At 41.4% G+C, this 144179-nt stretch overlaps 1 protein-coding gene across 1 annotated transcript; it reads right to left on the reverse strand.

Annotated features, from left to right (window-relative positions):
• Nucleotides 1–39547: 39547 nt before the first annotated feature.
• On the reverse strand, nt 39548–42288 carry LOC147432086 (L-type lectin-domain containing receptor kinase SIT2-like). Its single transcript, XM_086492095.1, has one exon. The coding sequence runs from the start codon at nt 42073–42075 to the stop codon at nt 39958–39960; it is 2118 nt and encodes a 705-aa protein (XP_086348221.1). The 5' UTR covers nt 42076–42288; the 3' UTR covers nt 39548–39957.
• Between the last annotated feature and the right edge of the window lie 101891 nt (nt 42289–144179).

Below are 144179 nucleotides of genomic sequence, written 5' to 3' on the forward strand. Positions count from 1 at the left end.
GTGTGTGTAAATCATGATTCTAGAGTAGAAAATCTTTTTTCTAAGTTGTAATTCTTTCATGATATGTATAAAGATCCATGTGAGCTGGCCACTAGCCATTTAGGAAGCCCTAAGTATAAAAGACAATAACCTTAGTATGAAAAGGAGGCTTATCTTTTGGAGAAAGAGAGATCTTTGTGTATGTACACTCAAGTGGCCAAGCTACTCCAATTTGTAATTAGCTTTTGTAATGATTGGGTAATCCAATTTCAATTCTCAAACCTGCATTATGTTCCTCTTTCCATTCTCTTTCAATGAATTGTAAGCATTTCAAGCTCTGTTGAGGTCTGTGACTATGCATCTACAAGCCTAATCTTCAATTTCAAGTGCTTAAATCACGGTTTTTTTACAGTTTGACCACAAGAAAGTGTTAATAAACCTTAGAGTCACGTAGTTAGGTTGTTTTGTTGTAGTTTCTGTGATTCATATACCTTGTTAGAATGTTGTCAAACTTTTTATACTAGTCTCTTTAGGCCTAGTGAAGCTTCCCTTAAATACGATCCGATTTTGGTAGTCGAAAAAATGGTGTGATGACCTAGAGTGGCAAGATAGGACATAGATAGATTTTCCAATCATGGAGTGATGATCTTTTTATTGAGTTGATGAGTTCTCTTGTTAGATTCACTTTTTAAGGACTAAAAGTCTCAAAGAGCCTATGTGCCCCATCTGAGTCACTTCCCTTAGTATTAACATTATGTTAGTCCCAGATAGCTATGGTACTGATATTTGTCTTAGATGGTGAGTGACCTAGCACGTGTTTTGAGTTTTTTTCTCCGGATATTAATATTTGTGCCATGGGCGGTCACTTTTTAGAATGTGTATGCTATCACGTGAGTTAACCGGAGAGGATTATTAAAAGATCAAAATGTATCAAAATGTATACATACAAAGAGGGGAGGGGTTTTTTTAAATAGACACGTAGTGTAAATATAGTATGTATATTGAGGTATTATTAATAACCTCTTGAACGCACGTGATATAGGAAGCTTTTGATAAGTGACCGCCCCGGGTATTTGTGTTCCTTTTACACTAGCAGCAAGGTAGCTAAATGGGGGTTTAGTACTTAATAGAGTTTAAAAGTCAAGGACTAGTCTTGCTAGATCTATTCTTGAGAAGTCAAGAGAGTTGGTGAGTGGGATAGCTAAAAACATTTCATTCTTCAATTTTTGTGTTACTTTCAGAGTGATGTAATAAATTTTTATTAACGACTTTAATTTGCATTGTTTTTGTATCTAGTTTCTTTTCAATACATAGAAGTAGGGTAAGTAAAAACTACTTCTATCAAATTTGGGCTGAATGATCGAGACAAAATTGCTAAGACCCATATTTTGACCAAAATCACTATAGCTCTAAAATTTTGAAAAATTGATGGTAGAGACCTAAAAGTTGATCAAAACCCAAAAAGTTGGTGCTCAAGGGCCTTAGAAAATTGACTAGGTGAAATTTAATAAGTTTCATCAAATTCTTTGGTGGAACATGGATCGCACAATCCATGTACCTCAAAGAGTAATGTTGTAGAAAAGTTGCCAATGGCACTTTGTATCAATAGTACCTTGCTTTGGGAAACTTTAGTTGCAAGAAAGTTTCAAAAACAACATCAAAATTGGTTGACAGGGCAAAAACCGCAAAAAGCATGGGTTTCAGACACAAAATTGGGCCTATCTTGAGATTCTAAGATCCAAATCACAAAAGAACAAGTGGAACAGTTAGAGAAAATAGGTGTTTAGTAATTGTGAAGATTAGAAATTCATCAGTGGTGATTATGGATTGCGATGCATATACCTCGGAGAAAGAATGATGCAAACTTAAGACCATCTAACCTCTTGAATAGCTGATACCAAATTTTGAGATCATATTAAGCTAAAAAAGACATTCAAGTCAAGGAAATTGAAAAAACCACTAAAAATAACTTTGTTTGATCAAAAGTTTTCTCAAATTTGGAGTTTTGGGGAACAACTTCAAAATAGCATTTACAACTAGCTGACCAAGTTTCATGTCAAAATGAGGTAAAACATGGATCGCGATCCATGTGCCTCATCATAGTTTTTTGTTGACATTTGAGGAGTAGGTCACTAAGACTATTTGAAACACCTTGGCAAAAAAGTTGAAAAAAGTGGTCAAAGAACTAAAATTTAGAAAATAGTCTTAGTGACATACTCATCATAGTTTTTGGCTGACATTTGAGGAGTAGGTCACTAGGACTATTTGACTATTTCCTCAAAGGCACATTGGCAAAAAAGTTGAAAAAAGTGGTCAAAGAAGTAAATTTTAGAAAATAGTAAAAACCCGCTAAAATAGCCCTAGAATTTCACTTTTGGCCGACATTTTCTTGTCCAAATCCAAAAATAGTTTTGAGATAGCCTAGAAATACCTTCATTTATGAGTGGTTCAATTTTGGGGTCAAAAGCTCTCCAAACATAGATCGCGATGCATGTACCTTTACCAAATTTGTGAGCCAAAACCAAGCCACATTGATCTACATGCTATTTCTAACCTAATCCCAAAGTTTCAACATCAAAACCCAAGTCAAAATCCAAAAATTGTCCAATTAATCCAAGGAAGTGCAAGAATTGACCTAATTGCTAATCTAGAGGTCCAAATCCAAAAAGCTTGATACCATAGCCTCTAACAATATCGATGATCCTAATGGTACGACAAAAATTCAATTTGGCCTCCAAACATGGATTTTGATCCATGTGTCCATGGTAATAATTTGATTTAAAATTTTCCCAAACTATAGTGCACATATAAGGAAACATATCCCCAAGTCCAATTTTGAGAAAATGAGCAAATTTGGGTTAAAAGGCATCAAAACAATTGATAGACTTAAAACCATAGAGCAGACCTAGGGTTTGACATTTGACTTGCCAAAACAAGTCCAAATCCAAAAAAAGAAGAGATATAGCTTGTAAACATAGAGTGCAATAAGCTCCCCAAAGATCAAGTCTAGATGTGGTGGAACATGGATTGCAATCCATGTACCCCAACCTCCAAAGCTAGTGCAAATTGGTATAGAGCTTATACATGACCTTGTCTAGCTACTACTGTTAGAATTTAAAGTCAAAATTTGATAGAGTCTCTTAATAGTGGGGATATCTGACTTGATGAGCCCGTAGCTTTACTTTATTACATTCTTATATCTCAAGTTTGAGCTAAAAATACCGTATGGAGAGCACCACAAGAAAAAGTTCATGTGTCCTAGTCTTGAGATAGTTTTGAGTGTTGTTTCAAGTGCAATCTACCAAAATCTCTCTAACTTTTGCTATACAAATCCAGACTTAGTCAATAAATCCATAATAAAAGTTTTAAAGCAATAGGACCAGAAGTTTTAGTGTCAAAATTTTACAGGTTTTCTAATTTCAGACTTTTAGGGTACCCAAAAGTAGTTTCCATAGACCAAAGGCTTGCAAAGACCTGACTTTGAAAGACTTCACCACAGACAAAAAAAGGGATGAGTTGCACTAAGCTAAGGTGGGATTTTCAATGACTTTCTTGAGAGCATTAAGTGAGCCTCAACCATGACAAATCATCCACCATAAGGGTTTTCTACTCAACTTAGAGATCTACAAACTGCGAAAAATATTGCAACACCTTTAACAATGGGATTGGGAGAGGACCTAGAGGACATCCCCATTGATCACCAAACCCAATGTGAGATCATCAAAACCAATGATCCACAAGAGTTCTAATAGATTACATTCATGAGGGCTTGTATAAGTTCAGAAACAGGGACCTTTTGGGTTTCCAAGCCTATTGACACCCGTGTGAGAACATACTCTTAATGCATGCAACCACCAGTTTCGTGAAAATTGCATGGAAAGTTTACTCTCTTGTTACGAGACTGGGCACCCTCCTGTTGTAGTGGTTAGCTGCAATTGGGATAGCTGGGCGTAATGGTTAATTATGTGTTGTCTATTTATTTTACTAATTGAGTTGATGATGATTTTGTAGAGTGGAATGCGGGGAGTTGATGAAGAGGCGACGGCAATTACTCTTGGCCATTTTATATTTGCACAGTACCTTAGAATATCAATTCAATAAGCCACTATGGCTCTGTAAATAGTTGTAGTGGGAACTCTCCTTATGGGTCATGCAAGAACTAATGAGCTTCACTCATTTGCAAAAGTAAAGTGGTTGTAAAAAGAGGGGGCTCAATTTTTGGCACCTTAAACTCAAAATAATATATTAAATACCAACTCCACAAGAGAGGTTGGGGAGTTGGTATTTAATATATGATTTTGAGTTTAAGGTGCCAAAAATTTAGGGCCCTCTTTTTACAACCACTTTACTTTTGCAAATGAGTGAAGCTCATTAGTTCTTACATGACCCATAAGGGGAGTTCCCACTACAACTATTTACAGAGCCATAGTGGCTTATTGAATTGATATTCTAAGGTATTGTGCAAATATAAAATGGCCAAGAGTAATTGCCGTCGCCTCTTCATCAACTCCCCGCATTCCACTCTACAAAATCATCATCAACTCAATTAGTAAAATAAATAGACAACACAAAATTAACCATTACGCCCAGCTATCCTAATTGCAGCTAACCACTACAACAGGAGGGTGCCCAGTCTCGTAACATCTCTTTATATACATTCCAAAGTTTTTTTACAAATATAATACAACATGTTATTTTTGTTATGTCATCTCCCTCTCTCTCTCTCTCTCTCTCTCTCTCTCTCTCATTCATCTTGTTCTTCACCTCTTGCACATCCCCAAGCAACCATGGTAGATCTTCGGTAACACCCACCATAGCCCGGGATCCTTTCAAGTGGTATCAGAACCCAGGAGGGCAAGCTTAAAGGAGGCGTTGTAGTTGATAACCTCTCAAAATGTTGTCTCTCAAGCGGAGCTCTTAGGAATCTACTACGTTTCAAAATGTTGTGCTACACTACTTTGGTGTAGATAGCGTTCTACAATGTTGTATATAGAGAAGGTAAACTCAACGAGAAACCAATCAAAATGTTGTCTCTCAAGCAGAGCAGGGGTGAGCAGGAGCTCTTAGGCTATCATAAGAGATCCGAATTGAACTCTTCTAGGTTGCATTTCCATTCTTCTAGGGCTTGGAACATGCTATGTGGAGTTCCAGAAAGGGTCTCTCCATACCCATACTATTTCTAGCCACATTGTAACTTCTTATAACCTTCCAATAGGGTTACAGATCACCATGGCCCCATATTCAAACTCCCAGAGTCATGTGCTAATCACCTTGCATATTCTAGCATGCTCCAGAGGTATTTTAGACCATTGAATGCCCTTCCACCATTCCAAAATATTCCAAGTGAGCTCCCAGGGGTGTCCAAGGCCACATATAGCATTACTTTGTATCGAGTTGGGGTCCATGTATTCTTCTGCCATCTACTAGCATCACGAGCAAGCACCGGTCATACCAAAAACATCAAAGACCATCTAAGGGTCTTCCACAAACTGAGTGGATGCCAGATCAACATATGTACATCAAGCACCACTTATTGAGCAACTTGGCATAAAAGCACATTGTCCTAGGCAATTTCACATGTCCATAGGATTTGGTACAAGCATACTCGAGGCACATTGGCACTCCCAACTTATGTACATACCAAATAGTCAATATATCCACAATATTTACATTGTTTCACTTAACCTCATGCATTCCGATCTACATTGGATGACTTTGTATGCATGGTTTCACACCATAGGCATGCCACTTTGTATGCATGGTTTCACACCATAGACATGCCACTGCACAACATCATTCTTAGATTATAGTAGTCACATCATCACATTAGAGACTCTCTATACTATAAGGTGGGTGTCATTCATCACTTTCATTTCATTTAGATTAGTGAGAGGTTGGAACAGGGATTCCAAGGCACTCGTAGGTGGCCGGGGATCGAGGATCACCTAGGACCTACACATAGGATTAGGGAGTGTAAATTGAGTAAGGAGTGAGTGTGGGACATTCATTGCCTTCTTGGTTGGACTCCGTATGCATATCATTTAGGATTTAGGACTCTTGTGAGCTCTTTGGAGCAATCCTTTTCACATTGTTTTTATGTCTTTTTTTTATGATTTTGTTATTCATGTAGCTTTGTTTTTACTTAGTTTAGATGTACATTGATGTTTGTTAGGAGTAGGGTAAGTAGAAATACTCCCACCCAATTGTTAGACACTCATAACACATGTATTACCATTTGTGCTAAGTTTCAACCAAAACCTTCATGTATGTGTTTGAATGGCAAAACCAGTCCAATTTTGGTGATCAACATGTCAATAGAACCAGCAGGATAATGCCTAAAACCTCCACAAGTCAAAACTTGAAAAAACATTTTCTGGCAAAATTTCATGGGATATGCGTGTTTCATGAAAGTTCACCATTTGACTTGAAACTTGTCATATAGCTTGCCTAGGGTCTGTGCATCACACTCATATGCTTGGTTTTTAATTTGGACTTCATTTTGCACTCATATCGTCAAAAGGGCAAAAAACGCTAAGAAACAGCACAAACACTAAATTAAATTTTTGGAAGGGTAAAACTTCTTTGAAATGGGATTCCTACATATCAATAGAATCAAGAGAACATTCCCTACAACCTACATGCATCATTTCTGTCACATTTTTATGAGACACGCGTGTCCCATGAAAGTGTTCAAAATTGAGCGAAACTTGCATAGCTAGGTTGCCCATGCTTCGTACATGACAAATCTAGTCTCATAACCAAACTGGAGCCCATTTGAATACCTAAACTATCAAAATTGCACTTTGGAAGTCAAACACTAAATCAATGAGTTGGGAGGTCAAATCTTGTTCAAATTTGGGTTTCAAGGTACCTATAGAACCAGGAGAGCAAGGCAAACAACCTGAAAAAACTAGATCTGCAAAAAACATTCTCGAGCACCATATTCATGAGACGCACGTTGTCGAGAAGTTTGCTGCCATGGCAGGAAAGCATCGGGCCTCTGATGTGAGAGTTTGTGAGAGAACTCTAAAAACTATATAAACACAAAAGAGCATATCAAAACAACACAAAGATGAAAACATCAAAGCTATGGTCGTATGGTGTCATGGATAATATGAAAGGATTAATAGATGAGTTAATGGCGTTCAATCTTTGCCGGCCAAACATTTTACGAATTGTTCTTTGGAATTGTAATTTTGTGCTTACAATAATATATATGTTTTGTCTAGTGATTGGGATTAATTGTGTGTACAAATCCTCTTGGTTCATAGCAAGAACTACACAAAGATATGCAACATGAAGGGTAGACACGCATGCATCATGAGGACACAACCAGAGACCGTATACCTCATGTATGGAGCACAAGACGCAATTGCGAAGCTAAGTAAAACTTTGAAGCTTAATTATATAGCAAGTTTATGAGTAAAATTTTGTTGGATTATCAACGACAATATGGAAAATTGATTAATCCTCTTCAATGACATTATTTACGTCTGCGCATCTGTTAACCCCAATGGGATTAGAACCCATATCTCCCTGTATAACATAGGAGCACGACCATTTGTGCTATGGAGTTTCAAGCATAGTACTTAGGCTTAAAGAGGCACATGCATGCAAAAGCGGTCAACGGACACTCTCTATGTAAAACTAGATCTCTCGAGGCTAATGAGACATAAGAGAGCGTTGGTGGAATCGGGGCTAATGAGAGCCATGGTGAGTTAAGGTGCTCTCGCAAAGGTTCGCTACCACAAACTGATGGAAAGCAGGCCATTACAGAGCCGCAAACGCCGAACCCAATGATTATAGCGAAGAGTAGTGCGGGGATGTGGGAGCGGACTTCCAAACTTAAGATTTGGTGAAGAAGTGCATGCCACCTCATACAATACGCCAAGCCACCTCAGCAAGGGACTTGGTGGACCTGCAGCAAGGACGACCGACCGCTCTCCTCCCCCCCCCCCCCCCTCCCTTTCAAAGTGTGACACTGACCTGCAGTAGGCATGACACGAAACCCCCCCAACCCTCCTACGACGATTGGCCAACCAACTGTCCTGGCTCAGTTTCTGGCTCTCACCATCACAACCACCCAATCTTGCATGACCTTGCATGGATTTTTTATTTTCTTTTCCCCTTCCATAACATTCTGTGGAGCCAACCTTTTCTGACTAATTTGGTGCTTGCCAGACCAGTGCTATCTACTAAAGTTCGGTTAATGGCTCGTGGCCTTCCTTGCCAACCAACACATCCTTAAGGTCGTGCTCTTGCGAGGCTACCTTGCATGCAACTCAAGTAGTAGCGCAAATACACAACAGCCAGTACGTAGTTGCTACCATACACCACTATCCAGTCTCTGGCACATATAACACATAAGCCAGAATAGCTGCAAGGGCTCATGCAGCTCCACAGCCTCTCATTTTAGTTTTCTATTTCAGTTTAGATAACCATTTCAGTCTAGTTTCTGGTCTATATTCCAGCTTCACTGACTGAACTGACGACTTACCAGTAGCTCTAAATTCTAGCACTGGAATTAGCTATCTGAAGAGATCAGCTCCAATTCCAGCAAGGCATGGGTTCTCTCTACTCTTTTGTCCATCTAATGAATGTTTTCTCATTGATTTCTTCGTTGAACTGAGTAAGAAAGCTTGCGTGTGCTTTAGTAAAAGTGTGTGTGTTTAGGCCATTAATGTCCGATTAATCTTGTTAATCTATTTTTGAATGGTTGTATAATGTAGTCTTAGCATGCTTAAGACTTAGGAAGCTTTAATTTCCACTTCTAAGAAGAGTAGTAAAAGATTAAACTCTTCACCTCTCTTTGAAAGAGTGTGTAATAAGCCCCTAATTAGCCATTAATCAATTGTTTAATGACAGCGAGTGAACCCACAAGCCTTTACACTTGCACATTGTCCCATTGCATCATTAGATTGATCAGATTGTAGATTATTCCCTCTTGTGTAGGCATTTAGGTTTTCCATTGATTGTCCATTGTGTGTGTGCAATAGGTCAAATCATGTGTGATAGCTTTTTTCACGTTGTATGCTTTCCTAGATTGGTTAATCATTAGGTTATGCATGTTTGCATGAGTATGTGTAGATAGACATAGGGCAAGTAGCTTCCATCCCCTCTTCTTGAGTGTGTGATTACAGTGAGCATGACACACTCACGTAGCCTCCATGCACTAATTGGGTAGGTCCCTAGCATTGATAAAGTTTTTTAGTGCTACAAAGCTCTGCTTGTGATGTCCGTCGCGGTGAACCGCTAACAATGGCACCGTTGTCAAGGATTGCATTGTCATGAAACTGTGCGTCCATGCAGAGAAGGTGCGGGGCTTCTGGTTGTGAGAGAACATAAAAAGAGTGGAGCTCAAGAGTATTTTGTGTAGGAAATGATGCAGGGTTGCCGTCTTTTCTTTACACACTACTTTTCACCTTGTTTTAACCTCTTTTTGCTCACAAACTAAGCCCCAAAACCTTCGCAAGCAGTTAGAAGAAATTCGATAGCATGACGGCATCAAGTAGGATACAAAAAGCCCAAAACCCACAGTTTTCAGGGTAGTTTTTAGGTGGCATTGGTAGTTTATTATTATAACTGCTTTGAACTAAGCCACTCGCACAAACAAAAGTACGAGAAAAAAGTTTATGCTTTTGCACCCATATGAACGCCTGTTAACCATTTTAAACACACGCATAAAAGACTCCAACTATTGTCCACAAGTACCATTACAAAACCCCCTAATTAGATACAGTAAACTCCAAAGAAACAAGCCAAAACCGGCATCGAAAAGTAAGAAAAAGAGAGGGGGAACTAGCTTGTAAGTATGGTGAATGTGTGAATTTTTCCCAGCCTGATAAAGTCCTCAATTAAGCTCACTTAAGCTCTTAAAAATCGCATGCAAAATCCACATATTTGCCTTCAAAAACAGCTCCGTTATATCGAGGAGAGAGGGGGAAAATTCTGCTCGAATTTGCCTTGATCGCGAGCGAAATGGTCCTTGAAAAGATGGCTTTTAGTTGCATGGGAATCCACCCCTGTGGCTATGGGTTACCTTTGTAAATGATCTTCATCAACTAATTTCTCTCACAGAAATGAAAATCCAATCCCTTCCTTTTGGACGTGTGTTCCTCACATTTTGGGACTTGCTGTGTGTGTACTTTAGTGGAGGCAGCAAGAGAGGTCAGTGCATTCCCTACAGGTTTGTCCAATCAAAAGTGGAGAGCACGTGTCTCAATGAGTTGGCGGGGCCAGTTTTAGAAAAAAACCGGGGTCTAGTGTATTTTAACCGGTTGAGATTATAAAATCCCGGTTAGCTTTTGAGCTTGCCTTTAAGAAAACCGGCAAATTTACACAAGTTTTAGTGTAATAACCGATAAAAGCTTCTAATTTTGACCTAAAAATCGGGAGAATTTCAAGTTTTCCCTTATTTTGATCGGTTAAGAAAAATGAATTTTTCTAGCCCTGGGCAGGGCGTGTCCCATAGAAACGGCCAGTTGATGAGCTGGCGGGCCCGGGGCATATGTGCCAGTGTGGAAAAGGCGGTGGCTGGGTTTGCTGGCTGCGTGTGGGGCACAAGGGCGTGCAATTGGGAAAATGACCGGCGGCCTGGAGAGCACATGGGCGCCATGTGTAAGGTGGAGCAAAGCCAAGCTTGTGCTTTGGAAAGAAATGATAGTACCCTCCTCTTTTATACCCCGAAGGGTCTTTATCTTTTTAATACATGTGGGATATATCCCTATTAGGTCTTACCCTTCAAGCCTCCTTAAATTAGGGCTTTTGCCTATTTTTCTTTGGAATCTTGTCTCTTCTAAGCTATTGGCATTAAAGCCATTCTTTAAGCACCTTCTACATCCGTGCTTGTCAAAGCAAGACCTTGACCAAGGTGCGCATATATATAAGAATTTGCATTCCTCCCGCCTCCCAAACATACCTCAAGGTTCTTCGAATGGTTCTTGTGGTGGCATGTTCATGCGTATTCTATTGTTTCCAAGAATAGCATTCTTGTAATCTGTCTAAACCCTGTTGCTAGCACCAGCATACTTTCTATATGAGGGCCCATCCAATATCTTCCTAATCTTACTCCCAGCCTTCTAACCCTCCTAAAGACTCCAGATGTCCATATTTCATATGCTTGACCTCTTCAAATGGCATCCCTCAAGCTTCGCTCTATTTCATGCAACCAACATGATATTTCTATCATAAGATAGCCGAGTTGACATCTTCTACATTGCATTTCCATGCTTCTAGGGCTTGGACCATGCTATGTGGAGTTCCAGAAAGGTTCTCTCCATACCCATACTATTTCTAGCCACATTGTGACTTCTTCTAACCTCCAACAGGGTTACAGATCACCGTGGCCCCATATTCAAACTCCCACATTCATCTGTTAATCACCTTGCATATTCTAGCATGCTTGAGAGGTATTTTAGACCACTGAATGGCCTTCCACCAGTCCAAAATATTCCAAGTGAGCTCCGAGGGGTGTCCAAGGCCACATATAGCATTACTTTGTGTCGAGTTGGGGTCCCTGTATTCTTCTGCCATCTGCTTACCGAAAACATCAAAGACCATCTAAGGGTCTTCCACAAACTGAGTGGATGCCAGGTCAACATATGTACATCAAGCACCACTTATTGAGCAACTTGGCATAAAAGCACACTACCCTAGGCAATTTCACATGTCCATAGGATTTGGTACAAGCATACTCGAGGCACATTGGCACTCCCAACTTATGTACATACCAAATAGTCAATATATCCACAATATTTACATTGTTTCACTTAACCTCATGCATTCCGATCTACATTGGATGACTTTATATGCATGGTTTCACACCATAGACATGCCACTGCACAACATCATTCTTAGATTATAGTAGTCACATCATCACATTAGAGACACTCTAGACTATAAGGTGGGTGTCATTCATCACTTTTATTTCATTTAGATTAGTGAGAGGTTGGAACGGGGATTCCAAGGCACTCGTAGGTGGCTGGGGATCGAGGATCACCTAGGACCTACACATAGGATTAGGGAGTGTAAATTGAGTAAGGAGTGGGTGTGGGACATTCATTGCCTTCTTGGTTGGACTCCATATGCATATCATTTAGGATGTAGGACTCTTGTGATCTCTTTGGAGCAATCCTTTTCACATTGTTTTTATGTCTTTTTATGGTTTTGTTATTTATGTAGCTTTATTTTTACTTAGTTTAGATGTACATTGATGTTTGTTAGGAGTAGGGTAAGTAGAAATACTCCCACCCAATTGGTAGACACTCATAACACATGTAGTGCCATTTGTGCTAAGTTTTGACCAAAACCTTTATGTATGTGTTTTGAATGAGCAAAACTAGTCCAATTTTGGTGATCAACATATCAATAGAACCAGCAGGACAAGGCCTAAAACCTTCACAAGTCAAAACTTGAAAAATCATTTTCTGGCAAGAATTTCATGGTTCATGAAAGTTCACCATTTGACTTGAAACTTGTCATATAGCTTGCCTAGGATCTGTGCATCACACTCATATGCTTGGTTTTTAATTTGGACTTCATTTTGCACTCATATCATCAAGAAAGGGCAAAAAATGATAAGAAACAGTACAAACACTAAATCAAATTTTTGGAAGGGTAAAACTTCTTTAAATTGGGATTCCTACATATCAATAGAATCAGGAGAACATTCCCTACAACCTGCATGCATCTGTTTTGACAGATCAGATTTTCATGAGACACGCGTGTCCCATGAAAGTGTTCAAAATTGAGCGAAATTTGCATAGCTAGGTTTCACATGCTTCGTACATCCCAAATCTAGTCTCATAACCAAACTGGAGCCCATTTGAATACCTAAACTATCAAAATTGCACTTTGGAAGTCAAACATTAAATCAATGAGTTGGGAGGTCAAATCTTGTCCAAATTTGGGTTTCAAGGTACCTATAGAACCAGGAGAACAAGGCAAACAACTTGAAAAACCAGATCTGCAAAAAACATTCTCTAGCACCATATTCATGAGACGCGCGTTGTCGAGAAGTTTGCGGTCATGGCAGGAAAGCATCAGGCCTCTTGCTGTGAGAGTTTGTGAGAGAACTCCAAAAACTATATAAACACAAAAGAGCATATCAAAACAACACAAGATGGAAACATCAAGGCTATGGTCGTATGGTGTCATGGATAATATGAAAGGATTAATAGACGAGTCAATGGCATTCAATCTTTGCCGGCCAAACATTCTAGGAATTGTTTTTTGGAATTGTAATTTTGTGCTTACTATAATATATATGTTTGGTCTAGTGATTGGGATTAACTGTGTGTACAAATCCTCTTGGTTCATAGCAAGATAACTACACTTATGTCAAAAAAGAAAAGTTATAGTCTATAAGGGGTAGTATGATAGGATCTGGTGAAAGAAGTATTTCATTGAGCCTTTCTGGGCCAAAGAGAAACACTATACGTTGTTGAAAGTGTATTTTACGGCTAATCCACACGTTAATTGTAATAGATTTCACAAAGTGGAAGCGATAGAAATTCACATCATGTGGATTATTCATCTAGGATATTTCTAGTATGTGTAAAATTTAGATGTGAGAGAAGTGAAGAAAAGAGAGTTTTTCCTCCCAAGCCCTATTCTTGCCTGTAGGCAATAAGAATACTGCAGGGAGAGATGTACCTGTAGCAAGGAGAACCTAGAATTTGTAGAGAGAATGACTTTCTAAGAGTGAGAGAGATAGATTAGGTTAGAGAGGGAGATGAAATTACAGATATATGTTGGATTAAAGATGAAAAAGAAAACAACAAGATACCAACAAAATATCAAAATAAAACACATCTTACTTAACAGACCCTTCGGGAGTTATTCACCATTTTGATGGAGAGAGAAGAAGAGGGAAGACTTCAAGCCTCGATTGATGCATCAAGTTCAAGTCCTTCTTTGATTAGAGTTGATCTTCCAAGGATAGCTTACAAGATTGGTTAGTCTTTCTCTAAGAGCAAGAGTGTGTGCTTACGCTTATGTTTATGGCTAAGTAAATTTAGACATTAATCCTCTAATTCTCTAATGAATTCTCTCCCATGAATGGTTTTCAAGGAAGAAGAGGTCCCCTTTTACAGGTAAAGGGAACCCCCAAGGGTTACACAAAAAAAAGAGAAGCCAATGTGAAAAGGAGCTGGCAAAGTTTGAAATGGTCTGTCCTTGCATGATGTGGGTAGATTGGGGTGCACCATTTTAATCATATCGCCTCAACCATAGCTTCAAATAAAAAAATAAGAATATGGACAAAAAGTTTAGGTCATTAGCTATGACTCTTGTTTTATATACTTTTTCCAATTCTGTCTGGACCTTGTGTAAAAAATTTATCAAAATAGGGTGTCTTTTTGGCAGCAAAAATCTTCTTGTGGTCCCCTTAGCCTACACTTCCACTTGATTTCAATGGACACCTCATGCAATATGAAAGCATGACATTGCTCCTTGAAAAAGGTTTGTAAGCATCCTCTTGATAATGCATTGAAATGAGTGCATCTTTGAAAATCATGCAAGATAGTGTCCCACTAGGATTTGATTTCTTCCTAGTAGCTATTAAAAAGAAATATAAGAAAAATATATAAAATATCAAAAAACTATCTTTATTGAAAATCACACTAGCTATAGGATATAGGTAGAGTGTGGAGTGATAATGGGATAGTAGAAAAAAAGAAACAATGTTTTTTTCCCCAAATTAAAGAAGCGTGGCTATTGACGCTTTTTCCCACAATACTTTGTAACGATAAAGTAAGAATATGTTACCGTTGAGATAAATAATAGAATGAGATAGAAAGCTTATTATTGTACTTAGATATGCATATGTACATTATGGAAAATATACTTCTGGTACATGCATACACATATTCCAACAATCTCCTAATCATACCTACCCCAAAATACCAGATTTGAACCCACAAGATCACCAATGTGTATCTTGGCATGATGTATAGACACATGCACACAGACTACTAAATGCTTCATTGCAACTTACACAATATAGGATCTGATTTATTGAACAACAATCCACTACACCACAACATTCCTATTCTAATCATGTGTCATAAAAACTAATATCTAACCAACCCAAATGATTTTCTCATATTAAACTGATCACTTAATGTGGGAGGATAAACGGGAACAAGGGTTAAGATATAGACATGTGCTTATAGATCTATCTCAACACAGGGCCAATGGTAAAGGAGCCCAAATGAGAGATGGTCTATCAAAGAGCAAGGCTAACTAATGGAGCATAAGACCTTAGGGTTAGCTTCATTGAAGACCTCCAATAAAGTGTGTAAAAGTCCTTTGACCTTAGGTAAGCTAGGGCTGAGCTTGACGCGCGGGAACCCGACCCAGCTTGAGGTGTTTGTCCTGCTTGTCATGCCTGATGACTAAGGTGCTTGAGGTGCTTGAGATACTTGAGGTGCTTAATGATTGATATGCTTGAGGTGCTTGACATGCTTGAGATGCTAGGGTTGCACTTGACGTGAGAACCCAGGCCAAGCTTAAAGTGCTTAAGGGCCAAGCTTGTGGTGGTAACTGTGCCTATGCATGAGGGGTTGAGGTGTCAAAAAGTGAAAGATTCAATCCCTACAAGGAGGGGGCGAGCCCTACATGAGGGGGGATGAGAGAGAACACCCACACACTCACACAAGGCATGCATGGTACAAAGAAACCAAAAGAGACACTTGTCAAGTTCCTCCCTCATTGTGTGCCTGAAGCCTATTGGTTGGCCACCCAAGGGGTCCAATGATAATTTAGGGGATTTAATTAATTGATTTTGCATTTATCAAGTCCTCTCTCTCAAAGGGGAAAGGAAGACACTTGTCACAAGGCTACCCTTGCTGCTTGTAATGCCTCCTGCTTATGATTGGCTATAGGCCTGGAGGGGTCCAATGAGCTTCAAGCATGAGCTACAAGGGGGGGTCGACCCAAGCAAGCTAGGGGGTTTCTTAGGGGGTATACTCACCCACACACACTCACAAACACTCTCATTGTGTGCTATGCAAGGTGCAAGAGCTCCATCTCCTTCTCCAAGCTCCTTGAGAAGTTGAGAGCCTACACCAACACTCTTGGCTATGGAATGCAAATCCAACCAAGATCTATGCTTCAATGCTTAAGCTTTCCATCTTCTCCATCTTCATTACTATGCTATTATGTATGCTAAGCAAGAAGAGTGATGATAAGTGAGGAATTATTTCTTTCTCCTATGGAATACTTCTTCTTCCTCTTCCCTACCCTCATTCCCTACTAGCTCTCTCCACCTTCGAGGTGTTTGAGGTCTTGGGACTGAGGCTTGGGATAGTTAATTCTTTCCACAAAGTGCATGTTATGCTTATTGCAAGAAGGCTAAAGGTTTATTGCAAGTAGATTAGTTACTTAATGCAAGTAGATTAATTGTATTGCAAGGAAGATTAATTGTTGCTTTAGGCACAAGTTGATGCATAAAAGTATACATCCTCATGCACTTAAATGATTTAGGGAACACAAAGACTAATGATGTTCACGAGTTCTTGATTGTTTTCAAGCTAAGATTGATTGTTGATATTATGCAAAAGCTTGGTGTATGAAGCTTCCATCTCCATACTGCCAAGAGGTCTCAAGGAACACAAAGATTGTATTGTACCAAGTCTCTCTTAATGAGAGAATCTATAATACAAATTCCTTTTCAGGGGGGACCGGCTCCACGTAAATCCGGTCCTCAACTGTTGTCATATTCTCTAAAATCAATCTCTCTCTCTCTCTCTCTCTCTCTCTCTCTCTCTCTCTCTCTCTCTCTCTCTCTCTCGCAAAGGTATTGCTCATGCCTAGTTAATTAAGTGTTATGATTAAGTTGCTACTACCAATTAAGTTCACCATCTATGCTCTCAAAGTTGCTCACTTTAATTCTCTTAATTCTGCTATTCTCTAAGTTCATAGGCCATTTCCATTACATTGGTATCAGAGCATTTGGTTTCTCTTTTCTTGCTTAAGAAGAGAGGTCCTTAAGTAGCCTATAAATGGTTGATGTTGTTAATTATATTAGGGTAAGTGGAACTGGGATCTATTATCGGTTTTGTTGAGCCCACTATGTGGGATATGGTGCACACCTCGGGAGCTTTGGACTTAATAATGGAGTCTTTTTAGACTTGCCTACGGCTTTACCCTTATTGAGCCATAAGAAGTCCGAAAGGAGCTAACCCTCGGTAACTCTGCTATGTTAGACCTACTCCCCTACTCTCTATAATTAACCACTTTGAGCCATGGTTGTAGATACTTAAGACCGATTTTCAAAGGCTAAGAGGAGTGGCAACTAAGGTTTTGAATTGCCAAATCATACACTAAGTACATACATAAATTTTGTTAACATGGCTGACAATAATCAAGAGAGTAGAACGAGTATTGATAACTTTGATTTTGCACATGAAGGTGCTAATGATGATGTTCCCATGTTTATCAAGTGTCTTGTTTCTAAGCTGCAACAAGCTATGGGAAACCCAGCCCTACAAGGTGAAGTTTTCCAACAACTTCATAGTTATGGGATTCTCCAAACTCCCCTAAAAGAGAGAGCACCTGAGAAGTCTCTTCAAGAGATTTCCAAGAGAGGGCTCTCTACGGTGAGAGAAGAGGAGAACCCATATGAAGTGCTTAAACAATTACTAGTGGGCTTACCTCCATCCAAGAAGAAAGGTGAAGTCTCTACTATAGAGCCTTCCCCAAGAGAAGGAGAAAGAAGTGAGTCTCCCAATACTTCTGAAGATGTGGCTCCAAGAAGACGGCAGCCTCAAGGATCTCCAACTTCCCCCAAGAGAGAAACATTGCCAGAAAGTCCTCCTCCTCATTATCACAAAAAGGAAGAGAGGTACCAAAAGAAGGAAAAGGAGAGAAAGAGGTCACCCTCTTCTCCATCTTCATCACCTTCCTCATATTCCAATGAAGGTAGCGGCTCTTCTCTCAAAGAGCCCAAAAGGAAAGGCCATCGCAAGTCCTATGCGGTATGGAGAAGGTCCAAGAAGCTGAAGAAGTTCAAGGAGGGAGGAAAGGACACCACTTTTCTTACCTATGATGTCACCTTTGGTGCTACGGACAAGATCTTGGCCTTCATCTAACAGTTTGATGTGGCCTTTGGTGATGAGGACTTTATGGAGTCCTATAAACTGCGTCAAGTATCGATGCATTTTCAGAGCTCCGCTCGTCAATGGTGGGCTAGCCTACGAGCCCAAAGGAAAGCTCCAAGGACATGGAAGGCTTTAAGAGCCTCCATCATGAAACAATTTCTGGCAAGCCACACTAAATACAATGTCCTCACAGAATGGCAAACCTTGAAACTCTCTCCCTACGAGTCTATCCAGAAGTATGTAGATAAGTTTTGGGAGTTACTTCTCAAAGCCACTGTCTACAAAAAGATAGGCTTTGAGGAGAAAAAGCAACAATTTTGTGCGGGTCTTTTTGACGAGATGGCCGAGTATATCAACTCACAAAGGCCTAATACCATATCGGCGGTCATACACCATACTATGGTCGCCTCTCAAATCAATTTCCAACAAGGGGTTAAGAGAAACTCTAAGCCCATGGAAGTGAAGGATCAAAATGAGCCTAGAGGAAGGAATAATGCTCAAACTTCCTCCAAAGGCAACTTTAGCAACACCGATAACAAAGCTAAGGAGAAAGGAGTCTACAAAGGTAAGAATAGACTCTCTCCAACAGAGCTAGAGTGTTATCATAAGGATAAAAAATGCTACAAGTGTGGACAACAAGGGCATGTCTATCGTGCTTGTCCCCAAAGAAATGCATGCAACAAGCCGCCTTGAGTTTCTATGTTGGAAGCTCCAAAAGAGGATGCTCATAGCAAAAGGCTTTTGTTTTTCCTAAGTTAGGAGATATGTACATACATGTTTATGAGTCGGGTAGCATCCTATACCATGTAAATATGCATGCTTTTCGTAAGTTAATGAAAATCTATATATTCATATACATGATTTTTGTTGAAAAGTTTGTAAATGAATTCAATGTTTCAACCAATAACAATAAAAAAAAAGAGACGGGAATCAAGAGGAATTAGAATTTTCTACATTCCTAAATGGATTCCAAAATGTTTTTATTGATGATACCCCCGTGAGCTATCTCCACAACGAGGGGACAATGACCATGCAATGGAGCTTTTACCACAAAGCTCACTGCCTAATAAGCCTCCTTATTGAGCTTTATAAGCTCCACAAGAGGAGTTCAAAAGGCAATAGCATGAACTGGTAAGTTTCGAGAGAGATTAGGCTTTCCTCTAACCAAAAGAAAAGTGGATTTTTTTTAAGAGATTCAATAATTAGGTCACATTATCTCTAAAGGTGGTATTTGTATGGAACCACAAAAGGTAGAGGTAATAAAAAGATGGCCTAATCCAAGGAATCTACATGAGTTGCAAAGCTCTAAATGTATGAGTGCATACTAGAGATGATTCATAGGAAAAATTCATGCTTATAGCAGGTCCAATACATGACTTAACAAAAAAAGAATGTTAAGTGTACATGGACTACAAAGAGAGAAAAATACTTTTGAAAAGTTCAAAGAGAAACTTATCTCTCAACTTATGCTTACACTACGGGATATCTCAAAGTTATTTGTGGTCCAATGTAATGCCTGGATGCATGCCTTCAAGCAAAAATTTTCTTCAAGAAGGGAATACCATAGAATACAAGATTCAAAGACTCAAATCCAATGAGCGAATGTTGGACATATACAAAAGGAACTACTAGCTGTTTTACATGCTGTTGACACATGGAAGTACTTTTTGCGGACTCCATCCATGATACAAACCAAGCTCTTCAACAATCAAATGAGGTGGGCAAATTTCTTTTTGTAATTTAAATTTTACATTGCTCACATTGCTAGCAAGCACAAACATGTAGCCGATGCACTTTCCCGATGGCCAAGGGTAGATAGGGTATCAATAGCAACTTACAATGAACTATGTTTTATGATAGTTAAATATGCTTCTAACCCAGGCTTTAGGGATATAATAATAGCCTTTACAAATGGAAGAAAAAGAACCACTCACGTTAGAGGATGGTTATCTTCCATACCTCAATAGGCTATATCTTCCTCACTTCCCATGCTCCTCCCATATGCGGGGCAATCAGGAATTCGACTTTATTCTTTTAGGAATAAAATCATACTTGTATTGGCTTACCAAGAAACAAGAACATACAAGAGTATGTTTCAAAATGTATGGTATACCAAAAGATGAAGTATGATAGAAGGACCATGGCTTGCCAACATCTAATTGTGTCGGCGGATAAAAATCCTACCATGACCACTAATTTCTGATAGAGTCTCTATCAGAACTAGAGTAACCCTCTTATGCTGGCCTACTATTCCAACGGATGGCCAAAAGGAAAATTAGAAAACTAATGATCCTTGATCTATTAAAAGCTTGTGATTCGAGGTACATCAATGCTCAAAATGGGAGAAGTACTTACCCTAACAACAGTATGTCTCTAATAACATGAAAATACTTCTAAGGGGAAAGTACCTTTCGAGGCTAAAGACGGAAGATCCAAACGTCCCTTGTAGCTTAAGGTACCTGGGAAGACCTTCATTGAAAAGGAGTATAGCCGAGATCAAAACGAATCTTTTTAGAAGATTAAATAGGCTATATCCATCTATTAGCTAGACAAAAGAGGCTCCTGCCATTAGGTATAAAAGAGCCTTATCCTTTAAAGAGAAAGAAATCTTTCTTTGGGTCTTACTAAACAATTAAAGTTGCCTAACTATTGGCTCATATATATCATTTTTCATGAGAGCCTATTCGAGCCTTATTAAGAAGAGCCACCAATAGAGGCTATAAATGTAGACCCATTAGAGATCGAGGATGAAGCAAACGAGCTCCAACCCAAGTTCATCCTTCGACAAGAACACAAGGTATTAAGAAATGGTAAGATTGCTGACAGTATCTTATTTAAGTTAAGAATTATCCTTTCAAAGATGCTAAATGCATGCAAAGAACATAGCTTAAGGATAATATGAACCTTGTTAATGATGCTTACAATGACACAAAAGAGTAAGCAAATGTAAAAGAAATGCATTTTAAATTATCCATGTTTTTGTCTTATAAGACTCTCTTTTTATGTTTTGTGCACAAATTTTAAGAAGTATGCATACTTAGGATCATGTTTGTGGTGACTACGTCTCCCAAACACCAAGTAGAACTTGTCACTCTACTTTGGAAGTATGATATGGACTAAAAAGAGCAGACATGCTTGCGGCAGACAATGTCTCTCAAGCACCAAGTGGATTAGTCATCCACTCTGGCATGATGTCGTACGGTAAAAATGGATCCTCTACCTGCTAAGACCAATGGACTAATGGTGAGACTTTACCATATCTACCTCATAGTCGAGGATGACTATGATTTCAAGAGAGAGGTAATGTCATAAAAACTAATATCTAACCAACCCAAATGATTTTCTCATATTAAACTGATCACTTAATGTGGGAGAATAAACGGGAACAAGGGTTAAGATATAGACATGTGCTTATATATCTATCTCAACACGGGACCAATGGTAAAGGAGCCCAAATGAGAGATGGTCTATCAAAGAGCAAGGCTAACCAATGGAGCATAAGACCTTAGGGTTAGCTTCACTCTCAAACGGGAAATGGGGACACTTGTCTCAAGGCTACCCTTGCTGCTTGTAATGCCTCCTGCTTATGATTGGCTATAGGCCTGGAGGGGTCCAATGAGCTTCAAGCATGAGCTACAAGGGGGGGTCGACCCAAGCAAGCTAGGGGGTTGCTTAGGGGGTATACTCACCCACACACACTCACAAACACTCTCATTGTGTGCTATGCAAGGTGCAAGAGCTCCATCTCGTTCTCCAAGCTCCTTGAGAAGTTGAGAGCCTACACCAACACTCTTGGCTATGGAATGCAAATCCAACCAAGAGCTATGCTTCAATGCTTAAGCTTTCCATCTTCTCCATCTTCATTACTATGCTATTATGTATTCTAAGCAAGAAGAGTGATGATAAGTGAGGAATTATTTCTTTCTCCTATGGAATACTTCTTCTTCCTCTTCCCTACCCTCATTCCCTGCTAGCTCTCTCCACCTTCGAAGGTGTTTGAGGTCTTGGGACTGAGGCTTGGGATAGTTAATTCGTTCCACAAAGTGCATGTTATGCTTATTGCAAGAAGGCTAAAGGTTTATTGCAAGTAGATTAGTTACTTAATGCAAGTAGATTAATTGTATTGCAAGGAAGATTAATTGTTTGCTTTAGGCACAAGTTGATGCATAAAAGTATATATCCTCATGCACTTAAATGATTTAGGGAACACAAAGACTAATGATGTTCACGAGTTCTTGATTGTTTTCAAGCTAAGATTGATTGTTGATATTATGCAAAGCTTGGTGTATGAAGCTTCCATCTCCATACTGCCAAAGAGGTCTCAAGGAACACAAAGATTGTATTGTACCAAGTCTCTCTTAATGAGAGAATCTATAATACAAATGCCTTTTAGACGGGGGACCGGCTCCACATAAATCCGGTCCTCAATTGTTATCATATTCTCTAAAATCTCTCTCAATATCTCTCTCTCTCTCTCTCTCTCTCTCTCTCTCTCTCTCTCTCTTGCAAAGGTATTGCTCATGCCTAATTAATTAAGTGTTATGATTAAGTTGCTACTACCAATTAAGTTCACCATCTATGCTCTCAAAGTTGCTCACTTTAATTCTCTTAATTCTGCTATTCTCTAAGTTCATAGGCCATTTCCATTACATCATGATACATTAACCAACCAAAAACACACACAATGGGGCAACCATCATCACTTCCATTCAATATGTGCTACAAAATACTAGAGTCGATTACATCTGCTGTATCTTAAATCTAGATACTAGAAAAGTTAGTCGACAACCACTTTTTAATATATCCTTCCCTTGGTGGTCTGACAAAATACTAGAGTCAATTACACGTGTTGTATCTAAGAACTAGATACTAGATGTGGGTGGGTTGCCAAGCCTTACACTTGTCTTAGTGTAGACCTAGCGAGAACCACAAACATAACTGTAACATTAAATGGCCTAAATACTTGTGTGTAGCGGAAATTAGCATGCACATAGTAGGCATTTCATTAGAATAGATTCCTAATGAGAATTACAAGAGTGCTTGGGTGGAGAGAGCAACAAAAAGCATAACACCTAGTCAGATAGCATGAACAATACCTTCAAAAGAGAGAGAAATTAAGTTATTGACAACAGTTGAGGACCGGATTTACATGGAGCCAGTCCCCCCTCCAAAAGGCTTTGTATTATGGTTTCTCCCATCAAGAGAGACATTGTACAATACAATTCTTTGTGTTCCTTCAAGACTAGCTGTAACATTTAATGGCCAATAACTTGTGTGTAGCGGAAATGAGCATGAACATAGTGGGCATTTCATTAGAATAGATTCCTAATGAGAATTACAAGAGTGCTTGGGTGGAGAGAGCAACAAAAAGCATAACACCTAGTTAGATAGCATCGACAATACTTTCAAAAGAGAGAGAAATTAAGCTAATGACAACAGTTGAGGACCGGATTTGCTTGGAGCCAATCCCCCCTCCAAAAGGCTTTGTATTATGGTTTCTCCCATCAAGAGAGACATTGTACAATACAATTCTTTGTGTTCCTTCAAGACTAGCTAGTGCAATGAAGATGAAAGCTTCATGCACTAAGCAAAACACTTAGCAAACACAACTTGAATTATCCCCGTTCTCAGACCCAAGACCTCACACACCTTTGAAGATGGTGAGAGCTAGCAGGGTATGAGAGTAGATTGAGAGGAAGAAGGAGTATCTTACGAGAAAGATGTACATCTCCTCACATAATCACTCATATTAGCATAGCTTAGCTTAGTAATTAGCTTGGTAGAGGAGATGAGCATGCATTGAAGCTTGGCTCTTGGTTGGATTTGCATCCTCTTGTTGATGTAGGCTTCTATCTCACAAGCTTGGAGTAGGTGATGAGCTCTCCATTAAAGCTTGGGAAGAGATAGTCTTCTCTTTCTTCACACATGAGATTGTGTGAGTGTGTGTGTGTGTGTGTGATAATGCCTTGCAAAAATCATCCCCCTCTCTCTCTTGGGCGAGCCCTCTTGCTATTTGCTCTTGCTGAGCCCTCATTGGCTCTCCCCAAGTCAAGCCAATCACAATTAAGCAGCATAAGTGATAGCCTTTTGACATGTGCCCCCTTTCCCCTTTTGTGAGAGATTTAGGTAATTAAATAATTAAACTAAACTCTCATTGGACCCCTTTGCCTCCTGGCCAATAGGAACCAGGCAAGCCATTGGGCTCCTGAATGCTCATTAGACCCCTTGGGAGACTACCCAATAGTCTTCTACGAGACTTAATTCTCATTGGTTTCTTTTATTAAATGTTTTTAAATTAATTAAACTAGATTTAATCTAGCTTAATTCTCATTGGTCCACTTCAAGGGTCATCCAATAGAAACTGGGCACACCTTGTGGGCATCTGGCCTAGGGAGCTGACATGTTTCCCTCATTCCCTTTGTGTAAAGGGGGCATGTGTGTGTGTGTGTGTGGCTTTCTCTCTCATCCCCTAGAAGAAGGGCTCACCCCCTCCCATGTAGGGATATGTGTTGACTTTGGAGAGCACACAAAGCATCCAATTCCCCCTAAGCTTTAACCGTTTGGACACAACCTTTGAATTTTGGAACCTTAGCATTTTGGAAGTCTTAATGGGCTGAACCTTAGGGTCTTTTTAGCCCATTGTTGCACATGGCTCTTTTGCAGATGGCCCCCCCTTTGGATCCCTATTTTCCCTCCTTTGGATCCCTACTGTGGCCGGTCTGCTAGCTTAACCAATATTCTAGCCTTTTCTCCCCTGGCACTTCCCCACATTAAATGATTAGTTTAATATGAGAAAATCATTTAGGAGAATTAGATATTGATTATTATGACACTAGCTAGTGCAATGAAGGTGAAAGCTTCATGCACCAAGCAAAACACAACATCAATTATCTCCGGTCTCATACCCAAGACCTCACACACCTTCGAAGATGGTGAGAGCTAGCGGGGTATGAGAGTAGATTGAGAGGAAGAAGGAGTAGTCTTACGAGAAAGATGTACATCTCCTCACATAATCACTCATATTAGCATAGCTTAGCTTAGTAATTAGCATGGTAGAGGAGATGAGTATGCATTCAAGCTTGGCTCTTGGTGGCTCTTGGTTGGATTTGCATCACAAAGCCAAGAGTTGTTGGTGTAGGCCTCCCTTCTCACAAGCTTGGAGTAGGTGATAAGCTTTCCATTAAAGCTTGAGAAGGAGAGAGAGTCTTCTTTACTTCACACATGAGATTGTGTGAGTGTGTGTGTGATAATGCCTTGCAAAAATCATCCCCCTCTCTCTCTTGGTCGACCCCTCTTGCTATTTGCTCATGCTCCACTCTCATTGGACCTCCCTAGGGCTAGCCAATGATAATTAAATAGTATAAGTGATAGCCTTCTGACATGTGTCCCCCTTTCCCCTTTTGTGAGAGCTTGATGTAATTAATAAATGCAACTAAACTCTCATTGGACCCCTTTGCGTCCTGGCCAATAGGAATCAGGCAAGCCATTGTGTTGCTGAATGCTCATTGGACCCCTTGGGAGACTGTCCAATAGTCTTCTAGAGAGCTTAATTCTCATTGGCTCTTTTATTAAGTGTTTTTAAATTAATTAAACTAGATTTACTCTAGCCTAATTCTCATTGGTCCACCTCCAAGGCCATCCAATAGGAATTGGGTACACCTTGTGGGCATCTGGGCTAGGGAGCTGACATGTGTCCCTCATTCCCTTTGTGTAAAGGGAGCTTGTGTGTGTGTGTGTGTGTGTGTGACTTTCTCTCTCATCCCCTACAAGCAAGGCTCACGCCCTCTTATGTAGGGATTTGCAAAGACTTTTGGGACACACACAAAGCATCCAATTCCCCCCATGGTTGACCTTTGGACACAACCTTTGAATTTGGAACCTTAGCATTTTGGAAGTCTTAATGGACTGAACCTTAGGGTCTTTTTAGCCCATTGTTGCACATGGCTCTTTTGCAGATGGACCCCCCTTTGGATCCCTATTTTCCCTCCTTTGGATCCCTACCGTGGCCGGTCTGCTAGCTTAACCAATATTCTAGCTTTTTCTCCCCTGGCACTTCCCCATATTAAATGATCAGTTTAACATGAGAAAATCATTTAGGAGAATTAGATATTGATTATTATGACATTACCTCTCTCTTGAAATGATAGTCGTCCTCGACTATGGTGTAGAGAAGATAAAGCATATTCATGAGTCCTTTTCTTAGCGGGTAGAGGATCCCTATGTTACCCTACGACATCATTCCACAATGGATGACTAGTCCATTTGGTGATTGAGAGCCTGAGGCTGCCGCAAGCATGTCTGCACATTAGTCCTATCAATCTTCCATAGTAGAGTGACAAGCTCTACTTGGTGTTTGGGAGACGTCGTCTCTGCAAACTTGATCTAAGCATGCATACTACTTCAGTTTGTGCACAATAAAGAAAAAGAGAGTCATATAAGACAAAAACTTTGTTCATTTTTAACATTCTGTACATTTGCTTACTCTTGGGAAGCATTGTAAGCATTGACAAGGTTTAGGTTATCCTTTAATTGTATGCCTTGCATCCATCTAGCATCTTCAAAAGGATAATTCTTAAACTTAATAAGATATTGTCGGATAGTCTTACTGCCTCTTAGTACCTTGTCTTCATGTCGGAGAATGGACTCGGGCTGCAGCACCTCTTCTTGGTCCTCGATCTCCGGTGGGTCTTCACTAGCTGGTTCTTGAGGTGGCTCTCCTTTGTAAGGCTTTAATAGGCTCACATGGAAAGCATTGTGTAGGAGCCAATGATTGGGCAACTTGAGTTGATAGGCCATCTCATTGATCGGCCTAAGAATCTGGAAGGGACCATAGTACCTTTTTGCTAACTTAGCATAGTACTTTTCGTGTCCCGTAGGATTCTTGCCCATCGTGTGCTTTAATCGAGCCTTGGGAAATTTTAATAAGACCCAATCATTTTCTTTAAAGGCTTGGGCTCTTTTGTGCTTGTCAGCAGCAGCCTTTTGCCTTTGTTGTGAGATAGAGATAGAATCCTTAATCTTTTGAAAATATTCTTGTAGGTCTCGACTATACTCATCTGCAGCGAAGATCTTCCCATATACCTTAAGTAGCAGGGGACTTTTTTATCTTCCCTCAATTACCTCGAAAGGTGCTCTTCCTGTGGAAGTATGTACAGTGTTATTGTAAGCATACTCCACTAAGGGTAAGTACTTCTCCCATAAGGATCTTTGATCTACCTCCGTTACATAGGCTTTTAGTACATCGAGAATTGTTAGGTTAGCTATTTCACTTTGGCCATCCGTTTGTGGATGATAGGCTGAAGAGAAGTTTAGTCTTGTCCCTAAATTCTAAAAGAGACCCTTCCAGAAATTACTGGTCATTCTAGGATCTCTATCCGACACTATGGACATTGGCAAGCCATGGTACTTGAAAATTTGTGAAATGAAGAGGGTTGCCATTTGATGGGCTTTGATAGTCTTTTTGACAGGTATAAAATGAGCTTGTTTACTGAACCTGTCTACTATCGTCCATATTCCCGTATTCCCATGGATAGACTTAGGCAATCCAAAGATAAAATCCATGGATATGCTCTCCCATGGTGAATTAGGGATTGGCAAGGGTTGAAGCAATCTAGGTTGCTTCCCTCTATCAAATTTTGTCTTTTGGCATACCACACATTTAGAAACATACTCTTGTACATTCACTTTCATGGTAGGCCAATAGAAATATGTTTCAATTCCCTTTAAGGTAGACTGAATCCCTCTATGCCCAGCATAAGGAGGAGCATGAGATTCATACATTACTTTTTCATGTAGTGAGTTAGTAACGCATAGTCTATTGCCATAGAGAAGATAACCATCTTGTAAAGTAAATGGTTCTTCTTTCTTTCCTAATGCAAGGGCTGAAATCACATCTCTAAAATCGGGATCAATAGCATACTCATCTATCATTGAAAATAGATCATTGTGAGTTGCTATGGAAACCGCATTCACTCTCGGCCATCTTGAGAGTACATCAGCTACTTGATTATGCTTGCCAGCTATGTGAGCAATATGAAAATGAAATTGCAAAAGGAAATTTTCCCATCTCACTTGTTTGTCAGAGAGCTTGGTCTGCGTCATGAAGTACTTAAGACTTTGGTGATCCGTTTGCAGAATGAAAGGAGTTCCCAAGAAATAGTGCTTCCATGAGTCTAAGGCATGTAGAACTGCAAGGAGTTCCTTTTCATATATTCCTAGAGCTTGCTCAATAGGGTCGAGCCTTCGACTTTCATAGCCTATGGCATGCCCTTCTTGAAGCAAAACAGCTCCAAGGCAATCACCACAAGCATCACATTGGACCTCAAATGGTTTTGAGAGATCCGGTAGTGTAAGCACATGTTGAGAGATAAGCTTTTTGAAATCATTGTTCTCCTTAGCAGACCATGTATACCTAACGCTTTTCTTTGTTAGGTCATGTAATGGTCCCGCAATTTGTGAGAACTTTTCTATGAAGCGTCTATAGTATGCACACATACCTATAAAGCTTCTTAGTTCATGAAGATTCTTTGGTTTAGGCCATCCTTTTATTACCTCTAACTTTGATGGATCCATTTGGATGCCATCTTGAGAGATAATGTGACCTAAATACTAAATCTCTTGCAAGAAAAATTCACTTTTCTTTCGATTAACATAAAGTTTATTCTCTCTTAAAACTTGAAATATTACCTGGAGGTGTTGCTTGTGTTCGTCTAATGAATTAGAGTAGATGATAATATCATCAAAGAATACTCCAGTGAAGGTTCAGTGAGGCCTGAACAGCTTCTCCATCAAGCGGTTGAATGTGGCTAGTGCATTGGTCAAGCCAAAAGGTATGACAATGTATTCATAAAGACCAAATGTGGTGCGAAATGCGGTCTTTACAATGTCTTGATCAACTATCCTTGTTTAATGATAGCCACTTTTTAGGTCAATCCTACTAAAGTAGGTCGATCCCTGTAGCTTATCAAATAGGTCTTCTACCCGTGGAACGGGAAACCTATTTTTGATAGTGACCCTATTTAGTGCTCTATAGTCGACACACATACGATATGTGTCATCTTTCTTTTGCACTAATAGCACAGGTGAGCAAAATGGAGATGAGCTAGGCCTAACCATGCCCTTCTCAACTAACTCATGCACTTGCCACATAATCTCCTCTTGTTGAGCTTGAGAAACTCTATAGGGAGGTTTTTAGGCAGTGAACTTCCTGGAAGAAGTTCAATTGCATGGTCATCATTACCTCGTTTAGGAGGTAGCTCACAAGGGATGTCGTCAATAAAGACATCTTGAAACCCCTTGAGAAAATTGAATAACTATGATTCCTTTTGGTTGGTTTTATATTCTTTTGCTAAAGCATTAGGTTCATTTTGAGAATCTTTAACAAAAACCATGTACACGGAAATACAGCTCTTTATTGACTTGTTGAAAGCTGGTGTATGTACAATGGGTATAGTGTTACCCATTTCCTTAGCATCTATATACATATTTTTTTCCCTGAACTTAAAGGAGATTCTCCTTTCAGGGAATTTAACATTGGCAGCCAGGCGATCAAACCATGGTGCCCCTAGGATTACATCCTCATGTTGAGAGGAGAGATAAAGAAGTCCTCTTTGTCCACATAGCTTTGGACATGAAGCCTCAATTTCCCGATTAAGGGAGTGGCGGAAGATTTTTGCCCCTTGAAAGCACTATCTGCGGGTAGGACATCTCCCATCTCGTAGGCTTGTATGTCTAGCTTGGTGGCCAACTCTATAGATATAAAATTGTGAGTAGAACCAGGGTCAAAGAGAATAAAAGCATCATGTTCTCTTACCTTTCCCCAAGCATGGCATAGAGGAGATCCTTTGTGGTGAGTTTGGTGAGTCTCCTCCTCTTGGATTTCAACCAAGGTAGTCTAGGAGGATCTTGGCGGTTGTTCTTTTGGGGACAAGCGCGGTACGCATGCCCTTGTTTGCCACACTTGAACACCAGTTATCCTTGCGATAACGCTCAAGCTCTTCAGGAGAGAGTTTGTTTTTACCTTTGTAAACTCCCTTCTCTTTAGCTTTGTTGGAGTTTTCCTTAGGAGACTTTTGGACATTGTCCTTCCCCTTAGGCTCGTTGGAACCCTTGTTTTCCGTGGGCTTATTATTTCTTTTAGCCCCCGTTTGGAAATTGATTCGAGAGGCCACCATAGTATGGTGTATTACCGCCGATATGGTACGTGGCCTTTGGGAGTTGACATACTCCGTCATTTCTTCGGTTAAGCCCACACAAAATTGTTGCTTTTGCTCTCCAAAATCCAACTTTTTGAAGACAATGGCTTTGAGTTGTAGGTCCCAAAACTTGTCTACATATTTGTGGATGGATTCATAGGGAGAGAGATTTAAGCTTCTCCATTCGGTGAGTACTTTGTCTTTGGCATCGGTGGCCAAAAACTACTTCATAATGGAAGCTCCTAAAGCTTTCCATGTTCGTGGAGCTTCATCGTTGGCTTGTAGGCTAGACCACCATTGCCTGGCAGACTTTTGAAAGTGCATAGCTACATGGCATAGCTTAGAGGACTCCATGAAGCCCTCATCTCCGAACGCCGCATCAAATTGTTGGATAAAGGCCAAGACTTTGTCCGTAGCACCAAAGGTGCCATCATAGGTAAGGAAAGAGATGCTCTTCCCTCCCTCTTTGAACTTCTTGAGCTTGGATGACCTCTTCCACGCGGCATAGGATTTCCTATGGCCTCTTCTTTTTGCCGGTTCAAAGGTTGCACCATCACTTTCTTCAGAAGGTGAAGAATTTGAGGAAGGTGGAGAAGAGGGTGACCTCTTTCTCGCCTTTTTCTTGTCTTGATCTTCGTCTTCTTCACCATCACTTTCATAAGAGGAAGAGGATGAAGAAGATGGAGAAGAGGGTGTCCTCTTTCTCGCCGTTTTCTTCTCTTGATTTTTGTCATCCCTCTTTGAATTATGGTGTGGAGAAGGGTGCGATGGTCTTCTCCATTTTGGAGGTGTTGGAGAGCATTTAGCCCGCCGTCTTCGTGGAGCCATCTCCGTCGAGGTGGCGGGAGACTCACTTCTTTCTCGTTCCTTTGATGGAGGCTCTTGAGTTCTCCTTTGGGAAGGAGATGCATCATCAAGAAGTAAATTCTTGAGCCCTTCGTATGGATTCTCTTCTTCTTTCCGAATCGGAGAGAGACCTCTTTTGGAAGTCTCACAAGGAGGCTTCCTAGGTGTTCTCTCGTCATGGTGGTGAGCTTGGAGAATCCCATGAGCACGGAGCTGCCGTTGCACTTCACTTTGGAGAGATGGATTGCCCATGGCTTGTTGAAGCCTAGCAACAAGATAGTTAACAAGCATCGGGGCATCATTAGTAGCTTGCTCATTAGCAAAATCAAAGTTATCAACATTCATTTCACTCTCTTTACTATTGTCAGCCATTCTAACAACTTTTAGGTGTACTTTGGCACTTCAAGCCCTAGTTGCTACTCCTCTTTACCCCTTTAGAAAAATCACTCAAGCTACTGTACCCGTGGCTCGAATACCATTAATTGCAAGGAATAGAAGAGAGGGTCGTTCAACACCAAAACAGCACTCAAGCTTCTAATAGTTCAATAGTGGTTAAGCCGTAGACAAGCCCCATAGGACTCCACTATTAAGACCAAAGCTCTCAATGGTGATGCCCTGTTAACTACACGAAGGCAGGCGCACTGCAAGGCTGAAAATCCCTATTCTACTTACTCACAGGCCATTAATAATACCAATCATTTATAGATAGCTTGAGGACCTCCCTTCTTGAGCAAGAAAAGACAAACCTTGTGCTCTAATACCAATGTAACATTAAATGTCCTAAATACTTGTGTGTAGCGGAAATTAGCATGAACATAATGGGCATTTCATTAGAATAGATTCCTAATGAGAATTACAAGAGTGCTTGGGTGGAGAGAGCAACAAAAAGCATAACACCTAGTTAGATAGCATGAACAATACTTTCAAAAGAGAGAGAAGTTAAGCTATTGAAAACAGTTGAGGACCGGATTTACATGGAGCCGGTCCCCCCTCCAAAAGGCTTTGTATTATGGTTTCTCCCATCAAGAGAGACATTGTACAATACAATTCTTTGTTTTCCTTCAAGACTAGCTAGTGCAATGAAGATGAAAGCTTCATGCACCAAGCAAAACACTTCTCAAACACAACATCAATTATCTCCGGTCTCAGACCCAAGACCTCACACACCTTCGAACATGGTGAGAGCTAGCGGGGTATGAGAGTAGATTGAGAGGAAGAAGGAGTAGTCTTACGAGAAAGATGTACATCTCCTCACATAATCACTCATATTAGCACAGCATAGCTTAGTAATTAGCATGGTAGAGGAGATGAGCATGCATTGAAGCTTGGCTCTTGGTTGGATTTGCATCACAAAGCCAAGAGTTGTTGGTGTAGGCCTCCCTTCTCACAAGCTTGGAGTAGGTGATAAGCATTCCATTAAAGCTTGAGAAGGAGAGAGAGTCTTCTTTACTTCACACATGAGATTGTGTGAGTGTGTGTGTGATAATGCCTTGCAAAAATCATCCCCCTCTCTCTCTTGGTCGACCCCTCTTGCTATTTGCTCATGCTCCACTCTCATTGGACCTCCCTAGGGCTAGCCAATGATAATTAAACAGTATAAGTGATAGCCTTCTGACATGTGTCCCCCTTTCCCCTTTTGTGAGAGCTTGATGTGATTAATAAATGCAACTAAACTCTCATTGGACCCCTTTGCCTCCTGGCTAATAGGAATCAGGTAAGCCATTGGGCTGTTGAATGCTCATTGGACCCCTTGGGAGACTGTCCAATAGTCACCTAGAGAGCTTAATTCTCATTGGTTCTTTTATTAAGTGTTTTTAAATTAATTAAACTAGATTTACTCTGGCCTAATTCTCATTGGTCCACCTCCAAGGCCATCCAATAGGAATTGGGTACACCTTGTGGGCATCTGGGCTAGGGAGCTGACATGTGTCCCCACCGTAGTGCCTCTTCTTAGCTAGCAACAATGCATCCCATTCGCTTAGCTTTGTCATTTTAATGTTTTGATCTACAAATAAAGGTGATGACTATTAGAGTTTGGCATCTCAAGTCCCCTGCCGAAAGCGATCCCATTATTTATGTTAGCTTTTAGGTATTCATTTTACTTATTTGTAAAAGTCTAGGTAGGGTAATTTACTAAGGTGGGAGGTTGATTGGTTCAGGAGACTCTCTCTCTCTCTCTCTCTCTCTCTCTCTCTCTCTCTCTCTCTCTCTCTCTCTCTCTCTCTCTCTCTCTCTCCGCCCCCCCCCTGCCCCCTTGTGCTCTACGCTTCTGCATCGTCGACTTTGACATGGTATGAGAGCCTTCGTGGAGCAAGGCGACATCGTGAGAAGAAACCCAAAAAGCCCTCAGTCTTTTTCGGCGGTGTCCATCCTCCTCTACCTGGAGGCCTCTTAAAACTCTAGGTGTTATTCCCTCCAGCATCACCATTCACTTCCCCCATTGCATGCTACATTTTAAAACGTTGAAGCCCTACAACACTTCGGCCCTATCCCTTTCCTGGCCTAGCGTTTTGAAACGTTGGCCTCACCGGCGCCCTTTTGTGCCATGCCTTTCCTATGCCGCAACGCAACAGCTAGGAAATCTTGATCCGTGTGTTGTCAAACTCTATTCCCACGCTTACCTTGATGACGATGATGAAGATCTCCTCCTCCCCTTTAGCATCGATGCCTATTGTCACTCCCACCTTGTGACCCAATGTTTTAAAACGATGTGAGCCAGCAAGGGGTGGGCGATGTGTTGCGAGAGGAGGAACAAAAGTTAGCTGCATGGTGACTTGAAGATAAGGGATTTCAGAGAGTCTTTGTAAAGACGCCTTACAAAGGCTTTGAAGGGATCTTGATTTCCTTTGGGAGTTGTGTATGAGGCTTGCAAAAGGCCTGAATGGTGTTTTGGAGAGCGATTTTTTTGGAGTCACCTCCTTGTGCAGAGTTTTGAGAATTGTTTGGGAATTATGTGGCCACCATTTGGGAGGTAGGAAAGAGGATTTAAGGGCGGAGTTGCTTGGTGGACTTGTTGTGGTAACCACCTACAATGAAAGAAGGAACCCAAAGATTTCTAGATCTTGCAACTTAAGTATGGCCCCCCCTTTCTTGAGCGCCCGCCGTGACGACAACAATCAAGACCAACCATCGGCTATGGAAACCGGATCAACCAACGCTCAATTAGTAGTCTATGCTCAACCACAATTCTCAAGGAAACCATCAGCTTGAGATTGTGCAGCCAAAATCAAATCCATGAGCTCCCTAGAGGAGGCAAGCTTGACAAGGACGACAGTACCAGCACTCAGTTAGCTACCTTGGTACCCTCGAGGTCCGACAACCAATGTTATAAATGTGACTTGACGCTTTGCTTGGCTTGGTACTTTGAAGCCAATGACAAAAATAGGAACTCACAAAGAAACAAAGGCAAAGGCAAGCTAGATAGAGATAACGGTGATAAAGATTTGATAGAGGAGATTGACATGGCACACGTGGTGTCAACCATAGTGGGCCATGACATCAGATTTCTAGTCAGAGGGCAATTGTAGCCACTAGCTTCAATTAGAGAGAGGCCTGTGAGTGGCTCCTCAAAGGGGCAAGAAGTGCTTCGTATAATTAATTTGGACCCTTGTGTCGGAGTTCAAGGCATCGGTGTTTGAACCCGTGGGTCGGAGTTCAAGGCACATGCATCTGGTAGGGAACCACCACTTGTATCTAAAACACTATGGATGTGCACGACAATCCATTGTTGTTCATCGGATTATGAACATGATATGTTCCATAGTTATTATCTTGGAGTATTTTGGAAGTGATGTGTTCATAGTTCACGAATGGGGATTCTTGAACGTAGTGTAGTCTACAGTTCAATTTTCTGTAAGGCAATTGATGCTCAAGACGGCATTCTTTTAAGGTACAAAGTTGAGGGTAGCAAATCCGAGGTGTATTCAGTAGTCTGCAGTTGCTAGGGTGTCCATGTTAGCTTCTTCAACAACTTGGTCTCGCTATCTATTTCCATTATGAGCTATAGAGAGGGCGTTAGAGTTTTGGCATCTCAAGTCAACTACCCAAAGTGATCCAATTATTTATTTTTTCTTTTAGGTATTTATTTTACTTATTGTCAAAGTTTAGATAGGGCAATTTATTGAGGTGGATATATATGTGACCCTTTGTCCCCATTGTACATCAGATCAATTATTCATTGCCAAGGTTGATTGGTTAAGGAGACTCTCTCTCTCTCTCTCTCTCTCTCTCTCTCTCTCTCTCTCTCTCTCTCCTTGGTCTCTACACTTTCGCATCGTCGACTTTGACAATGACATACATGTGCTCACAGACATGTATGTTGACTACTTTAAGCATCTATATTCTTTTCAAGTTGACATTTTTTTTAAAGACCACATGCATGTTTACGTGGTTTTCCTTGCCAAAGAAGTCACTAGGTGAAGTATTTCAGGTTTACACTTTCATTTTTACTAGCAAGTATTCCATTCCTTCAGAGTCTCATCAAATGTATATTTTTGTGTTATATAGTAAAATTTAGTCACAAGCCATTTTATGGACTGAACCGTATCTATGCCTCATGCATGGGAGACTTAATCCACCAAACTACACATGCATAGAGAAGAAAAATTGAAGTTTTTGATGAGATAGGATCATCCAAAAAATGTGGAAGTACACTCATATCAATAAGTAAATTAGCCCATTGACCCTATTAACAAGAAAAGTATGATCATATTGTGGTTCTTTATTTGGGTTGACTTCCTCAAATGGTTTGGCTACACGCTTGTGAATTCTTTCTTGGGTGATAGCTCCAATTATTGTATTTGGCAATGATTCTTCTTGAAAACATGGCACAATTTATTGGAAATAGGGTTTTTGTCAAATGGACAAATCTCTTTTAGGGTGAAACCATGTTAACTTGTCATGCTTTTTCATGTCCCGGACACTGCTAACTAGCACAATTTTGACATATGCTAACTAGTACAATAACTTGAGCTACATCTCCAAGATCTATGACATATGATATATCAATAGAAAGCACTTGAAACAAGGAATCCAAATGTACAACCTCCGACAAATTTTGATATTATTTGTAAAAAATTTACCGGACGCCCAATTTTTCGAAGATGTGCTAACTTGAAACTGCTAACTAGCACAAAAAGCGCGACAGGTTAACATGCTTTCACCCTTTAAGCTTAGAACTTCATGAAAACATGACATAATTCATGGGAAATATGGTTTTTTTTCGAATATACAAATCTCTTTTAAGCTTAGAAGGACTTCCGTTTGTTGGAGTGTGTTAGCCTTTGAAGAAAGCGATGAAAGATAATGCTCATAGAACAAAGTGTTATAAGGGCTTTGAACCTATGTTCAAAACCGTAGATTTCATATGAAAATGCACAAGGAGTGAGTAATGTTGAAGTCCATAGTTGAAGGCATTCCTTTGATATTAGTTATCAGGATATTTTCAAGTGTATGTTGAAATAAAAAATGCCATGCTTTTGACCTATGGCATTTTTTTTATAAGCAAATGTATTATAATCATGATACTTGCACGAAAGAGTCTCATGTGGCTGACAGTATTCGCACAAAGGTGGTGTTAGGGTAAGCCCAACTTGTGGCACCATGTGGGAAAGCCCTCTAGCCACTTAGGAAGAGATAAATGATGACATGGTCCAATAGCAAGAGGATACAACCTCTCTAGCCAATGATTGTAAAGCACCAAATTTATATTATAAGCTACTTCCAATCAATTAATTGCACTTTGAATCCTATCATTGTGTCTCCCCTCTCTCCCTCTCTCCCTCTCTCTCTCTCACGCTATAATCTTGCTTTTGGCATGATCTATCCCTAATCACTATCTCTCTAATCTTAACCCTAACCCTAACACCATGGTTGAGTTAAGGCTTCACCCTTCATAGCATAATGTTAATCATTGGTGATTAAGGAGTAGTACGCTTCCGCATCGATTAACCCATCAAGTGGTACCAGAGCCAACGGTTCTACACCTAGACTAGTTAATTTTCTCTTAATAATCCTACTCTCTAATCACCACTTGGGCACGAGCATGCTCCACTACCCTTTGGTGACTAAGTGAGGAGGAACTCGCATTTGGCATTGTTTTCTTGCATTAGTCCAACAATGGAGTATTCTAGTGATTTTTCAACTTACTTTGCATTAGCATAATTTTTATCATAGTCATCATCTTTTTGTGCAATTTGTGTGTGTGCAGAGTAATTTTTGGTGCCCTTCCATAGATCCGTTAATTGCAAAAATCGCATGTCATCTAGCTCTCTTACTGAGCTCCCAAAGTAGGCCTTTGCCTCAGCTTGCAGCAGTCGTTAAGCAATTAATTTGAGCATCATTAGCTCACTAATTCCTCCAAATATAGGTGTGTGAAGTATCTTGCTTGTGTGTGAGACACTGCCGAAATCGGTGTATATTTTTCTAGTTTAGAGTTAATGCACAAGTGGAGCACGTAGTTGATTTGGATAGCACTGTTATTATAGTTTACTCTCCCTGTCAGCTTCCGGTTCAAGCATTTTCAACGATATTTTCAGGTCTGCATTGTTGTGCAATCTTTTCAAAAGCGGAGCAAATGTATTACATGTGCATGCTACAAATGAAATTACGTAATACTTGTCTACAAAGGCACTACGGACATGAGCACAGGTTCTAAACATTGCCCAAAGGAATCCTTCGTGGTAAGACCGCCCATCATGGAAAGCACACACATCATAAGCATTGTAATGTATGTGTGTTTTACACCATTGGCCTTGAAGGCCACATTCTCAACAAATCCGACCAATGATTGACATCAACATGAAGATCGCGACATGAAATGACATGAACATGAAGAAGACGACAACATACAAAGCTAACGACATGGAGATGAAGTTAACGACAACAAACAATACAACGTTGCAAATTTGTGTAGGAAAGAAATTCGTCCAAACTACAAACAACAATAACCATGTGAAGTCGTTTGCACTCATTTGTGTGTGGTGGTACCCTCATTTGTGTCAAGGCAAGCTTTGTGTGTCTACCTTGTGTTTGAGGGACTTGTGTGCATACCTTTTGTGCCGGGGGAGGATGGTTAAGGTGTAGGGTTTGTTGCACCACAAGACCTATACCGTGATGTGTGAGGAGAAGTTTGTGCGCCTAGACCAATTGTTAGGGGAGGCAAATTTATGTAACTTCTCCTCGTTTGTGTTTGAGGGGAGACAATTTATGTGAGTGCAATATTTTTGTATTATGTGCAACAATACCCTTATCTGTGTGAAATTTGTGTCAACCATGTGAACCAAACATATGAAGTCTTTGTAAAACCCCAAGTTTGGCTTAAGGGGCAAGCCCAACTTGTGGCACTATGTGGGAAAGCCCTCTAACCAACCTAAGAAGAGATAAATGATGAGATGGTCCAATAACAAGACGATGCAACCTCTCTAGCCAATAATTGTAAAGCACCAAGCTTATATTAGAAGCTATTTTTTAATCAACAAATTGCACTTTTGAGTCCTCTCTCTCTCTCTCTCTCTCCTCTTGCTTTTGGCATAACCTAACCCTAATCACCATCTCTCTAACCCTAACCCTAACCCTAACCCTAACCCTAACACCATCTCTCTAACTCTAACTCTAACCCTAACCTTAACACCATGATTAAGCTAAAATTTCACCCTTCATAGCCTAACGCTAATCATTGGTGACTAGGTAGTACACTTCTACATTGAGACTAACCCATCAAGTGCATCTAAACTTTTCAATGTATCTATCACATCCAAACGGTACCTTTTGAGTGCTTTGAAGGTTTCAGTTGTGAAGTGATTTTTTCACACTTCTGTCGGAGGTTGAGTGTTATGTAGTACGTCGTAACAATCGACTTCTCAAGTTGTAGTTCACAAGCCTTCTTTGCAAATCCACTGTTGACTGGTTTTCTAGCCATGCTTGCTCAATATGCAATTATCCTGGAAAGCCTTCGAAACCTTCCCCTGCCTCACCTAGAGCACAGAGTTGTTGTCCCCTTTATATAAAGCTATTAATGCATGGGTGTCCTCTTCAACCTACGAACTACCACCAAAGGTGGCTGAGTGGGACAGACCGGCTGACGGGACGGTCTGGACCTTTATGGCTTTGTATCTACCTTATTTGTTCTTGCTGCCAAAGGAGGCGGGAGTCCCACTCGTAACAATTTTCAAAAACATGACAGGATAGGTAATAAATTTTGGCGAATACCACAAATCATGTATGCCTGAGTCCCCATGTTGTCTTGCTCTAGTTGTGATTTGTATGAAGTAAATTCCATAAAGTAATGGTCTGTCAACCGATTATTGTTGGGCATTTTATGTTCCCCCCGCGACATCAATGCCCAAGGTTAGAAAAAAACAATGTTCAGAGAAAAAGAGAGAAATAACATTATGGAACATGTCAACACAGACGGCCAGACATTCCCAATTGACAGAAAATGTGCTGTCATTTACTATCACAGCAAGTATGTATTGTCTTGCAAGAACTTTCCTTATCTCATACATAATTCACAAAGCATCTTAAAGAAAAGAGTCACAAAGCAATTTACAGTTGTATACATGCTCCATCAAAACATTCTGGCCAGAAATAAAAGAATTTACCCACTGTAACCCAAAACCGCCAAGACCATGTTCTTGATCCATTATGAAGCTTTTTCTGCTCTTCCACATCCCTTTCCTTCAGAGAAAGCCACTGCAAAATGATGTTCTACTGCCTTTGAGACTTTTGTGCCCACATCCATCAACCAGCCGATAGCCGGCAGCATTGTCCCATTTATGACCGATCCTTGCGCCAAAAAGCACTACTCTGTGATCCAATATGACACTTTGATGTTTGCACTACCTACCATTTGGAGCCTCCTTCAAAGTCTCCACACTCAAGGACATGTTCTTCGAATGCCCCATGAGAAGGGAGCTGGAATCATCAGAATGAGAGCGCATTGACAAACTTGTGAAATCTTGGGAAGCAGAGGTCAACGCAAGCGAGGAAAAGAGAAAAGGCGACGATATGACTGTTGGCATGGGCGGAGGTGGAGCGTCCCCGCCCAACACCTGCACAACGCGCCGCATAGATGGTCGGCCTTCAGGGTCGGGATAGCAACACAATAGCCCCAATTCCAATACCACTCTAACCATGTCAGACGTCTCTTGGCCTTCGCCAAGCAGAATCAGTTCTACAGCCTCTTGCAATGCCTTGTTCCTCTGCAGCTTCCATAGCCACTCAATCATAGAGCAACCCTCTTCCTCGCTCGGATCACTCATCTTCTTACCCATTGCCACTTCCAAGGCCAAAGCACCGAAACTGAAAACGTCTGTTTTTTCTGTTGCTTTCCGAGTGAAGAAGGATTCAGGTGCCATGTAGCCCCATGTACCAGCTACATTGGTAGTGCCAGGGACTACATCATGTCCATACAGCCGAGCCAGACCAAAATCACCAAGGCGCGCATTCATCTGAGCATCTAGCATCACATTGCTCGCTTTGATGTCTCGGTGAACAATTTTCTGCTCGCACTCTTCGTGAAGGTAGAGAAGAGCAGCTGCAATTCCTTGAAGAATATGCAATCTTTGGTTCCAAGAGATCTTCTCTTGATGATTGAAAAGCACCTTGTCCAAGCTTCCGCGGGGCATCAACTCATAGACAAGAACAAATCCCTTCTCCTGGCACCATCCGAGTAAAGGAACAAGATTGCGGTGGCGTAGCCGCCCTATTGTAGTCACCTCGGACACAAACTCCTTGGCACCCTGCTTTGATTCTTTGGATATCCTCTTCACCGCAACGGCAACACCATTAGAAGGGAGCACACCCTGGAAGACCTCACCAAAGCCCCCACTTCCCAGCCGATTCTTCTCATTAAACTTGTTGGTTGCTTTTGCGAGTTCACGGTAGCTAAATTCTTGGGGGAGCTGCTCTTGCAAAGACACTTGCCAATCTTTCTTGCTTAGATACCTGGCTTTGCGCCGTCTCCTCCTAAAATAAGCATACAGAAACACCAGAACTAGGATAAGCCCAAGAACACTCAAAAGAAGCCCTACAATGATGGCTATCCTGCTTGTGCTGTTGCTCTCATTCCCTGACGACATAGAAATATTTGCAGCCAGAGCTCCATCGCTGCTAAAACTCCATGCATAAACATGATATAACACAGTTGGCAGGGGCCCCGTTGAAGCAGTGAAACCCACATACATCTTTTCATTGAACAAACTCGACAGATTTAGCGAGCTGTTTGACATCAGAGGATATGTGGGTTTCCCTCCCAACACTCTGCTTATGGAGACATTAAGCTGATTTGTAGTGGCGTCATAATCAATCCAAGCTTGGATGTATGCTCCTTTCATTTGAACTGCATACCCATCCTCTGCACTCTGTATGGTTGGCGAGCTGCTAATTCTGTAGGCTGCCGAAGTGACTGCCCATGACACGATGTCGTTGACATCAATGCCGATGTGGTTCTCATCCTTATCTTGAAATTCAGGGTTTTTGTAAGTATCAAATTCAATGGCAAGAGTCTGGGTAGAGCTTCTACCATTGGTTTCGTTGCTGAAAATGCCCATAAAGCCTTGGCTAGAGTTTGGAACGCCGCCAAGGGTAGGCGCTATGACAAAGGAGATGCCATCTGCGAGATCTGAGGTGCTGCTGGGCTGGATGTAGAAGATGAATTGAGTGCTGAAGGAAAGGGGGACCCGTGTTCCCGCCGCAAGAAGCTCGATGGGAGTGCTGTAGAGGCAGCGACCGCTGGCCTGTGTAGCACCAGTTTCTGTGAGTTGCAAGGTGCTGTCTTGGAAGGATGCACTCTGGAAGCAAATGATCTCTGCCCTTGCCTCATCGCTGTCGAACCCATTGTAGGCGAAGCTGGTGGCTGCGTCACAGTTGCAGAGAAAGGGAAGGAGGACATGGCAGAGGAGGGGAATGGAAGCACAGAGGACTGGGAGCGTTGCAAAAAATTTCGGACAGACCATGTTACAGATGCAGACCTGATGATGATGTCTGTGAGAGAGAGAGAGAGAGAGAGAGTCTCTGTCTGCGCTTCTGGCAAAAGACCAGGTCGCCACGCATTTATCCACGCCGCCGTTAGGACAAGCCCCGTGTGCACCCTCCCGCCTTCTTCCTCAGTGCTCACCTAGCTCCATTCACACTGGTAGAGCGTAGACTGTTAGACTAGTAGGCGCCCTAGAAAGATACATTTTCCCTAACCGGGGAAAATAAGGGCAAACTTGAAATTCTCCCGGGTTTTAGGTCAATTGCCGGTATGTACACTAAAACTTCTGCAAATTTCCCAGTTTTCTTAGAGGCAAGCTCAAAATCTAGCTAGGCTTTTACTATTTCAGCCGGTTAAAATGCAGTTGACCCCGGTTCTTTCCTAACACTGGCTCACTCAGCACAGGGTCATAGAGAAAGGAACTAAGGCGTAGGTGAAAAGAGCTAAACTCGGCCGTTCGTTTTTTTTAAAGGAAAATTACCAAAATACCGCTCTAATTTGTGAAAATTCCCAAAATACCCTTCAAATTTCAACCCCTCATATTTTGTCAAAAATGCCCTGCAAATTTTTCAAAATTCTCGAAATACCTTTTGTTGTGAGAGTAAATTTATCTAAAAATAAAAAAAATGTAGCTTTTCATAAGAAGACTGATTGTCTATGAATACAAGATACTAAAACTAGAATTTGAGTTGGTTATGTAGGCTTTGGAGATTAATTGCTTATGTTGGGGTATAAAGCCCAATGTGGTCGCCCAGATAAGTGGGCGGGCCGCCAGGTATGTACACATATTCTTTTGTAAAAACCTAATAAGAACTCACTATGCTCTACACATAACAACAGAGCGAGTTCACCATATTGTTGTGCTCTTCTTCTTGCACTCTCTCGCGTCGCACTTCCACTCTTACTCCTTCAACTGGTATCAGAGCTCAGATTGAGGCTCGGGGCAACATTGCAGGAAGCTAGAGTCACCTACTCAGATTGGAGTGAGATTCGACAGGCGAAGACACTTGGAATTTCATTCTTAGGTCATCTCGGCCACCGTTCGGCTTCGACAAAGTTCTGCGCAGGCCATTTTCGACTACGTGGTCTCGGCGAGTGCAAATCCGACTCTGCAAATTTGGGGTTTCGGCTTACGACTGCAGGTGCTGAGGATATCGGCACTCCCAGAGTGCTGATTTGTGGCTGTCTACACATCGAAGGACAGCTCACAGTTCTTGGAGGCGTGTCACATACGACACGGGCGCATCTACACACAGACTGTAGACGACATCCACTAGTTCATCAGGTAGCTTGTGTTTGCTGCTTGATATTCCAGATTTCATCCCGACATTGCAGGTACTTCCACATGGGATGTATTGTCAGAGATGATGTATGTCTGTTGAGGGTTTGCTGGCTGTGAGTCACGCAACAAACAACCGCCGCAGCGGTTACAGCATACAGTGGGAAATTTGTGGATGTATGACTTTGTGGGAAGTCTATGTACTGTCAGATTTACTGCAGCCTTTGTTGAGGGTCGAGTGAGGTTTTATTGAGCTGGGGGATTCTCGAATGTTGAGATCCTTTCGGTGATACAGGTCTTGGAGCGATCCCTCGAGCACCCTTAGATAGGCAGCTAGGATATATTGACTATGAGTTAGACAGTTGGGATTGCATCTTTTCTTTACTGCCGTTGAGGCATTGTCGCAGTCTATGCTTACAGGACAGTGACAGGACAGTGAGAGACAATAAAGGTGCAGGCCAGGTTTACCCACAGCTTACAGTGTTAGAGAGACAGTGGTTTTTTGAGCTGTTTTTGGTCTGTCTTTGAGTACACCATAGCCATTTTACAATGGAGACTCTGCCGAAATTTCTGCAGAATCTGAAGCTTTCTTGGTTCATTTGACAGGTTGATATTGGTTCAGAGGTCAGTTTACAGGGGAAACTCTGCCGAATTTTTCCCATGAAAGTAAACTATTGTGAAGCGTACCTATGGCTGGATCATAGGACACTGCTCTTTACAATATCAAGAAGCTGGATGGAACCAATTTCCCATTGTGGAAGAAGCAGATTTGGCACGTGTTGGTACAAAAGAAGCTGATAAAACCTATAAAGCTCAAGGGGATAAAACCAGAAGATATGGACGAAGATGAATGGAGCGAAATGGATGAATTGGCACTTTCTACCATTATGCTGACTTTGGCAGAAAGCGTTTACTTCAATGTAGCAGACGAGATGTCGGCTTATGAAGCATGGACAAAGCTGAGTGATCTTTATGAGAAGCAGAGTGCAGCTTCACAGGTATACTGGCTTAAGAAGCTTGTTGACTTGAAGATGAAAGAAGGGACACCTATGTCCAATCATTTGAATGAATTCAACACCATCTACAATCAGTTGTCAGCTCAAGGTGTCAAGTTTGATGAACCTGTTAGAGCTATGTTCCTGTTGATCACATTGCTGGAAAGTTGGGACACTTTTCGCACAGCTTTGAGTAATTCTGCACCTCTAGATGGTTTGACCATAGCAGGTGTAGAAGGCAGTTTGCTTATGAAGAAACCAACAGAAAGACAATGGACAAAGGCAAAGGAACAACCTTAGTTGTCAGGGGAAGGACCAAAGAGAAGTACAAAGGTGGAAAGAGGAATCAGTCTCGTAGCAAGTCCCGCAGTGCTAAAGGCAAGAGTGACATAGAATGCTCTCATTGTGGCAAGAAGGGTCACATGAAAAGAGACTGCAGAGAATGGAAAGCAGAAAAAGGCAAAGAGAAAGCTGAAGACGATGGTGAGAAGAACAAGTCCTCAGTGAAGATTCAAGAAATAAATGTGACAAACACTGTTGCAGAGGATGATAGTCTAGTGTCAGGAGACATCTACTTCTTGAAGAATACAATGGACTCAGCTCTTCTTACAGCATCTGATGGACATGCACTGAGTGACTGGATTATAGACTCAGGGGCATCACTTCATGTGTTTCCAAACAAGGAGTGGTTTACCTCTTATGTGACCACTAAAGATCATGTTCGGCTAGGCAATGGGCAAACATGTGAGATCTTAGGTGCTGGAGATGTTCAATTGAAGTTTGAGAATGGCTCTTCTTTCACGCTGAAGAATGTGAGACATGTTCCCGCAATTACAAAGAGCTTGATCAGCACAGGTTTACTTGATGATGGTGGCTACGTCACCACTTTTGGACAGAACATGTGGAAGATATCCAAGGGTTCTATGACAGTAGCACATGGAGTAAAGTCTAGAGGACTTTATATGATTTATGTATCAAATGTCTCTAAAAATATAATCAATGTAACCGAGCAGCCGAACGTTTCTTTGTGGCATAGCTGGTTAGGACATATGTCCAAGAAGGGAATGGAAATCTTGTCTCGTTCTGGTTATTTGCCTGGCTTTTCATTTAATGATTTTGAATTCTGTGAACATTGTCTGTATGGTAAGCAAACACAGCAGCCACATAAGCATAGAAGAAGTAGAAGAGATACACAGTTGGCACTTGTTCATAGTGATTTGTGTGGACCTATGCCTAACCTATCTCTAGGGGGATCTTTTTACTTTGTGACATTTATAGATGATTACTTGAGGAAAGTATGGGTTTACTTTCTCAAGCACAAGGATGAAGCGTTTAGTGTTTTCAAAACGTTTGTGACACTTGTGGAGAATCAGAGTGGCAAGAAGCTTAAATTCTTACGCACTGACAATGGTGGAGAGTATGTTTCAAAGGCCTTTCAGGACTTTTGTGAGTCAAAAGGTATAAAATGTAAACTTACTGCTCCTTACAATCCTCCTCAAAATGGTTTTGCTGAGAGGATGAATAGGACCATACAAGAGAAGGTCAGAAGTATGTTTTCTAATGCACAGCTTCCAAATGGGTTTTGGGCTGAAGCTGTATCAACAGCTGTTCATTTGATAAATAGATATCCTAGCAAGGTTTTGCAGAAGGATTCAGTGGCAGAGATGGTATGGTCAGGCAAGGTGCCCTCATTCAAGCATCTCAGAGTCTTTGGCTGTGAGGCATATACTCACGTTCCAAAGGAATTTAGGAACAAACTTGAGTCAAAGAGTAAAAAGTGCATCTTTCTAGGCTATGGTAATTCTGGTGAGATGGGGTACAGACTTTGGGATCCCGAATCCAGAAAGGTTATCCGCAGCAATGATGTTCACTTTAATGAAGCCAAATATCATTCTAAACCACAGAGGGTTGAGGAGATTAGAAGAGTTGTCTTCCAAGAAGATGGACCTGCACGTGCAAGACAAAATGTCAGGGCTCAAGAGGGCAAGGACAGGATAGAGTGGAACCACAGGTTATGGCTGAGCCTGAGCCACCTATTTTGGTAAATCTTGACGTATCACGCGACCTTCTGATCGGTTTGTTCCATCTATGAACTATGTCATGTTGATTGATTGCAATGAGCCTTCATGTTACAAGGAAGCAGTGCAAATGAAGGACTCCGGGAATTGGCGATTGGCCATGCAGTCAGAGATGACAGCTCTGCATCAAAACTAGACATGGAAGCTAGTTAAATTACCACAAGGAAAAAAGGCTCTACCTTGTAAATGGGTTTACAGGTATAAGATCACCGCTCATGATAGTCAACCAAAGTACAAAGCAAGGCTTGTTGCCAAGGGCTTTAAGCAAGAACAAGGCATTGACTTTGGTGAAGTCTTCTCTCCGGTGGTCAAGATGACTACATTGAGATGCTTTCTTGCATTGGTTGCCATATTAGATTTGGTGTTGCACCAAATGGATGTCAAGACAGCGTTCTTACATGGTGATTTAGATGTGGAAATTTACATGCAGCAGCCAAAAGGGTTTGTTGAGAAAGGCAAGGAAGATTTGGTATGCCAGTTGTTAAAGAGTCTTTATGGCGTAAACAATCACCGAGGGCATGGTACCATAAGTTCCACAAGTTTATGCTTTCTCAAGGCTACAAACGTAGTGAGTTCGATCATTGTCTATATACAAAGAAGGCTAAGGATGGCAGTTGGCTAATCCTTATTTTGTATGTGGATGACATGTTGATTGTTGGCAAGCACTTGGAAGAGATTTCAGCTTTGAAGTCAAAGATGGCAAAATCGTTTGACATGAAAGACATGGGTGAGGCAAGTCATATACTTGGTATGCGCATTGAGAGAGACAGATCAAAGAAGTTGATTTGGTTATCTCAAACAGAGTATATTAACAAGGTTTTGCAACGTTTCAATATGGAGAAGGGAAAGGCATTGAGTGTTCCATTGCCACCATATGTGAAACTTAGCAAACAAGATTGTCCTGTGTCTGAGGAAGAACACGCTGAAATGGATAAGATTCCATATGCATCTGCAGTGGGTAGTTTGATGTATGCAATGATTGCTACTGGCCCAGACATTGCATTTGCAGTGGGAGTAGTAAGTCGATACATGGAGGCAGTGAAAGGAATATTGAGATACCTGAAAGCTACAAAGAGTATGTGTATATGCTATGGGAGTCAGGAGCTAAGTGTAAGGGTTTTACAGACTCAGATTATGCAGGTGACTTAGACAACTGAAGGTCTACGTCAGGGTATGTCTTTACATTGGCTGGTGGAGCAGTATCATGGCGTTCTAGATTACAAGATTGTGTTACTCAATCTACTACAAAGGCTGAATATGTTGCAGCATCAGAGGCACGCAAAGAATCAATTTGGCTTAATCTACTAGTAACAGATTTGGGAATCAAAGAAGAGATGCCTGTGTTATATTGTGATAGTCAGAGTGCTATACAATTGGCTCGCAATCCAGTTTATCACTCAAAGACAAAGCATGTGGATGTGAAGTATCATTTCAGTAGGGAAATGCTCAAGGATAAGCAAATTCAGCTTGTCAAAGTTCACACCACAGAAAATCCTGCTGATCTACTTACAAAAGGACTTCCCTCAGAGAGCTTTGCGCATTTTCGCAAGCAGTTAGGTGTAGGGTAGTACATCACTTCTCTACATCTCTTGTATATTAGCTTGTATAGTAGCTTCTCTCACACTTAAAGTACCACATTGGACTTTAAGTGGGAGGTTGTTGGGGTATAAAGCCCAATGTGGTTGCCGCCATATATTCTTTTGTAAAAACCTAATAAGAACTCACTATGCTCTACACATTACAACAGAGCGAGTTCACCATATCGTCATGCTCTTCTTCTCGCACTCTCTCTCGCGTTGCACTTCCGCTCGTACTCCTTCAACTTCATTATTTTTAGACATAACTGTCTTTTTTAGGGAGGTAATTTATGACAAATTACATGCTAAGCACTAAAAAAATGGATATACATTGTCAAAAAACAATAAAGATTAGGAAATTGTGAACAATCCAGCTAAAATAGATAAAGTGTATTTTGGGAATTTCCACAAATTAGAGGGGTATTTTGGTAATTTTCCCTTTTTTTTAATGTTTCGAAATTAGGCAAGAGTCACATGCGTTCTTTGCAAGGTTTGGAGACGTGCCCTCATCTACATAGAGCACGGGATCATAGAGAAGGGATCGAGGGCGTAGGTGAAAAGTGTAGAATCCGACTGTCCATTTTTTAATGTTTTGAGGCGAAAGTGACATGCGTTCTCTGCAAGGTTTGGGGACGCTCAAACTAGTCTTGCTTGGTGGGCCTTTGCCGTACATAATCTAATAGATATTGGAGCGTAGCTGGTTACTTGGTTAGTTGGTTGTGATTGTTGTCGCTTTGGGTTTTGTTGTGGTGACATGAGAAAATGAGTAGAAGCAATTGATAGGCACCAATAATAGCTCAGCTTGGGACACTTGATTGACATTGCAAAGAAGCAAGATGTGTCCCATAGTGCTCCATATACGACAAAAGGGCTACTAAAAAGGGCAATTGAATCGAGCTGAAGGTTTGCAACTTAACCTACTATGGTAGTTTTTTATAGGTTGCACCATTCAACCTAGTAATATTGACCATTTAGTTTCTAAACCGTGGAGCCATCTTTAAGACGCCCATCTTATTCTCAATCAAGCGTAGTTAATTTTCCTTTATTTCAATATATAGGTTGAATTGCCAAATTGTGAGAAAAGAAATGCCTGTCTATTTGTTATATAGATACAATGATCAAAATTGAGCATGCACTGATGAGGAAAACATGTGGCTAAACTAACCTTAAGGAAGCTTTGAAAAGGAAGCTTTCAAAAACTCAAAAATACAGAAAGCATAACCAGACTATAAAAGTTGAACTACACTACCGATCTGATAATTGTGTACGAATATTGTCATCCAATTGTGCAAGATGGAGGACAATGCTTGAGTCAAGCTACAAAAAAGCAATGTGACTAGTTAAACATATCGTCTTGCAATGAAACATCATAAACTGAAACTACAAAGTATACAATGCACGTCATGCAGAGGTGCCATACAACAGTATGGTGGAGAGCTGGCACTGTGGTCTCTCCAAAAATTATAAGAATCGGAAGCCGTGCCCTGCCCCGTAGTGTTTATGTGTTGCGCGAAGCAAACGTATAGTCATGGGGTGTTGGATACAAATGACAAACCTTGTAGTGTTGTAGAGCCGGAGGCACGCTTGTGCAATTGAAACATCTAATGGTGTGAACATATGTCCTCCCTGCCATACACAAAACATGCATTAAACATATGTCCTCCGTGCTAGACACAAAACATGCATTACGACAAATACAAGAGATGTGGCACATTGATTAAGCTTATAGAGAAGTAGATCTAATTTTATATTATATGTCGAAGGTTCGCTACATAAAGAGTTATGGGTGGTTTTTGATAGATTTTCCCTTGTAAAAATTTCACTATCTCTCTCTGCTTGATCGTCAACTCTTTTGCCTACATTATACTTTAGCCATTTTCCTATTTGCAATGGGTCCTCTTCTTGTAGACCAAGCAGGGCTTCTCCTCATTTATGCAACTCCTCGGCCACGCAGTAGCATGCTATCATGTATAGGGTCTATCCTCAAGAAGCTAAACATGAGCACAGAGACATAGAGACACACACACATACATCCAAAAACATTGAGAGAGCAAGGCACACATGAGAGGCAAGGCTGTAAACGAGGACTTGCGATATTCTCTCTCCACGTGTAGTCGCCATAGCCAAATTTTGAATTATATAATCAGAGGCGCGTTAGCATGGCGATGACAATTTTTGATCCAACGACGTGGTGCCCTTTCATCACCTGCGTCCCCGCTCTGCTGATCGACAAGAACAGCCCTCTCTCTATCTCTCTCTCTCTCTCTCTCTCTCTCTCTCTCTCTCTCTCTCTCTCTCTCTCTCTCGCAAAGAATGGCCAGAGACTTATATGAAGAATATTGAACTGCTGATTGCAACTGCCCTCTCTTTGCATCTGGTGAAAACAGTACAGAGCTTCTTGGCCCTGCCAATGTTGGGCCCTTTGTTAAGCAAATATTTTTGACTTCAACTTCTCAATCTACCTTAGACTTAGAACAACAGGTAAATTTGCCAAGACGAGCACATCTTTACATATTATCAACAAAACAACTTGGGCTAAAGCATTGCCACAAGGCAATTTGCACGAGTGATAACTACAATCATGCCACCACCAGGTTCAAACAAACAATAATCATCTGTAGCCTAAGGTGGCATCTAGACACAGCAAAGTGTGGGCAACCCAAACATCTTAGATGCTGCAGTGCAGGGCATTCCAAGAGACCACATGTCAGAAGCTTGTCAATCACTTTTTGTGCTTTGGTGGCTAGCTCTGTGGTGCAGACCTTCAGAATGAGGGAGAAGGATCCACGCAAGCACAAGTAAAACGCAGCGTCGTTTTTTTTGCGAGGCTTCTAGCCATGTGATTCGAGTTGTGGGCATGGCTTGGATCATGGGCTCAAAGATCGAGAAAATTACCTTTGGCTCACCAAGTAAATAGCCTCGCCGTTGTCTACACCTATGTTTGTCGAGTTCATACGTCTCCACTCGCAATTGATGCCGTCAATCGACGTTCAACTGATGGTGTGGTGCAAAGAGGGGTGATGGTTGCTATCGATGGTGTACTCTGCAAGTGGTTCCAGGGTGCAAGATTACAACAGATGGATTTGCAGCATGATGCTTTCCTCTTTGACGTCTCTACGTACATCAAGTATGGAGCTCTGGAGGTGAGGATAGAGGTCGAGGCGCTAAGACCAGAGGGTAGTATAGTTGGGGGGAAGAGGGATAGGGAGGAAGGCTAGCGGTGGGTGTGACTTGGAGATTGTCAATTGAGGTCAGCAAAGGTAGGTTGTTTCATTATCTCCGCATGAAAAGCTTATTGCATGAAATATAGTCATGTGGAATGCCTTGATCTCAGGCTATGCCGAGAGAAACCAAGGTGAAAATTCATGCATAGTATAGATCAGAGGATGCGAAGGTAGTAGGGTCCGCATCTTAGCTCTCTCTCTCTCTCTCTCTCTCTCTCTCTCTCTCTCTCTCTCTCTCTCGCACGCACACACACGCACACACGCACACACACAAAGAGTAGATAGAGACAAACCTGCAGAAAAAGATCCGAGCTACTTCTAGGGTGCGAACTGCCTGTGGAGAAGATCGAACTGGTTCTGAGCGCAATTGAGCAACGCAGCGTGCTTTTTACTTGTTTTATTTTATTCACTTGATAGCTTTTCATTTTTATTTAGAGCTTTGTTAAGCAGTAATGTAAAAAAAATAAATTAAATCTAATGCCACGTGGTGGCTTCTGCGCTCAGATACTAGAAAAAGAGCCTTTGGCTCACCAAGTAAAGAAATTCGTCGTTCTCTAAGGGTGTGCACATGCACCAAGATTTACACGCCGGTCGGTGAAGATTCTAAGCTAACCCACCACAATTTTGGACCTTAGCGTATCGTCTGCTAAACGTGATCCTGTCGAAAATTCATGCCTCTTCCCTAGCCGTTTGCAATGGTGCTCAAGCGATCGCATGCTATTTTTAGAGCTATCGGCATGTGCGACCTTTGAAGTGCTGTAGACTTGCACTTAACTTGCCTCGCCATAGCTCCTGCACATTAATGGCCCCGTCTCCGTGTTGTAATGAAGTGAAAAATCACACAATCAGGCCTGTCGTGTGGCATGTGCGCCTGCACCTGACGGTCGGTGGTGGTCGATGAGGTTGCTGCCGCCAATGCATGTGCGCAAACCGGGTCACTACAACCGGTGGAGGTTTCCAGCTCTGTGAACGGCCGGCACCCTGCATGTGCACATGCTATCTATCTCTGCATGATGTTTCCTCAAACTCGTGCAGCATGCTGCCCTAAGCTCTACACAGGGTGCGACTGTTCACATTGATGTCGAGATTACCTCCTAGGCTACTCCCATAGCCATTACGACGCAGGCTGCTTGTTGCTCTGTCCGCGAGCTCCTCGCTCCAAGTAGCCCACTGATTTGAGGGGAGACATGCCACTCTCTGCAAAAACGAGATTACTTGGCATCACTTTCAAGACAACGGAGTGTGCCGAGATTACTAAGCTCCAGATGGGATAGTTGAGGAGTTGCGTCATCTATTGTGCCTCAGCTAGATACATTTCTCCAGGTCTTCCTTGTTTCCTTCCTTTGGTGAGTAGGAGAAAGAGAAAAAATGGGTTTGTCTAATGTGATTGTGATGGGGGTTTTTTAACAAGACCTATATGGGATTTATGCAAATCGAATTTCCTTGATTGTGAGCTTCGCAACATTCTTAGTCGACAAAGTCCAAGGTGAAGGTGATGATAACTTCTACGATAATATGGCAAGTAATGAGGTGTGTGCATGAGCTCACATTCTCATAAATTGTCGCACAAAGTTATTGCGAATCGCATTAGATATGGAGATTTCGGGCTTTTGAAGCACTTAATAGGGATTAGGCTAAGAATGCCAATAGAGTTTCTCCTTGGGTCAATAAAATTCAATGTTTTTTTTCGTTTCTTTGTCGAGAATTGTCTCCATTCATTGAGGTTGTGGGGGCAAATGGAAAAGTGTGTCATGCATCACAAATATGTATGACAAAAAGGTCTCATATGGAAGGCGATCTTCTCATTAGACATCTAAAGAATGTGCACAAAATAACCAATGTCCACGTTCTAGAGCATCGATCATGTGGCGACCTCAAACTAGTGAGACATCACCACGACCAGTGTCTTCTAGATCTAAGCGTCAATGCATAACAAAGGTTTGGGGATGTTGCATATAAAGTTAGGATGGCACGAAAAAAGTTTCATAAAGATCTACAAGAGCGAGCAACTAAAGAGTGGAAAAGAGACTTTGACCCAAAAGGAAAATCACAAAGAGAGTGGGAAGAGGCATGGATTAAAGCACAAAAGATTGCATGGGAACCAGACATGCCGAGTAGGGTAACACAAGCACGGATACAAACCTCGCACTTATGGGGTTCCACATGATGCTGACATCCCTTGAGAGGAAAATTGGAGTGAAGATAAAGAAGACATTGTTTTTGCTCCTTCATAATGTTTAAGCTCGTTGCTAACATTCAATTAAGTGAGTGCTTTTGGTTGAAGGGTAAGCATTTTAGTGCACACTGCCCAAACCTACAAGTCAAAGAAGAGCTAGAAGATCCCCAAGAAGCATGTGAAATCATCACTGCAAAGGTGGATAGCTTTAGTGTAGTTTTCTTTTGCATTGTGTACTGAATTTTATGTTGGTAATGTATAGATATGCATGTTGTTTTATATGTCCTCAATAGCCAAATTCAATAGATTGTGGGTATTATGTAATGACTGCAATGAGATTGTTGATTAAGACCACGATCAAAGACAAAAAGTCTCAAGTCAATTTGTAATTGCATGTCTTATGTCATAATAACTAGGGAAAATTACCAAAATACCTCTCTAATTTGTAAAAATTCCCAAAATACCCTTCAAATTTCAAAAATTCCCAGTATACCCCTCATATTTTGTCAAAAATTACCAAACTGCCCTTCAAATTTTTCGAAATTCCCAAAATACCTCTGGTTGTGAGAGTAAATTTATCTAAAAATAAAAAAATTTGTAGCTTTTCATAAGAAGACTGATTGTCTATGAATACAAGATACTAAAACTAGAATTTGAGCTGGTTATGTAGGCTTTGGAGATTAATTGTGTTTTTTAGGGAGGTAATTTATGACAAATTACATGCTAAGCACTAAAAAAATGGATATACATTGTCAAAAAAGAATAAAGATTAGGAAATCGTGAACAATCCAGCTAAAATAGATACAAGGGTATTTTGGGAATTTTTGAAATTTGAGGGATATTTTGGGAATTTCCACTCCCTAATAACTAATATCTAATTCTCCTAAGTGATTTTCTCATGTTAAACTGATTATTTAATATGGGGAAGTGCCAGGGGAGAAAAAGCTAGAATATTGGTTAAGCTGGCAGACCGGCCACAATAGGGATCCAAAGGAGGGAAAATAGGGATCCAAAGGGGAGGCCATCTGCAAAAGAGCAAGGTGCAACAATGGGCTTAGAAGACCCTAAGGCTCAGCCCATTAAGACTTCCAAAATGCTAAGGTTCCAAAATTCAAAGGTTGTGTCCAAGGTCAATCACTAGGAAAATTGGATGCTTAGTGTGTGTGCGCCAAAAAGTCTTCAAAGAGTCCCACTTAGGAGGGGGCGAGCCTTGGAAGTAGGGGATGTTGGAATTAGGGTTGCAGAGAAACACTTGGAGAAGGCGAAGGAAGCTCAAGGCACACAATAGAGAGTGTGTTACTTAGTGTGCAATGGAAAGATAGATAGCCCTAGAGTGATGGGGGTATATATAATGCTTGGGGGAAAAAACCTCCTAAAGAGGGGAAAAAAATGCCCCGGCGATTAGTGTGTTCACATACATCACTACCACATGTATATGGTGACAAATCCCCCTAGAGTGATGCGGTGAACGAGAGCTGGCACATGAGTAAAGGGAAGTGCCATGCCCTGAGGACATGATCAGTCCACAAAGGGGAGTAAGCCCAAAGCCTTGCGGAAAGCTGCAAGCTTCTAATGAGACAATGCCTTTGTGGACTGCAAGGTTGTCCTGTGTTGGCACATAAGCCAAGATGATCTCTCCTGCTGAGAGCCTCTCCCTGACATAGTGGTAATGCACCTCAATGTGCTTTGTGCGAGCATGGAAAACTAGGTTCCTCGCAACTGCCAATGCGCTCTGACGGTCAGTGTAGATAGTGTTGGCAATGTCCTGTCCAACACCCAAATCATCAATAAGGCGTCTGAGCCATACACACTCAACCATAGCTATGAAGACTGCCCTGTACTCAGCCTCACAACTCGAAGTGGCCACAGTAGGTTGCTTCTTGCTCAACCATGATATACATGAACTGCCAAGCATGAAACAAAAACCACTTGTGGACACTCGCGTGTCAAAACAACCAGCCCAATCTGAGTCTGAAAAAGCATGTAAGTCTGGCGGCAGCCTTATCATCCAATTTTTTGCGTTGTGTTTGTGGAACCAAAGCATATGCCAAATAGCCAAAAACATGCATGTGCTCAATAGAAGGCTTTCTATGATCCCATGCTTCATATGGAGCAATAGACTGCAAAGCTTTCGTAGGACACCTGTTTAGTACATAAGTGGCACACATGATGGCCTCAAGCCAAAAAGAATGTGGCAAAGCTTGACTTTTTACCATACATCGTGCCATTTCCATAAGTGACCTATTTTTCCTCTCAGCAACACCATTTTGATGAGGTGTATAAGGCACTATACATTGGCGTTTTATCCCATGACTAGCCAGAAAATGCATTGAATTCATGAGACATATACTCCCCCCCTCGATCGGAACGGAGGGTGCCCATAGTACATTTCGAGACATTTTTAGCCATAGCCAAAAATTGTTTGAAGCACATAAAAACTTCGGACTTTTCTTTAAGCAGAAATACCCATGCATGCCTGGAGTAATCATCAATGAAAGTCACGAAGTAAAGGTAATTGCCCAAGGACGAAGTTTGGATGGGCCCACAAACATCACTATGCAAAAGCTACAACCTGCATGTGGCCCGAACTGAACCATCCTTTGGAAACTTATAACGTTGCATCTTACCCAAAATACAGCCTTCACAAACATGTTTGACAGGTGCTTCAAGAGGCGGCAAAGAAGCAACCATATCAGATTTCTACAAACTCAGCAAACTGGCAAAATTCAGATGAGCAAAACGTGCATGCCAAAGTTTTGCATTTGAAATAGCCCTTGAATCTACAACAGCATTTGCAAAATTTTGTCCACACTTATCATACAAAGTGAGCTTATACAGCCCACGGCACAAAAGGCCAGATGCAACAATTTCATCACCAAAACTGAGATCATGAACTGTACATCTGCCATCCACAAATTTGAATACAAGTCTAAGTCTAGCAAGTGTGGATATAGACAAGAGATTCTTCTTGATCCTAGGTACATAAAGTGCATCAACAAGTGTGAGGGAACTGCCGTTGTAGTAGTAAGCACAATCTTTCCAACTCCCTGAACCCGATAAGAGGCATTGTTGGCACAAGTGACTGAATTCCCATGAGGGACAAACTCGAGAGAGGTGAACAATTCACGATGTGAGGTAATGTGCTTTGTAGCACCACTATCGAAATACCACACATGTGAATATGCAGCAACTGACAAGCATGTATCATGGACAGTAGGATTGTAAGTGCACTCTATGCTAAAAGCCCATTCTGCATCAACATCAACATCACAGTCTCCTTTCGTAGAAGACTCAACAATGGCTGCATTTGTAGTGGAACCAACATTTCCAGTGGAACCACCCTCTTTCTTCTTAGCCTCTTTGGCCTTCAACTTAGGACATGACTTGATCAAGTGATCATTAGCTTTACAATAATGGCAACGCATTTTCTTTTTGCCCTTATCACCAGAATTTCCAGACGAGTTGCTGCCAATAGAAGCATTAGGAACATATTTTTTTCCACTCGCAGCAGAACCATAAGAAGTGGTTGTCTTGTTGTTATCACCCTTTCTTTGAGAAGCAATAAAATCCTGTTCAACTGCACGCTGCCTAGTCCTATTTTTTTAAGAAAGTGACTCTTGCAACAACAATGTGCATAATGCATCAAACTTGACAACTTTAGGATTTCCTTGGGTCATAAGTCTCTAAGTACTAGCAAAGGTCTACTAAGAATCTAGTAAGGCATCAAGAACAGTCTGCACAAGGGAACCGTCTGAAATGACTTCACCTGCAGAAATAAGTTGCTCATTAATATCCTAAACACTAGCAAGAAAAGTGTCCATATCATCTTCCTCATGCATAATCTTCGACTCCAGCTCTTTACGCAGTAAAGCAATTTTAGCCTCATTGCGACTTGCATAAAGACCAACCAAAATATCCCAAGCCTATTTTGTAGATTTTACTGAACGGATGTGAGGAACAATGGTGCGCTTCACAGAAAATGCAATCAATGCATGAGCCTGCGCATCCTTTACATCCCAACGAGCTTGTTCTGCCATAGGCAAAACAACTCTAATAGCAGTAATCCTTGTAGCAAGACTTGCAACATCCTCAACATCGCCTACATCCTCTGAACTAGGACGTACATCAATGCCCTGTACAATATCCCAGACGCCCTTTAACACAAGAACATGTTGCATCATGTAAGCCCACATAGGATAATTGTCCCCATCCAAGCTGTCCTCAGCAGCAAACATCTTGAACACATATGTGTTGTTGTCAGCCATGGTAATTGCTGCACCTGATGTGAAAACTACCCAAAAATAGGAGAAATGGAGCGAGAACAACACGTGTTATATAGCACAAACCGTAGGAGACTGTAAGGCACCTGTTATGCAGAAAATGGCACTGACAGAATTTTTGCGCAAGATGACGAAATAGCCTGTGCATTACTGCCTGTAGTGGAAACGGAGGCCAAAATGAGCCCGAATAAGAAATTTGAGCCAAACCTCACTGTAATCAGAGAAAGTGAGCATGCGTGTGTTGGAGTAGCTGGCGACTAAGCCCGGGAGGACGTAACCTGCTCTGATACCAATTGTTGGAATTAGGGTTGTAGACAAACGCACACAGCTTGGAGAACACAAAGGAAGCTCAAGACACACAATAGAGAGTGTGTTACTCTCTCAAGGCATTATTACATACAGACTCACACTAGTTCCACAAGAAAATATAAATGATCACAAGGAATTAGAGTTATCCAATTTTCTCAAGGGGTTTCAAGATGTCTTTATTGATGAAATCCCTTGTGAGCTACCTCCTAAACAAAGCAATGATGACCATGCAATTGAACTTCTTCCAGGAAGTTCACCGCCTAATAAACCTCCTTATAGAGTTTCTCAAGCTCAACAAGAGGAGATTATGCGGCAAGTGCATGAGTTAGTTGAGAAGGGCATGGTTAGGCCTAGCTCATCTCCATTTTGCTTACCTGTACTATTAGTGCAAAAGAAAGATATCACATATCGTATGTGTGTCAACGATAGAGCACTAAATAGGATCACTATCAAGAATAGCTTTCCCGTTCCATGGGTAGATGACCTATTTGATAAGCTGCAAGGATCAAACTACTTCAATAGGATTGACCTAAAAAGTGGATATCATCAAATAAGGATATTTGATCAAGACATTGTAAAGACCGAATTTTGCACTACGTTTGGTCTTTACGAATATATTGTCATGCCTTTTGCCAATGCACCAGCCACATTCAACCGCTTGATGGAGAAGCTATCCAAGCCTCACCTAACCTTTATTGGAGTGTTCTTTGATGATATCATCATCTACTCTAATTCACTAGATGAACACAAGCAACACCTTCAGGTAATATTTCAAGTTCTAAGAGAAAATAAACTTTATGTTAATCGAAAGAAAAGTGAATTTTTCTTGCAAGAAATTCAGTATTTAGGTCACAGTATCTCTCAAGATGGCATCCAAATAGATCCATCAAAGTTGGAGGTAATAAAGGATTGCCTAAACCAAGGAATCTTCATGAACTAAGAAGATTTATAGGTATGTGTGCATACTATAGACACTTCATAGAAAATTTCTCACTACTAGCAGGACCATTACATGACCTAATCAAGAAAAACGTTAGGCATACATGGTCTACCAAGGCGAACAATGCTTTCAAAAAGCTTAAAGAAAAGCTTATCTCTCAACCTGTGCTTACACTACCGGACCTCTTAAAGCCATTTGAGGTCCAATGTGATGCTTGTGGTGATTGCCTTGGAGTTGTTTTGCTCCAAGAAGGGCACGCTATAGCCTATGAAAGTCGAAGGCTTGACCCTGTTGAGCAAGCTCTAGGCATATATGAAAAGGAACTCCTCGCAATTCTACATGCCTTAGACTCATGGAAGCACTATTTATTGGGGACTCCTTTCATTCTGCGAACGGATGACCAAAGTCTTAAGTACTTCATGACGTAGAACAAGCTCTCCGACAAACAAATGAGTTGGGCAAATTTCCTTTTGCAATTTCATTTTCATATTGCTCACATTGTTGGCAAGCATAATCAAGTAGCCGATGCACTCTCAAGACGGCCGAGAGTGAATGCGGTTTCCATAGCAACTCACAATGATCTATCTTCTATCATAGATGAGTAGGCTATTGATCCCGATTTTAGAGATGTGATTTCAGCCCTTGCATTAGGGAAAAAAGAGGAACCATTTACTTTACAAGATGGTTATTTTCTCCATGGCAATAGACTATGTGTTACTAACTCACTACGTGAGAAAGTAATGTATGAATCTCATGCTCCTCCTTATGCAGGGCATAGAGGGATTTAGTCTATCCTAAAGGGGATTGAAACATATTTCTATTGGCCTACCATGAAAGCAAACATACAAGAGTATGTTTCTAAATGTGTGCTATGCCAAAAGACGAAGTTTGATAGAGGAAATCAACCTGGATTGCTTCAACCTTTGCCAATCCCTAATTCACCATGGGAGAGCATATCCATGGATTTTATCTTTGGATTGCCTAAGTCTACGGGAATATGGATGATAGTGGACATGTTCAGTAAACAAGCTCATATTATACCTGTCAAAAAGACTAACAAAGCCATCAAATGGCAACCCTCTTCATTTCACAAATCTTCAAGTATCATGGCTTGCCAATGTCCATAGTGATCATTAGAGATCCTAGAATGACTAGTAAATTTTTGGAAGGGTCTCTTTGAGAATTTAGGGACAAGGCTAAACTTCTCTTTGTCCTATCACCCGCAAACGGATGGCCAAAGTGAAATAGCTAACCTAACAACTCTTGATCCTATGTAATGGAAGTAGATCAAAGATCCCAATGGGAGAAGTACTTACCCTTAGTGGAGTATGCCTACAATAACAATGTACATACTTAAACGGGAAAATCACCTTTCGAGGTAATAGAGGGAAGATAAAAAAGTCCCCTGCTACTTAAGGTACACGGGAAGATCTTCACTGCCGATGAGTATAGCCAAGACCTACAAGAATCTTTCCAAAAGATTAAGGATGCTATCTCTATCTCACAGCAAAGGCAAAAGGCTGTTGCTGATAAGCACAGAAGAGCCAAGCCTTTAAAGAAAATGATTGGGTCTTCCTCAGATTTCCCAAGGCTCGATTAAGGCACACGACAAGTAAGAATCCTACAGGACACCAAAGGTACTATGCTAAGTTAGCAAAAAGATACTATGGTCCCTTCCAGATTCTTAGGTCAATCAAAGAGATGGCCTATCAACTCAATCTGCCCGGCCATTGGCTCATACACAATACTTTCCATGTCAGCCTACTAAAGCCTTACAAAGGAGAGCCACCTCAAGAACCAACTATTGAAGACCCACCGGAGATCGAGGACCAAGAAAAGGTGTTGCAACCTGAGTCCATTCTCTGACACGAAGACAAGGTACTAAGAGGTGGTAAGACTATCCGAAAATATCTTATTAAGTTTAAGAATTATCCTTTTGAAGATGCTAGATGGATGCAAGACATACAATTAAAGGATATTCTAAACCTTGTCAATTCTTACAATGCTTCCCTAGAGTAAGCAAATGTACAAATGTTTAAAATGAACAAATTTTTTGTCTTATAAGACTCTCTTTTTCTTTATTGTGCACAAAAATGAAGTAGTATGCATGCTTAGATCAAGTTTGCGGAGACGACGTCTCCCAAACACCAAGTAGATATTGTCACTCTCTTATGGAAGATTGATAGGACTAATGTGCAGACATGCTTGCGGAAGCTTCGGCTCTCAAGCACCAAATGGACTAGTCATCCATTTTGGAACGATGGCGTAGGGTAACATAGGGATCCTCTACCCGCTAGAAAAAGGACTAATAAATATTCTTTATCTTCTCTATCCCATAGTCAAGGACGACTATGATTTCAAGAGAGAGGCAATGTCATAATAACTAATATCTAATTCTCCTAAATGATTTTCTCATGTTAAACTGATCATTTAATATGGGGAAGTGCCAGGGGAGAAAAAGCTAGAATATTGGTTAAGCTGGCAGACAGGCCACAATAGGGATCCAAAGGAGGGAAAATAGGGATCCAAAGGGGGGGGCATCTGCAAAAGAGCAAGGTGCAAAAATGGGCTTAAATGACCCTAAGGTTCAGCCCATTAAGACTTCCAGAATGCTAAGGTTCCAAAATTCAAAGGTTGTGTCCAAAGGTCAATCATCACTAGGAAAATTGGATGCTTAGCGTGTGTACCAAAAAGTCTTTAAAGAGTCCTACTTAGGAGGGGGCGAGCCCTGGAAGTAGGGGATGAGAAAGAAACACACACACACACACTCACTCACAAGCTTCCTTTACACAAGGGGAAAGAGGAACACATGTCAGCTCCCTAGCCCAGATGCCCACAAGGTGTACCCAAATCCTATTGGATGGCCATGGAGGTAGACCAATGAGAATTAGGCTAGAGTAAATCTAGTTTAATTAATTTAAAAACGCTTTATAAAATAACCAATAAGAATTAAGCTCTCTAGAGGACTATTGGACAATCTCCCAAGGGGTCCAATGAGCATTCAGAAGCCCAATGGCTTGCCTACTTCCTATTGGCCAGGAGACAAAGGGGTCCAATGAGAGTTTAGTAGCATTAATTAATTACCTAAAGCTCTCACAAAAGGGAAAAGGGGGACACATGTCAGAAGGCTATCACTTATGCTCTTGAAATGCCATTGGCTAAGCCTGGATAGGTCCAATAGGGTTGCAACATGAGAAAATAGCAAGAGGGGTCGACCAAGAGAGAGAGAGGGGGCTGATTTTCTCAAGGCATGATTGCATACACACTCACACTAGTCCATGTGTGGAGCAAGAAGACTCTGTCTCTCCTTCTCAAGCTTTAATGGAAAGCTTATCACCTACTCCAAGCTTGTGAGAAGGGAGGCCTACACCAACAACTCTTGGCTTTGTGATGCAAATCCAACCAAGAGCCAAGCTTCAATGCATGCTCATCTCCTCTACCATGCTTATTACTAAGCTAAGCTATGCTAATATGAGTGATTATGTGAGGAGATGTAGATCTTTCTCGTAAGACTACTGCTTCTTCCTCTCAATCTACTCTCATACCCGGCTAGCTCTCACCATCTTCGAAGGTGTGTGAGGTCTTGGGTCTGAGACCGTGAGGGAATTGATGTTGTGTTTAATAAGTGTTTTGCTTAGTGCTTGAAGTTTCCATCTTCATTGCACTAGCTGGTATTGAAACACAAAGAATTGTATTGTAAAATGTCTCTCTTGATGGGAGAAACCATAATACAAAGCCTTTTGGAGGGGGGACCCTCTCCATGGAGATCTGGTCCTCTACTGTTGTCAATAGCTTAATTTCTCTCTCTTTTGAAGTATTGTTCATGCTATCTAACTAGGTGTTATGCTTTTTGTTGCTCTCTCCACCCATGCACTCTTGTTATTCTCATTAGGAATCTATTCTAATGAAATGCTCACTATGTTCTAACTAGGTGTTATGATTTTTGTTGCTCTCTCCACCCATGCACTCTTGTTATTCTCATTAGGAATCTATTCTAATGAAATTCTCACTATGTTCATGCTATTTTCCACTACACAAAAGTTACTAGGCCATTAAATGTTATATCTTATCTGAAGCATTGTTTATTATGTGTACTTAATAGAGATAATGCTTTCTAAGGCATGTATCCTTTTGCAGATAAAAATAATTGGTTCCAACATGAAGAGGTCGACTTTACGAGAAAGAAGCTCAAGGACTAGTTGCACAAGTAGCTGGGTGAAGTCACAACAGCTGGGCTAGGCCATGATTGTTGCATCGAATTTTTTTAAATATAGATCAATATGATCAACATTTTTGTATCGAGCATTGGCTTTGAATATAATTGTGCTTGAGTGATCTCATGATTTGTGCATGAGAGATTTCATGGCAATGGATACAAAAACCATGTCTCGAGTGGTTGAAAGTGTCATTAAATGTTCTTCAAATGGCATCATCTTAAACATTAGACATTATGAGCTCAAATACGAGAGCAATTTAGAACTCCGAGCACATTACAATTCAACATATAGATGACATGGTAAGTTGGGAGAGGTGGAAAGAGAAGATTTTTCCATGGAAAGAAAAGAGATCAAGCATACCAATGCATCCTTTAACTTCTAAAACAACTCACACAACTATGTTAAAATGTCAGCATGGTGTCTCTTCTTTGGAAAAAAAAGTAATTAGGTCAAAGTTTTCAATTTTCTAGAAATATATAGTGCCAAGATTACTTCCAGAGAGCTGAAAGATTTTAGGTATCTAGAAAAAAGCCGTGTCGAAAACTTGTTGAGAGATTTTAGCTCTCTTGAAAAGAAAAATCTCCACACACCATGCCGAGATTAATTTTTTGGCAAAGAGTTCAAAATTTTTGCCCTTTCGAAAAAAGGTAATCTCGGTATGCTTTGAGCTATTGTAATTACTTTTTAACTATTTCTTGAGGGGTTACTTTATAGAGCATGACCAATGCTTCAAAATAGAATAAAACTTACTATCGTATTAAAAAGATACTTGAAATATAGGTTTTTCATAGATATTTCATTACATGGGCTGATTGACTGGAGGCATACAAAAGTAGCATTCTAACTTAGAAGCATTGATTCCTCGCAATCGTTCCCCGTTTTCACGTATAAATGTAAAGCAATCCTTAGCATCCTCTTAACAACCAGAACAACAAGCAGTGATAGTCCCCATTAAACTCTCAACTTCATTACGAACGTGAATCATGTGACCCACTAGAGTCTGTATGACATTTTTTATAATGTGCATAGGTTTTGATGGGAGAAGAGCATGGCATGTGTGACATGTGGGTGTGATTTGGAAATCCACTAGCAAAGTTTTGGCGCAACAAAGTGGAAACCAAACATGAAGCCATTTATCAAAACAGACTCCAGACACTCCTTTGGTGCTTGCGTCTGAGTTGGCCCGTTTGGTACATTGGTTTGAAAGGTTGGCTAGTTACACTAAGTTCTATGCTTTGTCGTTTCTCATTCATGCAAACTGGTGGTACACCATGACCAAGCTGAATTGCTATAACGTGGGCCTAAATTTGTCTAATACTTTCTCTTGTATAGGGAGATCAATATCGTTTGGAATCACCAACGTTGAGAGTGTTCCTTTCATGTTTTGCAAGTGTTGTCTAATGACTTCAATCTCTTTTGGGATCCTTGGAATGTACTTCTTTTTTGGATAGTTGTCAATGCTACCTTGAGGTGGTTGATGAGATCCATCAAATCATCTTCCCTCTCTTATATATCATTGGCACCATCGTGAGATTCAAAATCACGACGCATGGCATCATTATAGATATCGGGCAAGTCTTCATGTCTTTTAGGATTTCTTTTTAACCGTAAAAAAATGGGACAACACTATCATTCAAATACCATTATGATGCTTACATTGACTCCTCCAATCTGGACAATCACAGTAATTGCTTTGCAAGTTGACATGATACCATATACTCTCATTTGAGCTGCTTTGAACCTTGAAGAGAAGTGACCCCTCATTTATAATTCAAAAGGTAGATGGTGTGGTTAGAAACCTCTCCAAGATTCTCTCCCCTTCATGCATTTTTTCAGTTTGCATCTTTGTCCCCCCTCAAACACCAAATCGCCCACACAATCAACTATCATGCAAACCACTTATTAGGCTTGAATATAGACCTTCAATGTGAAAATTTCTTTAAAAATCATGAAAGATAAAAATACATATTTCTTGCTTTTGTTGAAAAAACCTCAAAAGGGCACCACTAATGCGGCTTCCAGACTTTGAATCACCCACAAGCACATGCAAGAGCTCCAAGATAGATTGATTAATCCAAGCATCCAAAAGGTATACTTAATATGTTGCCATAGGTGCTCCACCAAGTTTGTGGTGACAACATTGCCATGTCTAAACATTTGTCCAAACCTTGACCATTGAGTTCTCCACATGCAATTATGTCCACACCATCCATTAGTGACATAACAAACTATATTTGGATATAGTGAATACTTTAGCAAAAGATCTTGAAATCTGTCCTCAAACTTTGTCTGCATTGCACAATGCATTAAGTTTAACAAAGTGGTATAAACATCATACCTTAACTCCTTGGGAACCTACTTTTCAAAACAAAATGCATATAATGTGGTCAATTTTTCTGCTAGATCAAATAGTTACAATTAAGTAGCTTAGCAATATAATGCCCGAGGTAGGAGACCTCTACCCATACATTCTTGATATGGAACCAACAAAGTAGAACTCAACCTGCAACTTGGTACTTTGCTCGATTGGCATCAATACTCCTACTATGCGAGTCTTCATCCACGACCTTCAGTATTGCCTCTAGTTCTTGTTGTGATTTATCAATCACAATAGCCGACGAAGGAATGTGGTCCATCCTCTCAAAGACTACATTTAGTGTCAACTCTAAAGCAAGGACACCATGACAACACCTTGGATTTGTTGTACACAACATGAAACAAATTGGTAGGCCAACACCTTGTTAATTTGGCAACAATGCAACATACAATGGAAGACCATACATGTTTGTTTTAGACGTGCTATCAATAGCCCATGAGTTATTTGTAGAGAGACGCTTGGCCATTTCCCGCTTTCAACCATCTTGAATGATCAAGATAAAAGGCTTGTCTTTGTTGTTAGGTGCTTTTGGATTGTATGGTTGTCAATAAGCCACCTGCATGAAAAGAAGTATTTAAGAAGAAAATACGTTTCATTACTCTTTGTAACTTATGACAAAGCTATTACCATGTTGTTTTTCCACAATTTCATAGAATCCATGTACATAAAAACCCAATCATCATCTGATATTTGACCTATATCAACTTTCTCACTTGAGAGGGTATCATATATACAAAGAAAAGTTTATTTAAAAAACAAGCTAAAGTGCTACCTTGATAACGCATTTGATAAGACAAGATATTGATTTCTTGAGGTATCATAAAGAACCTGTAGATAGTACATTCAAAAAGAGAGGCTCGCTCCATGTGAAATATTTCTTTTCACAATGACATTTGTGCAACATATCAAGCATTCCCGACATCAAAGAGGTCTTCCATGCAACACGCAATTACGGATGCATGGACGGGCAAGTGATACATATCATTTTTTGAACCTGAGACATGACCACTGTGACCAGTGTTTAGATAAATCCAGACATCATTACTCCCATCTGCAGTGACCACTTGACGCCATGATCCTGTATGAGAAGTGTTATTTGTGTTGCTACACCCACAAGCGTGTATGTACTCTTTGATGTATGTGGTATGTATACCATGATTATCAATACACCATTTGGACTTGATTGAATCTAGTGTTTTATTGATTCCTTGGTGTTTTGATTCTATATCCTCCCAATCTTCAACACATGGAACTCTCACCGTTAGCACAACTCTCAAATATAAACAAAGTTTTCCATCCTCATCATGTTCAACATGAAGCTCATCCTTGATCTTGCGCCACTTTTTTTATATCCAACATGCCTCTAGAGTCATAGGTTTTGAGAGTCTCCTATGTTGTCACTTTGGAGCACTCTTATAATGCAATTATATATCTCTCTATCAAAGAGAAAATATGTTTTGAACATATAGAGATTCAAATCCGTAAACACCTTAACCATGTGATCATTAAGAGGCCCATCTTCACAAAAAAAAACACCTTCTTCATGAAGTAATTCAAAGTCCTTGTCAATACTTTCACTACTAGCATTGCTTGACTCCTTGTCAAAGAACTCTTCAACCTCTTGATCACGATCCACATTTTCTTGATCCCAATCCATCATATAGTTGTGAATGAGAGTGATTGGATGAGAGGACACACTTGGTTTTGTGTGTGTGTGTGTGTGTGTGTGTGTGTGTGTGTGTGTGTGTGTTTGTGTGTGTGTGGAGAGAGAGAGAGAGAGAGAGAGAGAGAGATTTTTCTTGCTTGTGTTGAGATTACACAAAGTGTGCCGATATTACTATTTTGATGTATAACTACTAGTCTCTTTAAAGTAAGAAGAGTTTACTCGTGAATATATTTAGTGAGCATAAATGTTATAATCTAATTTTAGCATGACTCTAATGCACACAGAAAAGGCACCAACCTGCGCCGTCGAAAGTATACTGTGTAGAGATTACTTTTTGTGCAAAGATCACTTTTTTTGCCGCATTGTCAAATCGACGATCCTCATTGAATCTTGATCAAACTTCTGACATACACCCTTGATCCCTTCTCTATGACCCACACTCTATATAGACGAGGGATGCCCTCCCATTTCATTTAAAATGGGACATTAAGCACTGGAACGGCTTAAAATTTTACCAAGAATGCAAATTCCACATGTTGGCCTCCTCTCTATATGACACACCACCAATATTGAATGGATCAAGGACATGCTAGAACATCTTTTGAAGACTTTTGAGGTGTGTGATCATACAATTTACTCATCTTGCTTTAGATGGTGGTCACATGAGGAATAGCTATAAGTAACTTTCGGTGATAATTTATGGTTATGCAAAGGGAGGGATGTGCATCATAGAACTATGCATTAAGTTTTGCAATTGTAACAATTTAGGCATAGTTGCAAAAGTAGCATGTGGACAAGCTTTGGTAGCATATCATATAAACAATAAAATAACGCAACAATGAGCAATTACAATGATATCGTCCAATGCAAGCAACTCTCGCACGTAAATGGGGCCTATTTTTGGCTAGTATACCATGTTGTTGTTAGTCCCACATTGATTTTCTTTTCACCTCCACTGCTTGTTGCACAAGCATAGTTGGATGGAGTGCACGGGGCATATTCCACATGCTCAAATATATTTGCAAAATTTTGATGTGTTTGCTCATACAATTGCCCCACCTCAACAACCGTCACGTGAAGAAAAAGGGTTTGTCTCGGTTAGGGTATGTCATAAGCTTTATTCTTAGTAAGTCTGTGATTGAATCTGATGTGTTTAAACCATACAAGCATGATTTCATATCTTAATGTTACTATAAGCATTTTGAGTGATCACACATCATCTTGTCAAAACTCACGAACGTTAGTATATTATATTAGCTGCCCAAAATAATTACAAATACTAGTCATGCTCATGACGAGCCATGGAGTCTCCCAACAAGAATAGTACATCAGCCAATAGGCCCCCCCCCCCATAGCAGTAGTGCAAAAACCGGGCTGGCCCAGAAACTGACTCTTACTCCTACCATGCTGCAGTCACACCCTTGTCCCACTCCTCACAGTTTCTCTTTTCCCCAATGGCAATAATCTCTACCTTGATTTCTTGAATAATCACAATAAACCATGTTGTTTCAATGCAGTTCTCAAAAAGTCGACAGTTCCTAGCTTGCAAAACCTGACAATTTGCGTATGGATGAGTAAAGATTGTCTCCTGATCATCCCCCCCCCTCCCAAAAAAAAAACATCATTCTTGTAGAACTTAATCTTGCACGTCTTTTGAATCCACTTGCAAATCTTCCCTGCCATGCCACATATCCCCGGACAGTCCTTGAACATATGGGGGAGGTTATCACTTGCAAATCTACATTGTGGACATCTATCTGGCCCAATCCCTCTAGCTAGGACCTTCACCCCAGTTGATAGGGCCCCCCAGAGCACTTTCTAAATAAAGACCTTCATCCTAAGAGGCCATTTTGGGCACCAGATATTCTCAACAACTGTCCCCCTCTTGCCTCTTGTCGAACTTGATCAATATTATAAATTTATCTGAGAGCAAAAGTGGATAAACCAAACTCATCAATCTATGTTTCTTCTAGTTTTGAGTAGACTCTTCAAAATCAAGCAAAGGGGGTTTTGCTAACCTTGATTTTCTTGGTTTTGAAGTCATGTAGATTTGACAAAGAGATGATTTTTTGAATGTTCTTTATGTTGTATTCACAGTTTTTGAAGAATAGAATGATTTCTAGAGACAGGGTCTTGACACAACTTTGTCTACTACATCTTCTTTGAGGAGTACAAGTTTTTTCTTCGCCGATGCACGAGAGGGCCCACAAGGGGAGGTGCTTATCCCTTCCAAATATTAGTCATGAAATATGGTCGGGCAAGGGCCGCATACCATTGGGCAAGAGCCACACGTAGGCATCACCATGGCCACCTAATTGATGCACCACATGTTGGAACGACGGACAAAACTTGTAGCAACCAACTAGAAACCCCCTCCTTGGGTGACTCACCCCAGGAGGAGGATGCACTTGTGTCGAAAGTCAAGAGCCCTGGCAGCTAGAACACCAGGTGAGCACAAGGTGCCCCTCTAGAGGTAACCCAAAGGGGGATTTGAACCCACAACCCATAGGTTAAGAGGCTAAAGCCTTACCGTTAGACCAACTCTTTGGGAACGGAGGAATACAAGTTTGTTTCTCATTTGGATCAAAATGTGTTTGTTGCAAAGCTTCTATGAGGTTGGTGTTGCAGATTTGAAGATGAAAGTAAGTTTTGTACTTATGCAGAGGGAGGAGTTGGTTTTCTTGAAATTTGATTCAACTTTTTGGATGCACATTTTGTTTAAAACTTACAATATGTAGCAACATCTTGGGTTTAGGGGGTATCTTACAAGATATCCGCTCTAAGATAAAAAAGGAAAGTCAAACGGAAAATGAATCGGTGAATCTTGGAAGAAGGGAAAGGAAGTATGAGACGTGATGGGAGAGACATAGGTGATGGTAGGGATAGTACGAGTGGCCAATAACCAAGGCATCAGACGATAGGCTACGATGGTTGCTTGCAGTCAAATTGGTAAGGAAGGGGGCAGGAGGAGGATGTTTTTTTTAATGTAAAAAGGAAATGCTCAAGCATCTATACTACTTATAATGGGAGGAGGGATTCCGTCCCCCTCTCCCTACCACGTGACAGCAGTAGCTTTATTGTGCTGGTGTTCCTGCGCCTCCGGGCACATAGCGAACAAAGAAGAGTGTGCGAGAGAGGCGGGCTCCGGTCGTACTAGTTGGAGTAGTTCATCTCAGTGTTTTAGGTGAACCGTGCGGGAGTCATCCCCCCACTTGCCTGGGCTTGAGTCTTGCATTCACGCTTGCTGGGCTTGAAGGTTTTGGCCTAGCCAAGAGAAAAGAATCTGGAATCTCATTCGATTTTGGCTAATAAAACTAGAAAACAGCTAATAAGGTTGGACCAAATTTTGGAAGGGGCGTAAACTGTCAAAGGAAGGAACACTACCAGAGGATTCTCATTGCCATCAATAACAGTAGGTTGGGAAGAAAATGGTAGCTTAGAGCCAAGCAGGTCAAGTTGGACAAGCAAGGGGCATGAAACAACCTTGTTATGTGCTTGTATCGCCACCATGGCCTGCACCATTGTTAAGGGAGAAGGAGAGGTAAGGAGCTTAGGTTCACCACCCATATGTAGAGTGTTATAGAGTGCACATGCACCACACATGATTTACATCCTATGATGATGATAATGTCTCAACTCCTGACTACATAGTGGTGGCCTACCTATTCACATGAGGCCAGGAGCCCATGGGCAGTTCGCCCCTGACCGCCCTTGCCTCTAAACCACAAATACAATCAACAATCACCTTGCAATAACACTATCCTCATCAAACACGGGCAATATGACCTTCGGTCCCCAAACCCCAAACAAACTCGACCTTCACTCTCTAGTGACCTACTCTCGGTGCCTAGTTGAGTTCTACCACCACTATGGGTGGTCCACAAGTGCTTCTGCTTGTCATAAAATATAATATCTAGCTTTACCAAATGATTTTCTCATATTAAATTGATCATTTAATATGGGAAGATAAAAGGGGAACAAGAGTTAGGATATAGATATGTGCTTCTAAACCTATCTCAACAGGGGACCAAAAGAAGAAATGGTTGCATCTCAATAGGGGTCCAAAAGGAGATGGTCTACCAAAGAGCAATGTGCAATAAGTGCTTCTAGATTTACCCATCAGGAAAAGTTTGGACTCAAAAAAGGACTTTTTGGCGTTAGAGAGAGAATGTTGTTCGACCAATAGAGTTTGAGTCACCACAACGGTAGCTCCAATTTATTTGGTTTTTATCTCAAATTTGTGCATTTTCAAAAAAGAGTTTTTTCTGTTAAAAAGATCTCAATAAGAAGATACGACGCGATTTGTGCAAATTATTCTCCTGCCATGGGCGACGAACGTCGAATGTGCCATAACTCACATTCAATGAGGCACGGCTTTTGATGAACACTTTTCAAGCTACTACTTCTTGTGTAAACTAGTGAGCCTCTTTTCTTTTATCGTTTTTGCGTGGTGTCACTTCACAACTAATAGAAGCAGAGATGGAAGGAAGACGACCACGACAACCATCCGCCTCTGTTAAATCTGTGGAATTATTCAATAGCTTTGACTTAGACCATGGTCGTTGGATGTTTACCACAATCACCATTGGTAGTTGGGTTCTGCTTCAAACAAGTAGAAGAAAACGGATGTGAAATGAATTCATCAACAGCTACAAAGGACGTGTGAAAGATTTTCGCTTGTCTCAAACGGGAAAGACAGTGAAAGAGGTGCTCATTGAGCATGCATATATGCACTCCGAACTACGACTACAACAGTCACCTTTGGGGTTTCCTGCTCATAGACCAAACTGTGTGACTACTATATTGCTAAAAAGTCTTTAAAGATCCTTCAAGTTATTTTGTTGACTATTTCTTGTGACCATTCTGTTATCTTTTGTTTTTGCAGATATTTATCCTTCTAACAAAGAAGACTGGCAACCAGTTGAGTGCATAATTGGTATTTTTGATGCTTTTCATGCTTCGGTGGGAGAACTTATGTATAGAACTAGTGCGAGAAGAGCTCTCGCAGAGAGGGGAGTTTTCTTTTACGACTACTTTTACAACGCCCCTTGCTCTGTCCATGGATTTGGCACTTTGAAACCTTTCCCTCTTCCCCAACATGATTCCCCAAAGTGGCCAGTTCCAACTTCAGAAACCTCTGAGTGTTTTAAACTCAAGCTTCATCAGGAAATTTTGAAGTGTTTGCGACTAAACATTGCAAGCAGGCAAGTACGAGTCAGTCTATTTACGCCATTACATGTTTTTATAGATTTCTTCCACGATGAGGAGGTTAGAAAAACAAAAACCATGTTCATCTACAAATCCTAAACTTGCCTTGATTTTTTGGATGATAATTGGGATGTCAGTGATTCTGAAGGCATTTTGTGCAAAGTTGACAAGCGCTCGGTTGTGTGCAAGTGTATGATAGCATCACAGAATTTTATAGTTTCTTTCTACTACATGAGGTGGCATCGAGTGAATGGTCAGTTGGTAGCTATGGATCAAGATTTAAGTGACGATGCTTTTAATCCCTTGATGTCCATCGAGATATGGTTTTCAAATTATTTGCTTACAGTTGTTGTGGTTAGATCAAATGTCACTTTAAGACAGGTTCGAGAGGATCTGTTAAATGAGTCCGATCTCAATTTGCCTTCAAAATTTGTTTTCAAGTGTAACATGCGAAAGGTACTAAGCTACATGTATTACTTTTATACGTTGATGTCTCTATCATGCTCATGTATCCCAATGTCTTATCACGTACGTTGCATTGCAGGTACCTCACAGACAAGAAAAAATGACTCTTTGTGCACAGATTACCAACGACAGACTTGAAATAGTGAACTAACTTTACACAATGATTCAAATACTATTCTCAAAGATTACTCGACAAAGGCAGCTCTCTACATTACCAAACACCATTGGATCCTCACTCTCCCATATTTTTGGAAAACTGTACTCAACATTTTGTAAACTTTGAACCATAATCAAAACAAAAGTCAAATTTCGATCCACTGCTTGTAACCAATTTGTCAAAAGTACATTTCATAATCTCTTTCTAATCTTGTGCGTGCGGTGATGTGGGGGCTGTTGGTTGAGGTTGAGGAGAGGTGGTGGCTTGGGGGTTTGGGGGCTCTGGAGCTGCTTCATGAGTAGGAGAGGTGCTGGGTGGGGGGTTTGGGGGCTTTGGAGATGCTTCATGAGCAGAAGAGGTGCTGGGTGGGGGGTTTGAGGGTTCTGGAGCTGTTTCTTCAGGACGAGAGCTGGTGGGAGCTTGGGTTGGGGAGGCATCTGGGAGATATTGATATGTGCTTGTGTTGGTGTGGCAGACACGGGGTATCTTGTCGACGGAGGCCTAGGCGTGGGCCTTGGTGTTGGCGGGATAAAAGCATGCTCCGTCTGGACGCATGGTCGCGCAATTGATCAAGTTTTCAATCATTCTGTTTCTAAAGGAAGAAACATCAGCCTTTGAATAATCAGCCAAATTTCTTACCTGCGTTAAGAACATCATGTTTATTAACATAGCTACTAACTTATTACGATACAAATCTGTAAACGAGTGTCAAATGCTTACACTTCTACGACTTCCATCAAGCATGACCCCTAACAAAATTTTTGCATTGAATAAGACCCTCCATGTCTTGCTTAGGGACTTTGCAACTAATAATCGTAAGATTCTCATATATCTGCTCTTGCGTTAAATCTTCAAGATACAAATCTGTAAGTGAGTGTCAAATGCTTACACTTCTACGACTTCCATCAAGCATGACCCCTAACAAAATTTCTGCATTGAATAAGACCCTCTATCCACAAGAGTAGGCATCGTCCTGCTTAAGGACTTTGCAACTAATAATCGTAAGATTCTCATATATTTTCTCTTGCATTAAAGCTTCAAGAGCAGACACAAGCTTCCGAACAGATCTGCGCAAAATACAATTAAATTTCATAAGCGACTTTTAACAAAATTCTATGGGATGTCAAACAAAATACAAAACCTCTTACCTACGTACTTCACCATGAAATCCATGGGATGAATTAGCAAGGTAGCACCGGTTTCGTTCAAGGTGTAAGAGAACAAGACTCCAATGAGATCTGTTACAAATAAACATAAGCAAAACATATGTCATCACAATAAATTAGAGTTCAAGATAAAATAATTTCACTATTGAAAACATTGCGTACCCTTGATGATAAGCCAGAACAAAATTTTTTTCCGTATCCATGTTCACTGACTGGAACCAGTCAACTACTTCCACTAAAGATGTATCCTCGGCCGTCAAAACGACTGAGAGGTTCGAGTCAAGGACGGCGACATCATCTTGCATATTCCAAGGAAAATTTGAAACTACAAAACTGTAAAGAAATTCATGTCATACAAAATTGAATATATTAAAAGAATTTATTGTGAAAAAAAGAATAGCACGCACCAAAGCAAGCAATTGATGATAGAGTCTGTGAGTTCCCTCGTCCGGTTCTGTAAAATTGCAATCTCGTGGGGGTGATAAGGAAAATACAGAATGCGTCCCCACATAGGAAGGCCAACATGGAAATAGGGAAACAACAATGACAAATCATCAGCGTTGGCGTCGCCGATGGCATCTGCCATTTGTTCCTCCATCATCTCAAGGCATAACTGCTCCAATATTTCACTATCGTCTTCTGTTGTGTCCCGCTCGGTGTTGAGACGGGTGCTGTATCAATGCATTTGTGTAGACACTTCATGAACTTTGACCTTGTCAATAGGTGGTATTCTAAGAATATTGTCCATCTTTCGGTTTGAAATACCGGCAGGTGGTATTCTTTTGTCATACCTGAACCTGAGAAGGCGAAGTGTGTTGATGTCTCGCGGCATCAATATTGTCCTATGGGTGTGGGCCGAGAGAATGTAGCCGTCCTGGAAAAGCTCTACAAAAAAATCCTTGGCCGACTCGTGCAAGCACCCCATTGCACTTCGAGACCACCGGAAATTCGGGTTGTGTTGCTCGCAAATCTCGCGAACAACTCTCTGGAATGGCAGTTTAGGTATTGCCAATGAAATGTGCTTTTGGAGCTTACGAAGTTCGAGTAGAACGCTCCTATTCTGCTCGTATCTTCTTCTTCGCATTGTTGCGCGTAACTGCGGCATGGTCTTGCCCAGAATCACATGCGATGTTGACGGTTGCACTGTAGACGAGCTAGCCTGGCATTGCGGAAGAGACTAGCCAGGATAAACCTTCCTTGCTGTTTCCTTTGTGCGGGCCATGACCTGAACGAGGAGAATGCGAGGAAATGGAAATATGGATGTGGGTAAAAAGGCAGAGTGACTAGAGACACTTCGGAAAAAACGATGAAAAAAAGGGGGGGGGGTGTTTATATTAGCGAAATAAGTATAATGAGAAGAGGCGGCTGCATTAATCATGACATCACGAGGTATGACGGGAAGCGTGCGAGCATAATGATTACGCCATGTGGCACGACGAGGAAAGAAGCGCCCCAACGGGTTGCCCTAGCAACAATGGTATGTCGCGGCACTCCGCGAGGAGGCGAACCAGAATACTCTGCACTGGTCGTATCGCGTTATGACGCGACAACAAGCTGTCGCGCCAGAACGCGATAGCGGTGCTTGTGTGGAGCGGCGGCACCCATTTCGCGTTGTGGCGCGACCTTTCCATGACGGCTGACACGTGGCGTAATCATCATGGCGACTACATGATGCACGCATAGCGCGACAAAAAAGGCGTTGCCGCACAACACGAGGAGGCGGACCGCAGCACTGTTGACTGGCCGTATCGTGTTATGACGCGACGACAAGTTGTCGCGCCAAAACGCGATAGCGGTGCTTTTCTGGTGTGGCGGCACCGGTTTCGCGTTGTGGCGCGACCGTTCCACGACGCCTGATACGTGGCGTAATCATCACGGCAACTGCATGATGCACGCCGGCCCCATGATGCACGTCAATCGATGTCATCATTGTCCTCGGGAGTCCTATAAATATGACTTGCTCCCCCATTTGCCCTTTGTTTGGATGTTGTGCTCTCTCGTCTATCTTCGCTTTTGAATTTCCGTTATGGACCCCTTCAATGTTGAAGCAGAGGAGGAAGTGCCTTGCTCTGAGGATGCCCCCCAAGACAAACTAACTCATTTTCTATACCGCATTGGGCTTCAGCAACGCGAGACAGAGATCAGGCCGATGTTCAATCCAGATTTTTCTTTGCATGAGTGGATTGTCTCCGCGCAACATTACCTATTAGGTTTTGAGCAGACCTACCAGCAGCAAACGTCTGGTGGCATTGTCGAGATAGAAGGAGTTCGTTTTGTTCACATGAAGGATATCAATTCGGACTCCTCCAAGAAACACATATTTTCTAGGAGTTGCCTTAAGCTGCCATTGCACTTGCGAATAACAGACTACAAGTGTACACTTCATAACCGCAAGTGTCGAGTGGCTGAATATTATGCAGGTTTTATTTTATATTTGCATTTAATTTTGGATGAGAATGCTGATGCTATAGAGGCCTCGCTAGAGGATCAAACTGGGGAGGGTCAAGAGCCCAAGTCTCGGGGAAGCCTTGCCTTGCAGGTTTCAGAGGGAGTGCAGCTTCCAGAGGGTGCTTTGCCTACTAGTGTTCTACCTACCATACCTATTGGTGATTTGGAGTATGTCTTGCTTAACGACATTATGGAGCTTTTTGACCTTCGAGAGGACTATTTCCTTGCCATTGTGGCATAGAATCTAGAAGAGGATGATGCTGTCATTGACCCTGAGCACGACAAGTATTCTGTTATAGATGCCCATGTAAATGACGATGAGTTCGTTGACCCCGCAAGTGCACTTGTGATGATTTACAAAGATGTTTCTAGGTATAAGCGCACGCTTCCAACAGAAAAGGAGTTCATGGAAGTGCAAAAAAAGCTAGGGATTGAAGAAATGGGTAAGGCAAGCACTTCTTCATCATCTTTGGCCTCAACCTCCAATGCGCCTATGCCTACTGGAGGTCAGGGCGGCATGAACCTATGGATGAGGACTTACTTGAGGAAGATGAAAACGAGAAGGTAATATTTTTTTATTTGCCTTACCTTTTTGGTTTCTACTTATCTCATTTCATAACTTTAATTTGTTGCAGTTGGTGGTCTATGATGATACCTTCATTCCTCGCCCTTGTGGACGAGGCATGGGAGATTTAGGGAAGAATTCCTCTCTTGGCCAATACTTAAAGAATCTTAAGTATCCGAGTTTTTTGGTCTTCCATTCGTCCTTCTCCAATGACAACGCGGAGCTACCCTTGATGACGTTGAAGACACTTTCAAGATATTTAGGAGGGGCCGCCATCAGGTGGAACGCAGATAAAATAATGCTTTTAGAAAAAAAGGCCGCATTGTATATGTTTGGCCAAGGGCCAGGAATGTATGGTTTGCGTAGTCGCTATTTTTTGACCCAAGCAGCATATGGTTTGGCATGCGGAATCACTGACCTTGCGCAATTACTAGAGTATGACAAGCATGCTATGTTTCGCAATAAACAACCAATTGCTCATTTGCCTACTGAAGAAATGTCTCTTGTGGCTGTGGAGGTGGAGACAAATGTAATGGCGACAAACGAACCTGCAGGACTAGGTTGCAAAAGACCAAGGCAAGAAGAAGACGATAACACACAGCAGGCAAAAAGGCCAGAATATTTTGTAACTTTTCTTGACGAAGATGAAGAATAGAGAAGCTCCAATGTATAATGTCGATGCCAAAAAATAGTACATTTTCTATCAAAACAATGAGTACATTATGTTTCTCACTTTTGTGACTGGTTGTCTTCTCTTGGCACAACAAATTATATTGATGTTACAATGCACTATCTTTAGGAAGTCTCAAACAACTTGGGTCGGAGTTGTCCAAGTTTTTCCAATGCGTTCTTTTTGAAGTCACCACTCTGCATGTCGCGATGCCGCAGAAGATGCCTCCCATATTTCCTTCTTCCATCGTTTGCTTGCTAATCTCATTGTTGGCCAATCTGACTGTCTTTGACACATTCCTTTCGGTGTGTTCTATGCATAAGTTTTCTATAAGTCCATTGATGTAGTTCCTCCAAACTATTGGCTTTGTTTGCACCACCTCCGTGACGAGTGTGGCTGAAATAGCCAGTACGGGCTTGGTAGTGAGTTTTCTCCATACCTTGTGTAGACCATATAGCCAAGCTACCATACTGCCTAGCAAACCGAGGTATGTGGTTGCATATGATATGCTGCAAAAAAAAACCAGCCTATTGTTTATATGTAAATATATAATCACAATTTTATCAAATAAAGTAATATACCATGTAATGAGTTATGTGTTGATTTGTCCATGCAGCTATGAAAGACCTGTGGAAGGTCTCCAGAGCGTCTTGAAACAATGTATAGTCAGTATCTCTCCAAGTATTGAGCTCACAAAACTTGAATATGGAATCCAAACTTTTCCACACGTTCGCTTTGTGACTCCTTGCTGCACCATTGTTTGCGTGGTCAACCACTGCATTGTGCAGGTTTCTCCACCGGTTTATCTCAATGTCAACCTTTTCTGAGCACTTTGGCTTTTGCGTTGTCTGCCACTTGTTGGCATCAACAAGAAGAGACGGGCTTTCACACCGCCAATAGACAACTTCTTTGGCACATCTCGACCATTCTTAGACCTCTTCTCATCCTGCTCTATTTTCACATGTCCTCCATGCAAGCCCATATCTGAGAAAACTGTTTGCAATGATAATATAGCCCTTTGTTTTGTTGATGCTGGCCGAGTAGTCCAAGCAAAAAAAATGTACAGAAACATAAGTTTCTCAATGATTCTGCAGAGTGCATGCATCGTGCAAATATGTACTCTAGATAGTGGAATATCCAACACTGGGCGGAAGTTAAGGTCCTGTAAGTGCCTGTCCGGTGCTCTCCTCCAATTTCTTTTGTCAAGACCAATGACTCCTCCCATGCAATACAAACAAGGGCTTTTACTTGTTGCTCCTTTTGAGATGTTGTACATACACTTTAGGGTTTTGAGATCTCCAGCCATATGCCACTCTACTGTGTATGAACCCATGCCTAATACATCGAGTGTCTTTCCATTTCTTTGTTCGCTTATGACTTCAGGAATACTTGTTTGATGGAAAACCCAGTTAAAAATATCAAAATTCTTTGCAGGCACCTGAAATGGGAAAACCAAACCAATCAAATGAAACATGTCTAACCATTTTTTAAAGCAAAAACTTGTTGATATCAAACCTTGAATGTGGCTGATAAGAAAATATTGTTTTCGGATTGCACGCTAAAGTTTATAGGGTCGTCTGAAGCAATGCTTTCATCTAATGCTCTATTCATAAGTGTTATTGTGACACGCTCAACCTTTGTCTCTTTCACTAGCTCTCACTCATCCAGTTTAAGCACAAACTTCAAAACTCCATTGCATTCCTCTTGAGAAACCTCGAAATTTTGAACAATATATGTTTGCAAAGCTACTAAATCATAAAATATATTATTGTATTTGTCATAGACCACTTCCTCTGCTGATGGCGATCTGTACATTGCTTCAATGTGAAAAGGAGTGCCCAATGTCCGAAGCACTTCTTGGTTGACCTCCAGTCTTGTCTTTCGAATGGAGAAAGGATTTGGCAGCAACGTGTGCTTGAGATTGAACTTCTTACTTTGTTGCTGCATAGTTCTCTAAACAGAAAATTAAGTAAATGAACTATTTTCAAGTTTTCAAATGCTACACATATCCAATATACCTAAAAATTGCAGACATTTGATTTGACAGGTGAAGACAATTGATTCAAACACCAGACATACCTAAAAATTGCAGAATAACCTTTGTTGGATATTTCGGCTTCATCCAGAATTGACTGAACATCACGTGTTCGGAGTTGATTCTGTTTCAAAAGAGTGTCAAGTTGCTTAGCAACAATCTTGCAGTAGCGCTTATCATCCAAAAGTCCGGTGACATCTTTGCGTTTTAGTATGAGACCATAGGGAATTGAAGAAGTTGGTGTGTTGCTGTCAATATTTGACTGAGGATGTAACAATGATCTAAGCATAAATATGAAAAGTAAGATATAAAACTACAAATGTAAAGATGAATTAAACCTGCTTGAATGATAATCTTACTTGATTGCTTTAACCCTCTTCTTCAAACCCCCAGAACCAACCTTCAGTTGTTGAATGTCTCGTAAGCGTCGTTCTCTTAATCGAGGACCCAAGACAATATTTTTTTCTCTGAGATCCTGCGTGAGCTGCGTCATGCTTTTGTCCTTGCATTTCAGTTGTTGAGCGCACTTGTCACAGTTTGCTTCAAGCAAAATTTTTCTTTGTGTGCAAGGTCTCTCTCAAGCTTAAGAATATCACTTTTGGTTGCCAAATGCTTGGTGTAGTCACATAAACCAGAATAACCGTCCCCTACATAGTTCAGCAATGACGTTATGTTTCTGAACAGTGGAGTTGATTTGGTGATAGGATGCTCAGGATATGTCCTGCCATCCACCCAAAGATCGGCGCTTTTTTTACCTTGAAATCTAAAGTTCTCTTTTGAAGCTTCGGAAAGGATGCCTCACTTATTCTTCTTGTGGAGGGGCTCGTATTCTCTGGACAGTTCGATATGCATATGATACATATCGTTTTGACTCCTCATCTGAGTTCTGTGTGAAGATGATAATGACATTGAGATGACTTGGTAAATGAGAAAGTTCAAAACAGAGGAGAGCGCAAGAGTGGAGCAAATGGAAGAGAGCTCAAGGGAGGAGACTGCGCGCAGGCGGAAAGCAAGAGAGACGCGAAAATGAGAAGAAGAATAACATTCAATGCACCTCATTGAGCGTCAAATCTTAGTTTTGAAAAATCCAAAAGATTGAGACAATCGGCGTTCAATTCGGAGCCGTCGTATGTTATCATTGTCTAAACAGTTTTTGAGACTTTTAATAAACGTACCCCCCAAATCTGATATCTGAGTTTTTTTGAAAGTGAATATCAAAAATGAAATTAGGGACTTTTTATTATCTCTCTCTAAGCTGACCTGGAATTTCTTACAAGACCCATTTTTGAGTCCAAACTTTTCCTAATGTCAACAAGAGACCAAGAGGAGAGATGGTTACATCTTAATAGGGTTCCAAAAGGAGGTAGTCTATCAAAGAGCAACGTGCATCTAATAAAGCTTAAAATACCTTAGGGTTAGCTTTGTTAAAGACCTCCAAAAGTGTTAAAAATGCCTTTGACCTTAGGCAAGCTAGGACTGACCTTGAGGTGGGAATCCTACCCAAGCATGAGGTGCTTTTCGGCTTGCTAACTAAAGTGCTTAAAGTGTTTGTGGGAACCTTGCCCAAGCTTGATTTGATTCTCATGCTTGAATGACTATGGTTCTTGAAGTGTTCAATTCAAAAATAAACTTGCAAGAGGCATAATCAGTTGCCATGCTTAATTGACTAAGTGCTTGAAGTGTTGAATTCAAATCAAATGACTTAAGAATCATAAAAGACACATGTCAAAATCCTCCACATGTGGCCTTCATGATGTGCTTGAATCCTATTGGATAGGCTTTAAAGGGGTCCAATGAGAGTTTAGATGCATAAAAATAAATAATTAAGTTCTTTCTCTGAAAGAGAAAAAAGAGGATACATGTCCAAATGATATAATTAATTAATACAAGAGAGAGAGAGAGGAGAGAGAGAGGGGTGGACCAAGCTTGAGAGCTCCCACACACACACACACATTCTCTCATTGTGTGGAGTGCAAAGTGCAAGAGCTCCATCTCTTTCTCCAAGCTTGTTGAGAAGTTGAGAGCCTACACCAACAATCTTGGCTATGGAATGCAAATCCAACCAAGAGCCATGCATCAATGCTTAAGCTTGCCATCTTCTTCATCTTCATTACTGTGCTATTATCCTATGCTAAGCAGGAAGAGTGATGATAAGTGAGGAACTATTTCTTTCTCCTATGAATGATTCTTCTTTGTCTTCCCTACCCTCATTGTCCCCTAGCTCTCTCCACCTTCGAAGGTGTTTGAGGCCTTGGGACTGAGGCTTGGAACAGTTAATTCTATTTGCAAAGTTTATGTTATGCTCATGATGCATGAAGCTTTCCATCTTCATAGAGTCACCAAGGTCACAGGGAACATAAAGATTATATTGTACCAAGTCTCTCTTGATGGGAGAATCTATAATACAAAAGACTTTCGGAAGGGAGACAGACTCCAAGTAAATCCGGTCCTCAACTATTGTTATGTTCTCTAGTACCCTCTCTCTTGCAAAAGTATTGTTCATGCTAAGTTAAGTAAGTACTATGTTTATGTTGCTACCATTAATTAAGTTCACCGTCTAATTTCTCAAAGTGACCTCACAAAAATGCTCACTCTAATTCTCTTAATCGCTCTATTCTCAAGGCTCACAGGCCATTCCCATTACATTGGTATCAAAGCATTTGGTTCCTGTTTTCTTGCTTAAGAAGAGAGGTTCTTAAGTAGCCTATTGATGGTTTATTTTGTTAATTATATTAGGGTAAGTGGGACTGAAATCTATTATCGGTTTTGTTAAGCCCACTATGTGGGATATGGTGTACACCTCGGGAGCTTTGGTCTTAATAATGGGGTCTTTTTAGACTTGCCCACGGCTAATGTTATTGAGCCATAAGAAGTCTGAAAGGAGCTTTCCTACGGCACTTCTGCTATGTTAGACCCACTCCACTACTCTCTATAATTAACCAATTCAAGCCATGGGTGTAGATACTTAAGTGCTAATTTTCAAAGGCTAAGAGGAGTAGCAACTAAGATTTTGAATTGCCAAAGGATACACTAAGTAAACACATAAGTATAATTTGTATAGCTGAGAATAACCAAGAGAGTAGAATGAACATTGATAACTTTGATTTTGCACATGAAGGTGCTAGTGATGATGTCCCCATGTTTATCAATTATCTTGTTACTAGGTTGCATCAAGCTATGGGCAACCCTACTTTGCAAGCCGAAGTTACCCAACAAGTTCGTGCTTATGGGATTTCCTTTCCTCTCCAAGAGGAGAGAGAGTTTAGGTGGCCTCTTCATGAGACTCCCAAAAGAAGACTCTCTCACATAAGAGAGGAGGAATCCAAAGAACAAGAAAGAAGCTGAAAATGTGGCTCCACGAAGACAACATTCTAGACTATCGCCAACTCCTCCCAAGAGGAAACGGTCAACCCATAGTCCTTCTCCTCATCACTCCAAATGGGAAGAGAGGAAACAAAAGGAAGAAAAAGGCAAGAAAGAGGTCATCCTCTTCTCCTTCTTCTTCATCTTTCTCCTCCTCCGACGAAAGAAATAGTTATTCTCCTAGAGAATACAAGAGGAGAGAACATCGCAAAACATACCCTGCATGGGAAGATCACAGAAGCTCAAGAAGTCCAAAGAGGAAGAAAAGAGTATCTCTTTTCTGACCTATGATGGCACCTTTGGTGCCACCAACAAAGTATTGGCCTTCATGAAACAATTTGATGTGGCCTTTGGAGACGAGGGCTTCATGGAGGCCTCCAAGCTATGCCATGTAGCTATGCACTTCTAGAAGTCTGCTCGTCAATGGTGGGCTAGCCTTTGTGGCAATAGAAGGCCCCAAAGACATGGAAAACTCTACGATTTTCCATCATGAAGCAATTTCTTGCAAGCGATGCAAAGGACAAAGTGCTTACCGAATGGCGGAGCTTGAAGATGCTCTTCAATGAGTCAATCCATAAATATGTAGACAAGTTTTGAGATTTACATCTCAAAGCTACAGTCTTTCAAAGGATAGACTTCACAAAACAAAAGCAACAAGTTTGTACGAGATTACCTGAAGAAATGGCCAAGTATGTCAACTCACAATGGCCTAGCACTATCACCGAAGTCATCCACCACACCATGGTTGCTTCAAGGATCAATCTCCAACAAGGGGCAAGAAGAAATTTCAAGCCCATGAAAAACAAGGATCGAAATGAAGCTAAAGGGAAGAGAAATGCTCAAAACTCTTTCCAAGGCAACACCAACAACAACAACAAGGCAAAGGAGAAAGGAGCTTACAAAGGTGAAAATAAGCTCTCTCCCAAAGAATTAGAGGCCTTTCTTAAAGACCATAAATGATCTAAGTATGGGGAGCAAGGACATGGTTATCGTTCTTGCCCCAAAAGAAATGTACTCAATGACACTCCTAGAGCTTCCATGGTTGAAGCTCCAAATGAGGATACTCATTGCAAAGGCTCATCACTGATGCCTTCATCTTGTTTGACCCTGGCTCTACTCACAAATTCACATCAACAGAGTTGGCCGCCAAGTTGGACATTCAAGCTTTTGAGATGGGAGATACTGTAACTGTTGACACAGCTTTCAAGGGACAGCAAGCCTCCGTTACTCCCTTGATTGGGAAGTTGAGGTTTCATGTCCAAAGCTATGTGGACAAAGAAGACTTTTTCATCTCTCCCCTCCAACATGAGGATGCTATCCTAGAGGCACCATGGCTCAACCGCATGGCTGCCAACATAAAGTTCCTTGAAAGGAGAATTTACTTTACCTACCGGGAAAAGAGCATGTACATAGATCCTAATGAGTCGGGGAATACCATATCCTTGGTATATACGCTTTGCTTTTGATAAGTCAATGAAAAGCTCTATTTTTTGTGTATATGATTTTTTGTTAGAGAATCTGTAAATGATTCTAATGTTTTAAAGGGAATCAAGAGGAATTAGAGTTGTCTAATTTCCTAAATGCATTCCAAGATGTTTTCATTGATGACATCCCTAGTGAGCTACCTCCAAAACGAGGGGATGATGACCATGCAATAGAACTTCTACTAGGAAGATCACCACCTAATAAACCTCCTTATTGAGTTTCACAAGCTCAACAAGAGGAGATCATGAGGCAAGTGCATGAATTGGTGGAAGAGGGGATGGTGAGACCTAACTCCTCTCCATTGTGTTCACCAATATGTTTAGTGCAAAAGAAAGATGGCACATATCACATGTGTTTCGACTATAGAGCACTAAATGCGATCACTATAAAAAAAAGATTTATTGTGCCACGAGTAGAAGATCTATTTGATAAGTTACAAGTTTTGGCCTGACAAATGCTCCATCCGCATTCAAACTCACGATGGACAAAAATCTTCAAGCCACTCAAATTCTATTGAGGAGTACAAGTGACACCTCCAGGTAATCTTTCAAGTTGTGAGAGAGAATAAGCTTGTCATCAATCAAAAGAAAAGTGAATTTTTTCTACAAGAGCTTCAATATTTTAGGTCACATTATCTCACAAGATGGTATCTGTATGGATCCATCAAAGCTGGAGGTAATAAAAGCATGGCTTAATCCAAGGAATCTACATGAAAGTACTATATTTATGTTGCTACCATTAATTAAGTTCACCCTCTATGTTCTCAAAGTGATATCACAAAAATGCTCACTCTAATTCTCATAATTTCGCTATGCTCAAAGTTTATAGGCCATCTATACTCTTTATAATGCAGCTTAAATTTTTTAAGGAAGGAGAGGGCATCCACATGTCACTCCCTGGTTCATTTAAAAAAAAAACACCTTACAAAACATCTAATCTAAAATGCAAAAATAAAGGGTAAGATTGTAAGAAATGACTGCCTTTACAAAATGTAAGAACTGTAAGACTGACAAGCCTTTTCAAGTATGTTGCCGCGATTTTGGCAGCAGGTCAAGTTAGAAGGCATCTCGTGAGACACCCTAGAATTGCAGTGACGGGGAGAGAGAAAGAGGAAAAAAAAGGGGGAAAGGCCGCGTGTCAGCAATTCCGTGAGAGACGGGGATTTTCTTTTTTTGGACGTATCCCACAGGAGCCAAGTCTTCCTGCCTCGTCGAATTTAGCTACAGTCGCAGCTATAGCCGCGGAGTTTTTCTCCCAGAGCCGAGACAAGAGCAAAGAGAGGGAGGCGTACAACCTTCAGCGTGCACAGATGCTCAGAAGTCGGAATCGACCCATAGAGCAGGAAAGGGAGCATGCCGAGAGGGTGGTGTCGATCAAGGCGAGGCTGACGGGCGTGACGAGTGGGGTGGGCGCATTTTCCTTAATCGCCAGAGGGCAGGAAAGTGGTGAGTGCGCACGCAGAGCAAGACCAAGCTGCTCTCTCTCCTCTCTCTCTCTCTCTCTCTGTCGTGCTATTTCCTCTGCACGCAAAAGGCATGCATGCCGTGTGCATGAGAAGCTGCAGGAGAAAGACCGCATTTCCCTCGCTTGGATGCTCAGGGCAGGAGTAGGAGCAGGAACGGAGTCGACAGGCAATGCGGAGCTGCTCACGGCAACATACGTGACGGGTTCGTGTGCACGTCATGCAACAGAGAGATTCGGCTTGATTGTTAAGGTCTAGGGGAATCTCGTAAAGAAATTAATTAATGGATCGTGTAAAGTCAAAGACTTTCTAGTCTACATAAAATAAATGTTGAAGTTTGATTGCACGTAACAAAAAGGAAATAACTTTAGTGGAGGTTTTGTTACTTAATGCGAATTTACTTTTTGAAAATATAAAAAAGGGAAATTTTAGTGATTTTTTTAAAATGAAAATATAATTTTTGAAGATATATCTTCTCAAGGGGCTTTTTTCAAAACCAATATTGATATGTTTTACAAAATTTTGGAAGTATGTATTTCTTTAAAGAGCTTCCGAAAAAGAAAAAAGCTCGCCTAACATCTACTTGGGGCTGAAAAACTTTAGCTATCCTTTTAAAAATACACTAATGCCAAAAAATAATATCTTGAAAATTTGAAAAGTGTGTGAGCTCAACGGTAAAATCTTTTTTTGTCTCTCTCCCCCTCATAAATGTGCACGTGTATGCACACGGGCAATGTGATGGCCTCTCTCTCTCTCTCTCACTCACACACACACACACACAAGCAATGATGTGGTCTCTCTCTCTCTCTCTCTCTCTCACACACACACACACACACACACACACACACACACACACACACACACACATTCATGGTCAATAATGTGGATAATTACAACCTTTGCATTTGCATGTCATGCATGTCCTCAAAGAGAGACACCCGTAGAAAATGGATTAAATGCTCAACAAAGACCAACCCTCACATTAATACCCCAAATCGATAGAGAGATTTCCCAGTTGATGGACCTTTTATTAATTTTTGGATATTTTGTTCTTTTATTTTTAAGAGTTAACATATGGGCCATGCTTAAAATCTATAAATTCCTTAATTTTGGTAGGCAAGGGTGCCAATTTAAAATCAATGAGAGAGAACACTCCAAATGGGTAGAGAGATTTCCCAGTTTTGATGGACCTTTTACCAATTCTTTGATATTTTTTTCTTTTAATTTTTAAGAGTTAACATGTGGGCTATGTTTAGAAATATATAAATTCCTTGAATTTTGGTAGGCAAGGGTGTCTATCTAAAATCAAAGAGAGAGAGAGAGAGAGAGAGGTGGGGGGGGGGGGGAGGGGGGACGGAGGAGAGAAGACAATTTTTTAGTGCCGTATTTAATGTGTTGAAATGCAAAGTCCAACATATGACGCAGGAGGAGAGAGGAAGACAAAACAAAATGTTCATGCGTAGGAACAATCTAAAGTGACTTTAAAAGTTATAAGACAAGTCTTCAAACAAAAGTGAATATCTATGGAGAGAGAGAGAGAGAGAGAGAGAGAGAGAGAGAGAGAGAGAGAGAGAGAAAATAAAAAGAAGAAGAAAATTTTTAATGCCATCATAACAATTCCAAAAGATATTTTTCACAACATGGGTAAGAATAAATCTATTTTTGTTTCATCTTCTCTCTCTCTCTCTCTCTCTCACTCACTCTCTCTCACACACACACACACTCACATGTACACACACCCCTTGATAAAAGGAGAATTTGAAATGTTGAAGGAACATCCAATGAGATCTCAAAGATCTAGCCGATGATATATATATATATATATATATATATATATATATATATATATATAGAGAGAGAGAGAGAGAGAGAGAGAAATCATAGCTATCTATACGTTTCTTTTCAAAAAAAAGAGAAAAAGGAGTTCGTTTCTCCTTTTTAAATGTCCACCTGGCATCGTCACTTCAACTAGAGGGTTTTGGGGGCGGCGACAAGGGGGGGGGGGGGTGTGACAAGGGGAGCATAGAAACTTTGAATGTCATAGTTACTGTATTGGAACAATAGCAAGATGCCTCAAGACCTATGTGACAAATCTTTCCTTCAAGCATATGTGTGTGTGTGTGTGTGTGTGTGTGCGCGCGCGCTATGTGTACATATAGACATAATTGGAACATATCAAGATGCCTCAAGATCTATGTGACAAATCTTCGTGTCAAGCATATATATATAGATGTGTATGGGGGGGTGTGTGTATTATGTGTACATATAGATATATATGTATACATACATCCATACATATGTGCAAGGATAGAAGCAAGTAAGAGAGTGGAGCAGAGACATTGAATCCAATTGCGTTCCTATCATTGAAACCAATTCTAGAACCCACTCCATTTATATAAAAAAAAGTTCTACTATTACATTACCTTCTCTTGGCTTTCATTTCTTCACACCATGCTAACTTATCTAATCTCTATAATCAAGCTTGGTAGAAGTGCTAGATCAAGGTAGACCAAAAGGAGGAATCTCTCTCTCTCTCTCTCTCTCTCTCTCTCTCCACACACACACACACACACACACACCAATAGAATTAGAGCACTCCTAAGTTTGTTGAACAAGGGCTAGCACCTCATGAAAAATAATGTCTATGTGAACCTTCCAATCTTGGTATCAAAGAATGCTTAGCGACATCTATTAAGAGGTCGTGTCATGCATCACTTTTATAAATGTGATAGACTATACGTGTAGGAAGAGAGTATTGTTAGTGTTCCACTTGGAAGAGAAGATAGCCCTATGAAAATAGAGGCATTGTTTCCTCGGCCGCAACAACGAACGGGTCACATACTAGTTCCCATTACACTACTTGACAATTCCAATGTGAACCATTAGAAGTGGGTAGCGTTCTAAAGGGATATTAATTATGAATCTTTTGCCCTTTCTTCCAACCAAGAGGCAAGAAAAATTCAAAGCTTATCGTAGGAGATCATAGCAATTTTTTGTGTGCATATTGTGCACATCATTCAACTCCCTCCACTACTCCTTTAGATGTTAATCATGAATCTTTGCCCTTTCTTCCAACCAAGAGACAAGAAAAAATCAAAGCTCATCTATAGCAATTTTTACCTTGATTATGTAATAACAATTTGAAGAATGCAGCAAAGCTAGCTATGCCATGTGGCGAGAATTAAGTGGATCTTAAAACAGGAGAGTTTGTAAAATAAAAAACGCATGGTAAAACGCAGATAGAAATAACGAAAAATGCAATGGCGCAAGAAGATCAAAGCACTGGGCCGCAGCACATCATGAAAAGGAGATGGAAGCGCAAAGAGATATTGAGAGAGAGAGAGAGAGAGAGAGAGAGAGAGAGAGAGAGAGAGCTGCGTTGTGCACTAAAACGCAGAATAAAGAGAGAGAGGTTATTGGCACTGCCTTGGCTAACATGCTTTGATCGCGGCAGGAAGCTCTGGAATGTTTTCACAAAAAGTGCTTGGCACTGCCTTGGCTAACATGTATGACAAATGTGGTGTACTTCATGAAGCACAAAAAGTGCTAGACGAGCTTCCTCTTCAGAATGTCATCTCTTGGATTGCTTTGATTGCGGGATATGCTTTGGACTGTTTTCACAAAAGAGAGAGAGGTTATTTGCACTGCCTTGGCTAACATGCTTTGATCGCGGCAGGAAGCTCTGGACTGTTTTCACAAAAAGTGCTTGGCACTGCCTTGGCTAACATGTATGACAAATGTGGTGTACTTCATGAAGCACAAAAAGTGCTAGACGAGCTTCCTCTCCAGAATGTCATCTCTTGGATTGCTTTGGTTTGCGGGATATGCTCTAGACTGTTTTCACAAAAGAGAGAGAGGTTATTGGCACTACCTTGGCTAACATGCTTTGATCGCGGCAGGAAGCTCTGGAATGTTTTCACAAAAAGTGCTTGGCACTGCCTTGGCTAACATGTATGACAAATGTGGGTTACTTCATGAAGCACAAAAAGTGCTAGACGAGCTTCCTCTCCAGAATGTCATCTCTTGGATTGCTTTGACTGCGGGATATGCTTTGGACTGTTTTCACAAAAGAGAGAGAGTTTATTGGCACTGCCTTGGCTAACATGCTTTGATCGTGGCAGGAAGCTCTGAACTGTTTTCACAAAAAGTGCTTGGCGCTGCCTTGGCTAACATGTATGACAAATGTGGTGTACTTCATGAAGCACAAAAAGTGCTAGACGAGCTTCCTCTCCAAAATGTCATCTCTTGGAATGCTTTGATTGCGGGATATGCTCAATAGTGGCAGGGCCAGGAAGCTCTCTGGACTGTTTTCACAAAAAGTGCTTGACGAGCTTCCTCTTCGGAATGTCGTCTCTTGGAATGCTTTGATCACGGGATATTGCTCAATAGCGGCAGGGCCAGGAAACTTTGGGCTTTTCAGCACATGCAAAGAGAAGGAAGGTCTCCAAATGCATTCAACTATGCTTGTATCTTGAAGGCATGTGGCGTTATGCAAGATGCTGATATGGGCTTCCTGTCCAGAATTTCATCTCTTGGAATGCTTTGATCGCGGGATATGCTCAATAGTGGCAAGGCAGGAAGCTCTAGACTGTTTTTACAAAAAGTGCTTAACGAGCTTCCTCTCTGGAATGTCGTCTCTTGGAATGCTTTGATCGCGGGATATTTCCCAATAGCGGTAGGGCCAGGAAACTTTGGGCTACTTTCAGCACATGCAAAGAGAAGGAAGCTCTGCAAATGCATTCATATACACTTGTAGCTTGAAGGCATGTGGCGTTATGCAAGATGCTGATATGGGCAAAAGAATTGACATTGTTGGAAAAAACAATGTACTTGGCACTGCCTTGGCATGTATGCAGAAAGCACAAAAAGTGCTTGAGGAGCTTATTGTTCGGAGTGGCATCTCTTGGAATGCACTGATTGCAGGATACACACAATAGGAGTGCCACAGCTAGAAAGCTTTAGGCTGTTTTTAGCGGTACCAAAGTGTGGGCTTTGGTCCATATGCAATCACCTATGCATGCATCTTAAAGGCATGTGGCTCTACCCAAGATGATGATATGGGCTTAAATATTTTATATGATATTGTTAACCAAGGGTTGTTGCAAAAATTGTTGTGCTTGGCAATTCCTTGCTCCACACACATCCGTTTTCTCTTGAAACGTCGCGCCAAGCAAGCAACAATAAAGGCTACACAAGCAAAAATAAAGAGTAACAAGATGAATCTTCCTTTTGTGAGCTCACTTAAAGACTGTGCTAAGGAGAAGGTTTGTACCAAGTCAGTAGCAGTTATGCTGATATTTGCGATAGTGGGTTGGTTACTTGAAAAGAATGCATACTTGGGAAAATTGTTGGTCAATATGTATGTCAAGTGCGGTGCACCGCACAAAAAATCTTTGACGAGGTTACTATGTGAGATGTCATCTTGTGGAATGCACTGATTGCAGGATATGCCCAACCGAGACAAGGCTAGGAAGTTGTGGCTATTTTCACCTGATGCATAGTGAGGGCCTGCTGTCTCCAGATGCAATCACCTACACGTGCATTTGAAAGGCAGGCGCATTGTGGCTCTACACAAGATGCTGATATGTACACAAATATTCACGATGATATTGTTAGTCAGAGGCTACTGTAAACCGATGTGCTCGGCACTGCCTTGGTCAATGTGTATGCCAAATGTGGTGCACTTGAGAAAGCATAAATAGTGCTTGAGGAGCTTTTTGTTTGAAACATCGTCTCTTGGAATGCACTGCTGTTTCAAAAAACTTTCGTGATTTGCTATGCCTTGCTTGATATGTATGCTGAATGTGGGACACTTCAAAAAGCACAAAAAGTGCTTGAGGAGCTTTTTATCCGGATTGTTTTCTCTTGAAGTGCATTGATTGAGGGATGCGTGTAACAAGAGCAGGCCAAAAAGCTCAAGGCTATTTTCAATGGATGCAAAGCAAGAGCTTCTCTCTAGATGTAATCACATACGCATGCATCTTGACCTTCTGTATCAAGGCACTAGGATTCATGCTGATATTCGCGATAATGGGTAACTTGAAAAGAATGCATACTTGGAAAAATGTTGGTCAGTATGTATGTCAAGTGTTGTTAGTGCACAACAAGTCTTTGATGCGCTTACTGTATGGGACGTAGTCTTGTGGAACACACTGATTGCAGGATATGCTCAACAGGGATGCAATCACCTATGCATGGAGGCATGTGGCTCTACCCAAGATGTTGATATGCGCTTAAATATTTACTTTGATATTGTTAGCAAAGGGTTCTTGCAAAATTTGTTGTGCTTGGCAATGCCTTGCTCCACACACATCCATTTTCTCTCGCAACACCCCCAAGCAAGCAGCAATAAAGGCTAGACAAGCAAAATTCAAGAGCAAGAGAACAAGTCTTTCTTTTGTTAGCTCACTTAAAGACTGTGCTAAGGAGAAGGTTTTGTACCAAGGCAATAGCATTCATGCTGATATTTGAGATAGTGAGTTACTTGAAAAAAATGCATACTTGGGGAAAATGTTGGTCAGTAAGTATGTCAAGTGCGGTGCACCTATCAAGTCTTTGACAAGGTTACCGTGCAAGATTTCATCTTGTGGAATGCACTGATTGCAGGATAACACTAGACAAGGCTAGGAAGCTGTGGGCTGTTTTCAGCTGGTGGGTAGCAAGGGCCTATCCCCAGACGCAATCACCTACGCGTGCATATTAAAGGCATGCGCATTGTGGCTCTACACAAGATGCTGATATAGACACAAAAATTCACAATGATATTGTTAGTCTAAGGCTGCTGAAAAGAGATGTGCTAATCTGTTTTCAGCAGATGCGAAGCGAGGGCCTCTCTCCAGATGCAATCACCTACGCATGAATTAATGTGGCTCTACACAAGATGCTAATGCAAGGGGAGGGCCTCTGTCCATATGCAATCACCTACGCATGCATCTTGAAGGCATGCGACTCTACACAAGATGTTGATATGGGCTTAAAAATCTACTCTAATATTATTACTGAGGGGCTGTTGCAAAAGATTGTTGTGCTTGGCAACGCCTTGGTCGATATGTATGCCAAATGTGGTGCATTTTGTAAAGCACACAAAGCTCTTGAGGACCTTCTGTCCAGAATGTCGTGCATTGATTGCGGGATATGCACAACAGAAGCAGGGCCAGAGAGCTCCAGGCTGATTCCAACGACCAATGCAAAGCAAGGACTTCTCTCCAGGTGCAATCATATACGCATGCATCTAGAAGGCACGTGACTCTATGCAAGATACTGATATGGGCATGAAAATTCTTGCTCATATTGTTAGTCAAGGATTGTTGAAAAAGGGTATTGTGCACAATGCCTTGGTTGATGTGTTTGCTAAATGTGGTGCCCTTAAGAGAGCACAAAAAGTGCTCAAGGAGCTTTTTGTCCAGAGTTTGGACACTTTGAATGCACTGATTGAAGGATTCGCCACACAGGGTAGGGCCAAAAAACTCCAGTCTGTTTTTAGCAGATGCGAAGCGAGGGCCTCTCTCCAGATGCAATCAGCTACGTATGCATCTTGAAAGCATGTGGCTCTACGCAAGATGCTGATGTGGGCACAAAAAATCACAATTGTATTGTTAGTTAAAGGCTATTGAAAAATGATGTCATACTTTGCACTGCCTTGGTCGATATGTATGCCAATCACTGATTGCAAGATATGCACCACAAGAGCAGGGCAAAAAAGCTCTAGGCTATGTTCAGTGGATGCAAAGTGAGGGCCTTTGTCCAGATGAAATCACCTACGCGTGCATCTTGAAGGCATGTGGCTCTATGCACGATACTGATATGGACTTCAAAATTCACTATGATATGGTTAGTCTCGGGTTGTTGCAAAAAACTATCGTGCTTCGCAATGCCTTCGTTGATATGTAGGCCAAATCTGTTGTACTTTAGGGAGCACAGAAAGTACTTGAGGACATTTATGTCTGGAATGTCGTCTCTTGGAGTGCATTGATTACGAGATATGTGCAACATGAACAGGACCAAAAATCTCTAGGTTGTTTTTAGCGGATGCAAAGTGATGGCCTCTCGCCTGATGCACTCACATACGCGTGCATCTTGAAGGCATGTTGCTCTACACAAGATGCTGATATGTGCATAAAAATTCACATTGATATTGTTATTCGGGAAATGTTGAAAAAGATTTCATTCTTGGGAATGCCTAGGTTGACATGTTTGCTAAATGTGGTGCACTTTAGAAATTCACTTCTGATATTGTTAGTCCGAGGGTTGTTGCAAAAAATGTCATGCTTGCCATGCCTTGCTTGATATGTATGCCAAATGTGGTGCACTTCAGAAAGCACAAAAAGTGCTTGAGGAGCTTCCTGTCCGGAACATCATCTCTTGGAGTGTATCGATTGTGGGACATGCACAAGAGGAGTAGGGCATAAATCTTTAGGTTGTTTTTAGTCGATGCAAATCGAGGGCCCCTCTCCTGATGCAATCAAGTACCAAAACTTGAAAGCATCTTGAAAGCATGTGGTGCAGTTTAGAGAGCACCAAAACTTCTCGAAAAGCTTCCCATCCGGAGCTAGAATGCACCGATTGCAAGATTTGGCCCAAAGGGGTACTTTTCGGTGGACACGAAACGATGGCGCCTCTCCTGATTGCAGGATTTTCTCCACAAGGGCAACCAGGGACCATCCGGAAGATTCAACCTACCCTAAGACCACGGACATCAAAAGTAATGTAGGTTTTGGTATGCATGATAGAAAAAGTGAATGTGAGAGTCAACATGTTGGCAAAAGTCGAGCAACACATAATGGTGGGAAGGTGATGCAACAACGCAAGAGAGGTCTGGCAGCCGATCCATCCAGCATTGTGCTTCATGCAGATGACGAATAGCAAAGGTACACTCATATTTTGTGTTTTGATTTCCTCTATGTGATGTCAAAGTTCTTAGATTACATCATGTATACAATAAAGCAATGAATTTATATCATTTTCGTTGAAAAGATTTCAGATGAAGGTGACAACGACTTGTTATGCCCAACAAAGGGACACACGTACAATACAACAAAACATGGCAATGTGGAATGATACATGTCTTTATTAAACATCGGTAATGAGTTCTTCCTTGTATAATTATGATATTCTACAATAAAAAGTCCCTCCAACACCGAAGGAGAAGCATAAGTCCCCCTTCAACACTGGAGGGGATACAAGTGGCGGGGGAAGGGCACATTCCTTACGGTATCTTTATAAATGTGGAGAACTGTGCTAGCTCCACACCATACATACGTGTGGTTTTTTTTTTGGCACAAGCATTGCAAATGCACAAAATGCATCTTGCTCTGTTTTTATTATAATGTGGAAATTTTTATATCCATACTCTTTTTAATGCAAAATCTCATTTGTGATGCGAGGTCGTAGAGCTTATGGCGAAATCTTTGAGGAAAAATGCTTTGGAGCCTTCATCAAAAGCTATGCCATGCGATAAAATCCACACTACTATCAATTTTTTACTTCTTACCATATACATAGTGAAGCAATCAAGGCAAACTAGTTTGTGTGCATAAGTGCACATCATTCAACTCCCTCCACTACTAAAGGATGGTAAATTACATAATTGGATAATTGGTAGTTGCCTTGTTGTTCAAGACCAAGGAGAAGCCAAATCTTTCTTCCTACCTTACAGCGATATGTATCACAAACTCATCAAAATGGTTGAGGTGCTTGTAGCATCTTTGGTCCGCTCAAATATTTTCTTTGAAACGTTTTTTAAATGGAATACTATTTATGGTGCCCTCCCAAATTTCACATGTTTGCATAAGAGATTATTGACATTAACAAGGACTTTCTGTAAACACCACCTCCAAGCAAAAACTATCATACAATATTCTTGGACCTACCCTACAACTTTGACTTGGAGTGGATACTCATTAACGAGAATCTCTTAAGATCCCTCTTCCCTTCCAACAAAAATGATCACTGACCCATACCGTGCTCACGAGTCATGTTCATGCGCGTTTCCCTACCCTGCGCAGTCAACAGTAGATACACACAACTTTGTGGGTACTAGTGGACAACCACTCTGTCGCACACTATTTCCATGCGTCCTCTCCTTCACGCGTGCACACACAACAGATACACACAACTTTGTCGGTACTAGTGGATGACCACTTTGTCACACACCTCCGCGTCCTTGTCCGCTTTCGCTCAATACCTGCTACACCATTGCCATGCGTCCTCTCCTTCGCGTGTGTGCACGGGCGCACACACACACATGCGCATAGTACAGCCTCTCTGATGTGGCGATTGTGAGTGAATTTTGGAAGGATTTGTTTAGCTAGAATCTCGCCAAATGCTCGTGCGCTTTGAGGGGTAGCATCCAGCAGACTTAAATAGTACGATTGCATATGCTTTTAGCAATTTAGCATTTACAAACAAAATGTAAAGGAAGTCAATGGGATTGGAGGGACCCATTCTGTTACTAATCTACTAACATAATATGGCGGAAGGGGGAGCCCTTTACAAGTGTCAAGAGCTGCGACCTAAAGGCTACACTACAAAAAAAAAATTGCCGTTGTCGTCAGAGCCTTCTCCAGCCGCTCGCCCGCGTTTAATGATTGGAGCCCACAAGATTCAAGGCTCGCTGCTCCAGCCAGTTCTAGCCAAGGTAATAGTTCCCTCGCGGCCTCGCGGTCACTTCAACGAGAGAGAGAGAGAGAGAGAGAGAGAGAGAGAGAGAGAGAGAGAGAGAGAGAGAGAGAGAGAGAGAGAGAGAGAGAGAGCTCCATTGGCAGGTGCATGCAGTTGAACAACAGTGGTGTGTGTGTGTGAGTGAGGCGCTGGGGGAGAAGCGATGGCAGGGGTCAGGGTGGCAAGAGGGGGGGAAGGGGCAGGCGGTGAGGACACGGGCGAGGCAACGGGAGAAGAGGTGGGAGATCTACGTGCTGGGAGCTTGCCGGCGGCCCACGGCCTCCCGCTTCCTTCGAGATCTTCTATGACTGTTCACGGCCCTACTTTCTCATCAAGCTGCGTGATCACAACGGGGGGGGGGGGGGGGGGGGGGGGCTGGGCTGCAACTGCCTCATGCTTAGACACCTTGCATTGTCGGAGCTCCGCCATCAGGCCCCAACTGCATGACATCGTCACTGTGCCAGCCGCCTGCATCACTGCACCATCCGCCTGCACCGTCATCGTTGCACCAGCCTGTTCACATGTATTTATTGCGCAGCCAGAGAGAGAGCGCCGGGAGTGGGGATAGAGACAGTAGGAGCGGGGGTGGCACGGGTCGGGGTGGCAAGAGGGGGGGAAGGGGGAGGTGGTGAGGACAGCCGCGAGGCAACAGAAGGAGGGTGGCAGGGGGGGCGGCAGAGGCTGCAACAAGATGCAGGCTACACAATGGCGCAGCCAGAGAGAGAGAGAGAGAGAGAGAGAGAGAGAGAGAGAGAGAGAGAGAGAGAGAGAGAGAGAGAGAGAGAGAGAGAGAGAGAGAGAGAGAGAGAGAGAGAGAGAGAGAGAGAGAGAGAGAGAGAGAGAGAGAGAGAGAGAGAGAGATGAAATGAAATGTCATATTAATGAGTATAAGAGAGACACACACACACACACACACACACACACACACACACACAGAGAGAGAGAGAGAGAGAGAGAGAGAGAGAGAGAGAGAGAGAGAGAGAGAGAGAGAGAGAGAGAGAGAGAGAGAGAGAGAGAGAGAGAGAGAGAGAGAGAGAGAGAGAGAGAGAGAGAGAGAGAGAGAGAGAGACAAAATTGAAAATAGAGATTAAAAATTATTAAGAAAGAGAGAAAGCAACGAAGTGATATATTAACATTTTGAAGGAGTCGGTGTTGCGCCCTAGGTGACCAAACCATTTCAAACTGGTGAATCATAAACCATGTATGGTATTGTGTGGGGTATGTGTGATCACTGATACAATGTGTGCCCAATGTCGTAAGAGAGAGAGAGAGAGAGAGAGAGAGAGAGAGAGAGAGAGAGAGAGAGAGAGAGAGAGAGAGAGAGAGAGAGAGAGAGAGAGAGATGAAATGATATATTAACGTGTTACAATTAACCTGGCAAATCTAACACCGTGTCTGCGTGGAACAAAAAGCAACCCTAAAATGGATCTAGGGTTGCTACTAGCAGGAAATATGTGGGGTGTGTGTCATCATTGATATAGAAAACCAAAGAGAATGCAAACCGTTACACTATGGTGAATCTTGAGAGAGAGAGAAATGATATGATATATTAACATCTTGCGAACAAAAAAGGACCAAACTATGACAATTTGGTGAATCCACTAAATCTTATACCATGTCTGCATATAGCAAAAAAAGACCCTAGAATGAATCTAGGGTAAATCTGATACCATGTCTGCGCATAACAAACAGAGACCCTAAAATGAATCTAGGGTTGGTACTGAGTACACTATGGTGAATCTGATACCATGTTTGCGCTTAAACAAAAGAGAGGATATATTTAATATAGGGTTGCTACTTATTGGAACTATGTGCGGTGTGTGTCATCATCATCACTGGTACAATGGGTGTCCTCTACAATATATGAGAGCAGCCTGAGTACACTATGGTGAATCTGATACCATGTCTGCGCTTAAACAAAAGAGATGATATATTTAATATAGGGTTGCTACTTATTAGAACTGTGGGGTGTGTGTCATCATCATCACTGATACAATGGGTGTCCTCTACAATATAAGAGACCAAACTATAACAATTTGGTGAATCCACTAAATCTGATACCATGTCTGCGTATAACAAAAAAGACCTTAAAATGAATCTAGGGTAAATCTGATACCATGTCTGTGTATAACAAACAAAGACCCTAAAATGAATCTAGGGTTGCTACTAACAGAAATTATGTGGGGTGTGTGTTATCCAAAAGAGAGAGATTATAAAAAACCAAAGAGAGAGCAGCCCGAGTACACTATGGTGAATCTAATACCATGTATAGTTGTGTGGGGTATGTATGATCACCTATTGTATGGGTGCCCAATGCAACATAACCGTTGCATATTGGTAAACAAAAGAGGGTTTGCGCTTAAACAAAAGAGATTTCATATTTAATATAGGGTTGCTACTTACATATAGATGTGGGGTGTGTGTCATCACTAGTACAATGGGTGTCCTCTACAATATAATCGAGACCAAACTATTACAATTTGGTGAATCTGATACCATGTTTGGATGTGAGTGGGACATATGGGTCTCCAATGCATCATATATATACGAGAGAGAGAGAGAGAGAGAGAGAGAGAGAGAGAGAGAGAGAGAGGAATTGAAATGGAATTTTATATTAAATTCTGCAAAAGGCCGAAATAACTTATGACACAAAAAGGATACATCCATGATGAACCACATAGGGAAAGAGAGAGGGAAAGAAGCAAACTAAGAATCAATTCAAAAATAACTTACCATACTAAAAGTTACATCCCAATAATCTACTAACATAATATGGCGGAGGTATCTACCCTTTAAACATGTCTATATCTGCGAGATGAAGGCTAAATGCCAACACGCGATAAAGAGAGAGAGAGAGAGAGAGAGAGAGAGAGAGAGAGGCCGCCGAAGGCTTGCTCTGTCTTCGTTTCCCCTTCCTTGGATTGCCAGAGTTTGAGGAACCTGCCAGGCGCGGGCTTGCCACGCAAGTTTTCCTCCTTGCTTAGCAGGCAAGAAGCCTTGCCTCCTCGGGTTGCAGTTCTCCTCCTTGCGAAGTGGGCAAAGCTTCCCTGCCTCCTCAAGATGCAGGTGCTTGCACTCCCATGAAAGGATAGAAAGAAAGCCTTCGCACCTTCCCTTGCTTGCTTGCACGTGGATTGCCTCAGAAGATGCAAAATTTGTAGGCTGCTCTCTCTCTCTCTCTCTCTCTCTCTCTCTCTCTCACACACACACACACACACACACACACACACACACACACACACACACACAACTAGCTCCTTTGCACCCCCTTCTTGCTATTGAGCACCTTCCCCTGCTTTCTCTCTCTCTCTCTCTCTCTCTCTCTCTCTCTCTCTCTCTCTCTCTCTCTTTGCCGATACATCTCTGTGTCGAGAGGGTGGACTGGCGTTAGCAAGAGTTGGAAGTGGGGCATAGATTTTTTGTGTAGCAATGCATGCGGAGAAGAAAATTTTTTATTGTTGTGGCCGAGGTTAGTGCGCTGCTCTGTTCCCAACTGCGATCACGGTGTCCTTTGACTTGCATCATCGCTAGAGAAAAAAGCACAGAGGATTGCACAAGAAGGCCAGGAGGGCATGTGAGCAAGACGTAAGGAGCCCTGTTCTCTCTCTCTCTCTCTCTCTCTCTCTCTCTCTCTCTCTCTCTCTTTCTGTCACAATGATAATAACAGGGAAGGGTTGGGAGCGATGGACACGAGGGGTGCAAGGACGTGGTGGAGGGGGGCGGGGGGTAGGAGCATACACTTGCACCTTGAAGACATGTAGCATTACACAAGATGCCACTGGTGGTAAGGGCCACATTAGCACCACTAGAGGTGTCGCTGTCGAAATCGGCGCCGTTGTACTATGGGTAAAAAAGTATCCGTAAGTTATTGGTGATAGTGTTGATCGTCTGTGTGTCATTTTAAGAGCGAACGAGACCCGCCGATAGACGGATCACGCGAGCTAGTTTACTATAAGACATGTCGTAACATGCCAAAAATACAGAAGGTGAAGGCTCACAATGGCATTTTAAGACAGAAAGTTGAAAGAGAAGTCATGTGCTCTAAACCAAGGAACCATTTAAATAAATCTTTTTAAAACAAAAAGGAGAAAAAGGAAGTCATGAGGCTCTTCAAGGAAGGAAGGAAGGGAACCGTTTACAAATTAGATAATTAGATTCAAAAATTTGTAAGCGGCATGTTTAGACTCCAGATTTTAAAATGCCAAGAAAGTTAGTTCTTTGCAGACCTTCAATGTATTTTTTTAAATGTTAGTTATTTCTATCACAACAACGAACTGTTCAACCCTAGGGTTGGACGGACACCCACCAAACCTACATACGCGCTCAACCACCACTTAAAAATTGATTTATTTTGGTGCCATCACATTCTGTTGACCAAAATCACGGTCCATGGAATAAAATAGCAGGCAACCACCGTCTTACCTCTTAACTATATAATTAAGACTTTGTCCACATGTCATGTTGGAGTGGCGTCAAAGATTGTTGGGCGTAGTGGAGCATGGAGTGCTTTTCAATTTGAAGGATTTTGATTGGGCCAATATAGCACCGAGCAATCAAACATCGAGTCGTCCAACTAATCAGGAATGCCCACCCTCGTCACTAATTGACACCCTCATTTTTTGAGAGGAGGGTGTGCCTACCCCAACCCCCCCCCCCCCCAAAAAAAAAAAAAGAATATATATATATATATAATCATATACACAAGTAGCCTCCAAGATCTTTCACACCAAAGTACTCAAAATAAGCCACTACAATTTGGTTCAACAAAGTTTCATGCCATTTTCAACCTCCTTTTACAAAAACTTTACGCATGCAATACGCACACACTCGTGCGTGCACGCGCGCACACACACAGAGCAGATACACACAACTTTGTCGGTACTAGTGGATGACTACTCTGTCGCACACCTCCGCGTCCTTGTCCGCTTCCTCTCAATACCTGCTACACCATTGCCATGCGTCCTCTCCTACACACACACACACACACACACACACACACACACACACACACACACACACACACATGCGCATAGTACAGCCTCTTCGATGATGGCAAAACTCACAATTGTGAGTGAATTATATTGATCATCCCAAAAAATTACAAAATCTTGCCATGCTCGTGTCGAGCCATGACATCACCGAGACACCATAATTACATCGACTATCTGGGGAGCCACCCCTAGTGGCCCGCCCCCTTATCCTTGATATATGAGGCCAATTATCATGTTCCATTCCTCAAAGATACTCTATTTCCCAATGGCCAAGATTTCCCCCCGCTCTCTTGAATTATCTCTGTGAACCTGGCAATTTCAAAGGTGTTATCAAAAACCCGGTTATTCCTAGCCTTCCAAACCTGTTTGAAGTAGCAGAATTTGACGATTTGTGTTTCAATAAGCGGCTCCTGGCTCCTGTGCTCCTTCCCCCCCAAAAAAAGGCCATTCTTAAGAAAACCTATCTTCCAAGTCCTTTGGACCCATTTGCAAATCTTTCCCGCCATCCGACTGATCCTTGGGCATTCCTTGAAGAGATGGGAGAGGTCTTCGCTAGCCATTCTGCATTGAGAGCATCTATCAGGGCCAATCCCTCTGGCTAGGATCTTCACCCCAGTCGGCAATGCTCCCCGAAGCACCTTCCAGAAGAAGATCTTCATATCTAGCAGCCAATGCGGGCACCAGATGTTCTTGGTAACTACCACTCTGGCCAATTCATGTCCCACTGCTTGTTCAACTAAGAGAACAGATCCGACGTCACCATAAGTGTGTGGGATACTTCTTTTTTTCGAGGCTTAAAAAATTATGTGTCCTTGGGCCAAGGCCATGCTTTTCACTCTAATCGGGACTCAAACCGAGGCAGACAACTCAGTCTTTCAATTAGTTTTGCATATAGATATAAGAAGGACGTCTCATTCTAATGGTTTTGTACATGGGGTAGTCAGTATTGATTGTCCTATAATATGATAAGAGTAAAGACGGACAACAACCAAGCCAAAAAAATTCCAACAAAGTTTTCACTTGCATCCATTCAAACAAGTCAACATATATGTTAGTCTTGAATGCGTTTTGTGGATCTCACAATATGTGAGTGGTCATATTAATAAGAAAATATTCTTACACCAATATCATGCTCAATTCAAGCCATGGCCACATACATTCACATTCATGTGGGCTTCGTTAAATGCCATTTTATATCAAAATCAAAGGTGATCGCTCTCTATTCTATGGTTTCCGTAACATTTAATGGCCTAGTAACTTGTAGTGGAAAATAGCATGAACATAGTGAGCATTTCATTATAATTCCTAATGAGCATAACCAGAGTGCTTGGGTGGAGAGAGCAACAAAAAGCATAACACCTAGTTAGATAGCATGAACAATACTTCAAAAGAGAGAGCAATTAAGCTATTGACAACACTTGAGGACCGGATTTAGCCGGTCCCCCCTCCAAAAGGCTTTGTATTATACGTTTCTCCCATCAAGAGAGACATTTTACAATACAATTCTTTGTGTTCTTTGACCCAAGACCTCACACACCTTCGAAGATGGTGAGAGCTATTGGGGTATGAGAGTAGATTGAGAGAAAGAAGGAGTAGTCTTACGAGAAAGATGTACATCTCCTCACATAATCACTCATATTATCATAGCATAGCTTAGTAATTAGCATGGTAGAGGAGATGAGCATGCATTGAAGCTTGGCTCTTGGTTGGATTTGCATCACAAAGCCAAGAGTTGTTGGTGTTGGAATTAGGGTTGCAGAGAAACGCACATAGCTTGGAGAAGACGAAGGAAGCTCAAGGCACACAATAGAGAGTGTGTTACTTGGTGTGCAATGGAAAGATAGATAGCCCTAGAGTGATGGGCATATATACAATGCTCGAGGGAAAAAACCTCCTAAGGAGGGAAAAAATGCCCCGGCGGTCCTAGTGTGTTTACACACATCACTACCACATGTATATGGTAACAACTCCCCCCTAGAGTGATGCAGTGAATGAGAGCTGGCACATGAGTAAAGGGAAGTGCCATGCCTTGAGGACATGATCAGTCCACAAAGGGGAGTAAGCCCAAAGCTTTGCGGAAAGCTTCAAGCTTCTCACGAGACAATTCCTTTGTGAAAAGATCTTTAGGGTTGTCCTGTGTTGGCACATAAGCCAACATGATCTCTCCTACTGAGAGCCTCTCCCTGACATAGTGGTAATGCACCTCAATGTGCTTTGTGCGAGCATAAAAAATTGGGTTCCTCGCAACTGCCAATGCGCTATGACTGTCATTGTAGATAGTGTTGGCAGTGTCCTGTCCAACACCCAAATCAGCCATAAGGAGTCTGAGCCATACACACTCAATTGTAGCTGTGAAGACTGCCCTGTACTCAGCCTCACAACTCGAAGTGGCCACAATAGGTTGCTTCTTGCTCAACCATGATATACATAAACTGCCAAGCATGAAACAAAAACCACTTGTGGACACTCGTGTGTCAAAACAACTAGCACAATTTGAGTCCGAAAAAGCATGTAAGTCTGGCGGCAATGATCCCCCCTTGGGATAAAACAAGCCAAGATGTAAAGTGCCACTAAGGTAGCGGGAAATCCTCTTGACAGCCTGCGAATGCTTAGACCCTGGGCTATGCATAAATCTGCTGACTTGTGAGACTGCAAACTGAATTTCTGGCCTCGTGTTGCATACATAAATGAGGCAGCCAACAGCAGTTTGGTAAAGAGTGACATCAGCAGGATCACCAGCATCATGTAGACTCAATTTCAAACCTGTTTCCATGGGAGTGGCAATAGGTTTGTAATCCTCAAGTCCAAACTTACATAGCAATGTCTCTATGTAACTTTTCTGACACAAGGCAATACCACCATCACAGTGCTTAAACTGTATACCCAAGTAATGATGCAATAGCCCCAAATCTTTCATCTTGAAAGTAGCATTCAAATCAGCCTTAAATTCAGCAATATGTCTCTCATTTGGTCCAGTGATCAGCAAATCATCTACATAAAGAACCACAATGAGAAGTACATCACCCTCACAATTTACATACAATGTGCTTTCTGTTGGACTGTTACGAAACCCTTGTTTAACCAAATGAGTGTCAGCTTTCTCATACTAAGCACAAGGAGATTTCTTCAACCCATACAAATCCTTGTTACATTTGCGCACTTTGTCCTCTTGTCCTTTCTTGACAAAACCATGAGGCTGCGTTACATAAACTTCCTCAAATATGTCACCATTCAAGAAAGCAGTAACAATGTATGATTGATGTACATCCCAACCAAAATGAGCTGCCAATGCACATAGAAAATGCACAGTAGTCATACGACAACTGGGAGAAAACGTCTCTTCATAATCTAGGCCTTTTGTTGTGCATAACCCTTTGCAACAAGTCGGGCCTTATGGTGATCGATCTCACCATCCGGCTTGCGTTTCAACTTGTAAACCCACTTCATACCAATGGCGTTTTTGCCAGGAGGCAAATCACATAAAGTCCATGTGTCATTTTCTATAAGTGCATCATATTCTGATTGCATGGCAACCATCCAATTTTCTGAATTCTGTGCTTCATCAAAAGATAGAGGCTCCTCAACATCTTGTAAGCTAGACACAGCCAAAGCATAACAATCTGATGCATAAGATGCATGGTGAGAGCCTGAACGAGTACGACTAGACAACGGTGCATCCATTTTACTGTCACGCAAAGTGTGCACCAGCCATTTTGGCATACCTCTAGCCTGCTCATTTTCAACCCTTTCCTCATCAAGTACATCATGTACATCTGCATCAGTAATAGGCTGATCTGTAACATTTTCAGAAACCCCCATAGGCTGTACATTTGCCTCGTTGGAACTTACATTCATATTTCCACCATTGAAAAGAGGCAACAAAGTGTCATAAATGTCCTGTGAGCTTAAATTATTGTCTCTAGTACATGACAGTAAGGGCTGAACAGAATCTTCCACAAACACTACATCCCGTCAAACAAGAATTTGTTTTGTTTGCGGATGATACAACATGTAACCTTTGCTTTCAGCACTATAACCAACAAAAATACATTTCACAACCTTACCATCCAATTTTCTGAGCTATGTTTGTGGCACCAAAGCATATGCCAAACAGCCAAAAACACGCATGTGCTCAATAGAAGGCTTTCTATCATGCCATGCTTCATATGGAGTAATAGATTGCAAAGATTTTGTAGGACACCTGTTTAGTACATAAGTGGCACACATGATGGCCTCAAGCCAAAAAGAATGCGGCAAAGCTTGACTTTTGACCATACATTGTGCCATTTCCATAAGTGACCTGTTTTTCCTCTCAGCAACACCATAAGGCACTGTACATTGGTGTTTTATCCCACGACTAGCCAGAAATGCATTGAATTCATGAGACATATACTCCCCCCCTCGATCGGAATGGAGGGTGCCCATAGTACATTTCGAAACATTTTCAGCCATAGCCAGAAATTGTTTGAAGCACATAAAAACTTCGGACTTCGCTTTAAGCGGAAATACCCATGTATGCCTAGAGTAATCAAAGTCACGAAGTAAAGGTAATTGCCCAAGGATGGAGTTTTCATGGGCCCACAAACATCACTATGCACAAGCTACAACCTGCATGTGGCCCGAACTGAACCATCCTTTGGAAACTTAGAACACTTCATCTTACCCAAAATACAGCCTTTACAAACATGTTTGACAGGTGCTTCAAGAGGCGACAAAGAAGCAACCATATTAGATTTCTGCAAACGCAGCAAATTGGCAAAATTTAGATGACCAAAATGTGCATGCCAAAGTTTTGTATCTGAAATAGCCCTTGAATCTGCAACAACATTTGCAAAATTTTGTCCACACTTGTCATACAAAGTGAGGTTATATAGCCCACGGCATAAAAGGCCAGATGCAACAATTTCATCACGAAAATTGAGATCATGAACTATACATCTGTCATCCACAAATTTGACTACAAGTCCAAGTCTAGCAAGTGTGTATACAGACAAGAGATTCTTCTTGATCCCAGGTACATAAAGTGCATCAACAAGTGTGAAGGAACTGCCATTTGTAGTAGTAAGCACAATCTTTCCAACTCCCTGAACCGGATAAGAGGCATTGTTGGTACAAGTGACTGAATTCCCATGAGGGACAGACTCGAGAGAGGTGAATAATTCACAATGTGAGGTAATGTGCTTTGTAGCACCACAGTCGAAATACCACACATGTGAATCTGCAACAACTAACAAGCATGCATCATGGACAGCAGGATTGTAAGTGCACTGCGCTAAAAGCCCATTCTGCATCAACATCAACAACACAGTCTCCTTTCATAGAAGACTCAACAATGGCTGCATTTGTAGTGAAACCAGCATTTGCAGTGGAACCACCCTCTTTCTTCTTAGCCTCTTTGGCCTTCAACTTAGGACACGACTTAATCAAGTGATCATTAGCTTTACAATAATGGCAATACATTTTCTTTTTTTTCCTTATCACCAAAATTTCCAAAGTAATTGATGACAGCAAAAGCATTAGGAACATAATTTTTTCCACTCGCAGCAGAACCATAAGAAGTGGTTGTATTGTTGTTACCACCCTTTCTCTGAGAAGCAATAAAAGCCTATTCAACTGCACGCTGCCTAGTCCTGTTTTTTCTAGAAAGTGACTCTTGCAACAGCAATGTGCATAATGCATCAAACTTGACAACTTTAGGATTTCCTTGGGTTATAAGTACTAGGAAAAGCCTGGTAAGAATCTGGTAAGGCATCAAGAACAGTCTGCACAAGGGAACTGTCTGAAATGACTTCACATGCAGAAATAAGTTGCTCATTGATATCCTTGACACTAGCAAGGAAAGTGTCCATAATCATCTTACTCATGCATAATCTTCGACGACAACTCTTTACGTAGCAAAGCAATTTTAGCCTCATTGCGACTTGAATAAAGACCAGCCAAAATATCCCAAGCCTGTTTTGCAGATTTTACTGAACGGATGTGAGGAACAATGGTGCGCTTCACAGACAATGCAATCAATGCATAATCCTACGCATCCTTTACATCCCAACGAGCTTGTTCTGCCATAGGCAAAACAACTCTAATAGTAGAAATCTTTGCAGCAAGACCTGCAACATCCTCAATATCGCCTACATCCTCAAAACCAGGATGTACATCAATGCCCTACACCATCTTCCAGACACTCTTTGACACAAGAACGTGTTGCATCATATAAGCCCACAAAGGGTAATTGTTCCCATCCAACCTGTCCTCAACAACACACATCTTGAAGACATCTGTGTTGTTGTGAGCCACGGTAAATGCTGCACTTGATGTGAAAACTGCTCGAAAATAGGAGAAATGGAGCGGGAACAACACATGCTATATAGCACAAACCATAGAAGACTGTAAGGCACCTGTTATGCAGAAATCGACAATGATAGAAATTTTGCACAAAATGACAAAATTGCCTGTGCAGACCCGCCTGTAGTGGAAATGGAGGCCGAAATGAGCTAGAATAAAAAATCTGAGCAGAATGAGCCCTACGAGCCCTCCCATAATATTTGTCGACCTGCGAACGCTCGCCAAAGCTCACTATAATCGGAGAAAATGAGCAGGCGTGTGCTGGAGCAGCTGGCGACTAAGCCCGGGAGGATGTAACCTGCTCTGATACCAAATGTTGGAATTAGGGTTGCAGAGAAACGCACATAGCTTGGAGAAGACGAACGAAGCTCAAGGCACACAATAGAGAGTGTGCTACTTGGTGTGCAATGGAAAGATAGATAGCCCTACAGCGATGGGCGTACATACAATGCACGGGGAAAAAAACCTCCTAAAGAGGGAAAAAATGCCCCGGCGGTCCTAGTGTGTTCACACAGAGCACTACCACATGTATATGGTAACAGTTGGTGTAGGCCTCCCTTCTCACAAGCTTGGAGTAGGTGATAAGTTTTCCATTAAAGCTTGAGAAGGAGAGAGAGAGTCTTCTTGCTTCACACATGAGCTTGTGTGTGAGTGTGTGAGATAATGCCTTGTAAAATTCAGCCCTCTCTCTCTCTCTTGGTCGACCCCTCTTGCTAATTACTCTTGCTAGCACCTCATTGGACCTCTCCAGGCTTAGCCAATGAAGAATAAGTAGTATAAGTGATAGCCTTCTAACACGTGTCCCCTTTTCCCTTTTGTGAGAGATTTAGGTAATTAATTAATGCAACTAAACTCTCATTGGACCCCTTTGTCTCCTAACCAATAGGAATCAGGCAAGCCATTGGGCTGCTGAATGCTCATTGAACCCCTTGGGAGACTGTCCAATAGTCTTCTAGAGAGCTTAATTCTTATTGGTTCTTTTATTAAGTGTTTTTAAATTAATTAAACTAGATTTACTCTAGCCTGATTCTCATTGGTCCACCTCCATGGCCTTCCAATAGGATTTGAGTACACCTTGTGGACATCTGGGCTAGGGAGCTGACATGTGTCCCTCATTCCCTTTGTGTAAAGGAAGCTTGTGAGTGGGTGTGTGTGTGTGTTTTTCTCTCTCAGCCCCTACTTGCAAGGCTATCCCCCTCCTTTGTAGGATTTGTGAAGACTTTTTTGGTACACACTAAGCATCCAATTTAACTAAGCTTGGACCATTGGACACAACCTTTGAATTTTGGAACCTTAGCATTATGGAAGTCTTAATGAGCTGAACCTTAGGGTCTTTAAAGCCCATTGTTGCACATTGCTCTTCTGCATATGCCCCCCCCCCGGTTGGATCCCTATTTTCCCTCCTTTGGATCCCTATGGTGGCCGGTCTGCCAGCTTAACCAATATTCTCTCTTAAAATCATAGTCGTGCTCGACTATGGGGTAGAGAAGATCAAGCCTATTCATTAGTCCTTTTTCTAGCAGGTAGAGGATCCCTACGTTACCCTACAACATCGTTCCAAAATGGATGACTAGTCCATTTGGCGCTTGAGAGCCTAAGCTTCCACAAGCATGTCTGCACATTAGTCCTATCAATCTTCCATAGCAGAGTGACAAGCTGTACTTGGTGTTTGGGAGACGTCGTCTCCGTAAACTTGATCTAGGCATGCATACTACTTCGCATTTGTGCACAATAAAGAAAAAGAGAGTCTTATAAGACAAAAACTTTGTTCATTTTAAACATTTGTACATTTGCTTACTCTAGGGAAGCATTGTAAGCATTGACAAGGTTTAGGTTATCCTTTGATTGTATGCCTTCCATCCATCTAGCATCTTCAAAAGGATAATTCTTAAACTTAATACGATATTGTCGTATAGTCTTACCGCCTCTTAGTACCTTGTCTTCATGTCGGAGAATGGACTCAAGCTGCAGCACCTCTTCTTGGTCCTCGATCTCCGGTGGGTCTTCAATAGTTGGTTCTTGAGGTGGTTCTCCTTTGTAAGGCTTTAGTAGGCTCACATGGAAAGCATGGTGTATGAGCCAATGGCTGGGAAACTTGAGTTGATAGGCCATCTCCTTGATTGGCCTAAGAATATGGAAGGGACCATAGTACCTTTTTGCTAACTTAGCATAGTACTTTTGGTGTCCTGTTGGATTCTTGCCCGTCGTGTGCCTTAATCGAGCCTTGGAAAATTTGAGTAAGACCCAATCATTTTCTTTAAAGGCTTGGGCTCTTCTGTGCTTATTAGCAGCAGCAGCCTTTTGCCTTTGCTGTGAGATAGAGATATCATCCTTAATCTTTTGGAAAGATTCTTGTAGGTCTTGGCTATACTCATCTGCAACGAAGATCTTCCCGTGTACCTTAAGTAGCAGGGCACTTTTTGATCTTCCCTCAATTACCTCAAAAGGTGCTTTCCCCGTGGAAGTATGTACAGTGTTGTTGTAGGCATACTCCACTAAGGGTAAGTACTTCTCCCATTGGGATCTTTGATCTACTTCCATTACGTAGCTTTTAGTAGATCAAGAATGGTTAGGTTAGCTATTTCACTTTGGCCATCCGTTTGTGGGTGATAGGTGTTAACCCTCACGCACATTCCTATCACCTAAGACGGACGCCGTATTATTTATTTGGTAGAGTCAGTACCGGGCTTGTCGGTCCAATAAGAAAAGGGTAAGAGTGATCGCCGATGAGAGGCGCACTCTAACTGGAACATTCAAGGGATTAGTTGGCTAAGCATGGGCACCCAAGTGTGAATGGGGCGAGCTCATATAAAAGTCAACTAGACCTAAAAATCACTTATTCTCTCATTTTTGCAATTGAAGAGTGCTCTTGCTCCATCTCCATCTTCTTCTTCTTCACCTCTTTGTGTGTGTGTGTGTGTGTGTGTGTGTGCGTGCGTGCGTGCGTGTGTGTGTGTGTGTGTGTGCGCGTGAGAGAGAGAGAGAGAGAGAGAGAGAGAGAGAGAGAGAGAGAGAGAGAGAGAGAGAGAGAGAGAGAGAGAGAGAGAGAGAGAGAGAGAGAGTGCGATCGAGCATTGTGGCGACACGAAGGCGTGAGCGCGGCTTAGCGGCGTCTCCCTCTTCTTCATGGCGAGGAATCCTCTACGACAGCAAGCGTAGAGAGGTGAGTGACACACCATCGTTTTCTTTGAGATTACTAGTTTAGGCTAGTTGTGTGCTTGGAGCCATCTGTGGCTTGCACACAATGTACTGGCAAGTTCTTTGCATTGACACGTGCGACATACGCGCACATTTTTGGCACCGTTACCGGGGAATGCCATACACTAAGCTTGATTTTGTGGTGCAATTTCAATTGTAGGAAAGGTAGGGAAGGAAGGTGTGTGTGTTGAGAAGAAGGATTTTGTTTTTGCTACTGTGTATTTCTTTGTTAATGAAGTTTTGAAAGGTACTGTGTTTTCTCTGTGATAAGGTGTTAGTATTAAGGTTGTTAGTGCTGTGTAATGTAAAGTACAGTAAGTAGGAAGTAGATTTGTTAGAGCTAATGAAGTGTGTTAGTGTGTAACAGTAGGTGTATTAGTTGTAAGTAGGTAGGTAGAGTGTGTGTGTGCTCGCGCGCAGGGCACGACGACCTTATCCAAAGAAAAAAAAAGGTAGGACCGGGATCAAGAATATCTCCAAGACCAAAGCCCAGACCTAAGCCCAAGCTCACGCTCGGGCTCAGGCCTCTGTCGTCCTTTAAAATTACGAATTTTACCTTCACACGTAGCTAAAAATCGGCTTTTTTGAGGACCAACGGAGCTTCAGGTGATCGAACATTGTGCTGTAAAGCACACCGTGACCCTCTAAGTGATATGCTCATTTTGAGATATCACGCACTTTAATAAAAAAACCGATCATTAAAAAACATTAAAAAGCATAAAAAAACGAGTGAAAACGGACACCTAAAAAAGTAAGAGGTTAACCTTTGAGGTTATTCGCCAACGCTTGTAGGGTGCCAAAAGCACATGCATCTGTGCTCTGGTCGTGTGCTAGAGACGGAGCAACTAGAGAGAATTTTGACTTACACGAGTTCTCAATATCCACCTACCTTAGGTTCTGAGCCCTCGGCGGGGATCCAAGGTAGTACAAACCAAGACGCAAACATAGCGGCTAGTGACTCTTTGACTACGACGTCATGTAGGGTTTTCCAATGCCTAATCCCGATAGCTCAAGCCAAGACATGCATGCCATGGGCCCGCAGTCCGGACCGAGCGTGCTTAGCCGCTTGAAGGAAACCTTTAGTAGAGCCACTCGCTCCGAACATGGAGCTAATGATATAAATAAGGGGGGTGGGGAAGTAAATTAGCCATTCATGATCAACGTAGACCCTATGCCCTTAGAGAATGTGCATGTGAATACTTCATTCACTGCACCTCCTGACTCTTCAGAGCTATTACCCTCCGAGGTCATATTACCCGATGGTAGAAGCCTTGTCGAAGTCCAAGAGGTTGAGCGGTATATCCTTGCAGCGAGGAAAAAGGAAATCGAGAGCTTACGCAAGGTGGAGCAACAAAGAGAGTTAAAAGCGAAAGACCCTATGTCAATATCCTTGCTAAGAGAGCAATCGAGTGCTCTTGAATTAGCGACCACTAAGGGTCAACCCCTAGAAAGCAACATTGCATCTAGCTCAACGGACACCCCTAGCACCTCAATCCTAGATGGAGCGTTCTTAAATGAGAACTGAGAGTACGAACTACAAACGGAAACTCTAACCGACCTATACACAGGTCACACCTATCACGTGGATTGGTTAGATGTCCTACAATCCACAATGGGTGCTACTATTGTGGAGGATCAACAACAAAGAGTTTGTGAGGTCATCCATAGGGTCATTGAGTTAGAGAGGCAGAACAAGGGGATCCACATGCCTTCAATGGGTCTCATGAGATTCTTGGATACAGGAAAGTCTAAATAACCGACCTTATCACAAATGGAGACTCCCTCGGTAAGTCCGATGGATCCTCCATATTTTGTTTCGCCAGGGGACTCAGTGCAATCTGAGCCCGCAAGTGATAGCTTTACCTTTCCAAGTCTAGCTCATCTTTCCCTTGATGACACCACGGCTACTGAGGCAGTCTGGGGCGGGCAACAAGAGAGGCGACCTCTAAACACCCCTCAAGGCTCCTGTGCTACTCAATTGGGGCTGGGGTAACCACAAGCACAACACAACAACAAACCCAGAGCCAAACCCAAACAAGATAAGGCACCACCTAGTTATGCTATGAGAACTAGGACGCAAGATAGATTTTGTCACAATCAAGAAGATACACCACAAAAACAGACACAAGCAACCTCACACCAAGACACACACAAAATGGACTAGAGAGAGCTAGAGCAAAGGGAAGAGAGAGAGGAATGGATCTTGCGTAATACCTTATTTGTGACTTGCAAATGGAGATGGTTCGTTATGTTTCTATAGTAGAGCTTGTACAAAAAACTCACTCAATGCTTAGTGAATGCTAAACATTGCCAACACACACATACTGTCTTAGGGTGTGGGAGACCTCTCACCACAATACCCTCTTACAATGAACACAAAATTGGCAATGAAAACACACTAAAACACTTTCTAAAGCAAGATCAAATGATAGAACTCAAAATACACAAGTCACCTTGAATTCACTAAACCGTATCATACAAGTGGAAGGACAAAGATTCAAACGTCGAATCACGCCTTTGATGCACCAAACCTCAATTTATTTCTGATGGAAGAACACATACGCTAGTGGTTTTGAGATTTGAACTCACGCTCTCTCACTTGCAATGTGTAGCTTGAAAGCTTCTCTCACACCAAGAGTGAAGCTCACAAAGTGGTTGATACACCTAATTCTCTCCTCACGCATAAAGTGTTGGGGTGCTATGTGAGATATTGGAGGTTGTTTTACAAGAAGGAGAGGGGCCTATTTATAGGTTGGAGACCCCTCATTAAGATTACTGGAAATCCTAATTTACAAGCTAAAAAATCAGGATTATGATTTTTTCTGAATATCAAAACATTGCGGGCCTTCTTTGTCTCCTTGAATATCAAAATATCATGGATGTGGGATCAAAAGAGAGCATTATTGATGGTAGATAAGGTGAAAGTAGAGTTTTAAGGAAGGAGAGAGAGAGCAAAAGAGAGAGAGAGAGAGAGAGAGAGAGAGAGAGAGAGAGAGAGAGAGAGAGATACTATGCACATGTCTTAAGGTGAGGTGTCTTTTATGGTTAGGTCAATGGCTATTTTGTGTTAGTATGTTAGTGGTTAGTGTTAGTAATCACAAGAAAGTTAATGATATATTTACAATGGGTAGAATGGGGTGGATGGTTGAAGTAAGATGGTTGAATGAAGTGAGCAAATCCTTGTGATGGTGAAGCTTGAAGAAGTTTTGGACTTACTTGTGTAGGTTCTCAAAATGACTATCGATCTTCTTCTTTGTCTTCTCTTCTTTACGCCACCGCCGCCAAGGTTGATTATCGCAATGAAAATGGTAATTTGGTTGATGATATCTCTTGATTTTCAGAGGTTAAGCATGGTTTACATACTGAATTTTATGTATATAGAGAAGGGGTAAGATGGAATTGTACTTTGAAGATAATAGAGAGAGGCATAGAGATGGTATATGTACATGGAGAGCTCATATGAGAGCTATGGGAGTAAGAGGGGAGGTTAATGGTGAAGAGATGAGAGAAACTATGAAAGGTGCGGGTTTGAGTGAGGGATGGAGAGGAATGAGTGCGTGTGTGTGTAGAAGTGTGGAAAGAGGTGACTATGGGCTACTTGTGAGAAAAGTGAGCAGATTAGGGTCCACTAAAAAAAATCCTAGCTCACCGGTGGTTGCTCCAAAAATCACCAAGATGTTGAGGTGATTATTCAGCTCTTGGTCCACATTTTCTCTTTTGACCACCACTCCAAATTCGGAGTGGAGATGGGTGCCAAAAATCTCACCAAAAAGCCCGTTTTTTATGCGTGCAAAAGTCTTTTAGTGGCCCCCTCCTTTGTTGAATTTGTACAATGCCTCCAAGAGTGAGTCCCTCCTTTGTCATATCATAATACAAAGAATCCAAGTTTCCCTTTACACATGCATGGAGAAGGATTATTGGTGAATAAAGCAATATATACATGGTGGGACTAGTGTATGGACTATTGATGGATTTTAGCTCAATGAGCACATGGTGTTAGAATAATGAGTAAAAATAATTTAAAAAATATGGAGGAATTATGGATATGGAAAGATATTGGAATCATATGATATGGTCCCTCTTTGTATTATTTTGGGTGAAAGAGGAAAGGGTATGCAAGTAAATAATATAATAAACGTGACTAAGGGAGTAGAAATCAATTTTTTGTTTTCACGAGGGTGAAAATGTGGGGGTGATTTGTATAAAAGAAAAATATGAGGTTAGAGTATGTACACATTGGCAAAAAATATAATTATGGTGCAAGAGGATGAAAGAAGGCATACACAGGTTTAATAAAACACACACCTAAGTATGAATATTTAAATAAAATACCAAAATAATTATAAAAATCCCTATATTTAGGCCATATATAGAATGCAATATTTACATGCAAATGGGCCATAATATATTTTATTTGTTTGATTTTTTATTTTTTTTTGACTCAACCAGCCCAAATGACTAGCTAGCTGAGGATTTTAAGGAGATATGGGAAAAATTCCCTAACTCACACACGGCTATGTACAGTGAAAAGGTAGGGATAGCCATAGTGTTTGGGTGATTTTGGTAGGGTGAGGTAGCTCACTATGGCAATGTTGAATAGCCGAAAAAGGGCCATCATTAGCCCTCCCCCAGTATGATAGTATATTCATGTACCATCATAGAGCATCTTTTTCAAAGAGAGTGCTTCAAAGTCCTTGACGAGATCTTCATTTTTTGGAACCTTGGCATTTTGGCTCGAGTTACACTCATGCTGCATGGAACAATACTTATATGAGATAGCTGCCCTTTGACAGATCTTTGGTAGATCCTTTGGTAGAAGGCGACTCAAATAGGGCTTCAAGCGATAACCATTCACCTTCCTAGAGTGCTCTTTCACATTCAAGTCCATAAGTTGATAGGAACTTGAATTGAAAACCTTCTTAACTCTTCCATTTAGTTTCAAATTTGGCATCAAAACGATTATCAAGTCGATTGTCATACCTTAGCACAAGACCTCCTTCATTGATGCCTTTGTCCTTTGGTTTCTTGTCAAGCTTCTTCTTCGCGTGTGTAGCTTTCCTCTTGTAGCACTCGTATGCTGCTTCTCTTTTCCACTCAAGATCAGCTAAGGTAAGAAGTCGATCCATCCATGCTTCTTGATCATCTTGTGCTTCTTTGCCATGAAGTCGCATTGTTGGAATGTTGAGCTCAATTGGTTGTAAAGCCTCTTGACCATAGACCAAGTGAAATGGTGTGAACTCTGTGGCTTCCTATATGTGGTTCGATACGCCCACACCTCTCCACTTGGGTTGAGCAACACTAGCCCTCCCCCTGCTTTTCCTGTGGCTCGTGGAAAAGCTCCATCAAAGAACAAGGTAAAAGCATTAGGAATACTTTTTGTTGGTGGCAATGGTAGGGTCTTTATTTCAGGCACCTTAATCTCCTTCTCATGTACCCTATAAGTGAGAATCCCTGTTAATTGTGCACACACACAATCTTCTACCTTGAAAGAGTATTGAAATTTTTGCAACTCCATAATCCACTTTGAGATCTTAGTACTAAGATTCATTTGAGATGACACCCAAGGGAACAAATTTTCTGGTGAGAATTATGAAAGGTTTTAGTAGCAGGTAGGATCTAAACTTTCTCACCGCAAACATGAGAGAAAGCATCATGAGTTTTGCTTCTGTGTAGCCTCTCTCCAAGGCATTCATGACCCTACTAGCAAAGTAGATGGGTCGCATCCTGGTACTGTGGGGATCTTGTTGTAGCAACACAACACCAATTGTTTCTTTCCCAACACTAGAGCTAACAAAGAATGTGTACTTCCAACAAGGAGGCATGAGTGTTGGTAGCTCTGACAGGATAACTTTAATGTTACAAAAGTACTCTTCAAGCTCATCATACCATGCAAATTCTACTTGTTGTGTCAACTTTTGCAAAGGGTGAAACAACTCTGAAGCTAAGTGAATGAAGCGTGACATATACTTCACCTTTTGAATGAATGAGATGACCTCTTTGAGATTCTTGGGTGATGGGAGCTCAATAATAGCCTTTGCCTTTGAAGGATCCACATCAATGCCTTTATAGGAAACCTTGTGACCAAGCAAGATCACTTCATCCTCACCTATGTGACACTTGTCGGGGTTGAGTTGACCTCCCATGTCGTAGAGCTTCTTTAAACCTTCTTCTACCCTTTGTAGATGCAATGATTTTGAGCTATAAATGCAGAAATCATCAATGAACACCCTAATTGACATTCCAAAGAATGCTTGAAGTACCATGTTCATGAAACGTTGGAATGTTGCAGGAGCATTTGTCAAACCAAATGGCATGACTCTAAAAGCATAACAACCCCAAGGAGTGATTAAGGTTGTTTTCAATTGATCTTCCAATGCGATACCTATTTGAAAGTAACCTGAGTAGCCATCACACACAGTGTACTTCTCATGACCAGCTACCTCATTTAGTATTTCATACTGAAATGGGAGGGGAAAGTGATCTCTTTTTTTTGCCTCATTGAGTGGACGGTAATCCATACACACCCTCCACTTGCCGTTTTTCTTAGGAGTGACAACAACGGGAGAGACCCACTCTGAATTCTCCACTGGATAAATGAAACCTGCTGCTAGAAGCTTTCTTACCTCCTCGAGTAAATCCTGATCCTTGATGACTCCTAGCCTTCGTAGCTTTTGAGCCTTAGGTGTGGCCCATGGCTTCAACTCAATTTTGTGTTGAACAACATCTACTCCACGCACATCGGTGTAGAAAAGCCTAGGAAATTTCCTTAACACACCTTTGAACTCCTCTCTTTCATCTTTTGTAAGTGTTGTAGACAACATACCTTCTAACATTCCTTCATCTTGCACATTTTGGTTCTCTTGAGTACCTACCTCTTCCAAACCTCGACAAGAGGTCTCCTAGTTGTTTGGCTTAAACCTTACCCCCATGACTTTGATGGAAGACTCCTCTTCAGTAATGCTTCCGCTACTTTCTTCTTCTGAAGTGTTATCAGTCCAATCTTCTTTCGTCTCACTTTGAAATGATTCTTCATGGAGCTCCTCTTCGCGTTTCTCCTTCATGTCAAAGACAACCTTCTTATGATTGTCATTCCTGCAAATTAGCTTTCCACTCTCCCAATCCTGCAAAGCTCGCATTCTCATTAGCCATGGTCTTCCTAGGATAAATGGGTAACCATTTCTTTTGGTAGTCATGACATAGAAATCCACTGCCTTCTTAATGCCAAAGGCCTCTACAAAAATATTTTCACAAATGCCTACACACCTAGCCTTGCTATTGTTTGCCATCTTGACTTTAATTTCAGGTGTCTCATGGATGTGCATGCCTAGTCTTTGCATGAGCCCCTCTGTCATGATGCAAATTTGTGCACCCCCATCCACTAGACCTTTCCTAACCAATCTTCCTTTGATGTAACAATCTAGCACAGGTGTAATATCCTCGTTCATTTCAGCATGTGCAATTTTTACAACAGGCACACTCTCTTTTACCTTTCTCCTAGTACTAACTGCCTTTGTTAAATCCCTTCTAGCTTGTGGACATAATGCAAGGATTTGAGGCCATGAGATATCAGGACCCTTACCTCGCATGTCTTCCAACAGGTTGTATGGAGCCATACCATGTCCAAGAGGGAAGTCTTGGAGATTGATACGACATCGAGTCCTCTTAGCTTCCTTGGTCTCCTTTGCCTTCTTGCCTCGTCCATGGTCACTCTGTGATGTGACACCTTCTTTCTCTTTACCTTTGCCTCGGCCACGCTTAATGCCATTTACTTCAATGTCACCCTCTTTGGATTGTGTGACTTCTACAACATTGACATTTCAGCCAGGCAAAGGTGAAACTCCTTCCACCCCTTGTGGAGATGGTCTTGGTCCACTTGGCCTTTGTAGAAGCCTCGGTTGTTGACGAGCTTCTTCACCTGCATTCATCACTGGGTAATTCAAGTTAGGTCTCCCTGTCTCCCCACGGGGCCAAGGACAATTATACATCCCATGTACAGACTCTCCGCAATTCCAACATTGCAAGACTCTCCTAGGTTGTGGATCTCGCTCTTCAGACTTCTTTGCTTGTCCCTTTGGACCTACAGCTTGTGCAAGGTGAATACAGGCTGCTTAAAGATTCATTTAACTTCTCAATCACTTCCACCGTTACCTCAGGAAGCTCCCTAGATGTTGATGCTTGTGACTGACCTTTCGGTCTCAGACCTTCTATTGGAACCTCTCCCCTTAAGCACTTGAGTTTTCTATATTTCTCAGCAGCCCTAGTTTCAGCTGCATCAAAGGTAGCAGGTGCACCCGCCTCAACTTTTACCTCAAGGTCAGGAAAGAGTCCGGCTATGAACCTCTTCTTCTTTAGGAACTTTGCACCATCACCATGGTTAGCAACATTTCTCACCCATATAGCCCAAAGACGTAGAAACTCTTGCTTGCACAAGTAGTAGTCATCTAAGTCTTTTTGCTTATGAGAACAATGTCTTGCCATAGTTTTTGAGTGTTTTGGGGATCAAAGAAGTATCTCTTGAAATGATTCACAACTTTCGTGTAATTCCCTTTAACTTCCTCAAGCAAAGAGTCAAACCAAGTGCTAGATTCTTTCCTAAGGACCACCTCAAACATCTCTACACGTTCTTGATCAATTACTATCCTCTTGATACGACAAGACATCTTGAAATTTGCTAAAAATAATTCTGCATCCTCTCCAGGCTCTCCAAAGAAAAGAGAATATCCAGACATTTGGCGTTGGGCCTCCATTGAATCAGTTTCAAGGTGACAACACGTTTTTGTTTGTTTTTTTTAAAAAGATTTACACAGTAATATTTTCTAAATTGCAATCTATTCTACAACAAAATAAAAATATTCACACCAAATGATCTATGATAATAAATAAGAGGCAGGATGACAGGGTTTGGTGACGCCAGAATTTCTCCTACTCTTTGGACACCAAACATGAACACCATACGTTGTTGAAAGTGAATCTTCCTACTAATTGCAACGTTTATTCTAATGTGTGGAGTGAAATGGGAGGGGAAAACCTATATTCCTAGGCCATTATCCATGGTCTATACATGACCTAATGCTTAAAACAAAACAAAAATATAGACGTTCAAACTAAGCTCGTACCTAATGAGAGGCAAAATAAAGGAATTTATTGATGCGTTTATCTCTGCCAACCTAAGGGGACCTAAAATTCTACGAATTACACGTTGAAATTGAAACTTAGTACTAACAATTATGTGTACCTTTTGCCTTGCAATGGGAATGAAAGGATCATACACATTCTCGTGATTCATGCAACCTACATTAGGAAAAGTTTGGACTCAAAAAAGGACTTTTTGGCGTTAGAGAGAGATGTTGTTCGACCAATAGAGTTTGAGTCACCACAACGGTAGCTCCAATTTATTTGATTTTTATCTAAAAATTTTGCGTTTTCAAAAAAGAGTTTTTTCTGTTAAAAAGATCTGAATAAGAAGATACGACGCGATTTGTGAAAATTATTCCCTTGCCATGGGCGACGAACGCCAAATGTGTCATAACTCACATTCAATGAGGCACACCTTTTGATGAACACTTTTCAAGCTACTACTTCTTGTGTAAACTAGTGAGCCTCTTTTCTTTTATCGTTTTTGCGTAGTGTCACTTCGCAGCTAATAGAAGCAGAGATGGAAGGAAGATGACCACGACGACCATCCGCCTCTGTTAAATCTGTAGGACTATTCAACAGCTATATTGCTAAAAACTGTGTGACTACTATATTGCTAAAAAGTTTTTAAAGATCCTTCAAGTTATTTTGTTGACTATTTCTTGTGACGATTCTCTTATCTTTTGTTTTTATAGATATTTATCCTTCTAACAAAGAAGACTGGCAACCAGTTGAGTGCATTATTGGTATTTTTTATGCTTTTTATGCTTCGGTGGGAGAACTTATGTACAGAACTAGTGCGAGAAGAGCTCTCGCAGAGAGGGGAGTTTTATTTTACGACTACTTTTACAACGCTTCTTGCTCTGTCCATGGATTTGGCACTTTGAAACCTTTCCCTCTTCCCCAACAAGATTCCCCAAAGTGGCCAGTTTTAACTTTAGAAACCTCTGAGTGTTTTAAACTCAAGCTTCATCAGGAAATTTTGAAGTGTTTGCGACCAAACATTGCAAACAGGCAAGTACGAGTCAGTCTATTTATGCCATTACATGTCTTTATAGATTTCTTCCACGATGAGGAGGTCAGAAAAACAAAAACCATGTTCATCTGCAAATCCCAAACTTGCCTTGATTTTTTGGATGATAATTGGGATGTCAGTGATTCTGAAGGCATTTTGTGCAAAGTTGACAAGCGCTCAGTTGTGTGCAAGTGTATGATAGCATCACAGAATTTTGTAGTTTCTTTCTACTACATGAGGTGGCATCGAGTGAATGGTCAGTTGGTAGCTATGGATCAAGATTTAAGTGACAATGCTTTTAATCCCTTGATGTCCATCGAGATATGGTTTTCAAATTATTTGCTTACAATTGTTGTGGTCAGATCAAATGTCACTTTAAGACAGGTTCGAGAGGATCTGTTAAATGAGTCCAGTCTCAATTTGCCTTCAAAATTTGTTTTCAAGTGTAACATGCGAAAGGTACTAAGCTACATCTATTACTTTTATACGTTGATGTTTCTATCGTGCTCATGTATCCCAATGTCTTATCGCGTACGTTGCATTGCAGGTACCTCACAGACAAGAAAATACGACTCTTTGTGCACAGATTACCAGCGACAGACTTGAAATAGTGAACTAACTGTACACAATGATTCAAATACTATTCTCAAATATTACTCGACAAAGGCAGCTCTCTACATTACCAAACACCATTGGATCCTCCCTCTCCCATTTTTTTGGAAAGCTGTACACAACATTTTGTAAACTGTGAACCATAATCAAAACAAAAGTCAAATTTTGATCCACTGCTTGTAATCAATTTGTCAAAAGTACATTTCATAATCTCTTTCTAATCTTGTGCGTGCGGTGATGTGGGGGCTGTCGGTTGAGGTTGAGGAGAGGTGGTGGCTTGGGGGTTTGGGGGCTCTGGAGCTGCTTCATGAGTAGGAGAGGTGCGGGGTGGGGAGTTTGAGGGTTCTGAAGCTATTTCTTGAGGACGAGAGCTGGTGGGAGCTTGGGTTGGGGAGGCATCTGGGGAGATATTGATATGTGCTTGTGTTGGTGTGGCAGACACGGGGTATCTTATCGGCGGAGGCCTAGACGTGGGCCTTGGTGTTGGCGGGATAAAAGCATCACATGCTCCGTCTGGACGCATGGTCGCGCAATTGATCAAGTTTTCAATCATTCTGTTTCTAAACGAAGAAACATCAGCCTTTGAATAATCTGCCAAATTTCTTACTTGGATTAAGAACGTCATGTTTATTAACATAGCTACTAACTTATTAAGATACAAATCTGTAAACGAGTGTCAAATGCTTACACTTCTACGACTTCCATCAAGCATGACCCCTAACAAAATTTCTGCATTGATTAAGACCCTCCATCCACAAGAGTAGGCATCGTCCTGCTTAGGGACTTTGCAACTAATAATCGTAAGATTCTCATATATCTGCTCTTGCGGTAAAGCTTCAAGAGCAGACACAAGCTTCCGAACAGATATGCGCAAAATCCAATTAAATTTCATAAGCCAATTTTAAGAAAATTCTATGCGGCGATGTCGAACAAAATACAAAACCTCTTACCTACGTACTTCACCATGAAATCCATGGGATGAATTAGCAAGGTAGCACCGGTTTTGTTCAAGGTGTAAGAGAACAAGACTCCAATGAGCGCTGTTACAAATAAACATAAGCAAAACATATGTCATCACAAAAAATTAGAGTTCAAGATAAAATAATTTCACTATTGAAAACATTGCGTACCCTTCATGATAAGCCAGAACAAAAAATTTTGTTGTCTTCATGTTCACTGACTGGAACCAATCAACTACTTCCACTAAAGATGTATCCTTGGCCGTCAAAACGACCGAGAGGTTCGAGTCAAGGATGGCGACATCATCTTGCATATTCCAAGGAAAATTTGAAACTACAAAACTGTAAAGAAATTCGTGTCATGCAAAATTGAATATATTAAAAGAATTTATTGTGAAAAAAAGAATAGCACGCACCAAAGCAAGCAATTGATGATTGAGTCTGTGAGTTCCCTCGTCCGGTTCTTTAAAATTGCAATCTCGTGGGGGTGATAGGGAAAATACAGAATGCGTCCCCACACAGGAAGGCCAACATGGAAATAGGGAAACAGCAATGACAAATCATCAGCGTTGGCGTCGTTGATGGCATCTGCCGTTTGTTCCTCCATCATCTCAAGGCGTAACTGCTCCAATCTTTCACTATCGTCTTCTGTTGTGTCCCGCTCGGTGTTGAGACGGGTGCTGTATCGATGCATTTGTGTAGACACTTCATGAACTTTGACTGTGTCAATAGGTGGGATTCTAAGAATATTGTCCATCTTTTGGTCTGAAATACCGGCAGGCGGTATTGTTTTGTCATACCTGAACCTGAGAAGGCGAAGTGTGTTGATGTCTCACGGCATCAATGTTGTCCTATGGGCGTGGGCCAAGAGAATGTAGTTGTCCTGGAAAAGCTCTACAAAAAAATCCTCGGCGTCCTTGTGCAAGCACCCCATTGCACTTCGAGACCACCGAAAATTCAGGTTGTGTTGATCGCAAATCTCGCGAACAACTCTCTGGAATGGCAGTTTAGGTATTGCCAATGAAATGTGCTTTTGGAGCTTACGAAGTTCGAGTAGAACGCTCCTATTCTGCTCGTATCTTCTTCTTCGCATTGTTGCCCGTAACTGCGGCATGGTCTTGCCCGGAATCACCTGCAATGTTGACGGTTGCACTGTAGAAGAGCTAGCCTGGCCCTACGGACCAGACTGCCAGGATAAACCTTCCTTGCTGTTTCCTTTGTGCGGGCCATGACTTGAACGAGGAGAATGCGAGGAAATATGGAAATCTAGATTTGGGTAAAAACGCAGAGTGAGTAGAGACACTTCAGAAAAAACGATGAGAAAAAAAGGGGGGGGGGGGTGTTTATATTAGCGGAATAAGTATAATGAGAAGAGGCGGCTGCATTAATCATGACATCGCGAGGTATGACGGGAAGCGTGCGAGCATTATGATTACGCCACGTGGCACGACGAGGAAAGAAGCGCCCCAACGGGTTGCCCTAGCAACAACAGTATGTCGCAACACAACGTGAGGAGGGGGACATGAGTACTTTGGACTGGCCGTATCGTGTTATGACGCGACAACAAGCTGTCGTGGCAAAACGCGATAGCGGTGCTTTTGTGGAGCGGCGGCACCAGTTTCGCGTTGTGGCGCGACCGTTCCACGGCGGCTGACACGTGGCGTAATCATCATGGCGACTGCAGAATGCACAGGTGACGCGACAAAAAGGCATCGCGACAGTAGGCCCTCGACTCGAGTACTCTGTACTGGCCGTATCGTATTATGACGCGACAACAAGCTGTCGCGCCAAAACGCGATAGCGGTGCTTTTCTGGTGTGGCGGCACCGGTTTCGCGTTGTGGCACGATCGTTCCACGGATGCTGACACGTGGCATAATCATCACGGTGACTGCATGATGCACGGCGGCCCCATGATGCACATCAATCGATGTCATCAATGTCCTCGGGAGTCCTATAAATATGACTTGCTCCCCCATTTTCCCTTTGTTTGGATGTTAAGCTCTCTTGTCTATCTTCGCTTTTGAATTTCCGTTATGGACCCCTTCAATGTTGAAGCAGAGGAGGAAGTGCCTTGCTCTGAGGATGCCCCCCAAGACAAACTATCTCATTTTCTATACCGCATTGGGCTTCAGCAGCGCGAGACAGAGATCAGGCCGATGTTCAATCCAGATTTTTCTTTGCATGAGTGGATTGTCTCCGCGCAACATTACCTAGTATCAGGTTTTGCGCAGACCTACCAGCACCAAACGTCCGGTGGCACTGTCGAGATACAAGGAGTTTGTTTTGTTCACATGAAGGATATCAATTCGGACTCCTCCAAGAAACACATATTTTCTAGGAGTTGCCTTAAGCTGCCAGTGCACTTGCGGATAACAGACTACAAGTGTACACTTCATAAGTGTCGAGTGGCTGAATATTATGCAGGTTTTATTTTATATTTGCATTTAATTTTGGATGAGCATGTTGATGCTGCAGAGGCCTCGCCAGAGGATCAGACTAGGGAGGGTCAAGAGCCCAAGTCTCGGGGAAGCCTTGCCTTGCAGGTTTCAGAGGGAGTCCAGCTTCAGGAGGGTGCTTTGCCTACTAGTGTTCTACCTACCATACCTATTGGTGATTTGCAGTATGTCATGCTTAACAAAATTATGGAGCTTTTTGACCTTCGAGAGGACTACTGCCTTGCCATTGTGGCACAGAATCTCGAAGAGGATGATGCTGTCATTGACCCTGAGCACGACAAGTATTCTGTTATAGATGCCCCTGTAAATGACGATGAGTTCGTTGACCCCGCAAGTGCACTTGTGATGATTTACAAAGATGTTTCTAGGTATAAGCGCACGCTTCCAACAGAAAAGGAGTTCATGGAAGTGCAAAAAAAGCTAGGGATTGAAGAAATGGGTAAGGCAAGCACTTCTTCATCATCTTTGGCCTCAACCTCCAATGCGCCCACTGGAGGTCAGGGTGGCATCAACCTATGGAATGAGGACTTACTTGAGGACGATGAAACTAGAAGGTAATCTTTTTTATTTACCTTACCTTTTTGGTTTCTACTTATCTCATTTCATAACTTTAATTTGTTGCAGTTGGTGGTCTATGATGATACCTTCATTCCTCGCCCTCGTGGACGAGGCATGGGAGATTTAGGGAAGAATTCCTCTCTCGGCCAATACTTAAAGAATCTTAAGTATCCGAGTTTTTTGGTCTTCCATTCGTCCTTCTCCAATGACAACGTGGAGCTACCCTTGATGACGTTGAAGACACTTTCAAGATATTTGGGAGGGGTCGTCATTAGGTGGAACGCAGATAAAATAATGCTTTTAGAAAAAAAGGCCGCATTGTATATATTTGGCCAAGGGCCAGGAATGTATGGTTTGCGTAGTCTCTATTTTTTGACCCAAGCAGCATATGGTTTGGCATGCGGAATCACTGACCCTGTGCAATTACTAGAGTATGACAAGCATGCTATGTTTCGCAATAAACAACCAATTGCGCATCTGCCTACTGAAGAAATGTCTCTTGTGGCTGTGGAGGTGGAGACAAATGTACTATCGACAAACGAGCCTGCAGGACTAGGTTGCCAAAAGACCAAGGCAAGAAGAAGACGATAACACACAGTAGGCAAAAAGGCCAGAATATTTTGTAACTTTTCCTGACGAAGATGAAGAATAGAGAAGCTCCAATGTATATTGTCGATGCCAAAAAATAGTATATTTTCTATCAAAACAATGAGTACATTATGTTTCTCACTTTTGTGACTGGTTGTCTTCTCTTGGCACAAAAAATTATATTGGTTACATGCGCTATCTTTAGGAAGTCTCAAACAACTTGGGTCGGGGTTGTCCAAGTTTTTCCAATGCGTTCTTTTTGAAGTCGCCACTCTGCATGTCGCGATGCCGCAGAAGATGCCTCCCATATTTTCTTCTTCCGTCGTTTGCTTGCTAATCTCATTGCTTGGCCAATCTGACAGTCTTTGACACATTCCTTTTGGTGTGTTCTATGCATAAGTTTTCGATGAGTCCATTGATGTAGTTCCTTCAAACTATTGGCTTTGTTTGCACCACCTCCGTGACGAGTGTGGCTGAAATAGCCAGTACGGGCTTGGTAGTGAGTTTTCTCCATACCGTGTGTAGACCATATAGCCAAGCTACCATACTGCCTAGCAAACCAAGGTATGTGGTTGCATATGATATGCTGCAAAAAAGACCAGCCTATTGTTTATATGTAAATATATAATCACAATTTTATCAAATAAAGTAATATACCATGTAATGAGTTATGTGTTGATTTGTCCATGCAACTATGAAAGACCTGTGGAAGGTCTCCAGAGCGTCTTGAAACAATGAATAGTCAGTATCTCTCCAAGTATTGAGCTCACAAAACTTGAATATAGAATCCAAACTTTTCCACACATTCGCTTTGCGAGTCCTTGCTGCACCATTGTCTGCGTGGTCAACCACTGCATTGTGCAGGTTTCTCCACCGGTTGTATCTCAATGTCAACCTTTCCTGAGCACTTTGGCTTTTGTGTTGTCTGCCACTTGTTGGCATCGACAAGAAGAGACGGGCTTTCACACCGTCAATAGACAACTTCTTTGGCACATCTCGACCATTCTTAGACCTCTTCTCGTCTTGCTCTATTTTCACATGTCCTCCAAGCAAGCCCATATCTGAGAAAACTATTTCCAATGATAATATAACCCTTTGTTTTGTTGATGCTGGCCGAGTGGTCCAAGCAAAACAAATGTACAGAAACATAAGTTTCTCAATGATTCTGCAGAGTGCATGCATCGTGCAAATATGTACTCTGGATAGTGGAATATCCAACACTGGGTGGAAGTTAAGGTCCTCCAAGTGCCTGTCCGGTGCTCTCCTCCAGTTTCTTTTGTCAAGACCAATGACTCCTCCCATGCAATACAAACAAGGGCTTTTACTTGTTGCTCCTTTTGAGATGTTGTACATATACTTTAGGGTTTTGAGATCTCCAGCCATATGCCACTCTACGAGTGTCTTTCCATTTCTCTGTTCAATTATAACTTCAGGAATACTTGTTTGATGGAAAACCCAGTTAAGAATATCAAAATTCTCTGCAGGCACCTGAAATGGGAAAACCAAACCAATCAAATGAAACATGTCTAACCATTTTTTTAAGCAAAAACTTGTTGATATCAAACCTTGAATGTGGCTAATAAGGAAATATTGTTTTCGGGTTGCACGCTAAATTTTCTAGGGTCGTCTGAAGCAATGCTTTCATCTAATGCTCTATTCATAAGTGTTATTGGGACACGCTCAACGTTTGTCTCTTTCACTAGCTCACACTCATCCAGTTTAAGCACAAACTTCAAAACTCCATTGCATTCCTCTTGAGAAACCTCGAACAATTGAACAATATATGTCTGCAAAGCTACTAAATCATAAAATATATTATTGTATTTTTCATAAACCACTTCCTCTGTTGATGGCGATCTGTACATTGCTTCAATGTGAAAAGGAGTGCCCAATGTCCGAAGCACTTCTTGGTTGACCTCCAGTCTTGTCTTTCGAATGGAGAAAGGATTTGGCAGCAACGTGTGCTTGAGATTGAAATTCTTACTTTGTTGCTGCATAGTTCTGGAAACAGAAAATTAAGTAAATGGACTATTCCAAGTTTTCAAATGCTACAGATATCCAATATACCTGAAAATTGCAGACATTTGATTTGACAGTTGAAGACAATTGATTCAAACACTAGACATACCTAAAAATTGCAGAATAACCTTTGTTGGATATTCCGGCTTCATCCAGAATTGACTGAACATCACGTGTTTGGAGTTGACTCTGTTTCAAAAGAGTGTCAAGTTGCTTAGCAACAATCTTGTAGTAGCGCTTATCGTCCAAAAGTCCGGTGACGTCTTTGCGTTTTAGTATGAGACCATAAGGAATTGAAGAAGTTGGTGCGTTGCTGTGAATATTTGACTGAGGATGTAGCAATGATCTAAGCATAAATATGAAAAGTAAGATATAAAACTACAAATGTAAAGATGAATTAAACCTGCTTGAATGATAATCTTACTTGATTGCTTTAACCCTCTTCTTCAAACCCTCAGAACCAACCTTCAACTGTTCAATGTCTCGTAAGCGTCGTTCTCATAACCGAGGACCCAAGACAGTATTTTTTTCTCTGAGATCCTGCATGAGCTGCGTGATGCTTTCGTCCTTGCCTTTCAGTTGCGCACTCTATCACAGTTTGCTTCAAGAAAAAGTTTTCTTTGTGTGCAAGGTCTCTCTCAAGCTTAAGAATATCACTTCTGGCCGCCAAATGCTTGGTGTAGCCATATAAACCAGAATAACCGTCTCCTACATAGTTCAACAATGACGTTATGTTTCTGAACGGTGGAGTTGAGTTGGTGATAGGATGCTCAGGATAGATTCTGCCATCCACCCAAAGATCGAAGCTTTTTTTACCTTGAAATCTGAAGTTCTCTTTTGAAGCTTCGAAAATGATGCCTCGCTTATTCTTCTTGTGGAGGGGCTCGTATTCTCTGGACAGTTTCATATGCATATGATACACATCATTTTGACTCCTCGTCTGAGTTCTGTATGAAGATGATAATGACATTGAGACGACCTGGTGAATGAGAAAGCTCAAAACAGAGGAGAGCGCAAGAGTGAAGCAAATGGAAGAGAGCTCAAGGGAAGAGACTGCGCGCAATCGGAAAGCAAGAGAGACGCAAAACTAAGGCGAAGAATAACATTCAATGCACCTCGTTGAGCGCCAAATCTTAGTTTTGAAAAATCCAAAAGATTGAGATAATCGGCGTTCAATTCGGAGCCGTCGTATGTTATCATTGTCTGAACACTTTTTGAGAGTTTTAATAAAAGTACGCCCCAAATGTGATATCCGAGTTTTTTTGAAAGTGAATATCAAAAATGAAATTAGGGACTTTTTATTATCTCTCTCTAAGCTGACCTGGCATTTCTTACAAGGCCCATTTTTGAGTCCAAACTTTTCTTAATGCTTGACTATGCTAAAGGTTGAACCTACACAAAAAGATACACAAGCCGTCCTCAGTGGGGGAACCAAAATTGAGGCGGTCCGGGGCGGGCAACAAGAGAGGCGACCTCTAAACACCCCTCAAGGCTCCCGTGCTGCTCAATTGGGGCCGGCGTAACCACAAGCACAACACAACAACAAACCCACATCCAAACCCAAACAAGATAGGGGCAACACCTAGTTATAGTATGCGAACTAGGACGCAAGTGAGATTTTGTCACAACCAAGAAGATACACCACAAAAACACACCCAAGCAACCTCACACCAAGACACACACAAAATGGACTAGAGAGAGATAGAGCAAAGGGAAGAGAGAGAGGAATGGATCTTGCGTAATACCTTATTTGTGACTTGCAAATGGAAATGGTTCGTTATGTTACTATTGTAGAGCTTGTACAAAAAACTCACTCAATGCTTAGTGAATACTAAACATTGCCAACACACACACTGTCTTAGGGTGTGGGAGATCTCTCACCACAATACCCTCTTACAATGAATACTAAACATTGCCAACACACACACATTGTCTTAGGGTGTGGGAGATCTCTCACCACAATACCCTCTTACAATGAACACAAAATTGGCAATGAAAACACACTAAAACACTTTCTAAAGCAAGATCAAATGATAGAACTCAAAATACACAAGTCACCTTGAATTCACTAAACCGTATCATACAAGTGGAAGGACGAAGATTCGAACATTGAATCACGTCTTTGATGCACCAAACCTCAATTTATTGATGATAGAGAAACATATACAATAGTGGTTTTGAGATTTGAACTCACGTTCTCTCACTTGTAATGTGTAGCTTGAAAGCTTCTCTCACACCAAGAGTGAAGCTCACAAAGTGGTTGCTACACCTAAGTCTCTCCTCACGCATAGAGTGCTGGGATGCTATGTGAGATATTGGAGGTTGTTTTACAAGAAGGAGAGGGGCCTACTTATAGGTTGGAAACCCCTCATTAAGATTATTGGAAATCCTAATTTACAAGCTAAGAAATCAGGATTATGATTTTTTCTGAATATCAAAACATTGCGGACCTTCTTTGTCTGCTTGAATATCAAAATATCATGGATGTGGGATCAAAAGAGAGAATTAATAATGGTAGATAAGGTGAAAGTGGAGTTTTAAGGAAGGAGAGAGAGAGAGAGAGAGAGAGAGAGAGAGAGAGAGAGAGAGAGAGAGAGAGAGAGAGTTACTATACACATGTCTTAAGGTGAGGTGTCTTTTATGGTTAGGTCAATGGCAATTTTGTGTTAGTATGTTAGTGGTTAGTGTTAGTAATCACAAGAAAGTTAATGATATATTTACAATGGGTAGAATGGGGTGGATGGTTGAAGTAAGATGGTTGAATGAAGTGAGCAAATCCTTGTGATGGTGAAGCTTGAAGAAGTTTTGGACTTACTTGTGTAGGTTCTCAAAATGACTATCCATCTTCTTCTTTGTCTTCTCTTCTTTACGCCACTGCCACCAAGGTTGATTATCACGATGAAAATGGTAATTTGGTTGATGATATCTCTTGATTTTCAGAGGTTAAGCATGGTTTACATTCTGAATTTCATGTATATAGAGAAGGGGTAAGATGGAATTGTACTTTAGACATAATAGAGAGAGGCATAGAGATGGTATATGTACATGGAGAGCTCATATGAGAGCTATGGGAGTAAGAGGGGATGTTAATGGTGAAGAAGATGAGAGAAACCATGGAAGGTGCGGGTTTAAGTGAGAGATGGAGAGGAATGAGTGTGTGTGTGTGTGTGTGTGTAGAAGTGTGGAAAGAGGTGAGAGAAGACTATGGGATACTTGTGAGAAAAGTGGGCAGACCGGGGTCCACTCAAAAAATCCTAGCTTACCCGTGGTTGCTCCAAAAATCACCAAAATGTTTGAGGTGATTATTCAGCTCTTGGTCCACATTTTCTCTTTTGACCACCGCTCTAAATTCGGAGTGGAGATGGGTGCCAAAAATCTCACCAAAAAGCCTGTTTTTTATGCCTGCAAAAGTCTTTTAGTGGCCCCCTCCTTTGTTGAATTTGTACAATGCATCCAAGAGTAAGCCCCTCCTTTGTCATATCAAGATACAAAGAACCCAAGTTTCCCTTTACACATACATGGAGGAGGATTATTGGTGAATAAAGCAATATATACATGGTGGGACTAGTGTATGGACTATTCATGGATTTTAGCTAAATGAGCACATGGTGTTAGAATAATGAGTAAAAATAATTTAAAAAATATGGAGGAATTATGGATATGGAAAGATATTGGAATCATATGATATGGTCCCTCTTTGTATTATTTTGGGTGAAAGAGGAAAGGGTATGCAAGTAAATAATATAATAAACGTGACTAAGGGAGTAGAAATCATTTTTTTGTTTTCACGAGGGTGAGGGTGAAAATGTGGGGGTGATTTATATAAAAGAAAAATATGAGGTTAGAGTATGCACACATTGGCAAAAAATATAATTATGGTACAAGAGGATGAAAGAAGGCATACACAGGTTTAATAAAACACACACCTAAGTATGAATATTTAAATAAAATACCAAAATAATTATAAAAATCCCTATATGTAGGCCATATATACAATGCAATATTTACACACAAATAGGCCATAATATATTTTATTTATTTTTTTGACTCAACTAGCCCAAATGACTAGCTAGCTGAGGATTTTAAGGAGATATGGGAAAAATACCATAACTCACACACGCCTATGTACAGTGAAAAGGTAGGGATAGCCATAGTGTTTGGGTGATTTTGGTAGGGTGAGGTAGCTCACTATGGCAATGTTGAATAGCCAAAAAATGGCCATCACTACCATGCCTACCCCAATGATGGGCATGTCGAGAAACACGCCATGGACCTCATTTGTTAGTAAAGCACCACTACATGGTAGCTCAATGCCTGCAATAGTACCTACAAGTGTGTACCAATCTTATACCCATGGGTCCTCGTACTCATGTAGTCCCTACCCCTCCCATTGTTTCAACAACCTATGCTCCACAACCACAACACCCAAGTTCTTATTTCCATGGGACTATACCGGCTAGCATTAGCATGTCACATACGACATCTGCTATGCCTAGGGACACACATATGAACTTTGGACCACCACATGGCACAATATCATACCCAATGTGGAATCCAAGGGATTCCTATGTGCCAAGCCCAATTCCAATACCCACTCCACATGTAGTCTCTGGAGCACCTTCACCCACGGTGCCTGCTCACTTAGGTGACTTGGCAATGTTTTCTCAAGCTATTAGTCGATCTATTGCTGAGAATATGCGTAACACACCTGATAGAGAGCTTAGAAGTAAGGCAATACAAATAGCCAAGACCACACAAAAAATTAGTGGAGACGGGGATGTGAGAAAGCATATCGAAGTGTTTGAACAAATATACGATTCTCTAGGAGAACACAATGACCTGCATAAGAGTAATGCTTTAAGCCTAACCTTAAGTGGAAAGGCTGGGGATTGGTATAGAACCCTAAGGGTGAAAGAAAAAACGATTTACCCTACTCTTAGGAGACTGTTCTTGAAAGAATACATACAAGAGGGAGTGCTCTCAGCTCCAGAAAGCCCAACGAGAGGAAGGAGAGTCGGTGAGAGACTTTATTAGTCGCTTGAAGAATTTGAATTCTTGTTGTAATCCAAATGAGCGCTTCAATAATAATCAATTTCTTGATAGATTCATTAGGGGTTACGACATGAGGATATCTACAATGGCTTAGTCATTAGAGGTATCACCACTTGGGAAGGAGTCACCACCAATGCGATCCAATTGGAGGATAATTTAATGATTCAAGGAGAAAGAGTGTCTGTTGAGCCTAAATCTATTAGCTCAGAAGCATCACAACATCAGCCAATGACCCTAAAACCTATTACTAAGGAGCCAAAGATATCTGAGATGACTTTAGCAGATCTCACCAAGTCCATTCAAGAGAGTCTTAGAGGCAATCGTGCTCCGCAAAACAATCATATGTATCCAAGAAGGGAGCAACAATGGTGCTCAGTATGCTATGGACCGCATAGTACCAGTGAATGCCCTACTTTTAGAGTAAAATTCAATGGGAACTGCAGTGCATGTGGGAGGTATGGTCATCAAGCTAAGGATTGCATAGTATTTAAGCGCGCGATGGCCAATAGACCAACCTTAGCATGGACAGACACACCTTGAGTGCCTACATTGATGCCGGCCCCACCTCTTGAACAAACAACACAACACATGGTCCCTAGGGCCCAAAATGTTGTTCAAACAACACCTTTACCACCTCCAGTGCTAGGACCGCAACCACCACGTGCGAGAATCACTTCTGTGAATCAAGTGGGTTGTGAGTCATCTATTGCTTGTTTGGAAGGCTGTGAGGAAGATATGGAACCTAATATTACCTATGGGATGGATGTGCTTGAAGAAAGTCCACAATACTACATGGAGGACTATTGGGGACAAGTCAAACCTGCATATCAAGTAGCTGCTCTTGCGGCAAGAGGCCAAAATATCAATTACACTGCTAAGAGACCACCTCTTCAATGCTATGAGTGTGGAGGTCCACATCGTGTGGCCGAGTGTCCTATTAGGCTACAAAAGAACGCCACACTAATGCAAACCAATCAAGCAACAATGCCGATACTCATGTGTAATCGATGTGGCATAGATCATTTGATTGACCAATGTCCAAATAATCCAAATGCACCGAAGATCACACCATTAAACTTAATTGAGGTTATCGAGGAGCCATCACAAAGTACACATGTGGTACCAGTAAATGTACTCACACGATTGATGCTCCAAAAACAAATTTATATTGTTGAGGAAAGAGACACAACATCAATTGCCCAATCTCAGAAAAAGAAGAAAACACAAAGAAAGAGATGGCAAAAAGAAGTGAAGTCAGACCCCATTTCAAAGACGAACATAGGGATTGGTGACGACCCCGTATATATGAATGACTCTAAAGAGGATTCTGATTTAGCTAAAACCACGGAGATCAAAACGACCACTAAGATAGAAACCAACAAGGAAGATCTTCATGAGCCACAATGGCCAGGATCCAAGAAGAAGATAGGAACTTATCCAAATCCTATAGAGGAGATTGAGCGAGTCAAGCAATTAAGGAGTTTGGAAGAAGATACCCAAAGGGACCTAGAACCAGCGCCTAGGCAGATCTAGATTACAGACACCGTGTTCCCTACGCAACAACAACCTCACCAAGTCCATAAACCCTTAGCCATACCTAGTGTCATCCAAGAAGAAAGTGACTTAAAGTCATGGGAAAGTGGGCGTACTCACTTCTTGATGGAAAGAATCTTTACGGAGGGACTACATGACCCTATTGAAGAAATGGAGATCCCATCTTCCCCACGTTAAGGGACTGAAGTCCAAAAGGTTCCATTAAACATTGCCAAATTGATGGATTTCATGTCTTCAAAAGTTAGAACCACCATCATGTCCAAACTATATATAGACCCTGAGCTAGTCTCAGCTCTTCGAGCCTTCCTCAATGCAGATCTAAAGTTTGGGCTACCACAATTTGCACAGATGGATGGAGCTGGGGAGATGCCAATAGAGGAGGAACACTTAGATCCACAACCCAACCTAGATGAGAACCTTGTTATAGAAATACCTATTAACAAGTTGGGACAATACTTTGAGGGTGATGAATCCAATGCAACCATACCAATCACTACTAAGGGATTAATTGTGAAGGGAATCCTTGATGGTGGCACTGGGATTAGCATTGTGACTAAAAATTGCTGGGAAACTATGGAAAGAACTCACCTTGTGACCACAACTATAGTAGTGAAGATGGCCATTGGGTCTATTGTTAAACCTATTGGGATTCTAGAAGATCTCAAGATCAAGGTCTTTGGACATAAAATAAGGATTACCTTCGTTGTTATGGATTTGTCCACACACACTATGGCATCGGAGATGATCTTAGGATGTCCTTTCATGAGGAAAGCAAAAATGGTGCATGACTGGTCTAAAAACTATGTCTACTTGCAGTTCCAAGACTCTATCATTTGAGTGGATCTTGTAACGGGTCGAGCACATCCCCTAGGAAACAGGTTTATAATTGATCATAGATCTGACACCACAGTTCACTCGGCCCCATTGCAGTATTGCTACACGTGTGAAGCGGACACTGATGTTGGGGAAGATTCTCCTTATATGGGTGTACTACCTGGAATGACAATGTGGATTGGGCCCACCTAGCAGCAACCATAGACACTTGGGGAAATAGGTGGACGACCTGGGTAACACCTGAGGGAGATGAAATGCCACCACTCGTACCCTTAAATATGCTAGAAGCAATGCATATAGCTTCTGACAAGACTCATCCTCATATAACAAAGAGAACATACAAGTGGGTCCCTAAATCTTCTTTAGCGACCATAGCTAGTGCTAAAAAATAGAAGCCTTGTAAGAAACGTCCCACTCGCCCCAAGAAATGTAAGGAAACGTGGCAGTGGATTCCTAAACGACTATTGGAAGCCCAATGCTACTATCAAGGAAATGATCAAATCTGGGTGCCAAAACGTAGATTGTGTCCGTACCTGTCACCTGACACATGTGAGCTCAATCCTGTGGCTCCAAAACAAACTGAAGATCATGGAAAGGAAAAAATCACGGAATGCTACACACCTGCTCCATAGCTAGTTTGGTTACCGAAGAAAGAAATATTTGTTCCACCTAGCTCAGGAACAACGAAATCAAATGAAGCTTCTTGCTCTTCGTGTAGTTCCTATATGGAAATAGAAGCTTCAACACAACCTCCACCTACCATTGTACATATCCATACAAGCAAGAAAGAGTTTGCACCTCCCGTTGTAAGTTTGCCACCTACAACAACGTTGCAAATAAAATCATGGGAGAGTATCTTACCACCCTTGCAACTAGATGAAATGCATAGGGCAGTCAAAAACTATTGGTTAAAGCCTTCACCTATAACAACTTGGAACAACTGGTTTCAAAAGGTGACGACATCATTCCAAAAGGTATGATCTACCCAAGGAAGGGGGGAGTGTTTGCTGACATCCATCATTCGCTTGGTTCCCTCTCAACCTTCCTCCCTGACCTCTCAATCACCAATCTTAGGGAATGTATATATGAAGCCTTATACTCACAAAAAAACAAAAATAATAAAGAGCAAGAGAAATTAGCAAACGAGTATGCACAATAAAAGTCAAAACATTGACCTAGACCTACACATTCACATCCGGTACACTAAAACAGAAACCTATGTCGTAAAACACCTTTGATCCTCATCACTTGAGTGATGGAGGGTAGGTAAGATTGATACGATAGGAGTGTTTCTATTTTAGAGTTTAGGGATTAGCAAAGTTCCTTCTTCCCAGTGATGTTGTTAGGATTTGGACCTTCATGGAATCTTTCTCTCATCCACTTTTCAAATCAAGCGCAACCATCAACACAAATAGGTGTTTCTTGTCCATTAGCATTGCCCCTTATCTTTTTGCATCCATGTTTGTTTGCTTTAATTGTGATTGGTAGCATAATATCCAACACATTTTCTTAGTATCAAACATTAAATTCAATGTAATTTTTTGTCATAATCACTTGTTTAGGTTTAAAAATCAAGCAGTCCGACTAAGCTAGTTTGACCAAGCTAGGTGTTAGAGATCTTCTCTTAATACCATGGGGAATGCCTTCCTAATCATCAATGGCTACTTAGGTTCTTAATCCGATTTAGGCAGCATTGTGTGAAATGTACTCTAGGGATTTCTAGTGGGCTTAGTCCCAATTGACCTTTAGCTTAAGTATTATAAAGGGAGTTTACTAGTGTGATGAGCCTAGGGAGGGTAACAGTGTTATATGACCCCCCAAAGTTACAAAATTAAAATGCTGAAAACGTACAAAACAAAAAAGTCAAGTGCCACAATGTAAAATCTTAAGCTGGAAGAGAAATCTCAGCTTGATTTGGTACTCCACTCACATGTATCGCCTATGGTACTAGAGCCCTAGAGGTTCTAGTGTGGGCGCTTTTCCTTCAAAAGAAAAAAACCCAAGGCATACACAATAAGCACACACATCAAAATTGAAACAATGTGAAAAGACTTTGGGGGGTCAAAGAAAAAAAAATAAGTCAGGTGATGATTTCATGAGCCATTCCTTTTATCGTAGCTTAACTACAAGGTCTTCTAGGTATAGCCTCTAGTCAGCCCTCGAGCATGAAATACCTAGCTCTCGCGCTTAAACAACTTAATTGACCAGATAAAATTAAGAAGCTTGCCCATGGTATTAATAGTCGATCTTTAGTGCCTTTCGACCGTTAAATTAGCAACCCCAGACTTGTTTAATTTTTTACCTTTACAACTGTTTATGTGTTTGACTATATTGCAATTTAATGTTTATTGCTTCCAAATGGTTTAAAATTTTGTTACCAATCAAATTGTCTGCCTACAATTGTATATGCTTTTAAAATGTATATGAGAATGCAATTACTATGCCAATGTTGTTTGATTTTGTAGTGACTGCAGAATGCTAAAGACATTCATCTCAAATGCTCTTCCACCTCGATGAAAGAGATTCAACTCAATAGCTTCCGAGGATGGAGTCTACATCTGGAAGGGGGACATGTTAACCCTCACGCACATTCCTATCACCTAAGACGTACGCCGTATTATTTATTTGGTAGAGTCAGGTACCGGGCTTGTCGGTCCAATAAGAAAAGGGTAAGAGTGATCGCCGATGAGAGGTGCACTCTAATTGCAACATTCAAGGGATTAGTTGGCTAAGCATGGGTGCCCAAGTGTGAATGGGGCGAGCTCATATAAAAGTCAACTAAACCTAAAAATAACTCATTCTCTCATTTGTGCAATTGAAGAGTGCTCTTGCTCCATCTTCATCTTCTTCTTCTTCACCTCTTTGTGTGTGTGTATGCGTGAGAGAGAGAGAGAGAGAGAGAGAGAGAGAGAGAGAGTGTGTGTGCGATCGAGCATTGCAGCGGCGAGGCGATTGAGCACGGCATAGTGGCGTCTCCCTCTTCTCGCGGTGAGGCGGTCCGGGGCGGGCAACAAGAAGAGCAACCTCTAGACACCCTTCAAGGCTCCCGTGCTGCTCAATGGGGCTGGGGCACAACACAACACAAACCAAACCAACAAACCCCCAGTCAAATCCCAACTACACAAGGGGCACCACTTAGTTTAAGAGCGAACTAGGACGCAAAAGAGGAGAATCGTTAGAGCAACCCACAAACAAGCAAGGAATTTACACTAACCCTAACACCAATGGAACACTCTCACACACTAAAACACGAGAGAGAGAGAGAGAGAGAGAGAGAGAGAGAGAGAGAGAGAGAGAGAGAGAGAGAGAGAGAGAGAGAGAGATAGATGGTGCTCGGGCTGCTTTGAAGTGTATCGTTAATGATCAAGCAAACATAAATATATATATGTAAGAAAGAGAGAGAAAGGGGGAGGGGGTTCTTGTTGCATTAATACCTTCTTACAAATCTGTCATGACAAATCAAAGTGAGATTAGTATTTGTTCAACATAGCTTGCGTAAATTTCACCACAACACATCACAAGAAAAGCCACCCCAATCACTGTCTTAAGGCCAGGGGAGTCCTCTCCACCCTGTCGCCCTCTTACAGTATGTGGGATTTATGGCTAGATTGATGACAACACCAGAGACAAGCTATCAAGAACTTAACAAAAAACACCAAGACACTTACGCATCATTGTTGTCCATTACTTCACGTTGGAAGGGAGACAAAGTATCCAAGCTTAGTCCAAATCCACCCTCCTTGATTCAGCAAATGTTGGGCTTACACTAGTAGGAGATATGATAGATTTCCTACTCTCAATTGAATGATCACTCTCTCTCTTACAATGGCATAGAGTTCCCTTGCTAATCCCCTATTACAACACATGCACATGCATAAGACAATGAGCTTCCACTCAAGAGCTCCTTCTAGAGAGGTTGAGCTTGGCTTCTCAAGCTATAGCATAGTGCTCTTGCTTAAGGCTCCCCCTTTTGTGCTAGCTACACCCTCCTTTTATAGCAATTTTGAAGGCTAGGGTTACTCCTCTAACCATGGTTGGGTTAGATTTTCAGCCATTTATCTAATTTCTTTTGCTTGGAATTATCAAGAAGTTGGTGGGGAAAGAGAGAGGAGAGAAATGGAGGTGATAGGACTTTTCATAGTGGGTTAGTGTTAGTAGAGTTAGTATTAATTTACAAATGGAATTGGATATTTACAATGGGAGTATCCATGTAGGATACAAATAAGGAAGAAAAACTCTTAAGAGGTAAGAAAAGGTGGATTTCTTACAAGGTTGATGCTCCAAGTGTCTTGAGTAGGGCCAATTTTGACGCTTGTTGACGGTCCACTAGCTTTGACGGTACATTTTTTCTCCACTCTTGACCTTCCTTGAGAGACAAGGTAATTGAAGCTGAGTAATCAACCACCATGATGCTGTCTTTTAAGAGAAGAGGCTGAATTTTGTGGTTTTTTTTATAGATATGGGTAAATTGGAGAAGGAAAAATGAGACTAGGTGGTCAATTTTGGAATGGAATTGTGTGTGGGAGGTATGAGTTCACCATGGTTTCTCTTATTCTTCAAGGTTGAGGAGAAGGTGAGTAGGGTGCAGAGAGGAGTGGTGAGAGAGGTGGGGATGATGAGTGGAGAAGTGTGTGTGAAAGAGGAAAATGATAAAGTGGAAGAGAGAGTGTGGCTGCATAGCATGGGAAAACTGGGGTCCACTAATAAAATCATAGCTCACAGCTCGTAGCTCAAAAAAATATGAAAAAATTTGAGACAAAAGTTCAGCCCACGAGCTACAACTTTTGTTTGTATCACCTTTTCAAATTCGGAGAGCAAGTGAACTTTAAAAATTCAGCAAAACCGACCGTTTTTTTCCACTGCACAAGGTCCTTGTGGGGTCCTTCTTTGGATGATTCTTTTGAATACCTCCAAGAGTGAGCCCTCCATAGTGCATGTATGCATGCCACCTACCCTTGACCTTATTTGGTAGGTCTATAATTGAAGATATTGTTGAGATCATGATATAAGTGAATAGTACAACTAAGAAAATCAAATATTGAGGGGTCTAAAAAATATGTACATGTCAAATATAAATAATATAAGTGAAAAAAATATAAAGGGGTCAAAAGAAATCTCTCTCATTATGAGGCTAAGATAAAATTTTTGGTGTTTTAATTTAAAAAAAACAAAATAGATGTAGGAAGGGAAAAATCATAATAGTGAAAAAATATACACATAAATAAAACTAGTTTTTTTTGGATTTTTGTCGGGGTGGAGTTACACCAAATATAAGAGAAGCTTACATGAAAATATTTCTATATGGAATAAAGAGTATGAAAAATGGTAAGAAAAATTGTGGTAATGGTGAGGCAATGTACATAGCATAAATAACACACACCTAGGTAGAAATATTTAAATAAATACCAAAATAATTATGAAAAAATCTTTTATTTAGGCCCTATATACAAAGAAATATTTACATACGCATGGGCCATAATATACTTATATTTTTTATATTTTTTATTTTTTTTGGCTCAACTAGCCCAATGCCTAGCTAATTGAGGGTTTTTTATTTCAGTAAGGAGATATGGGAAAAGTCCCCTAACTCACACGCACCTATATACAGTGAAATGGTAGGGATAGCCATAGCGTTTGGGTGAATTTGGTAGGGTGGAGTAACTTACTATGGTAATTATGGAGAGCCGAAAAACGGCTATCAGCGGCAAGAATCCTCCACGACAGCAAGCGTAGAGCGGTGAGTGACACACCATCGTCTTCTTTGAGCTTACTAGTTTAGGCTAGTTGCATGCTTGGAGCCAACTGTGGCTCGCACACAGTGTATTGGCAAGTTTCTTGCATTGACACGTGCGACATACGCACACAATAGGCCGAAGAGAAGTTTAGCCTTGTCCCTAGATTCTCAAAGAGACCCTTCCAAAAATTACTGATCATTCTAGGATCTCTATCCAACACTATGGACATTGGCAAGCCATGGTACTTGAAGGTTTGTGAAATGAAGAGGGTTGCCATTTGATGGGCTTTGATGGTCTTTTTGACATGTATAAAATGAGCTTGGTTACTAAACCTATCCACTATCATCCATATTCCCGTATTCCCATGGATAGCCTTAGGCAATCCAAAGATAAAATCCATGGATATGCTCTCCCATGGTGAATTAGGGATTGGGAAAGGTTGAAGCAATCCAGGTTGCTTCCCTCTATCAAACTTCATGTTTTGGTATACCACACATTTAGAAACATACTCTTGTATGTTTTCTTTCATGGTAGGCCAATAGAAATATGTTTGAATCCCTTTTAGGGCAGATTAAATCCCTCTATGCCCCGCATAAGGAGGAGCATGAGATTCATACATTACTTTCTCATGTAGTGATTAGTGACGCATAGTCTATTGCCATAGAGAAGATAACTATCTTGTAAAGTAAATGGTTCCTCTTTATTCCCTAGTGCAAGGGCTGAAATCACATCTCTAAAATCGGGATCAATAACATACTCATCTATCATGGAAGATAGATCATTGTGAGTTGCTATGGAAACCCCATTCACTCTCGACCGTCTCGAGAGTGCATCAGCTACTTGATTATGCTTTCCAGCTATGTGAGCAATATGAAAATGAAATTACAAAAGAAAATTTTCCGACGTCATTTGTTTGTTGGAGAGCTTGGTCTACGTCATGAAGTATTAAGACTTTGGTGATCCGTTCACAGAATGAAAGGAGTCCCCAATAAATAGTGCTTCCATGAGTTTAAGGAATGTAGAACTACGAGGAGTTCCTTTTCATATATGCCTAGAGCTTGCTGAACAGGATGGACTCTTCGACTTTCATAGGCTATGGCGTGCCCTTCTTGGAGCAAAACAGCTCCAAGGCAATCACCACAAGCGTCACATTGGACCTCAAATGGCTTTGAGAGATCTGGTAGTGTAAGCACAGGTTGAGAGATAAGCTTTTCGAAAGCATTATTCTCCTTGGCAGACCATGTATACCTAACGTTTTTCTTTGTTAGGTCATATAATGGTCCTGCTATTAGTGAGAAATTTTCTATGAAGAGTTTATAGGTTTATAGTATGCACACATACCTATAAAGCTTCTTAGTTCATGAAGATTCCTTGGATTAGGCCATCCTTTTATTACCTCTAGCTTTAATGGCTCCATTTGGATGCCATCTTGAGAGATAATGTGACCTAAATACTGAATCTCTTGTAAGAAAAACTCACTTTTCTTTCGATTAATATAAAGTTTATTCTCTCGTAGAACTTGAAATACTACCTGGAGGTATTCCTTGTGTTTGTCTAGTGAATTAGAGTAGATGATAATATCATCAAAGAACACTCCAGTAAAGGTTCGGTGAGGCCCGAACAGCTTCTCCATCAAGCGGTTGAATGTGGCTGGTGCCTTGGTCAAGCCAAAAGGCATGACAATGTATTTGTACAAACCAAACGTAGTGCGAAATGCGGTCTTTACAATGTCTTTATCAACTTTCCTTATTTGATGATAGCCACTTTTTAGGTTAATCCTACTGAAGTAGGTCGATCCTTGTAGCTTATCAAATAGGTCTTCTCCCTGTGGAACGGGAAACCTATTCTTGATAGTGATCCTATTTAGTGCTCTATAGTTGACATACATACGATATGTGCCATCTTTCTTTTGCACTAATAACACATGTGAGCAAAATGGAGATGAGCTAGGCCTAACCATGCCCTTTTCAACTAACTCATGCACTTGCCGCATAATCTCCTCTTGTTGAGATTGAGAAACTCTATAAGGAGGTTTAGCCGCGGATATGGTGTGTGGCCTTTGGGAGTTGACATACTTTGCCATTTTTTCAGTTAAGTCCGCACAAAATTGTTGTTTTTGCTCTCCAAAATCCATCCTTTTGAAGACAATGGCTTTGAGATGTAGGTCCCAAAACTTGTCTACATATTTGTGAATGGACTCATAGGGACAAAGCTTCAATCTTCACCATTCGGTG

Source organism: Adiantum capillus-veneris, chromosome 20 (genome assembly GCF_014529385.1).
Source record: "Adiantum capillus-veneris isolate H3 chromosome 20, ASM1452938v2, whole genome shotgun sequence".
NCBI lineage: Eukaryota > Viridiplantae > Streptophyta > Polypodiopsida > Polypodiales > Pteridaceae > Adiantum > Adiantum capillus-veneris.

Coding starts and splice junctions, on each gene's coding strand:
- LOC147432086 (XM_086492095.1), bottom strand. CDS start 42,075: ATGGTCTGTCCGAAATTTTTTGCAACGCTCCCAGTCCTCTGTGCTTCC.